The 143,748-nt window shown below is 38.0% G+C and overlaps 13 protein-coding genes across 14 annotated transcripts; 7 read left to right on the plus strand and 6 right to left on the minus strand.

Moving 5' to 3' along the window:
- Positions 1-7,239: 7,239 nt before the first annotated feature.
- LOC147761358 (acid-sensing ion channel 1-like) lies at positions 7,240-8,101 on the plus strand. Its single transcript, XM_087014356.1, has 2 exons — positions 7,240-7,365; positions 7,611-8,101. The coding sequence occupies exons 1-2, from the start codon at positions 7,326-7,328 to the stop codon at positions 7,739-7,741; spliced, it is 171 nt and encodes a 56-aa protein (XP_086870482.1). The 5' UTR covers positions 7,240-7,325; the 3' UTR covers positions 7,742-8,101.
- Positions 8,102-8,555: 454 nt separating this feature from the next.
- On the minus strand, positions 8,556-21,903 carry LOC106172103 (calcium-activated chloride channel regulator 3A-1-like). Its single transcript, XM_087016007.1, has 11 exons — positions 21,642-21,903; positions 20,385-20,679; positions 19,520-19,812; positions 18,716-18,865; positions 16,679-16,975; positions 14,215-14,433; positions 13,464-13,605; positions 12,639-12,776; positions 12,109-12,267; positions 11,444-11,683; positions 8,556-11,092 (listed from the first exon to the last, which is right to left on the minus strand). The coding sequence occupies exons 1-11, from the start codon at positions 21,816-21,818 to the stop codon at positions 9,720-9,722; spliced, it is 3,483 nt and encodes a 1,160-aa protein (XP_086872133.1). The 5' UTR covers positions 21,819-21,903; the 3' UTR covers positions 8,556-9,719.
- Positions 21,904-24,038: 2,135 nt separating this feature from the next.
- Positions 24,039-39,713, minus strand: LOC147761359 (calcium-activated chloride channel regulator 3A-1-like). The gene is made up of 14 exons (XM_087016008.1): positions 38,008-39,713; positions 37,706-37,867; positions 36,286-36,580; positions 35,708-36,000; positions 34,914-35,049; positions 34,503-34,615; positions 33,838-34,062; positions 33,153-33,449; positions 31,855-32,064; positions 31,142-31,331; positions 26,750-26,887; positions 26,343-26,501; positions 25,712-25,945; positions 24,039-25,615 (listed from the first exon to the last, which is right to left on the minus strand). Exons 1-14 carry the CDS (start codon positions 38,182-38,184, stop codon positions 24,039-24,041), a joined length of 4,206 nt encoding a protein of 1,401 aa, XP_086872134.1. The 5' UTR covers positions 38,185-39,713.
- Positions 39,648-44,592, minus strand: LOC147761360 (calcium-activated chloride channel regulator 4A-like). The gene is made up of 6 exons (XM_087016009.1): positions 44,397-44,592; positions 43,914-44,051; positions 43,383-43,508; positions 42,775-43,008; positions 41,773-42,316; positions 39,648-39,785 (listed from the first exon to the last, which is right to left on the minus strand). The coding sequence occupies exons 1-6, from the start codon at positions 44,590-44,592 to the stop codon at positions 39,731-39,733; spliced, it is 1,293 nt and encodes a 430-aa protein (XP_086872135.1). The 3' UTR covers positions 39,648-39,730.
- LOC147761361 (calcium-activated chloride channel regulator 1-like) lies at positions 44,399-47,603 on the minus strand. The gene is made up of 6 exons (XM_087015383.1): positions 47,493-47,603; positions 47,085-47,197; positions 46,433-46,657; positions 45,752-46,048; positions 44,934-45,348; positions 44,399-44,538 (listed from the first exon to the last, which is right to left on the minus strand). Exons 1-5 carry the CDS (start codon positions 47,518-47,520, stop codon positions 45,001-45,003), a joined length of 1,011 nt encoding a protein of 336 aa, XP_086871509.1. The 5' UTR covers positions 47,521-47,603; the 3' UTR covers positions 44,399-44,538; positions 44,934-45,000.
- Positions 47,604-47,648: 45 nt separating this feature from the next.
- LOC147761362 (calcium-activated chloride channel regulator family member 3-like) lies at positions 47,649-51,942 on the minus strand. Its single transcript, XM_087016010.1, has 4 exons — positions 50,265-51,942; positions 48,587-48,881; positions 48,031-48,323; positions 47,649-47,669 (listed from the first exon to the last, which is right to left on the minus strand). The coding sequence occupies exons 1-4, from the start codon at positions 50,439-50,441 to the stop codon at positions 47,649-47,651; spliced, it is 786 nt and encodes a 261-aa protein (XP_086872136.1). The 5' UTR covers positions 50,442-51,942.
- A 149-nt stretch (positions 51,943-52,091) lies between these two features.
- On the minus strand, positions 52,092-76,559 carry LOC106180088 (uncharacterized). 2 transcript variants are annotated; one of them, XM_087015381.1, is made up of 13 exons: positions 76,295-76,559; positions 74,409-74,703; positions 73,813-74,105; positions 73,388-73,526; positions 72,838-72,950; positions 72,192-72,419; positions 71,358-71,660; positions 70,857-71,072; positions 70,224-70,365; positions 57,607-57,744; positions 57,135-57,296; positions 56,546-56,785; positions 52,092-56,060 (listed from the first exon to the last, which is right to left on the minus strand). In XM_087015381.1, the coding sequence occupies exons 1-13, from the start codon at positions 76,463-76,465 to the stop codon at positions 52,750-52,752; spliced, it is 5,751 nt and encodes a 1,916-aa protein (XP_086871507.1). In that variant the 5' UTR covers positions 76,466-76,559; the 3' UTR covers positions 52,092-52,749. The 2 variants fall into 2 exon arrangements, with proteins under 2 accessions (XP_086871507.1, XP_086871508.1); XM_087015382.1 differs by lacking the exons at positions 70,224-70,365; positions 70,857-71,072; positions 71,358-71,660; ... (4 more) ...; positions 74,409-74,703; positions 76,295-76,559 and adding exons at positions 58,117-58,255; positions 58,869-59,078; positions 59,472-59,768; ... (4 more) ...; positions 63,156-63,450; positions 65,080-65,494.
- A 5,005-nt stretch (positions 76,560-81,564) lies between these two features.
- LOC147761363 (uncharacterized) lies at positions 81,565-86,364 on the plus strand. Its single transcript, XM_087015823.1, has 7 exons — positions 81,565-81,963; positions 82,270-82,488; positions 82,860-83,024; positions 83,652-83,822; positions 84,974-85,144; positions 85,358-85,564; positions 86,087-86,364. Exons 1-7 carry the CDS (start codon positions 81,717-81,719, stop codon positions 86,323-86,325), a joined length of 1,419 nt encoding a protein of 472 aa, XP_086871949.1. The 5' UTR covers positions 81,565-81,716; the 3' UTR covers positions 86,326-86,364.
- Positions 86,365-90,019: 3,655 nt separating this feature from the next.
- LOC106151767 (thrombospondin-1) lies at positions 90,020-94,846 on the plus strand. Its single transcript, XM_087015824.1, has 4 exons — positions 90,020-90,188; positions 92,498-92,665; positions 93,854-94,078; positions 94,600-94,846. Exons 1-4 carry the CDS (start codon positions 90,056-90,058, stop codon positions 94,773-94,775), a joined length of 702 nt encoding a protein of 233 aa, XP_086871950.1. The 5' UTR covers positions 90,020-90,055; the 3' UTR covers positions 94,776-94,846.
- Positions 94,847-96,034: 1,188 nt separating this feature from the next.
- Positions 96,035-98,448, plus strand: LOC106177475 (uncharacterized). The gene is made up of 4 exons (XM_013560263.2): positions 96,035-96,044; positions 96,170-96,340; positions 96,560-96,766; positions 97,969-98,448. The coding sequence occupies exons 1-4, from the start codon at positions 96,035-96,037 to the stop codon at positions 98,205-98,207; spliced, it is 627 nt and encodes a 208-aa protein (XP_013415717.2). The 3' UTR covers positions 98,208-98,448.
- A 6,298-nt stretch (positions 98,449-104,746) lies between these two features.
- On the plus strand, positions 104,747-106,990 carry LOC147761364 (uncharacterized). Its single transcript, XM_087016011.1, has 5 exons — positions 104,747-105,057; positions 105,302-105,526; positions 106,142-106,309; positions 106,600-106,779; positions 106,956-106,990. Exons 1-5 carry the CDS (start codon positions 104,805-104,807, stop codon positions 106,988-106,990), a joined length of 861 nt encoding a protein of 286 aa, XP_086872137.1. The 5' UTR covers positions 104,747-104,804.
- An 83-nt stretch (positions 106,991-107,073) lies between these two features.
- LOC106170671 (uncharacterized) lies at positions 107,074-110,684 on the plus strand. Its single transcript, XM_087016012.1, has 9 exons — positions 107,074-107,263; positions 107,480-107,653; positions 108,113-108,289; positions 108,546-108,881; positions 109,022-109,173; positions 109,410-109,579; positions 109,779-109,933; positions 110,114-110,275; positions 110,500-110,684. The coding sequence occupies exons 1-9, from the start codon at positions 107,155-107,157 to the stop codon at positions 110,682-110,684; spliced, it is 1,620 nt and encodes a 539-aa protein (XP_086872138.1). The 5' UTR covers positions 107,074-107,154.
- Positions 110,685-115,409: 4,725 nt separating this feature from the next.
- On the plus strand, positions 115,410-118,625 carry LOC147761365 (E-selectin-like). Its single transcript, XM_087016349.1, has 6 exons — positions 115,410-115,612; positions 116,111-116,284; positions 116,788-116,964; positions 117,375-117,599; positions 117,802-117,953; positions 118,395-118,625. The coding sequence occupies exons 2-6, from the start codon at positions 116,140-116,142 to the stop codon at positions 118,437-118,439; spliced, it is 744 nt and encodes a 247-aa protein (XP_086872475.1). The 5' UTR covers positions 115,410-115,612; positions 116,111-116,139; the 3' UTR covers positions 118,440-118,625.
- The last annotated feature ends 25,123 nt before the right edge of the window (positions 118,626-143,748 follow it).

A 143,748-nucleotide genomic window follows, 5' to 3' on the forward strand; every position in this document is an offset into this window, starting at 1 on the left:
ACTTCTATCAAAACAGAAAGCAATACCTGATCTTTTCTTTTCGTTGCCGGTATGCTATCCAATTGAGATACCAGTTGAGAAAAAACATTTTTTAATCTGTTATCAGATTTTGTACAAGTTGATTAATTTTCCTTCCACCCTCTGAATCTTGCTATTTTTTTCAAATACTGGTATAACCCACAGTCTTTTCTAATGGTAGAGATGTGAATGTAAACCCTTCTGTAAATAAACCTCTTTTGGGTCAGAAGATAAAGTATTTTTTATTATTCATGGTTCCAGGAAAGTGAAATTTTGATATAAACTTTTTCATGTGGGACCCTAAAATAATCAAACATAGTAATCTGCGCACTAAATATTTTAAAGAGGAAATCAGGTTTATTGCCACGTCAAGGGATATCTTGCTTTTACTAACAAATTGACTTCACAGGAAAACGTGCGACTTCATCTCCACATAATATAGTCTATTGCCTGCAACTTCATGGGATAATGGTAAAAAAGTGACTATTGTTTGCCCCATGTTTTGAAATATCATGTCTTTGTACCGCAAATATTATCCAGCATTAGTAAACTGTACGTTTTCGTTATATTAAAAAAACTTGTATGACTGAATTAGATTTATGTAGCAACTTTAGTTCTATACACAACGGACGCAGACGACTTTACACTGAGGCACGATTTAATTGCTTTGGCGACTTTTGAGCGTCCTAATCACATTTTTCATCGTAGAACGGACGCAGAAAGGACGCCGTCCATTGCAAAACGATGCTTAACTTATGCCCAAGTTTTAGACCCCATTTTCACAGATTTTAGATCGATATATCCCCGTGAGGAGTCTTACTAGATTACTGTAAGCTTAGCCGCTTAAATGTCTGTCCCGCCCATTTTAAAAAAGCTGTAAGGGAGTAATCAACTTCCGTGCGCGGTCGTCTGACAGCAATTTAGCGTGAACCCCCAGGGAGTTAGTTCGATCTAGTTGGATCGATCTAAATCTCTGGGAATGCCCTCTTAGTGTGCATCGAAAGGCTCACCCAAACAGTTAGTCTAGTGAAAACTGCAAGATGTACAGGCACATACAAATAAATGAGTTGTGCACAGGAATTCCCCTGGATATTATTTCAGTTATAAAACTATTCTATGACACGCATGCGCGCCGTCCTTAATTCATATTTTCTGCATGGCTAACAAGTGTAAATTCAATAGGCCTATGGCCAGTGTAAGAGTAAAAGATTAAATCCCCAAATAAATGCAATAAAAAATATACACATATTAATTTTGTAAAGCACCAATACACTACATGTTTATCTTGGTATGTAGGGTACTCTATGTGAAATAAGTCACCCTTCAGTGTATGTCATTTGCCTTTCTGTTTAATATATGTAATACATGTAAGATTACGCGATCAACACAAAAGGTAAACAATTGGATTTAACAACTTTTCAACAAAAGCCTTCATATACAATTTGCCTTGTACTTTTCCGTTATAAATTCAATTCCTTACAAAAGTGTTTAAACTGGTAAAGATGCATTATACAAGCGTACCTTGGTCTGAGACGTGTTACTTCCCGGGTGGAACAGAAACTCGCAGAGCTATAAAGGGCGGTGACGACGGGGAATCCCCGAAAATTGTATAAGATCTTTTTAGTACGCCAGGTGTCACTTTTTAGTGACAATATTTCCCGCTTGGGGCGCGACTTAAGGGGGCAGCAGGCCCCACCTTCCGCGTTGTTAGACTGTGTGTGATGGGGAATTGGATTTTGTTGTGTGCCTGGTGCTCAAATAGGAGAAACTTAACTAAAAAACATAGTTTATTTTGATTTCCCGTTATGTAAGTTTTTTTCATAAATTTGAAAATATTTTCTTTATTGAAATTTAACAGCTACGTGCAAATGGAATTACTCAACAGATGAAAGGTAGCCTGATCTATAAACGCCAAATACCAGAGCTTAGTTTTACCAATAAAATAGATTATTGATCCAACGCGTGCAAAATGCCCTACAAAGTACTTATAAAAACCCAGAATATAGTTAATATATACATGTATAGAATCAGCGTAAAAAAACTTATCCATAATTTTACTCAAGTTTGTCAGGTCAATACTGCCTTGATACATGCTTTTAAACATGTAAACGGTAACATAATGTAAGCATTAGGAAAAAAAACCCGACTCTCCAAAAATTTTCTACCGAGCTAAAATCTAACGCAGGATATTCCTTGCGCGTAGACATGCCATAGGACAAGAACACGAAACATGTTCCACTGTTTGGATTTCACCGGTACCACAGATACGTTTTTGATCCTCTAAGGGGATGCGAGACCAGCGGTCCTTCTCTACTGTCAGGTCATGTGGTGACAACCTGTACCGGACTGCAATAATGCTCTCTAACTCCCTGACGTCCATATCAGTATAAAGTCCGTGTTGGTTAGATCCGGGTTAATCTCCCTATACATTAGGCCTACAACTTTACAATTTTGATACGCATGCACGCACCCTTACAATACATTCATCACTTAAAGTCAAAAATATTTAAAAAATTTGTACGCTTGCATGGTGCATCCGTGCGTACGCCTTTGGTCACGTCCTTGTGTAATTTTGGCAATTCTTGATCCCTAAAAAGCGACACCTGGCGTACCAAAAAAAAAAAAAAAAAGTTGATGTGATAGGGATGGTAGTCCGCGAGGGACCGTAGTCAATTCACCATTATTTTTTACAGTTGACATTCGTCCCATATACTAACCCCAACACATCGACTAACCCTAGCTAACCTGTACTTACCCTCTACCAGGGCCTCAGTTATAATTGTGGACATTTTTGACATCAGACCATAATGACTGTCTATTTATATAGAGACATATCTGTGGATATCTGTGGAAAAACAATCTGTCGCCCTGGTAGAGGGTAACCAGTACTAATCATATGGGAGCCCGGACTTCCATTCCTTGGACTAGCATTCCTGCCGTAGGTATCGGTTCTGCTGAGGACCTTAGAATGAAATAAAGCCTAAGTCAACGCCTTTTGTAGGTTTTGTAAGCAGGACAACAATGGAGAGGTCGTTATTGTAACTCGGTGAATACTTATGATGGCCCGTCTCGTGCGCACTAGTTTAGCTTATTGATAGAATAATTTTAAGGGGTCTAGGATATTAAAAATACGTCTAAAACTCGATTTTTAGTTTTTTATACGTTAGAAATAATCAATTTTGTATCTAATACTCAATTAAGTTATATTTGTGAAACACGGACTAAAAATATACATTTGGACGAGTTTTTCTACCTGTCCTGACTGGTACGGGTGGCAGGCTTTAGGCTCCGCCTCCGTTGTCAAGCACCGTTACTATGGGGGGCGGGGCAAGAATGGTTGTCTAACTTCTTAAGCTGTTACGCGTGCCCTGGCAGCTCATAAGTCTTACGTCAGCTAAGCAGAACACAGTTATATAAACAGTCATGGGAAGAAAGAAAGTCGTGAGAAAACGGATGAGCGAGGAAAACAAGAGAATTTTGAAAGAGAGTGTACGATATATTAAATTTTCTACTATAGAGTCTAAATCACGTCTAGGTAAAGACTCGAGATCACACTTGAACTGCTGAGTATTCGTACAACGTCTGGGGTTGTCAGAAAAAAATCGTTAGGCAATCATTTTATGCACAATAAAGATTGTAATAGCAAGCAAGTTTTTAAGTAATATTGCCAACCAAAACATTTTCAAGTTCGCATATTACGGTCTTGGCACTCTGTGGCATCATGGCATATGCGTACCCACATTCGGCCATTTCTCGGAGTAAATCTTGCTTTGCTTTCTCAATTTTCGTGTCTTGGTGTGTAGAGCGGCGTCCACGCACGACGGGTGGCAAATTTCCTCTGCTGGCACACCAAGTAATCCTCTTTTTGTTTGTAAGCGCTTCCTTAGACACTTCCTAGACAGTGCACAGACTCCTACTGCGTCAGGCACAATTATGATTAATTACGTCAGTGAAACGAGAGAAGGTAGACCTACTCAGCTGTCAATCATTTCTTAGGGAAGAGCGGCTTTCGTGGTACGAATAAGTTTGCGTACAAAAGTAAGATTTTCTGGCATCTAGATAGAAACAAACAACCCAATTTTAACACGTTATGGTGTATAGACCTTCCCGATCAACAAGATGATAACAGGTAAGGTGGAGGTGCAATTATTTTGCTTAAATAGCCCAATTACCTGAGCAAAATGGTTTAGGAGCGATTTCTCAGCTTTGAAGATTGATAACATAGTCTAAACTTCAATACCCATATCTCATTCTGTAACTGTCAGATTGACATGAAATTTGATGTGTCTCTGTTTCAGTATAATATCTAGTCGACTGAGTCTTGGTTTTTGGATTGACCTTTTATTTTTGAAGTTATTAATACTGAAATTGGAAGGTCCATATATATTTCGTAAAATTAACGTTTTATCAAAATAAAATCAAAAGCAAAAATAAAAAGAGAAAATCCTGACAGAGATCACTGGAGTTTGTGCTAACTTTTAGATAGCTATTTCAATCGTATTAATAGGGCTTTTTGTTTAAGAGAAATTCTTGATTAAAAAAAAGACAATTTTAGCCTCAAAACGCTGATATTACGTCACTCGTGTTACACTGTGACTACAAACTTTGAAAAATTGTTTGGCTTGCTAGACCTTATCTTTAAGTTAATAGGAAATTTCATTAGCTGCATTAGTTTTGGAGTTTTTCGTTAATATCCAAGATCCCTTAAGACCAGCGCACGCTGACAAATAAAATGCAGATCGGACTTATGTTTATATTTTAATGTCCTTTATAACGCATGTGCGTGTTGATTTACATGGTAAGCAAGGTCGACCTCTGTTTTTTTTTTTTTTTTACTCTTTTATTTTTGGCTAATCGACGACGATAATATACTTGGTTATCGCAGGCAGAAGATGGAATAGCTACGCGTAAACAAATAACACAAAACAGATCATTGTGTGTAGGCCCTATATGTAAAACAGCACTCTTGGTCATCCAAACTCATTTAGGCCATGTTCAAAATAAAAGTCATCGTACCAGCAGAATCGATTTACGTCTGAGAGGAATCTCGTTCAAGGCACTCCACGTAATCAACTTAATTGTCTGACACGCCCCATTGGAAAGATAGGGGCTAAAGGCGCATTCCCATAGATTTTAGATCGATCTATCCCCGTGGGGAGTCTCACTAGATTACTGTCTGATAATCCGCTTAAATGTCCGTCCCGCCTACTACAAGCTGTAGGGGGTAATTAACTGTCATGCCCGCTCGGCTGACGGCTATCTAGCGTGAACCCCCAGGGAGTTAGATCGATATAGTTGGATCAATCTAATCTCTGGGAATGGGGTCTAACATTCGTGTGCGAAAACAAGCGACCACCTTTCACATACTCCAAAAAGTTACCCGTTGCTTCTCTAGGGGGCGTGCCAGACAAGTAAGCTAATTAATTGCTTGCCCTTCATTGAGATTCTCCTCAGAGCTGGATCGATCCTGCTGCTACCATAACTTTTATTCTGCACACGACCTTATGCGTACCGAATGCGATAGTCTGGTAGAATTCCAACACATATAATCTATTCATCACGCGCTTCTCTGCAAAATGTATGCTACTGGGTGACCCGTAGATTCACACCCGCTAGAACTTCTTCAAATCCTAAGCAACAATTCATTTTCAAAGTAAGAAAAACAAACTCCACAAAACGTTCTTTGATGCAACAAAAAAGTTGCATTTATTTCTATGAACATTTTACATGCACTAAGTACATGCTATCGACCACGAAATAAAATATGACAATCAATATTGACAAAACTTGGGGCAAATCCACTTGTTGAAGTATCAGATTTAATTGAATATCATAATATTACAAGACTAAATAAGGCACACACAGACAGTTAAAGCTACATGTTGGATGAATCTTGGACATAATAACATTATTATGTCCAAGGATGAATCGAACAATTCTCAACTAAATCAGTCAACCCGCCCCCCCCCCCCCCCCCCCCCCCCCCGACACACTCAAATAGCTCATATGAATGATTAAGAAAGTGTTAAGTTTTTCCTACATTGCACCATAAGTATGGCCAGCAGGTTATTCAATCAGGGTATAAAGGAGATTACATACAGTATGTACCCGTGTCTTTTTCTTTGTCTATCTATTTTATCCACCTAGTCATTTAGTTATTTGCAAAGCTATTGGTCAAGCACCTTCATAGAGACTCGATCTATTTTGCTTTTTATATCTTTAATATTTTAAGTATAAACGTATGCATGCATGTGTGCTTACGTGCGTGTGTTTGTGAGTGTGTTTGCTGTTTTTGCTAATTGATCTGTTTACAAACCAATTATGTGTATGCGTATCCTTAAAAGTACATACCCTATTCATAGATCCATGGAAAATACCGCATATTATAATCCAAACATTTATTATTAAAATGATAGTAATATATTGCTATTGTTATTATTGTTATTCCATTGATGTTTTTAAATTGAAATCGTTATTTCTAAATGGGTCATACAAGCTTGAAATTTGGGTTACGGCAAAAATAATTTTTCATTGGTAACGAGGCGAAACTGAAAAAAAAGCACTTGTATAATTTTACTTTTTTTTTTTTTTTGAAATTACCCTGCCTTTTTTATAGTTTGAAAAGTAAAAACACGATATCGCAACTAACATCCCCATGACATGCTGTGATCACGTACATGAACTACAAGAAGGGTCATATAGCAATTAAGGCTATAAAGCTATCAGACAAAACGAGCGCTTTCAAAAAGACTCGACCTTGCCTATTTGATATGCGATGCGGGTCCTTGGGGAGAAAACTCCATTGACTTAATTGACAAAAACATTTTTGTCACGGACGTCCTTAAAATGAAGGTTATTCACGTAGGCCTCAATAGTCATCCCCCAATTACAAATATGTGCTTTAGGGGTAATTCCTAATGAAACTACCGTTCTGCGTAGATTGATCGCTGAATGCACATTGATTTCTCCTCGCATTGATTCGAATACAGAAAAACTGGTGATTATACGAATCCGTTGGAAACAAGAAGAGACGTGTTAATCTTTTTAACTGATTGCATTCAGCAAGAGGCCCTGCGGAGTTGGATCGATCTACGCAGGACGACAGTTTCATGGGGAATGGGCCCTAAGAATCGTGTAGTTTGCGTATTAGCATTGCAGCTGTTGGTGACCTGCATGGCTATCAGGTCGCACAGTCTCGTTTCGAGCTAAGCGAATTTATACTTATGAAATTCACATAAACTGTGTTATGTTGCAGGGACAATCTTCTGGCGCTTGACATATATTACGAAGAACTCAACCTTGAGTCCATGGAACAGAAGAAAGCGGTGGAAGAGTCGGGGCTTTTGAGTGAGTTCACACAAAACGATGCTTTGATTTTTTGGGATTATTCACTTACAAATAGTAGCGTTGGTGAAAAAAAAGTTGCATTAAAGGAATACAAGACATGATCTCACTTTTCTTAAGCAGCAAGAACTGTAAATATTAAAAAAAAAAACGAAAATGGCTATTTTTGATGCGTAGTCTAGACTAGGCATCTTATTATTAGTTTATTGCTAAAGGGATATATGTTAAGATATTTGTATTTATTTCAGGTGATATTGGAGGCCAACTGGGGTTATTCATGGGATTTAGTGCGCTCACATTTATAGAGTTTTTCGAGTACATCATTCTCAAATTCCGCAGATTGACACGCCGAAGAAAAATCATCGAGCCGATAGTTTAAGTAGAGGGGTGTTAAGAGACAAAACCTTTGAACCCACATACAGACGATTGGTATTATATTATTAAACGCCACTCGTTGACTTCGGTAATAGCTGCAAAACTCACCAATTACCAAGAGTACGCAGCAGCCAGGTTTGGGGGGCTATAGGCCTAACATCAATTTCGACTGTACATGTACAGCAACATGTACAGCATGTGTACATCTTTTCCCAGTGTGTAACTAAGGGTGAAAATCAGAACAGTTTGAAATTCAATAATAAGTACCAGTCTTTTGTGGAAGTTTATCATTGTCGTTACCATGGCAACCGAAGGTGATCCAAACAAAAATCGATATCCATGTTGGTTTAGGGCTATAATGAGCAAAAAACAAACAAACAAACAAACAAACAAACAAACTAACAAACAAACAAAACAAACAAACAAACAAATAAAAAAACAAACAAACAAACAAAAAATTAAAAAAAAAAGATTTTATCGAAATCTGAGAGGGTCATATTCAACCCTGTTCTTTAAACCCTGTTCTGGATCTTACAAAGATTATTGCTTAATTTCCTGCTGAACACATACGTGAGTAAAATGTAAAGGTCTAACTTGTTTTTTACCAAAACGTGAAACTTGTGATCCATATTGCAGCAGCCGTTGCAATCCTGACCAAAAAACCGACATCTGTATTTCCTACAGAGAAATACTATGACTGTCCCGCCAAGAAATATATTTTCGTAGAACATTCTGGTTCAGAATATGCGTTACTTCTTATATGGGCAATACAATGCGCATTTTTATTATACAAACACAATGACACTGTGATACAGATCTGGAAAGCATATATTTTATTGGAAACTCTTCTTTCTGGAATAATTGGATCGTATACAATTCAAACGGTGAGTGAATTGCTAATCGTGAGGCAAATTGTTCTATACATAATGCACACATTTACATCTATGCATAGATTTATCACCGAAAAATGTACTAAAGTGCATAGCATGTATTATACGTATTCACACGTATGTATTGATAATATATGGTCCATCGTTCTTGTGATTATAATATTTATAATATTCAATCTAACTTAAATACATAGTCCAATTTTGTGTACATGTGTAGATTTTCTTCCGTTGTAGGCGTGTGCTCGTGAAGCATATATACTTTACAGTAGTTAACTAAATATTCTCATTTGAGTTATGAAATTAAAGCCCGAAAAAGTAAATAACATATATATTAGTAAGTTGAATTCCTGGGATATTGTCCAATATATTGTAACCAACTAGAGCTGGGGAATATGATATGCTTATCCAATTCTTGGCTTTTCTTCCCCATTCTGTCAATTTTGTAAAAATAACGATAAGCCGCATTCCAACTATTATATGCCATGATTTCTGTGATTGTGAATCAGTTAAACTTTTCAACAGTTTCAATCATGTTACACATATGTGCTAATAATAAATGAATACACAATGAAATGCATGTTTTGTGTTGACATATCTGTCTTCTATGTGGTCAGGAGTTATGTGGCAACATGGCAATAAAACCTTCCACTAAAACAGAGTAACACATACGTTGTATACTTCACGATATAAATAGTATCACTATTTATATCATGAAGTAGATCATGGATCATTATTTTAGCTCTCCAAACACATGATACTTCTATTCGGAATATGTATCTCCAAAACAATTTTCATCCACTACTTGAAATAATATTTAAAAAAAAAATGAACTCTAGAAAAAGCAAAACATTCTGGTTTTGCGTCAAAGTTAACTTTGTTAATACAACTTTTTGTCTAATACTATATTATCTCCAGACAATATATATGACTACTCGATCTACTATTAGTTATCGAAGCTTCTTTACCGTTTTCACAGTTTTATTGCTTTAGGCACTAGGCATGTCCAGTATGCTTCCTCGAACTTGATGTTAAACAGGCCTTTTGATAAGCTCGTAAAATAAAGATTACTTATAAATGGTGTACCGTGGTGATTCATTCTCTTCCATATATGGATATGGGCATCTTGAGGGCCACTTGCGGAACTTGCGGTGGTTTTGTTGTCCGGTCAACGATTGGTGGAGCGTTATTTCCAGTACTAGTAGAGGCCTGCGGTTCTCTAAACCCCCTCCGGTCTTGTGAGCCCCTGTTTCCATATTGCGTGTATCCAGTCGGTTGGTAATTCTGGCTACTGAAAGCACTGTGCTGCGGTTCCACTTTGTTAACGAAGGAAGAGTCGTTGTGAGGGGTAGATTGCGGTTTCGTAGGCCTTAGATTATTGGTAGCATAAATATTTTCTTCGTATCCTGGTATCATCGCCGTAGCTGCACCGAGGTTCAGTGTATCCCTTCTCCGTTCTGGGTATTGGAGGTTCCTGTTCCAATAAGGCTTCGATTCTGATGCAATTTCAGCCTGTTCCTCTGGGGCATATCTGTTATATTCGCCAGAACGTCTTACGCCAGGCGTACCATGTTCTGTAGCATTCGTTGGTAGGGAATTGGGAGGGCCTCTTTGATCCACTGCAAGGTTGATGTATGTATTCCCTTTGGCCACTGTTGATACGTTTTGGTTCAGCCGGTTAGTGTCGTTTCTGAAGTTGTAATATCCATGCTGGCGAGGCACTTCATTTGGCTTAACATCCGCCTTAAATTGACCTGACGTATTGTCATTCGACGGAATTCTCTTTGGGGCAGCCGGGAAGGGGTATCCTGATCTATTTGGTGGAGGGTAAGAGGCAAGAGCAGAGCCGAAGTCTGACTTAACTTTGTCTTGCTTCGCTTGATGAACATGGGGATGTGATATTTTGTCCTCGTGTGGGTGATGCCAGTAATTTCGGAATTCGTAAGGATTAACCGGATGAGAACCGTGGATGTTGTGGCGATCGTGAACTCCATCATCACGAGGATTAGGGAAGTGGCCACCTTTAGGTTTCTTTAAGTCAGGGCAGACTATGAAAGCCGCTGCAATCACCACAATAATCAGCAGAGCCACCGCCGCAGAAGCACTACCAATGGCGATTTGTTGAACGGGAGAGAGTCCTGATGATGATGACGCGGTTGTGTCTTGGGTCGTACTTGTTACTGGCTCTACTGAGGGTAACGGATAACTGTAGACAAAAAATACCGAGACGATATTCGAAACTTGTCCTATCTTATTTTTGTCATCTGATGCCAAAAGCGCAATGAAATACGTGATGTTTGAATTAACTCTTTGGTTGAATTGGACGCGAAAAGTTTCTGTTGCACCCGCTGGCAAGGGTGAATCAAGTTTTCCCTGGATAATATCCTTGTCAAGGAGTTTATAGGTGTTACTGAAGTTGAGCCGGAGTTGTGAGATTGAGGTGCTGTAGCGAATAATGTAACTCGATGCTGAAAGAAGGTAAATGAATAAATAAGAATTACCGGTATCTATATAAAACAAGCGGGCCATTTAAGTTTTGCTTTGAATACTGATCATAGATAAAATCAACGATCCTTTTAGACGGAGAAAAGTACTTTGTTATGAAGCATGCAATATCAGTGTCTTTGAAAAGTGTCTTGAAATAATGAATCAGATTTTTTCGCAGTTATAAATCTATATCATGAAACGTGAAGTGATTATCCTTTGCTGTGCCTGTAGCATTATCGGCAAGGCTTTGATTTGCACGTATATACGTCAGTGCTTTGGTCTGGTTAATATGTCTACTGAATCGGACATAATGCAAACAACTTCCTACTAACCTTTTCCTTGGTCCAGATCATCACCAGTTGCTGTCCAGGACAATGTAACAGTTTTATTCTCAGTGTTAACTGCTGACAACACCAGGTCGTAGATTCTGTCAGGAGGGTACAGGTCAGGTGGTTCTGAACCAGGCGTCGAAGTTGGGAGATTCTTAACTGTGAATAAACCTCCGCTGTCGGAACGCTCGAATGGTTCTATTGGTGTGTACACAACCTCCGACTTTATGGCATTTGCTGCAGCTTAAAATGTATCGACAGTTTTGCCAAAACGTTTGTAAAGGCCCAAATTGGTATAAGGTATTTTTCTCAAATTGCACAATGTCTCAGCTTTTTAGAGCAAATGAGTTAAGTAAATATAAAGCTGAAAGACGTGCACAAATGACAACTACTGATTTAGATGTACACATGCAAACATATAGGCCTAACTTTGTCATGTTGCTTGGTGTCGCTATCTTGTGCATTAACACTGCATGACAGTTAATCTGCATGTTATATCAAAATTGATCTAAAGAACGTTGATCGTTGTAATTCAACATACTTGACACAGCATGAAAAGGAGACTTACATGTAGTTATTTCTGATGACAGACAATTTTTACAAATGGTGACATTAGCACGTATGGTCATTAGGCAAGTTAAATATGCAAAAACGAGTTTATAGCTTACTTGTGTTGGTAATGATTGGTAACCTTTGTCCACCAACCACAGACTTTACTGAAACACCTTCTTCACCTTTAACTACAACTCGCACAGAATGCGTCCCGTCGCCTTCAAATTTCAGGAAATATGCCGAGTAGATGCCATCGTTCTTGGTATTATCCGCACCTTTGTGAAAAACAAAAGACAGACATATAAGACATATTTTCTAATTATTTCTCAAAAGTATAAAGTTTGCAACTAAGCGAGGCTGAAATAGCAAGCCTAGGGATATGGGTCCTGCGTAAATGTGAAAATTAGAACTCTCAATTATATTTGGGTTAAAAAGGTCGTATATATGTGATTTTTGCCAACAGAGTCCATTGCAGTTTATGTCAATTTTGAAGCTTGATAAAGGGTACACTTACTTTTTCGAGCAATGTGTGTTTGTAACGTATTTTCTTTTAAAAAAGCATGAAATACCGACATGATTTAATAAATAAGTGAAATAATAATCATGGAAGCGAATCCAAATTGATACAACGAATACGTATATTCACCTGCCCCGTTATCAAGCAGTTGTAGTGTGTGGGTATTCCCAGTACTTGCGTCAACATAAGCCATCACAGTGGCGCCAACTATCGGAGTGTAGCCTTGACTAACCTCTCCGTATATGACAATGCGGGACAAACTGGGGTCTGGAACGAAGATTGTACATGATAAGCGTGTCAAAAGAGAATGAAGGATAAGTGTATATATATATATATATATATATATATATAGGAGCGGGGAAAAGGGTGCTTGGCGGAACTTATAGTCTTTAGTTGTTAAGCCTCATCAGTCATAATAATTCTTGAATGGCTAAGAAAACTGTAAGGGGTTATTTATCATCCATAAGTAACAAATGAGATTTTTATTGCATCCTATTATTCATTAAGGCATCTCTCTTGGTGCTGATTTAAAACAATGAAATATATAAAATATTGGCGTTTATATTTCTCGTTGTTAGGTATGAGCAAAGGCCATTCAAAGCTTTTATCGTCAATTTAACACCATTCTATTTTAAGGTGAGAAAGCAATCTGGATTGTAGATACTTAATAAATAGAAACCATTACCATAATTATTATCATCTGATACAAAATTACGTTCAGAGAAATTGTGCAAGGACATTTGGAGAAAGAGAAAACTAATTTAATGGGTTCATTAACCATAAATAAGTATGGGAATAATTGCTGTTTACCCCATGGAAATCCATTTTGGCCAAAAATGAACAGTTGGTCTCCCTTGAAGCTTAGTTTTGTGCGTACCCGTATGAGGACGTGAGTGTTTGTGTCACCTCAAATAGGTGCGGTATTTAGTTTGAAAAGTTAAATACTACCTTTACCTGCAATATCTACGGTATCACTGCTCACACTGGCACTCAGTACAATGGGTGCAGCGTCTGAAGAGGGGCGTGAAGAGACCTGGACCTGGACTGCAGCGGCGACGGAATACACATTTGTGACAGTATAGAACCATCTCCCGACCTGTTTAAAAAGGTAATTTGGCAAAAAAAAAAAACTCTTTTACAGAAGTGTATGTAATTTATGGAAATGCTTCGTTATCAGATGGCACATTATTACAAAATACATAAAAATTTGACCTCGTTTACTTTCCATTTCTTGGGATGGGCCCCTTTTGGGGTATCAACTCTATATGAGAGGTAAAATTCCACAATAAATTCATTTCAAATAACTAATAAATATAAAAATTCAGTTTCACCACCAAAACGGCGGTAAGTGCAATTATTTTGAAATTTATGCTTGCCGATCGGACCAGGTGGACTATACAGATGGCTTCCATAAGAATTGATATTTTGAAACAACTTGGACTTACTTCCAATGTGGGAACAGATTCATTAACCATTTAAAAAGCATGGGAAATTTTGTGTTTGCTCCAGGAAATACTTTTATCGCACTTTCCGACAAAAATAAAGACTTGTTATCCCTTTAACTTGAAATCATCCCATTATCACCAGTCACCGTCTCTGACAATTTTTTTTTTATTTTTCGTTTATGTGTCAATCGAGAATGAGCAGCAATACGCATAACTTTATTAAAACTGAAATATTTCATCATTTGATTATATAGACCTACCTGTGTAGTGCCTTTAATATCAATACTCAGTACTCCAGACCCATAGTCCTGCGCAGTGGGCGTTATGGTCACATTGTCAGGTGCTGTCAATGTCACAGTGATAGAAACAGTGCTCCATGTGAATAAAAACCGTGTGTTGTTGCCAATAGTGCTGTCAATATATATGGAACCTTCAAAAGAACCACCTCCACTGGGGACTGTAAACGATTCTGACATAATCTGTAATTAAGGGGGCAAACACTGCATTTTATAGTACAAATGTCTAACTAGGCATAAATGTTCCTTGGGCCAAAAGAAGATTTTTCATCCAAAGAGACACCCTCTATTGATGCATAAATTGGCATAAATTATACAAATTAGGTGCCAAAATATATAACATTTCATATTTCCATCAATTTTTGATCTAGAAACATGTATAGATTATCAAACCTGACTAAACTAGGGACAAATAACCCATTTTTGATGTTATGGAAGCAATTGGTGGCCATTTTTCGCCTCAAATCCAAGATGGCCGCCACCCGCCATTTTGAAAGTTGACAATTTTGCTATTTTATGTTGAATTTTGAAGCGTTTGGTCTATATATTATTGATATATATATTGATTCCTACTATTTTGAGGGTGCAAAAGTCATTTTTTATATTGTTTTGGTGATAGAAGGTGATAGAAGGGTGTTTTAAGTGCCTACCAAGATATGTGTGAACGCTGCAAAACCATGGATATTGATAACCCGTATTCAAATATATCTCAATGCAATTTTATGTTATATACCATCAGTATTTGACTGTATTATTAGCAAAAAAAAAAAAAAAAAAAAAAAAAAAAAATCATTTTGACCATTATGGAGGCCATTGGTGGTCGTTTTATCCCTCAAATCCAAGATTTGAAATTGGGCATAATTCGCTATTTTGAAACTATACAGTATGTGTTACATCTTTGGAAATGAGTAACACGTCTTTTCATATTATTTTCTGGTACAGAATACATTATCTGTTTCATAAAATTTGTACCCAAATCCAAGATGGCCGCCATCCGCCATTTTGAAATTGGGCATTATTCATTATTTTTGACACTATCACACCTTCATAAGCGTGCCATACGTCATTTTTTATTATTTCCTGGTGCAGAAAACATTTTCGGTATTATCTGTTTCATAAAATGTAAATAGAAACTTTTATTAGCCTCCAAATAAATATAGGATTCAGTCGTCACATGGGCCTGCAGTTTGTATGTACAATTAGTAGTCTAATTAGTACAAAACTTTGTTCTTTAACATATTTTAAGGATTTTGCCCAATCTATAAAACACGTGTCAGCAGTGGTATCGTTACACAAAAGAAGGAATCTGCAAAACCAACTAGAAAGTTGTAAGCTATTGTTAGCTATTCTTTTGCTCAAATCCAAGAGCCTGTCGCTTTAAAATTATGGCATAATTTACCTTTTTTTGAGCTGTTGGACTTTCATATGATCGTAATACATCAATTGTTACTATTTTGGTGTTGTTCTGGTGACAGAGGATAATAAAAAGGCATAAGGTGTTTTAAGATGATTCCAAGATGAATTTTCCTGTACTTGTCACATGCTATAGATGTTTTGTGTTTCTTCGCCCATTGGAAACAATGAGAACTTTCTAGTGTAATATATATATATATATATATATATATATATATATATATATATATATATATATATATATATATATATATAGACCAGACGCTTCAAAATTAAAAAAAATTGCAAAATTATGTCAACTTTCAAAATGGCCGGTGGCGGCCATCTTGGATTTAAGGCACAAAATGGCCACCATTTGCTTTCATAATATCAAAATGGGTTCCTTGCCCCTAATTTAATCAGGTTTGATAATCTATACATGTTTCTAGGCCAAATATTGATGGAAATATAAACTATTATCTATTTTGGCACCTAATTTGCATAATTTATGGTAATTTATGCATCGATAGAGCGTGTCTCTTTGGATGAAAAATTTTCTTTTGGCCCTACGAACATTTGTGCCAAGATAGACATTTGTACTATAAAATGCAGCAATTGGCCAATTTTTGGTCCTTAGCAAGCTTCTAAAATATGTATTTTAAGATTAAGTACTACGCGTGTGAATTAGGCAGATTGTGAGCATACTGAGAGCAGTTGAACCTATCAAAGAATAGCCTGGGACTGCAGTGATTTATTAATAATGGAACTTTCAATATTCCCAATTTATGGATAAAAGGTGTCGTTCGTTTGCTAGATCTGTGCGCCTACGGCAGCCACGCTGTATACTCGCCAGGGAGGTGAGAGCTTAAAGACCTAGTCTGTATCTTGACAAGAAGTGACCAGGCAAAAGTATCCATTTTATTCTTTCTTTTATGTACAACTTCAACCCAATAGGTTGCAATTATTAATTTAGTAATTATTGTTTATTTATTATTATTTACAACACATGCTAAAAAAAGGCCATGACACGATTTACCTGAACTAGAACATCTTTCTGGCCGCTGTTTCTCTGCGTAATGGTCTTAGACAAGGAGTCCGTTAAAGAAGTCGATAGAGCATTTCCTGTTTCAAAGAACGATAGGCCTCCAGTGTCTTTAGCTAACGATATAAGTTGATCATCAGCTGAAGCCGTAAAAAGTAAGGTATCCACTAAGACCCCCTTCGATATCAGGTCTGGTTTAACATGGGCAATGCGTGGATCCTCATTTTCCTCGCCATCACTAACAACGACCAAAATGCCACCAGCTGCTTCCATGTTGTTGTATTCTAACACCTGGTTGAATACAAATCAGCATCTATCAGTGAATGGGACCGAGCAGGAAAAATTAAATACTCAGATATATACATGTACCTGTGTATCAGCACACAATTAAGATATCTGTACAGGTGAATTACTCCCAACTTCTGTAAATGGGTTATTCAAAATGGATATAATAGCAAAACTGGGCAAAAAACTAAAATAACTTTATTTGAACAACGTCTACGGATAAACGAAGAGCGATTTTTTTTTTTTTGTAATTCAAAGGGTAATATAACAACACAACGGTTTCATGGCATTGTGTCCATTATTATGCACTGGTTGTATTATGATCAATACTGGATATATCCATAGTCCTACATACATATATAAACAGCCTAATTATACAACAGAATATGGTGCATGTATCGACTTACATGTATGCCTCTTTGAAGACCACAACCAATGCATGTCCCTCCATCAGCGATTAGTCCATTAACAATGGAAACCATGTTTTCTCTCACTGCTTTGGAACTCAATGTCGTTAATTGCTTCCTTATGGCAGCTGCAGAGTTGAAAATAACTATGCCGACTCGGCTATCTTCGGCAACAGTGTTGAGTAGAAACTCTGCACACGCCTTCTTCAGGTTCTCCAATCTGCTCTGAAATATTGAACGAAATCCAGCTAACAGCTGTAATAGTTAGATATTTCTTCAGACAAAAATAAAAACTATCAAACACAAGCCGAAAAATTTTAATACCGTTAGCTCACGGCCAACCTGGACGTAGGCCTTCATCAGATTGATGTGAGCAGACTGACCGCTAAAGGTATATGAAAAGGTTAGCTAACGGTATGAAAGCTTTTCGGCTTGTGTTTGATAATTTTCATTTATGATCCAACTACCAAACTTATGAACATTTTTGCTATTTCGTCAGAATTTTTTTGATTATTTCTTTATCTCTTTGTTTTTCTACTTATTGATTTATTAACATTTTTGCTGAATCCGTTCTGTGGGGGTCACAGTATTTTGAGTGTTAAATACTTCAGCGAGTGTGACGTCACACCTTGATTTTCAATTTCATTGGAAAAGTGAGAGGATTGTCAGTACATTTTAGCATATACATTGATTGAGAGTTTATAAATAAATTCAACTTAACGGAGTCATTCCAGTAAAGTTAATGAATATATTTTGTGTGCCTGTGCTTGTGTTTGCCTGTGTGGATTCTAGGACAATCCCCCCGGACTATTCCCCCCGGACAATTCCCCCTAGGAAAACACCCCCTGGGGGGGGGGGGAATTGTTCGGGGGGCATTGTACATTGTCCTGATACCGTGTGTGTGCTGTATTTACCTTTCAAAAATTAAATTACACAGTTCAAGAGACATGGGACACTTACACCCCTCATACTTCCGGATACGTCAAGAACCAGGACATATCTCTTGGGCTGCTGTTGAACCACTTTGAAGGATAAAGTTGTATCTATATTCCCTTGTACGGGAGGGTTATTATCTAAATTAATGAAATATAAATATATATAATATTAATATTCTGCTTGATGAGTAAATCCTTATTTTTCAGATGAGCTGGGTATGAATTATGTTTGAAATGCTATTTACAGTTAGCAGGCGAACGTACTAGTACACCTGTGCAGAGCAAAATCCACTTTCTCTTTTCATTACAGAAATTTAACATTTTCAATTAATCCACTTCAAACACAAGTCGAAAATGATTTGTCAGTGGATTGTCATTATTACTACTTCTTTTGCGAATTATGAAACCTGAACCTTACTGTTCCTAAAATCTTCGTGTTCCCTCATGACTTCCCAGGCACTCCTGCCGCCACAGAGTCTATTCTGCCTGTTAGGGGCCTGGTCGTTATGTTGGTCAAGTGAATCTGTCTCATCATTGTCACAGAACCCGATAACCTGCAGTGATAATTATGTATCTCAATATCTTGACAGGACTGGGTGGGTGTAGAAACATCACAAAAATTGTAGATAGTACTATGGATATATCCTCTTTTGGAAATATCACTTATTATGACATCTCACCGATTTTATAACTAAAATATCATTTTCATTCAAAAAGAGTCCATGAAGATGTAACATATCTCCCCTATGCCAATTTCTTTCATCTGAAATACAATACATTAATATGTTTCATCAGTCGCGTTTGACTCAATAGACAAAGAAGTAGCAGTTTCAGATACATATCCTGTGTCAATTAAAAACCTTTATATGCTAAGCATGTTTTGGCTTTTGACCTTTTGAGTTTCATGATATTTTTATTTTTATTCCAGCCGCTGCCAAAATTTGTCTCATTTAACGCGCACTTACGGTTCTCAATCTGTTCTAGAACATGTTTTCTCTTTTAATGAAAAAAACTCTTTATCTGCTCTGGGAAATTCTGAAGGACTTCCCAAAAACAGTTCTCGAACTGTTACATATATATCAGAACGGCATTAGAACTGTAAAAAAAATACACCAAATATTATAGATTGAGAACCGTAAGTGAACGTTAAATGAGACATATTTTGGCAGGGGAGGATAAAAGACAAAGTGGTATCGTCCTGCACTTACAGATGTTACATAATGGTGTGACATGATAGAGGTGGTTCCCACGTTGTTGTATACATCAGGGGCGAACCTGCAAGCACTTTCTGGGAGGTTGGTTTCATTATCCGGGTTGCAATTCCACACGAAACTGTCGCTAACTCTCTTATAGTCCTTGCCAGTCACTCCACGGGAACAGCGCACGCCTTCTATTCTCTCAGATATGGAATCGTGGTAGAAGTGAACATCGTTTTCGTCCACCGGGTACTCGTCAAACAAACCCCAGCGCAAATGTCCCCACTCATGGAGGACTGTCTTGGCTGAAATATGAGAGAGAGAGAGAGAGAGAGAGAGAGAGAGAGAGAGAGAGTGGTGAAGATACAGTGACCAAATATACTTTTGTCAATGTTTTATATTTACCAGACTCCCCTGTCAGAACTTTTATGGCAATATTGTATTTTTTTCATAGGGACCATTCCCAGCCCTATCGTACTAACTGTGGATTGATCTATCCCTAAGAGGTTCTCGCTAAATTGAAACCAACTGACGCGTCTTAGATATCTGGCACACCTACTGTAGCTGTTAGGGGGTAGTTAACTACCGGTGTCGTTTAACAGTTTCGGTAGGCGTGCAAGACATCTTAGCTTAAGCTGAAAGCAATTTAACGACAAACCCAGTGGGGGTGAATCGATCCTGTTAAATCGATCTTGTCATGGGAACCCAGTCACATATATTCTACTATCATCAAAATCCGTACCGATTTCAATATTGACTGTCATATTTATGTACTTTTCTCTAGATTATGCCAGTGTGCATTTTGCACCACTGGAATCAGGTTTATCACACGTTTAGAACTCTTCTTATATTTTATAACAGTTTTTAATGGACTTACCAGGAGGCGTCCCATATTGCCTTGCAACGGCATCATCTAGTATGAATGCTGGAGTCAAGTGCATAAACGTCCCCGGCTGTCCACATTCTCCCTTCTGTTTGACGTATGGGTTGTCACCTTGTTCACCATTGGGCTTGTCTATGATCACGTTGGCCTTTTCAAAGGCTTCGATTCCTGCCTGTTCGTACGTGGAGTTTTTCGTCCATGTTTTAGGAACGAGAATCGTGATGTTCCGGAGATAGGCACGCTTTTTAGTAGCAGTAAATAGTAACTGTGACATTTCGACGAAGTATTCCTACAGAATTAATTAAAAAAGTTATTTGCCAATATAAATTTGAATAGTTTCAGTATCATGCATTGTCTTTTTTAAATAAACCACGTGCTTTAAATCGAAATTTTTTATTCATTCGATCCCGCGTTTTTTCTTGATTTTTATTAAATGAGCAAGTAAAAGAAACGATGATAAAACTACATTTTACTAAACTAGAGGCCTTTTCATCTTTATTTTTATATGCAATGATTCGGGCACGACGATGGTGATTTAATGTTTCTGAGCTACTAGTACACGGTGTATTGTGTCACTGTGGAGCTCAAGTATGTGAGCTACATTGTATGACATGAAATATAATTGGATTTGAGGAATTTTTTAACAATTCTACTTGAGTCTTTTGTTGTTGATGTTTAGTTTGGAAGGATAACAAATAATACAGACTGCGTCAACTGCATTGTTGCACTAACAAAACGAGTGTACGCGGCCAAGCATTTCAAAGTTTCTTTTGACAACCTATGAACCTATGAAAACCTATGAATGACTTCACACAATAGTAACTTGAACAAATGAAACCCTCAGCCTTACTGAAAAACATTAAATCGAAAGTAAGATAATTAATTGTATTTATGTAGGAAATGGTTTGTTTTTAGTGGTGGTAATAACTTTGTTAATAATACATCAACGCTTTGTTTATAGGACATAGTTTTTGTTTGGGTCTTGTGTCTGCACATTTTGACCTTAAGCACTTGACCAAGGCAAGGTGATAACAGATGTCCAGGGTTATTAAATGTCTTAGCTGCTGTGTATCTAGGCATACACATTTATTTTTATGAAATACGTTTTTGGAACAACATGGATTTAAAATCAAAACGAATAGGATTTCCTTATCCAAGTAAACTTGGTTGCATGACTAATAACCTCCACATGTCCTTAATACATAAAAAACGTTCAACCTTTAAAAAATCACAGCAGTCCTATATACTTACTTTGATTCTTGGAATAAGTTTAGAACTTTCAGGAACGTCTGTTCCGATTGCAATGAGAAGTCCTTCGTAACCGTTGTCAATCAGAGTAACATTGGTGCGCAACCTTTGGCCCCTTGCTAATGTCATGAAAGACAGTAACAGGACCAAATGTGTTATATGACTGCGACGGACTTCCATCACTTCCACTCATCTGAAACGTCTTCTCTTGGCAAATGGCGACAGGGAAACGCGCCACCTTATGACGAGAGAGGTTGTGTTCAACTTGGAGTCCCACGCGTGTATAAGAGAGATTGCATGAAAAGCACTCCAAATACCTTTATAACTGCAGCAGTGAACATAAAGTACAAAGCCAAATAAAATAACAATGGACAGGTTAAGCTTAAAAAAATTCAGTCAACAGAGATTGTGTCGTGTCTCTTTAAGTCGCGTATAATTTCAGTGCAGTAGTCTTGCGTATTATTCTGACAAAGCCAAGTCATTCAAAGCGAGTTGTTTGAAAAAATTCGAAATATTTGCAGTACAACAATGGTCCATGTCCTTTATGCGAGCTCAGGTACAAAACACAATGGCTGCAGGATACCGAAAGTGAGAAATTAACTTATTTATTTTGCTGTTGACTAATTTTACATTTTGCACTAAAGCAAGTTGCGGAGTAAGCAATACAATTAATTAAGCTCTAAACTGAAATATTTACTATCACCCTCACACACGCACTCTTAAACAAGCACATATAACAATTCCCTATGATAACAGCGTAGTATAAAGACAAACTGGTTATATACAGGTCTGTATAGACATACATAGAGCAAACCAATATTAGAGTATACACATTTTTAGTAACATTTGTACAAAAAATCAAGAATTTTTGTGCACTAACGGCATGTATGTATACAAAGACATGTATCGTGCAGTACTTCATAGATTTACATATATCTTTTCTGGCACTTGATATATATTACAAAGAACTCAAGTTTGAGTCCATGGAACAGAAGAAGGCGGTGGAAGAGTCGCGGCTTTTGAGTGAGTACACACAAAACGATGCTTTTATTTTCGGGGGATAATTCACTTGGAAATAGTAGCGTTAAAACAGACGAGAGGTTAAGGTTTAAGGTTGCCTTGTTGGAGTACAAGACATGATCTCACTTTTTTAGGCAGAAATTACTGTTTTAAAAAATTTAATAAAAAGACGTACATTGCTATTTTGATTTGAAGTTAAGACTAGGCTTCTAATTATTAGAATTTCTTTTCTTAATTTTCAAAAATAAATATGGAAAGCTGTTTGTGTTTATTTTAAGTTGATATCTGTTTAACTTGTTTTCGCCAAAACGTGAATTTTTCAATCCATACTGCATAACCCGTCGTCAATCCCGTCCATAAAACCGACTTCTGTATTTCCTACGCGTTACTTCTTATATGGGTAAAACAATATGTTTTTTAAATTTGTACAAACGCAATGGCACTGTGTTAGAGATCTAGAATGCATATATTTTATTGGAAACCCTTCCTTCTTTCCTCTGGAATATTTAGATTGTAAACAATTCATTAGATTTTTTTCTGTTGTAAGCGTGTGCTCGTGAAGCATATATACTTTACAGTAGTTAACTAAATATTCTCATGTGCATGAGATATGCAAATTATAGCCCGAAAAAGTAAATAACATTTGTATTAGTAAGTTGAGTCCCTGGGATATATAAATATATAAAGTGTCCAATATATGGTAACCAAATAGAGCTGGGGAATATAATATGCGTATCCAATTCTTGGGTTTTCCTCTCCATACTTTCAACTTCGTAAAAATAACGATAAGTTGTATTCCAACTGATATATGTCATGGTTTCTGTGATTGTGAATCAGTTTAACTTTTGAACTATTTCAATCATGTTACACATATGTGTTAATAATAAATGAATACGAAATAAAATGTTTGTTTTTTGTTATCACATCTGTCTATTGTGGAGTCACGAGTTAGCATATATAGTAACATGACAGTACACCCTTCAACTAAAACAGAACACCATATACGTTGTATACTTCATGATATAAATAGTATCACATGATCATTATCTTAGCATTCCAAAAACATGATACTTGTATCCGGAATGCATTTCCGCAAAACGATCTTTATCCACTACTTGAACTAACATAAACATAAACATAAAATGAACTCTAGAAAAGGCAAAACATACTGATTTTGCATCAAAATTAACTTATTTAAAACAACTGTTTGTCCAATACTATATCATATCCAGATAATATATAAGACTGCTCGGTCTACTGTTTGTTATCGAAGCTACTTTACCGATTTAGAGTTTCCTTGCTTCAGGCACTAGGCGTGCCCAGTATGCTTACTCGAAATCGATGCTAAACAGACCTTTTGAAAAGCTCGTAAAATAGAGATTACTTATAAATGGTGTACCGTGGTGATTCATCCTCAGTCATATATGGATAGTTCCTTCCAGTCAAGTGTGATAGGGGCATCTTGAGGGCCACTTGCGGAATCTCCATGCGTGGTTTCGTTGTCCGATCAACGACTGGTGGAGTATTATTTCGAGTACTACTAGAAGCCTGCGGTTCTCTAAAACCCCTCCAGTCTTGTGAGCCCCTGTTCCCATATTGCGACATGCCTGGCGTGTATCCAGTCGGTTGGTAATTCTGGTTACCGAAAGCACTGTGCTGCGGTTCCACTATGTTAACGAAGGAGGAGTCATTGTGAGGGGTAGGTTGCGGTTTCGTAGGCATTAGATTATTGGTAGCATAAATATTTTCTTCGTATCCTGGTATCATCGCCGTAGTATCCCTTCTCCGTTCTGGGTATTGGAGGTTCCTGCTCCGATAAGGCTTCGATTCTGATGCAATTTCAGCCTGTTCCTCTGGGGCATATCTGTTATGTTCCCCAGAACGTCTTACGCCAGGCGTACCATGTTCTGTAGCATTCGTTGGTAGGGAATTTGGAGGGCCTATTCGATCCACTGCAAGGTTGATGTATGTATTCTCTTTGGCCACTGTTGTTACGTTTTTGAAGTTGTCGTTTCTGAAGTTGTAATATCCGTGCTGGCGAGGCACGTCATTTTGCTGGACATACGCCTTAAATTGACCTGGCGTATAGTCATTCGACACAATTCTCTTTGGGGCAGCCGGGAAGGGGTATCCTGATCTATTTGGTGGAGGGTAAGAGGCAAGAGCAGAGCCGAAGTCTGACTTAACTTTGTCTTGCTTCGCTTGATGAACATGGGGATGTGTTATTTTGTCCTCGTGTGGGTGATGCCAGTAATTTCGGAATTCGTAAGGATTAACCGGATGAGAGCCGTGGATGTTGTGGCGATCTTGAACTCCATCATCACGAGGATTAGGGAAGTGTCCACCTTTAGGTTTCTTTATGTCAGGCCAGACTATGAAAGCCGCTGCAATCAACACAATAATAAGCAGAGCCACCGCCGCTGAAGCACTACCAATGGCGATATGTTGAACGGAAGTGACTTTAGAACTGTCCGTGTGTGTTGGTGATGCGCTGGTTGCCGTGATATACAAAGTTGTCAAACTGGAAGTTGATGTCTTCTCGGTCGAAATTTGCCTAGTGAACAACGTACTTTCATGATTCATTGGTTCAGTAGTTGTGATCTCCTGGGTCGTTGGTTCAGTAGTTGTCATCTCTGGACTCGTTCGTTCAGTAGTTGCTTCCGTACTTGTTACTGGCTCTGGAGGTAACGGATAACTGTAGACAAAAGATACCGAGACGATATTCGACACTTGTCCTCTCTGATTTCTGTCATCCGATGCCAATAGCGCAATGAAGTACGTGATGTTTGAATTGAATGTTTGGTTGAATTGTACGCGAAAAGTTTCTTTTGCGCCTGCTGGCAAGGGTGAATCAAGTTTCCCCTGGATAAGATCCTCGTCAAGGAGTTTATAGGTGTTACTGAAGTTAAGTCGGAGTTGTGAGACCGAGGTGCTGTAGCGAATAATGTAACTCGATGCTGAAAGAAGGTAAATAAATGAATAAAAATAATCTTTATGGAGTAAGTTCTTCTCGTACTGGTCATATAATATAACGCAAACAATTTCATACTAACCATTTCCTTGGTCCAGATCATCACCAGTCGCTGTCCAGGACAATGTCACAGTTTTATTATCAGTGTTAACTGCTACCAGCGCCAGGTCGTAGATTCTGCCAGGAGGGTACAGGTCAGGTGGTTCTGAACCAGAACTTGGGAGATTCCTTACGGTGAATAAACCTCCGCTGTCGGAACGCTCGAATGGTTCAATTGGAGTGTACACAACCACTAGTTTCGTGGCATTTGCTGCAGCTTAAAAAATATCAATGATTTTGCCAAAATGTTTGTAAAGGCACAATTTTTCTCAAATTGCCCAATGACTCAACTCTTTAGGGCAAATGAGTTATAAAACAGAAAGATGTGCACAAATGACAACTATTGGTTTAGATGTATACGTGCAAAGAAATTACTTTGTCATGTTGCTTGTCGTCGCTATCTTGTAGATTAACAATTCTGGGCAGTAAATGTGCATGTTATATCAGAATCGATCTAAAAGAACATTGTGCATTATATTTCAGCCTACTTGAAACACAGCACAAAAAGACTTACATGTATTCATTTCTGGGGACAGACATAAGTTACAAATGGTGACGTTAGCACATATGGTCATTAGGCAAGTTAAATATTAAAACATGACTTTATAGCTTACTTGTGTTGGTAATGATTGGTAATCTTTGTCCACCAACCACAGACTTTACTGAAACACCTTCCTCGCCTTTCACTACAACTCGCACAGAATGCTTCACGTTGGCTTCAAATTTCAGGAAATATGCCGAGTAGATGCCGTCGTTCTTGATATTATCTGCGCCTTTGTAAAAAAACAAAAGAGAAACATGTAAGACATATCTTTTTTAATATTTCACAATAGTATAACGTGTGCAACTAAGTAAGGTTTGAATAACAAGCCTAGAGATATAGAACCAGCGTGAACGTGAACATTGGAACTCCCAATATTATTTGGATTAAAAAAAGTCGTGTGTGATTATGCTAACAGAATCCACAGCAGTTTATGTCAAGTTTGGAGCTTTAACTGATACAACAAATATGTTTCTTCACCTGCACCGTTATCAAGCAGTTGTAATTTGTGGGTTTTCCCAGTACTTGCGTCAACATAAGCCACCACAGTGGCGCCAACTACCGGAGTGTAGCCTTGACTAACCTCTCCGTATATGACAATGCGGGACAAGCTGGGATCTGGAACGAAGTTTCCACATGTTACAAGAGAATGCAGGATATGCATAGGAGGGGGAAAAGTGTGCTTGGTGGAACTTAGAGTCTGAAGTTGTTAAGCCTCAAAGTCATAATTATTTTGGAATGGATAAGAATACTGTTAGGGGTTATTTATCATCCATAAGCAACAAATTATATTTTTATTACATCTAATTATTCATTAATGCATACTCTTTGTGCCTATTTAAAGCAATAAAAACTTATTCAAATATATAAAATATATGCGTTTATATTTTTATTGTAATGTATAAGCACAGATCGATCATTCAAAGCTTTATTAACACCTTTCTGTTTTAGGTGAGGTAGCAATCTAATTTGTAGACACTTAATAAATAGAAACCATTATCATGATTTTTATCATTTGACACGTAGTTCCCTTCAGAGAAATTGTGATAGGACATTTGGAGAAAGAGGCAACTAGTCTAATGAATTAATTAACCGTAAGTTAGTATAGGGAAAGGGGTCAAACGGCTGGCAAATGGACACTGAGGGGAACTACTGATGTCACTAAGTAGCACTCAACAAAACTCAGTTATGTCCACCGTCTCAATCAGGCTCTGCCAAGCTAGTCGCATGTCTCGCCTCCACGTGGTGGCCCTGGAAATGCTGAAGCTGAGAGGCAGCGGCGAAAGGCGGGTTTCGGGCGCCTGATAACCCGATTTAGTGACTAAGGGAAGGAAATCCCTGACAAAAAACCCTGGCCCTCCTGGTAGGGGGTTGGGCGTGGGGCCAACAACCCCACCCCAGAAAACCATAACAGTTACGGAAACGGCAACAAAGATATTCAACACTACTCGATGTGCTGAGCCCCCAGAGTCATTGTCGACTTATATGACTGACAGTGGTCAAATCCACCTGGAAACTACTGCCATGAAGATGGGCGTTTTGCACACAAAGACTAAAACCAGAATTGGTTTTTGGAATGTGAGAACCATGTATGAAGCTGGAAAACTAGCAGAAATTATAACAGAGATGGAGCGCTACAAGCTACACATATTGGGCATAAGTGAATGTAGATGGACTGGCTCTGGCAGACAAAAAGCAGCAACAGGAGAGACGGTAATATTTTCAGGACGAGAAGACGGACAACACCATGAAGGCGTTGCCATTATCCTACGAAAAGAAGTGACCCACTCCATGCTAGAATGGGAGCCTGTTAACAGCAGAATTATAAGGGTACGATTGAAAGGGAACCAAGTCAACCTGACAGTGATCCAGTGCTATGCACCCACAAACGACAGAGAAGACGATGTAAAAGATAATTTCTATCTCAGTTTACAAGCCACAATAGAGAAAGTACCTCAACATGACATGATCATTGTGATGGGTGATATAAATGCTAAAGTGGGGAGCAAACAATTCGAAGATGACAGAGTTCGGGGAAAACATGGATGTGGTGAAATAAATGCAAATGGTGAACGTTTAGTTGATTTTTGCAATGTGAATGATCTAGTCATAGGGGGCACTCTCTTTCCCCACCGCTTTATACATAAGTTGACTTGGACATCCCCCAATGGACGTGACAAGAATCAAATTGACCACCTAATGATAAATGGAAAATGGCGAAGATCTTTGTTAGATGTGCGCGTGAGAAGGGGTGCTGATGTTGGAAGTGACCATCACCTAACTGAAGCTTTTATAAGACTAAAGCTAAAAAAGTCAGGACCACAGCAGAAAGTAAGGAAACGATTTGATGTTGAACGGCTAAAGGACACAAAAATCAAGGAACAGTTCACAGTCCACTTAAAGAACAGATTTAAAGTTCTTGAAGATCTTGAAATACAAGAGACACCACCAGGACAGGTTGACTATCTTTGGAATGAAGTAGCCTCAACATACAAACAATGTACATGCAGTGAGAAATATCTGGGATATAGAACAAGAACCAAAAAAGAATGGATGACACCAACCACATGGAGGGCAATAGAATCCAGGCGTAGCACCAAAAAGAAATTACTAGATGCCAAGTCAGAAAGACTTATTGAAAGATACCAAGAGGAATACCGAGAAGCACACAAGATAGTGAAACGTCTTGTCAGAACAGATAAACGGGTTTTTTTAGATCAACTAGCATTGAGTGCAGAAGAAGCAGCATCACGAAATGAACAAGGAACAGTTTATAAGATCACCAAAGTTATCTGTGGAAAAATGAGCACAAAGAGCAATGATTCACCAGTTGCAGATAAAAATGGGACTCTACTTACTAAGGAAGAAGATATATAAAAAAGATGGACAAAACACTTTACTGAAACTCTCAACAGACCACCACCAACAACACAAGCAAATATACCAGAAGCAGCAGAAGATTTAGATATTGACATAAACACACCTACCAAGACTGAAATTATTAAATCAATAAAGTCAATGAAGAACAGAAAGGCACCAGGAAATGACAACTTGAATGCTGAACTATTCAAAGCATCACCAGAGATAGCAGCAGCGTTTTTGGAACCCCTGTACACTGCAATATGGAAGGAAGAAATAATTCCAAATAGCTGGAATAAAGGAATCATTGTCAAAATACCAAAGAAAGGGTCACTCAGGGACTGCAATAACTGGACAGGTATAACGCTTCTGTCCATACCAAGCAAAATACTTTGCAAAATAATAGCCAATAAATTATCAGATGCAGTAGACAAAGAGCTCAGAAAAGAACAAGCTGGTTTTAGAAAGGGTGTGGGGTGCACAGATCAGATATTTGCTCTACGTAACATCATAGAGCAGTGCACAGAATGGCAACGACAGCTCTTTATTAACTTTATTGATTTTGAAAAAGCTTTTGACAGTATACATAGAGATAGTCTCTGGAAGATCCTTAGAAATTACGGAGAACCACCAAAGATTGTTAGGATGATAAGATGCTTTTATAGTCACTTCTGCTGTTGTGTTGGCGAGACTAATATGAGTTTTAAAGTCCAAACGGGCGTGCGTCAGGGCTGTGTGCTGTCATCCATCTTGTTTAATTTAGCAATTGACTGGGTAATGAGGCGCACCACAGAAGATACATCAAGAGGAATAAGATGGACTTTATACTCGACTCTAGAAGACCTCGATTTTGCAGACGATCTTGCATTACTGTCCCACACACATCAGCATATACAAGAGAAGACTGACATACTTAACATCTTCAGTCAGCAAATTGGGCTTAGGATAAGCAAAAAGAAGACTGAAGTGATGGCATTAAATATACAATCACCACCACCAGTTGAAGTGGAAGGCTGCATCCTTAATAACACCAGCTAACATACCTAGTAAGCATTGTAGCCACAGATGGAGGAACCAGTAGAGATGTCAACAACAGACACCCTGAGCTTCAGAGCTGACTTGACACTAACCTTTTCACTGTAGCCTATATTCGGAGTTTGGTTTTTATACTATATTGAGAGCATTTCCAGATTTTGTTTAAGCTCTTAAAGGCATTTCTGGCTTTGGTTAGTCTGTTGTCACCCTGAGCTTCAGAGCTGACTTGACACTAACCTTTTCACTGTAGCCTATCTCCATCGTGTCAAGTCAGCTCTGAAGCTCAGGGTGACAACAGACTAACCAAAGCCAGAAATGCCTTTAAGAGCTTAAACAAAATCTGGAAATGCTCTCAATATAGTATAAAAACCAAACTCCGAATATTTGAGGGCTGTATACTATCAACTCTTCTCTATGGTTCGGAATGCTGGCGCATAACTGAAGAAGATATAAAAAAAGTTGTCTACTTTTCACACTTCAAGCCTCAGAAAAATATTAAAAACATTTTGGCCAAGAACTATATCTAATGATGATCTGCTAAAGCAAACAAACCAGAGAAGTATAAGTGAAATCATCAGGACAAGAAGATGGAAATGGATTGGCCATGTTCTGAGGAAAGACCCAAATTCCACCACTAAAGTAGCCATGTACTGGACACCAGAGGGGCATAGAAAAAGGGGCAGACCCAAGACCACATGGAGGAGGACAGTTGAAGCAGAATTGAAACAACTGGGTGAAAGTTGGGGGACAATTCAACACCTAGCGAGAGACAGAGAGGAGTGGAGGACCTTTGTTGACGCCCTAGACGCCCAACGGCGTAACAGGAGATAGTAGTAGTATGGGGAAAATTTCCGTTTACCTCAGGGAAATCCATTTTTTTTTTGCCAAAATGAGCAGTTGTTACCCATTGAAACTAAGTTTTGTCCTGCATGGCCCGTATAAGGACGTGCGTGTTTCTTTAATGACAAATATTTCCACCTCGTAGAGGCGCAGTGTTTAGTTTGGAAAGCTGCATTCCATCTTTACCTGTGATATCCACGGTATCACTGCTCACACTGGCACTCAGTATAATGGGCGCGGCGTCTGAAGAGGGTCTTGAAGAGATCTGCACCTGGACTGTGGCGTCGACGGAATCCAGGTTGGTGACAGTATAGAGCCATTTTCCTACCTGTTTAAGAAAGTTCATTTTGGCAAAAAAACACCTCTCTTATAGAAGTACATGTAGTTTATGGAAATGTTTCGTTATCAGATGACAAAGTATTACAAACTACATGAACAGTTGACCTCGTTTACTTCCCATCCCTTGGGATAGGCCTCGTTATATGGGATGTAAAATTCCACAATAAATACATTGTAAATAACACATACATAAACCTTTATAGATGGCTTCCCTTCGTAACGATATTTTTAACATCATGGACTTACTTCGAACGTAGGAACGGATTCAATAACCATTTGAAAGTATGGGGAAATTCGCGTTTACTCCTTTTTATGGTACTTTCCCCCAAAAATAAAGACTTGTCTTCCCTTAAATTTAAAATCATTCCATTTTCACAAGTCACCGTCTCTGGCAATTTATTTGTTATTTATTTATTTATTTATTTTTGTTTGTGTGACAATTGAGAATAAACAGCAATACGCATAATTTTCTTCAAACTGAAACATTTCATTACTGTAGTATGTAGCCCTACCTGTGTAGTGCCGTTAATGTCAATACTCAGTACTCCAGAATCACTGTCCTGCGTTATGGTCACATTATCAGGTGCTTTCAATGTCACAGTGATCGAACCAGTCCTCCATGTGAATAAAAACCGTGTGTTGTTTCCAATAGTACTGTCAATATATATGAAACCTTCGATAGAGCTACCTCCTCCGGAAACTGTATAGGATTCTGATAATATCTGTAATTGAAATATATATTTTCAGATGAAGTACCATGCAAAGGCAATAAGGCAATTTGGGAGCATATTAAGAGGCGTAACACCCATAAAAGAGTGGTCTGAGACTTGTGAGAATTCACCTCTACGTTGCAGTCATTTATTTTAATAACATAATAAAACTTAAGATATTTCCAGTATATTGATAAAAGATTTCGTTAGTTTGCTAGCTCTTAGCGCCTAGGGCAGCCGCGCTGTATCCTCCCCAGGAAGGCCAGACCTTCGGTCATCACCCAGTCTGTATTTTGCCTAGGCATCAATTTTATTCTTTCTTTTATTTACAACTTCAACCCTGTAATGAAACTTTTCATATACATATGGCGTATGTCCTAAACTTATATAATTTTGTACGCTAACTTCAAGCGTGAGCTCGAAATAGTGGATAACTTAGTGGATAACGCAATCCAAAGAAAAATGGAAGGGAAAAATGGAAGGAATATGTCGTGTCCGACATAGAAGTCATATGTGTGCAATAGCTTTCTAGTAATGTGGCGGCCTATTTGTATAACGCCATAGTAAAGAAACTAGCTATACAATTAAAAGTAATTAGGGTTGACGTACATCGCGCAATAGTGCAGTGTAAGATAACAAATGAGTATTTAAGCGATGAGAATTGAACAGGAGAGGGAGGCACGTAGAGGAGAGATGTAAAAGGAAGCAGCGAGAAGGAGGTTTGGAGCGACGGGGTACGGAGCAGACGAGTTATGAGTTGGAGACTTGACTTAGAACATGTAGCTACCGAGCGTCAACGAATAAATCGTTTAACTGGTCATTATGTGGACTTGGGTTTTCTTTGCGCGACCTTACGTAAATCTGACACGAACCGTGGAATCTTTGGATTGCGTTATTCACTAAGTTAGACGAAAACGTACTGTCCTATTTCGAGCCCACGCTTGAATTAAGCGTACTAAAATTATATCAGTTTAGGAGATTCATCCCATATGTATATGTAAAAAGTTCATTACAACCCAATGGGTTGCAATTCGTAATTTAGTAATTATTGTTTGTTTATTATTATTTACAACACATGCTCTACAAGACCAACGATTTACCTGGACTAAAACATCTTTCTGGTCGCTGTTTCTCTGCGTAATGGTCTTAGACAAGGAGTCCGTCAAAGAAGTCGATAGAGAAGTTCCTGATTCAAAGAACGATAGGCCTCCAGTGTCTTTGGCTAACGATATCAGTTGATCATCAGCTGCGGCCGTAAAAAGTAAGGTATCTACTAAGACATCTTTCCGTATCAGGACTGGTTTAACATTCGCAATGTATGGATAAGCATTTTCCTGTCCATCACTTACAACGACCAAAATGCCGCCAGCTGCTGCCATGTTGTTGTTTTCTAACACCTGGTTGAATATAAATCAGCATTAATCAATTGATAGGACCGAGCAGGAAAAATTAAATACTCAGGTATATACATGTACGGGTATATCAGCACACAATTAAGATATCAGAACAGATGTCTTATTCTCAACTACTGTAAATGAGAAATTCAAAAAGGTTATAACAGCAAACCTGAGCACAAAGCTTCACTGGTACAAGTAAACGAGTATAGACACTATCGTACGGAATAAAAGTGATTATAACTTTGACAATATTACAGCGACTTTATAAGGTATGATGTGTCTGCTAATATGCATTGGTTGTAATTCATAAATCTGATCAATACTTGACATAACCCTATATACACATGTATAGACATCCTTATTACAGGAGACTATGGTTTCGACTTACTTGTATTCCTTCTTGGAGACCGCAACCAATGCATGTCGATCCCCCGGCGGCTAGTCCATTAACAATAGAAACCATGCGTTCTCTCACTGCATTGGAACTCAGCGTTTCTAGGTGTTGTATTATGGCAGCCGTGCCGCTAAATTTAACTATGCCGACTCGGCTATCTTCGTCAACAGTGTTGAGTAGAAACTCTGCACACGCCTTTTTCAGGTTCTCTAATCTGCTCTGAAATATTGAATGAAATCAGGTTTATGCTAACAGCTGCAAGAGTTAAATCTTTCTTCAGACAATTTTTCATTACTTATTTCTCTATCTTTTTATGTACTTTTTTATTTACTTATTTATTATTAATTTTTGCTGTATCCGTCCTATCGAGGTCACTGTATTTTGAGTGTTGAACACTTTAGCGAATCTGACGTCACACCTAAAACCCCTCTTTGACGGCTTTCGTGGTCGCCATTGGAAAACTGAGAGGATTGTCAGTACATCACTAGCATTTAACTTGATTGAGAGTTGATAAATAAATTTAACTTAACGGATTCATTCGGGTAAAATTAATGAACGCATTCTTTGTGCCTGGGTTAGTGTTTGTGTGTGTGTGCCATATTGACCTTTCAAAAAATTTAATAAAAAAATACATAGCCCAAAGGATTTAGGACACTTACACCCCCCATACTTCCGGATACGTCAAGAACCAGTACATATCTCTTGGGCTGCTGTTGAACTACTCTGAAGGTGGGAGTTGTATCTATATCACCTTGTACGGGAGGGTTATTATCTAAATTAATGAAATATAAATACCACTATATTAATATTCTGCTTGATGAGTAAAGCATTATTTTTCAGGTAAGGATGATATTAATTATGTTTGAAATGTTATTTACAGTTACCGGGCGAACTTACAGTATTAGTATACCTGTGACTTCTTTTCTTAAGCAAATCTACTTTATCTTTTCTTTATAGAAAATGAATAATATTCAACTAATATTCATTCCAACCACACAATAATAAATGATATTCTAGTGGATTGTCATTATTACGACTGCTTTTTTCGAATTATGAAACATGAACCTTACTATTCCTAAAATCTTCGTGCTCTCTCATAACTTCCCATGCACTTCTTTCACCACACAGTCTATTCTGCCTGTTAGGAGCCTGGTCGTTATGTAGGTCAAATGTATCTGTCTTATTATTGTCACAAAACCCGATAACCTGCAGTGATAATTGTGTATCTCAATATCTTTACAACACTAGATGGGTATAGATGCATCACTAAAATAGTAGATAGTACTACAGATGTATCATCTTTTGAAAATATCACTTATTATGACGTCTTAAAGGTTTTATAACTAAAAGGTCATTTTTATTTGATCAAAGTTAATGAAGATGTAACATGTCTCCCCTGTACCGATTATTTCATTCGAAATACAATACAATAACGTATTTTATCAGTCGCACATGCGTTTGATTCAATGGGAATAGAAGTGTCAAAAAAGAAAAAATAAGTTTTAGATACATTATTATTTTTTTGTGTAGATTAGAAACCTTTAAATCTTAAGCATGTTATACTTTTTGACCATTTTGAGTTGCATGATGCCCCTGCTAAAAATGAGACTCATTTAACGCTCACTTACAGTTATCAATCTGTCCTAGAACATGTTTTGCTATTTTAATGAAAAATGATCCAAATCTGTCCTAGGACAGTCTGAAAACGGTTCTTAAATTGTTAAGTACATTGCAAAACAACAGTAGAACTGTAAAAAACACGCCAAATGTTCTGGAATAGACTGAGGAACGTTAAATGAGACAAATATTCGCAGGGGAGGGTCAAAGAAAAATTGGTGTAAAAGCAGGATCGTCCTGCACTTACAGATGTCACGTAATGGTGTGACATGATAGAGGTGGTTCCTTCGTTGTTGTATACATCAGGGGCAAACCTGCAAGCACCTTCTGGGAGGTTGGTCTCTTCATCTGGGTTGCAATTCCAAACAAAACTGTCCTTAACTGTCTTATATTCCTTGCCCGTCACTCCCCGGGAACAGCGTACGCCTTCTATTCTCTCAGATATAGAATCGTGGTAAAAGTGAGGATCATTTTCGTCCACCGGGTACTCGTCAAACAAACCCCAGCGCAAATGTCCCCACTCATGGAGGACAGTCTTCGCTGAATATGAGAGAAAGCGTTCAAGATACAGCGACCATATATACTTTTGTCTATGTTAAATATCTGCCAGACTCCCCCCCCCCTCCCCCCGTCAGATCTCTTATGGCAATATCGAATTTTTTTCATAAACTATAGTATTATAAGAATTCGCACAGATTTCAGTTCTGTCATATTTATGTATTTTTTCCTAGATAATAAAATTGTGATATGTCTCAAGATTCGGAGTAGATTTCGCACACGTTTAGGCCTGTTTTTATATTTTACACTAGTTATAAATGGTATTACCAGGAGGAGTGCCATATGTTGCGGCCACGATGTCGTCTAGTACGAATTTGTGAGTCAAGTGCATAAACGTCCCCGGCTGTCCACATTCTCCCTTCTGTTTGACGTATGGGTTGTCACCTTGTACACCATTAGGCTTGTCTATGATCACGTTGGCCTTTTCAAAGGCTTCGATTCCTGCCTGTAGGTACGTGGAGTTTTTCGTCCATGTTTTAGGAACGAGAATCGTGATATCCCGGAGATAGGCTCGACGTTTTGTAGCAGCAAATAGTAACTGTGACATTCCCACAAAATATTCCTATAGAATTAACAAAATAACTTTACTTGCAAATACAAATTAAATAGTTTCAGTGTCATGTATTGTCTTTTTCAAATTAACCATGTCGCTGCATCTTGGGTTTTTAGGTGATTTCTTTATATCATTCGATCCTGTCACATTTTTTCTTGACTTTCATCTAGTCAGACAGTGAAAGAAACGATAGGCTGGTATTATTGCATTTTACTGAACTGGAAGCTTTTTTATCTTTATTATTTTATGCCATGAATTGGGAACGATAATCGTGGTATTTCTGATACTAAGTACTGCATGGTGCATTTTGTCACGGGGGAGCGCAGGTGTGAGGTACATGTACATTGTGTAATATGAAATATAATATGAGTTAAGATAGCATGCAAAAGGCGCTGGAGTTTTTAGCAGTTCCAAGTGAATATTTTATTGCAGATATGTAGTATAGAAGGAAAACAAATTATAAAGACTTCGTCAACTGTATTGTTGCACTATAAACAAACCGCAGTGTACGCGGCCAGGCATTTAAAAATATCTTTTGACAAGGAGCCCAAGGTTAAAGCTTTCTTTTCTAAACTATGAATGACTTCACACAATAGTACCTTGAACAAATAAACCCTCAGCCTAACTGATAAAACTTTAATATGCTTACAGAATCATTTTACCAAGATTACAACGGGGGTTTTAAATCAAAACGAAGAAATCAGTTGTTGTGAAAGCGACCGCAAACAATACCGGCACCTGATCTCCAATTTTCCATTGGGGTCAATTTAATAAATGTACGCTTTGTGACAGACCAGGGAGTGTAATGGGGTAAACATTGGGTAACTACGGACAGCCATATGATGGCTGAAAAGCCCATGTAATATAAATACACTGAATTCTAATCCCGCTGCCCTTTTTTTTCCAAAGCTACATATACCTGTACTGTTATTACCTCCGCCAAGGAGGTTTTGTTTTCACTACTGTTTGTTTGTCTTTCTGTTTTATTCTGTCATCAAAAAGTTAGGGGCCGATTTTGATGACATTTTCACTTGGCAAAATAAAGCATGGATGAAGAGTATGGTGATAGCCAAGAAAAAAAAAATATAGCATATGGAATATTATTTCTCAGCCCACTTCTGACAGTTCCTGATGTTGATGACAGACAGACAGGCAGACAGAAAGACAGACAGACAAACAAACAAACAGGGGTGTAAACATAACCTCCTTGGCGGAGGAAATAAGCGTCAACACGGAAGTACAGCCGCACGCCATCATGTCCTCACATTGACCTTGTCTTCCTTTTTCAATGATATTCTAAAAGAGTTTAAGGCATAAAAATTGATTTTCCTAATCCAAGTAAACTGAGTTTCATGACTAATAATGAACCTCTATATGACCGTAATACATAAAAAACCTTCAACTTTTACAAAATCACAACAGTCATATATACTTACTTTGATTCTTGGAATAAGTTTAGGATTTTCAGGAACTTCTGGCCCAATTGCAATGAGAAGTCCTTCGTAACCGTTGTTGATCAGAGTAACATTGGTGCGCAGCCTTTGGCCCCTTGCTAATGCCATGAAAGTCAGTAACAGGACCAAATGCGTTATATGACACCGAGGGGCTTCCATCACTTCCACTCATCTGAAAAGTCTTCTTTTTGCGAATGGCGACAGTGAAACGCGCCACTTCATGGCAAGGCACGTCGTGTTCAACTTGGAGTCCCACGCGTGTATAAGAGAGCTTGCATGAAAAGCACTCCAAATACCTTTATTACTGCATCAGTAAACATAAAGTACAAAGCCAAATAAAACAACAATGGGCACGTTAACCCTAAAAAATGCAGTCAACAGAGATTGTGTTTCTTGAAATCGCGTATAATTTCAATGCAGTGCTATTACGTATTATTCTGACAAAGCCAAGTCATTCAAAACTAGTTATATGAAAAAATTCGAAATATTTGCTGTGCAGCAATGGTCCATGTCCTTTATGCGAGCTCAGGTACAAAACACAATAGCTGCAGGATAACGAAAGTGAGAAATTAACTTATCTATCTTCCTGTTGACTAACTTTACATTTTGCACAAAAGCACCGTGGTGAATAAGCAATACACGCTCTAAACTGAATTATTTACTATCACCCTCACACATGCACAATTAAACAACCACATGTAACAATTCCATACTATAACAGCGTAGTATAAAGACAAACTGGTTATATACCTGTATAGACATACAAATAACACCAATATTAAAATATACACAGAGTTTTAGTGACATTTAAACAAAACATTGAGGGTTTTTATGCACTAACTGTATGTATGTATACAAAGACATGTATACTGCAGTGCTTCATAGATCTTAATGAAATTTTATAATCACATTATTACTCATGATCATAAAAAATATTCTTGTCTATAACCCGTAATGCTACTTTTATAAAGAGACACATGTTGTAAGCTGTGTGTTGTTATAGTGCATAATGATCCTTGACGGGGAACATTTCCGTAGCATAAATGTACACGTCCCTTCAAGATGTATCTGAATTTTAACACAAAGTTAATCATTTCTGATAAAATCTAATACAAAATGAACACCTGTCGCCCCGTTAAAAGACAATTAGCAAGAAAGTTCCAATCATGATTGTTCTAGATATTTAAAGAAGAAACTGTATTGATAATCAAACTGTTATAATCAGGGATGTTGTTGATGAAGTATAAATTCTATTTCAGCTTACAATGGACACACTTGGTAATAGTCTATATATAATAACGTGTGGCACGCGCTTCCAACGTCTATCTTAAATACGTATCACCACTATAGGCGCATTCAAGCCAAAGGTTACAGATCACGTCCATCGTCATAAAGAAAAAAATAAATTATCCACTTGCCGACCAGCTGTAATTCAGGTTGGTGTGAGCCAGCGTAGAAAAAAGTGTAATAGTTTAATGAATGGATTTCATCACCAGAGTCTACTAATGGGAGAAATATCACTGGAAGCCGCTGACTGGATTACTATCAACACTAGGAGGATAAATATAACTTCTTAACGCTACTTACTGGATAGTTATGATAAAAATTAAACATATTAGATTAATATATATTGTTACAAGAGGTAGTTTAGGGACGCCTGGCTTACTTATTCCACCTGAACATAGACCTGTTTTAGTCCAGTTGGTCAGACACCCGTGTCTCTAAATCCGTCGTTATCTCTCCAATTTCGTTGTTTTTCCCTGTAAAATATGACATCAATAGATACAAAATGTTATTTACCAAATATCATCAATTTTTGTGATCAGTATGTTCCTTGAAATTGAATAATTATATAATCAGGTACACATTTTTTGATATATATACAGACTTGACATTTAATATGGAATATTTCAGTTTTAAAGGTACCTAGGAAAAATGCGTTCTTTTTTCAAAAAATTCAGATCTCATATAAGATATCTGACTGGAGAAGTGTGAAGACAGGTGTGTCTCTACCAATTAACTGATTACCAAGTCTGAAGCATTGCTGCATTGTGTAATATGCAGTGATTTGATTGGGTAGTGCTCCTTTGGGCTGGCCAAAGCTTGGCTTTGGCGAGGCATGGTTCTGTCAAAAATGTATCCATATGTCGGCAACCATTGCATAGAAGAATTTGAAATTTTGCATGCAAGCGGTCGGTTTTGCAGTGCGTAAAATAAGTTAAGCATTGTTTATCAAAATCGTTAAGCTGTGTCAGAATGGCGCGAAAAAAAAAAAAAAACAGACATTGCCAGGCAGATTATTGCCCCAAACGGAACTGTCCGCACAGTTTCATAGAGTAATGCCCAGGGTTATGTACCCACACAGACAACACGTCCAATGTATCGATATCTTACCACCAGGATACAGGACTCATTGTCCTTCAGGAAATGCTGCTACAATTAAACCAAAACCACCTAGTCCGTTTTAAATGAGGGGCAAATTGTCACCAAAACGCGTTTTTCAAGGCGCTAAGCGAAGGCCGAAATGGTTTCAGCAGGTTAGGATATTAGGCGACCTCTGAGGAAGCCACTGTAAACAGCAAAACAGCGTAGTCTGTTTCTCTAATGAATTGTGGACCATGACCGTTTCTGGGCAGAACACTTAAATCGCGTTGTTTTCTTTATTGAGGTCAGATTTCACCAGTACCGCTAAATTGGTCAAAAAAGAGTTAACAGACATCCAGAAGAGGCCTACGACAATGTGTGTGCCGCTTCTGAAGTGACTAGGGCCATTGATAGCGTCAATATTTGGAGTTGATACCACATTGGTGCCAAAACACCAATGGAAGTCATCGATGAAAACCTGAACCAGATCAAATAAAGGAATAATCTGGGAACCACTTGACTATCATTTGATAGGGGGCACCTTAGGAACAGTTTAAGGTTGCACGATCAGATTATTGGTTCACACAGAGAATTTTTTATAGCAGATAACTTACAGAACCAAAGGAATAAGCAGCTACCTTGGTCATCAAAATCGCCATATTTGAACCACTTTGACAATATGTGGTTCGGTCAATAGTCGCCGAATCAACGGCCTGCATGTCCTACAACAAAACTGAACCAAATTGGACACGTTTTAACCGTTGACTGGAATTTTATTCCAGATTAAATTCTAAAAACACTATCGCAAGAAATGCCTTGCCTCTTGAAAGCTCTGGTAGCACGAAGACAAGGTCAGGCATAGCAGCGACTGTTACTGTGACTAGACACTGACATGAGGGTCTTTTGTGGGTCGTGTAACTCTTTTAAAGACGATAATTTGGAAGACATGGAGATCCAAAATATCGCTTTCAATGGTTGTCGTATGACTTAAAATTGGCAATGCATTTTTGTTTGCTTCACTGGCGAAGTCAATGAAAGAACTGATGTCGCAATGACATGGAACATTTTATCAAAAGTTATTAAAACACGATTTTAATCCTTATTTTTATTTATCAGTCTGCAAAATAGGAAAAAAACTGATGAATAATGATTTAGAAAAAATATTCCATATTAAATGTCAAGTCTGTATATAGATATATAGATATATATATATATATATATATATATATATATATGTGTGTGGGGGGGGGGGGGGGTTAAGACCATCTTTTCAAAAGCATTACATCTGAAAAATAAAATACAAGCTATAAACATGTGCAATGTCATTTTCTTTGCTACTTTGATTGTTTCCGAGTAAATATTTCGTGCAACTGGATAACATACCCATCTGATCGACTTCTCCTACGAATGTGTATCCCTAGCGCAATAACTATACAGGTTAATATCAAACTGACCAAAACGGCAACCCCAGCTACGATGTAGCCAATAATACCAAACAGAGTGCTCTCCGGGGTCGATGATTTAATCGTGCATTTTTCAGTCACCATTTCGGTCATAAGCATAGTTGCTGTAGCCACTGCAGGTGTTTTGAGTTCAGTTGCTATTGTGATTCTTTCAGTGGTTGCCTCTGTACTTGTTGCTATATCGGGGGAAGGAAAGGGGTTGCTGTAGACAAAAGAAACAGACACGATGTTTGACCTTTCTCCTGTCTGATTTTTATCGTCCGTGGCCACTAGTGTAATGAAATACGTGATATTCAAATTGTTTGCTTGGTTGAATTGGACGACGAAAGTTTCTGTTTCACCGGCTGGTAAGGGAGAATCAAGATTTCCTTGGATAAGATCCCCAGCAAAGAGTTTATTGGCGTTTTTGAAGTTTAGTCGGAGTTCAGAGATTGACGAGCTGTAGCGAATGGTGTAACTCGATGCTGAAAGACAGAAAAAACGGCGTGTGAAAATATCAGTTGGAAGAATGCAGCTGCTACTCTCTTTCAGTTTTCACTTGATTTTTTTCAAGTTACACAATATATTTTAGTCCCGTTACAAAGAAATTACAGATATTCATTATAATTGATTAATACAATTATAGTTTTGCATTTTTAATAAAATGATACAGTATCTCATTTTAGAATACGTGTACTGTCAAGGTAACGTCCCCAACATATTTATTTTACTATTTTGTCTGTATCAGTCTGATGACATGAAGTGCAATTTTTTGGGGTGAAGGACCAGTAATTTTATTTCTTCGTTGCTTGAAAAATACCAATGCAATTCCCAATTGTACCCTATGGTGCCAGGGGCCTCTAAAATAGCATTCAAATTATAGCGATTTTGAAACGGACTACTAACGTACACTATTGTCAGAGAGTAATAATATCCCACTTACCATTTCCTTGATCCAGATCATCACCAGTGGCTGTCCAGGACAGTGTCACAGTTTTATTTTCATTGTTAACTGCTACCAGCGCCAGGTCGTAGATTCTGCCAGGAGGGTACAGGTCAGGTGGTTCTGAACCAGGCGTCGAAGTTGGAAGATTCCTTACGGTGAATAAACCTCCGCTGTCGGAACGCTGAAATGGTTCTACAGGCTTGTTGGTGATATCGTCATGTAAGCCGTTTGCTGAAGCAGTAATAATAAAGGTGTTGTTTATGGTTATAAGCGGATGGCAAACACAGAACGTTATTTCAACGTTCCAATAACGTTTATATGACCGGTATACGTTATGGTTACTTTATGGTTACGGAACGTTATGTTTTTTTGGAAGCAAAACGGTCGGAATTTGATTGATGATACAGAATAACTCAATTGGATTATTGTAAAAAAATCAGAAAAAGAAGACCAACAATCAACAGTGCGAGACTATAGCTTTGTCGCTATCATCAAATGTATAATAACATTAGACTCTTTGTCGCTAGTTCAAGTTGTATTGATTACATGTTGCCATTTTTCTTGAGAAAGACTGTTGGTTATTATTAGCAGCGTTTAATACTCACATGCAGCGGATTTAACCGAAGCACCTTCTTCCCCTTTTACTACAACTTGCACTGAATGTCTCCCGTTGCCTCCAAAGTTAAGAAAGAACGCTGTGTAGATCCCATCGTTCTTTGCGTTATCCGCACCTTTGTGGGAAAATTAAACGTATTTGCTTACCTCATTGATATATATTGAGCAAATTAAATTTTTCATTAAGCAGATTCATTTTAAGACACTGACATTTGCAGGATACCTGTATTACAGTAATATCCAACATTCGAATATGTCTTCCTCGGCAAGGAATGCCATATTCTAAATATCTTTTTCTATGTCATAAAAGTGAAGCATGTAGCGTTTGCAATTTGTAAATGATGCATTGCTTGTCAACGCACTTAATTGTTATATAAAATCATTAAAAAAATCAAGAAGGTTAAGCAATCGTAATGGGAACTTTGTTATAACTGAAGCATAGTACACTAAACGGACGCAACGTTTATTCTGCGTGATTGTTAAGAAACCAGTAACTGGAACATCAATAAATGTAACTTTACCTGTCCCATTATCAAACAGCTGTAATGTGTGGATATTACCAGTACCCGTGTCAACATAAGCCATCACAGTGGCGCCAACTACCGGTGTGTAGCCTTGACTAACCTCTCCGTATATGGCAATGCGGTATAAACTGGGATCTGGAACGAACATTCTACATGTCACAAGAGCATGAATAATATGCGTTGGAACGGAAAAAGGTGCTTGGCAGAACTTAGGCCTATAGTTTTAAGTCGTTATGCCTCATGAGTCATAATAATTGCTGAATGGTAAAGCGCACATTTAAGAACAAGAAAACATAAAAAAGAACACCTTTGAGTGTCGGAATGGATTCATTACCATGTGAAAGGATGGGTAAAATTACCGTTTTCCCCAGGAAAATCCATTTTTGGCCAAAATGAACAGTTGTTATCCTTTGAAGCTTAGTTTTGTGCTGGCCCGTATGAGGACGTGCGTGTTTCTTTAATAACAAATATCACATTTACCTGCAATATCTACGGTATCACTGCTCACACTGGCACTCAGCACAATGGGTGCAGCGTCTGAAGAGGGGCGTGAAGAGACCTGAACCTGGACTACTGCGTTTCCGGAACCCAAGCTGGTGACAGTATAGAGCCATTTCCCGACCTGTTTAAAAAGTACATTTGGTAAGCAACGCACACGTCTTTTACAGAAGTACATGTAATTTATGGGAATGTTTCATTATCAGATGAAAGTGTATATTAAAAAATACTGATACATGAACAGGTGACCTCGTTTACTATCCATTGCTTTGGGCCTGTCTTCTAGCATATTAATTCTCAAAATGAGATTTAAAATACCACAATAAATACATTGTAAATAACACAATGAAATAGAAAAAGCTCCATTTCACCACCAAAACGGCGGTGAGTGCAATTATTATGAAATCTATGTTTGCGATCGGACCAGTTGGACCTTTCTAGATGGCTACTCGATCGCTTAAAACAACGTGGAATGTGGGAACTAATTCATTAACCATTTTAAAGCACGGGAAAACTCACGTTTAGTCCAGGAAAATCATTTTAATGGCACTTTCCCGTCAAAATAAAGACTTGTCATCCCCTAAACTTAAAATCGTCCCATTTTCACTGTACTAGTAGGAATATATCTTCCAATCGCCGTCTCTGAATTTTTTTGTGTTAATCTAGAATAAACAACAGTAAAGTTAATGTTATCAAAACGGAAACTTGTAATCATATACCCTACCTGTGCAGTGCCATTAATATCAATACTCAGTACTCCAGAACCACTGTCCTGCGTTATGGTCACATTGTCAGGTGCTCTCAGTGTCACAGTGACCAAACCAGTGCTCCATGTGAATAGAAACCGTGTGTTGTTTCCAACAGTACTGTCAATATATATGGAACCTTCAAAAGAGCTTCCTCCACCGGGGACTGTAAACGATTCTGACAATATCTGAAATTAAATTATTTATTGATGAATTACCGTGCAAATCAATAATGCAATTTGAGAGCATATTAAGAGCCGTGAGACCCATTATAAGGTGACCTGAGACTTGTGAGAACTCACCTTTTTACGCTGCAGTAATTTAGTAATAATAAAACCAAATATATTTCGAGTATATTGATAAAAGATATTGTTCGTTTGCTGGCTCTGAGCGCCTACAGCAGCCGCGCAGTATACTCCCCAGGAAGGCAAGAATGTCATCACCCAGTATCTTGACCACAAATGACCAGGCATCCACTGTAATATTTCTTTCCTGTACGACATCAACCCAAAAAGTTGCGATTTTTAATTTAGTTATTATTGTTGATTAATTATTATTTATAACACATGCTCTACACGGCCAACAATTTACCTGGACTAGAACATCTTTCTGGCCGCTGTTTCTCTGAAAAATGGTCTTAAACAAGGAGTCCGTTAAAGAAGTCGATAGAGCACTTCCTGATTCAAAGAACGACATGCCACCAGTGTCTTTAGCTAACGATATCAGTTGCTCATCAGCTGCGGCCGTAAAAAGTACGGCATCCACTACGATTCCCTTCTGTATCAGGATTGGCTTCATTTCCGAAATGTATGGACGAAGATTTTCCTCTCCATCACTGACAACGACCAAAATACCACCAGCTGCTACCATGTTGTTGTATTCCAACACCTGGTTGAATACAAATCAGCATATATCAGCAGATGGGACTGAGCAAAAAAAAAAAAAAAAAAAAAAAAAAAAAAAAAAAAAAAAAAAAAAAAAAAAAAACACTATCAGTACTGGTACCTTTTATTCAACTGCTGTAAATGAGATATTCAAAGTGGATGTAACAGCAAAACTGAGCAAAAAACATAAATTATTTGAACATACATGTACAGGTAAACGAGAAGGCAAAAAGGGTAATAGTGACAACATCACAACGATGACATGACACTTACTGTCTGTTATTATGCACTGGTTACATATTTACAACTATGATCAATACTTGATATAACCCTATATACATGTATAAACAGCTCTTAAATTATACAACGGAATATGGTATCAACTTACATTTATGCCTTCGTGGAGACCACAACCAATGCATGTCCCTCCCCCGGCGCTTAGTCCATTAACAATGGAAACCATGTCTTCTCTCACTGATCTGGAACTCATTGTCGTTAGTTGCTTCATTATGGTAGCTGCAGAGCTGAAAATAACTATACCAACTTGGCTCTCTTCGTCAACAGCGTTGAGTAGAAACTCTGCACACGCCTTCTTCAGGTTCTCCAATCTGCTCTAAAATATTGAATGGAATCTATAATTTCTAACAGCCGTGAAAATTAAATCTCTCTTCAGAGAGTTTTTCATTATTTATTCCTAAATCTATGTGTTTATCTATTACTTTATCTACTTTATTAATTTTTTTGCTGCATCCGTCATGTCGAGATCACTGTATTTTGAGTGTTCAACACTTCAGCGATTGTGACGTCACATCTAGACTCGCATTTTGGCAGCACTGATCAAGGCTATTGAAAAACTGAGAGGGTTATCGATACACATCTACATTGTAGTATATACATTGATAGAGAGTTGATAAATTAATTAAAGTTAACGGGGTCATACCAGTAAGATTAATGAACACACATGTGGCTATGTTAGCATTTGTGTGTGTCAAGAATTTTAATTTAAAAATTACCCAGTCCAAAAGATAAATGATACTTACACCCCCCATACTTCCAGATACGTCAAGAACCAGTACATATATCTTGGGCTGCTGTTGAACTACTCTGAAGGTGGGAGTTTTATCTATATCACCTTGTACAGGAGGGTTATTATCTAAAATAATGAAATATAAACACCACTTTATTAAAATTCTGCTTGATGAGTAAATCATAATTTTTCAGGTGAGGTGGATATATATATATTAATTACGTTTGAAATTCTCTTTACAATTATCGGCCGAACGTACTAGTATTTCTGTGACTGCTTTTAAAAAATCAATTTTATCTTTTCATTTCAGAAATAGTTCTATTTTCAACTAATATTCACTTCACACAAAAGTCGAAAATGACCTGTTAGTGGATTGTCATTATTACTGCTATTTTTGCGAAATATGAAACCTGAACCTTACTGTTCCTAAAATCTTCGTGCTCTCTCATGACTTCCCAAGCACTCCTGCCGTCACAAAGTCTATTCTGCCTGTTAGGAGCCTGGGCGTTATGTAGGCCAAGTACATCTGTATTATCATTGTCACAGAACCCGATAACCTGCATAATGATTGTTTCTCTTAAGTTCTTGACACCATGCACTGGGTGGGTGTAGAAACATCACAAAAATAGTAGATAGTACTATCTCTTCTTGAAAATATCACTTATTGCCCATTTTATCACTAAAATTTCATTTTCATTCAAACAGAGTCAATGAAGATATAACATATCTCCCCATATCATCCGAAATACAATACATTAAAATGTTTCATCAGTTGCGCATGCTTTTGACTCAATGGATAAAATGTGGCAAAAAAGGAAAATAAGTTTCAGATTTCCTGTGTCTATTGAAAACTTTTAAAACTGAAGCATGTTATGCCTTTGGCTATTTTGAGTTGCACGTTATTTTGTAATTATTCCAAAAAGACAAAGAAAATAAAAATAGCATCGTCCTGCACTTACAGATGTCACATAATGGTGTGACATAATAGAAGAGGTTCCTTCGTTGTTGAATACATCAGGGGCGAACCTGCAAGCACTTTCTGGAAGGTTGGTTTCATTATCCGGGTTGCAATTCCACACGAAACCGTCGTTAACTCTCTTATATTCCTTGTCCGTCACTCGCCGGGAACAGCGCACGCCTTCTATCCTTCCAGATATGGAGTCATGGTAAAAGTGATCATCATTTTCGTCCACCGGGTACTCGTCAAACAAACCCCAGCGCAAATGTCCCCACTTATGGAGGAGAGTCTTAGCTGAAATATGAGAAAAAGATACAGTGACCAAATGTACTTTTATCCAAGTTTTATATTTGCCAGACTTCCCTGGCAGAACTTTAATGACAATGTGGTAATTTGTCATATACTGGTATCATTAAAATTCGTACAGATTTCAGTATTGACTGTCATATTTATATTTTTTCTAGATAATGACAGCGTGCTCCTCGGACAACTTGAAGCAGATTTAACACGTGTCTTGAACTCTTCCTTTATTTTACAATAGTTTTCAAGGGTCTTACCAGGAGGCGTCCCATATTGCCTTGCAACGGCATCATCTAGTATGAATGCAGGAGTCAAGTGCATAAACGTCCCCGGCTGTCCACATTCTCCCTTCTGTTTGACGTATGGGTTGTCACCTTGTACACCATTAGGCTTGTCTATAATCACATTGGCCTTTTCAAAGGCTTCAATTCCTGCCTGTCCGTACCCGGGGTTTTCCGTCCATGTTTTAGGAACGAGAATCGTGATATTCCGGAGATAGGCACGCTTTTTCGTAGCAGTAAATAGTAGCTGTGACATTTCCACGAAGTATTCCTACAGAATTAATTAAAAAGTTATTTGCCAATATAAATAGTTTCAGTATCATGTATTGTCTTTTTCAAATAAACCATACCACTGCAACTTGAGCTTTGAAGCTAATTTTTGATTTCATTCGATCCTGTGTCACGTTATTTTCTTGAGTTTTTTTTAAATGAGCAAGTAAAATGAACGATAGGCTGGCATAACTGCATTTTACTGAATTGAATGCTCCTTTATCTTTATTTTCAAATGCCATGATTCGGGCGCGACGATCGTGATTTAATATTTCTGAGACACAGGTACAGTGCGTTGTGTCGCTGTGGAGCGTAAGTATGAGATACATTGTAGGGCATGAAATATAATTGAATTTAAGGTAGCATATAAAGCGACTGGGATATTTTAACAATTCTACTTGAGTCTTTTCTTGCTCATGTCTGCTTTTGAAGGATAAGAAATAATACAGACTGCGTCAACTGTATTGTTGCACTAACAAAACGAATACACGCGGCCAAGCATTTTAATGTATCTTTTGACAAGGAAAGCAAGGTTAAAGCTTTCTTTTGCAACCTATGAATGGATTCACACAATAGTACCGTGAACAAATAAAACTCTCAGCCTTACCGATAAAACATTTATATGCTTACAGAATCATTTTAATCGAAATTACAAAGGAAGTTTAAAAACCAAGAACACAGGTAATTTGTGTTGTGAAAGCGACCGCAAACTAAGCCTGCACCTGACCTCCATTGGGGTCATTTTAATAAGTGTACGCTTTGTGACAGACCAGGAAGTGCAATGGGGTAAATATTGGGTACCTAAAGACAGCAATATAAATTGTTAAAAGCCCAGGTAAGATAAATGTAATGTTTTCGAAGCCCGCTGCCTTTTTTTCCTCGCCCAGGCCACATTCTAAAAGCAAGGAGAGGATGCCTGCATGACCAAACCTACATATACCCTGTACTGTTATTTTTAAATAAACTTACTCGGTAACTTGGTGGAGTCATAACCTCGACAATCATTAAGATGGATGGATCGATGCAAATAAAGTTGGCATTCTCTCTCTCTCTCTCTTACACACACACACACACACACACACGCGCACACACACGCATTCATTTGTATAATCTTGGTGGTGCTGTCAATAGAACTCAGCAATGATCAAAATACGAATCAGCACATTAACAAATAAGCGTCAACACAGAAGTACAGCCGTACGCCACCATGTCCTCACAATGACCTTATCTTCCTTTTTCCAAATAATATTCTAAAAAAGTTTAAGGCATACAAATCGATATTCCTTATCCAAATAAACTGAGTTTCATGACAAATAACCTCCACATACCTTGAAACATTAAAAACGTTCAACCTTTAAAAATCACAACAGCCCTATATACTTACTTTGATTCTGGGAATAAGTTTAGGATCTTCAGTAACTTCTGACCCGATTCCAATGAGAAGTCCTTCGTAGCCGTTGTCAATCAGAGTAACATTGGCGCGCAGCCTTTGGCCCCTTGCTAATGCCGTAAAAGACAGTAACAGGACCAAATTGGTTATATGACAGCGAGAGGCTTCCATAACTTCCGCTCGTCTGAAAAGCCTTCTCTTGGCAAATGGCGACAGGGAAACGATTGTGTTTATTTAAATCACGTACAATGTCAATGCACTAGTCTTGCGTATTATTCTGACATTACAGGTAATAGCCAAGTCATTCAAAACGAGTTGCATGAAAAGCTTAATTTCGAAATATTTGCAGTGCGATGATGGCTTATTTTCTTTATGCGAGCTCAGCTACAAAACACAATAACTGGTGTGTACCTAGAGCGAGAAGTTAACTTCTTTATTTTTCTTTTGATTAAATTTGCACAAAAGCACCGTTTTAAATATGAAGCAGCACTTTAGGTGCATTCAAGCCAAAGGTTACAGATCACGTCTCCAGAAAACGATACACTACGAGACAGTGTAGGAAAATTGTGATAGTCTAATGAAGGGATTTCACCACCAGAGTCGAAAAATGGGAGAAATATCATAAGAGGCCGCTTACTGGATTACTATTATGAATAGAGGAGGGTAATTGGATAAATGTAACCTCTTAATGCTGCTCTACCGGACAGACATAATCAAAGAACACATATTAGATATATTTATATAATTACAAGAGGCGAATAATTATAGAATTCACGTCAACTATGTACCTTGTGAATGTTGTAAGGATGTTGTAGGGATGTCTGGCGCTTGATATATATTATGAAGAACTCAACCTTGAGTCCATGGAACAGAAGAAAGCGGTGGAAGAGTCGGGGCTTTTGAGTGAGTAGCCACAAAACGAAGCTTTCATTTTTGGGGGATAATTCACTTGGAAATAGTAGCATTGATAAAACCCACGGGAGGTTTAATTTTAGCATTTTGTGTTCTGGTTGCATGGATGGAGTACAGGACATGATCTCACTTTTCTTAAGCCGCAAGTACTGAAAAGAATTAAATGAAAAGAATAAAAAGACTAGGCTTCTAATTATTAGATTTTCGTTTTTTTTAATTTTCGAAAAAATATGGAAAGCTGTTTGTGTTGATTTTCAGGTTATATCGGTTTAACTTGTTTTCACCAAAAAGTCAATTTTTTAATCTATACTGCATCATCCGTTGTCAATCCTTGTCATAAAATTTACTTATGTCCTTTCTACGCGTTACCTCTTATATGGGTGAAACAATATGATTTTTAAATTTGTACAAACGCAATGACACTGTGTTAGAGATCTGGAATGCACATATTTTATTGGAAACCCTTCTTTCATCTGGGATATTTAGATTGTAAACAATTCAAATGGTGATTGAATTGCTAACTGTGAGGCAAATTCTTCTATACCTTAATTTAATGCACATATTTACGTCTATGCATAGATTTACCACCGGTGCAAGTACAAAATTGCACAGCCTGTGTTAAACGTTCGTATTCACACGTATATGTTGATAACATAGTATAGCGCTTTTGTGATTATAATAATCAGTCAAGCTTTAATACATTTCCCGATTTGGTGTATATGTACAGATTTTTTACTGTAGCCGTGTGTTCGTGAAGCATATAGACCTTACAGTAGTTAACTAAATGTTCTCATTTGCATGATATATGAAAATTAAAGCCCAAAAAGTGAATAATATTAATATTAATAAGCTGAGTACCTGCCTGTTATATTTCAATATCTAAATTGTAGTAATCAAATACAATTGTGAAATGTGGTATGCGTATGCAATATTTGGGTTTTCTTCTTCTCCATGCTGTCAATTTCGTAAAAATATCGATAAGCCGTATTCCAACTATGCCATGACTTCTGTGATTGTCCACGATGAAATCAGTGATTGAGTTAAACCATTTTAATCATGTTACACATATGTGCTAATAGTAAATGGGTTCGAAATCAAATGCATGTACTGTGTTAACACCTCTGTTTTCTACATATATACAGTCACGAGTCAGCATAGTGACATGACAATACTACTACAACAGAACACCACACACGTTGTATTTTTCATGATTTAAATAGTATCACGTGATCATTATCCTAACTCTTCAAATACATAATGGTCACATCCCACGTACTTATTTGCAAAGCGTTTTTTATCCACTACTTGAACTACAGTGTAATATAAAAATAAAATGGACTCTAGAAACAAGCAAAACACACTGGTTTTGCGTCAAAGTTAAATTTGTTAATACAGCTTTTTGTCCAATACTATATCACCCCCAGATAATATATATGACTGCTCTATTTGCTATTTGTTATCGAAGCTTCTTATCCGTTTTTTTTTTTCTTCAGCCACTAGGCATGTCCAGTATGCCTACTCGAACTCGATGTTAAACAGACCTTTTGAGGGGCTCGTAAAATAAAGATTACTTATAAATGGTGTACCGTGGCGATTCATTATCAGGTATATATGGATAGTTCCTTCCAGTCAGGTGTGCTAGGGGCATCTTGAGGGCCACTTGCGGAATCTCCATGCTTGGTTTTGTTGTCCGATCAACGACTGGTGGAGTGTTATTTCGAGTACTAGTAGAAGCCTGCAGTTCTCTAAACCCCCTCCAGTCTTGTGAGCCTCTGTTTCCATATTGGGACACGCCTGGCGTGTATCCAGTATCCGTTCTTGTGTCATCATAATACGATTGTGGCCTGTCCTTGGTCAGGTGGTCTGTCTCGTACGATGGATTGTAACGGTAGTTATTGTCGGTACGATTCGGATAACTTCGGGTCTCGTATTCCACGTCCGATATCACCCCTGCAGTGGGCGAGTTCGGGTGAAGATAATAATCCTCGTGCGGATGGATCAATGTGGTATGGTATTGGCCGAGTAAAGGCGCTTCTTGATAATTGTTGGAAGTTGAAGAAAGAGGTGACCTGTAACCTGCATCTCTGGATTGGTAACTTGGTGCATTTAACTCTTGCGACACAGAACTTTGGTTACCGACGTCTGGTTTATACGGTACGACCCAATCATCAGTGTTAAATGGGTTCTGAGAGCTCGTTTCCTCTTCTGGGATTGGGTCGTACTGGTACCTGTCATAGTTATTGGCACGCGAATTATACCGATTCGAGCTTAGCCTCCGACTAACAGGTTGGGGCCTGTTTTCAGTGGATTGCCCCCATGATGACGGCTCGGTATGTCTGTCACCCATGGCAAGAAAGCTATGGTCGTTACGCTTCTTTCTGTAGCTATCGGTATATATCATCGGTTGATAATTCTGGTTACTGAAAGCACTGTGCTGCGGTTCCACTATGTTAAGGAATGAAGAGTCGTTATGAGGGGAAGGTTGCAGGTTCGTAGGGTTTAGACTATTGGTAGTATACAGATTTTCTTCGTAACTTGGTTTCATCGCCGTATCTGCATTGAGGTGCGGTTTCTTCTGCACTGAACGGTTTGATTCACCATATGAACCCTGTGTCCCTCTTCTGTAAAGTGGAGCCTCATCGAAGTCGGGATAAACGGTCGAAAAGTTTCTGGGCGACATACTACTTTTCCGCCAGTTGGCATCATCCATCAACTGATATTGTTTGTGCATTGATAACGTCCGAGGTGGTCTCTCCAAATCGCTTGATGAATTTGTCTCTTTCGAATAGCGGTTTGCTGATGGATAGAAAGCTGACTGTTGAGAGTCATAGTTGGTGGTTATTGGTCTAGAGCTGTCGTTTTGCTCAGGGAAATATGGCGACAACCAAGCATCTTGCGAGTCCATGCGGTAGTTTAGTAGATTGGCGTAATCACCAATACCAGAAGACGGGTCAGATTCTCTTTGGTAACGGTATCGCTGCTGTGTATCCTTTCTCCGTTCTGGGTGTTGGGGGTTCCTGTTCCATCCATCTTGGGAGTTAGTCTTCCAATAAGGCTTCGATTCTGACGCAATTTCAGCCTGTTCCACTGGGATATATCTGTTATATTTTCCAGAACTAACACGTCTTACACCAGGCGTACCATGTTCTGTAGCATTCATGGGTGCTGAATATGTAGGAAATATTTGACCAACTGAAATGTTGACGTATGTATGCTCTTTGTCCACTGTTGATACTTTTTGGTTCGACCACTCAGGATCGTTTCTGAAGTTGTAATAGCCACGCTGGCGAGGCACTTCAGTTTGCTTGACATCCGCCTTAAATTGACTTGGCGTATAGTCATGCGACACAATTCTCATTGGGGCATCCGGAAAGGAATATCCCGTTCTTTTTGATGGAGTGTAAGAGGCAAAGGCAGACCTGTAGTCTGACTTAACTTTGTCTTGCTTCGCTTGGTGAACATAGGGGCGTGATATTTTGTCCTCGTGTGGGAGTTGCCAGTAATTTCGGAATTCGTAAGGATTAACCGGATGGGAACCTGTATGTCCGTGAATGTTGTGGCCATCTTTAACTCCATCATGACGAGGATCAGGGGAGTGGCGATCTTTGGGTTTCGTTTTGTCAGGCCAGGCTATTGCAACTGCTATCAACACAATAAGCACCAAGGCCACCGCCGCCGAACCAGTACCAATGGCGATTTGTTGAAAGGAAGTGACTCTAGAACTGTCCGTATGTGTTGATGATGCGCCAGTTGTCGTGATATACAACGTACTTTCTTGAGTAATTGGCTCTTGAATTGTTGGTTCAGTTGTGATCCGAGCCGTTGACTCAGTTGTCGTGATCTGCTGAGTCGATGGCTCAGTAGTTGTGGCCTCCTGAGTCCATGGCTCAGTAGTTAGGATCTCCTGAGTCGTTGGTTCATTAGTTGTACTTTCCTGAGTCGTTGGCTCAGTAGTTGTACTCTTCTGAGTCGTTGGCTCAGTAGTTGGGATATCTTGAGTCGTTGGCTCAGTTTTTGTGCTCTCCTGAGTCGTTGGCTCAGTTTTTGTGCTCTCCTGAGTCGCTGGCTCAGTAGTTGTGCTCTCCTGAGTCGTTAGTACAGTTGTTGTGATCTCCTGATCCGTTGGCTCAGTTGTCGTGATATCTTGAGTCGTTGGTTCAGTTGTTGTGGCCTCCTGAGTCGTTGGCTCAGTGGTTGTTATTTCTTGAGTCGTTGGCTCAGTAGTTGTTATTTCTTGAGTCGTTTGCTCAGTAGTTGTGATCTTTTGAGTCGTTGGCTCAGTTGTTGTGCTCTCCTGAGTTGTTGGCTCAGTAGTTGTGATCCCTAGAGTCGTTGGCTCAGTTATTGTACTCTTTTGAGTCGTTGGCTCAGTAGTTGTGCTCTCCTGAGTCGTTAGTACAGTTGTTGTGATCTCTAGAGTAGTTGGCTCAGTTGTTGTGATCTCTAGAGTCGTTGGCTCAGTTGTTGTGATCTCTTGAGTAGTTGGCTCAGTTGTTCTTCCATGGGTCGTTGGTTCATTTGTAGTACTTTCTTGGGTAGTAAACACAGTTGTTGTGGTTATTGCTTCAGTGGTTGCTTCCGTGCTTGTTACTGGCGCTGCTGGGGGTAATGGATAGCTGTAGACAAAAGATACCGAGACGATATTCGACACTTGTCCTGTCTGATTTTTGTCATCTAGTGCCAATAGCGCAATGGAATACGTGATATTTGCTTTGACTGTTTGGTTGAATTGGACGAGAAAAGTTTCTTTTGCACCCGCTGGCAAGGGTGAATCAAGTTTTCCCTGGATTAGATCCTCGTCAAGGAGTTTATAGGTGTTATTGAAGTTAAGTCGGAGTTGTGAAACTGATGTGCTGTAGCGAATAATGTAACTCGATGCTGAAAGGATGTAAATGAATTAGAATCATCTATATGGAACAAGCCGCTAATGTTCCCGTTTAACGTTTAGCTTTGTATACTATTCATATAATGCAACTCGACACTAGATTGTAGAATCATCTATCCTTTTTGACGGAGAAAAGTATTTTGTAATAAGACAAGCATTATCAGTGTCCTCTAAAAGTATCTATAAATACTGTATCAGATATTTTTATGCATTTATACACTTATATAAAGAAACGTGCTTTTCCTTTGCTGCGCCTATAACGTTATCGGCCTTTGAGGTAATCGTTTTGAATTGCAAGTAAATACATTAGTACTTTGTTCATTTTTTCGTCAAAAGACAAATTCAACACTACAGGATTTTGTGTCGAACATAACACACGTAACTGTGCATAGCAATGAGAGAAAACACGTAGGCCTCGTTAACATGTCTATCGAATGTGCCGTTAAAGGACATGACACAAACAACTTCCTATACCTACCATTTCCTTGGTCCAGATCATCACCAGTGGCTGTCCAGGACAGTGTCACAGTTTTATTATCAGTGTTAACTGCTGCCAGCACCAGGTCGTATATTCTGCCAGGAGGGTATAGGTCAGGTGGTTCTGTATCATTCGTCGAAGTTGGGAGATTCTTAACGGTGAATAGACCTCCGCTGTCGGAACGCTCGAATGGTTCTATTGGTGTGTACGCAACTTCAAGCTTCGTGGCGTTTGCTGCAGCTTAAAGATATCAATACTTTTGCCAAAAACGTTTGTTAAGGCACAAATTGGTAGAAAGTATTTTTTAAAATTGCACAATGATTCAACATTTAACGTATATAAATCTAGATATGCACAAATGACAACTATTGGATTAGAAGTACACAAGCGATATACAATATATTACATTGTCATGCTGCTTGCTGTCCCTATCCTGTCTATTTACAATTCATGGCAGTGTATCTGCATGTTATATCAAAATCGGTCTACGAAGTTAACTTTGGTGACTGACAATTTATAAAAATATTGACATTAGCACGTGTGTTTATTAAACAAGTTTAATATGCAAAAAAAAAAGTTTATAGCTTACTTGTGTTGGTGATGATGGGTGATGCTTTTTGTCCACCAGCCACAGTCTTAACTGAGACGCCGTCTTCCCCTTTTACTACAACTCGCACAGAATGTGTCACGTTGCCTTTAAATTTCAGGAAATATGCCGAGTAGATGCCGTCGTTCTTGGTATTATCCGCGCCTTTGTAAAAAAAAAAAAAAAAAAAAAAGTACATGTAAGATTTATATTTCTAATTATTGCCTAAAAGTATGTGTTAAGCTAAGCAAGGTTTCAATCCTAATTTTAAAAATTTATTGTCGTTTATATCAATTTTGGATTTTCGTAAAATTATAAACTAGCTTTTTCGAACAATGCATTTAACTACGTATACACTGTTCCTTTATTTCAAAAGCATGAAATACCAATTAGAAACATAGTATTAGATTTTATAAAGTGTTATGGTGATCATGGAAGCATTATTCAAGCTGACAAATCAAAGACGTATATTCACCTGCCCCGTTATCAAGCAGTTGTAGTGTGTGGGTTTTCCCATTACTTGCGTCAACATAAGCCACCACAGTGGCGCCAACTACCGGTGTGTAGCCCTGAGTAACCTCTCCGTATATGACAATGCGGGACAAACTGGTATCTGAAACGAACATTCTAAATGTCACAATAGAATGAAGGATATGCGCTGGAATTGGTAAAAGGTTGCTTGGCAGAATTTAGGGCTTAAGTCTTCTGTTGTTATGCCTCATCAATTATAACAATTCCTGAATGGTAAAGCTCACACTTAAAAATCAAACATAAAAAGGAACACATTTGAATGTCGGAATGGATTCATTTACTATAAGTAAGCATGGGGAAATTGCCGTTTCCCGAGGAAAATCCATTTTAGGCCAATACGAACAGTGATATCCCCTGAAGCTTAGTTCTGTGCTGACCTGTCTGAGGACGTGCGTGTTTGTGTTACCTCAACTAGGTGCAGTACTTAGTTTGGAAAGCTAAATATCAACTTTACCTGCAATATCTACGGTATCACTGCTCACACTGGCACTCAGTACAATGGGTGCGGCGTCTGAAGAGGGGCGTGAAGAGACCTGGACCTGGACTGTATTTCCGGAATCCGAATTGGTGACAGTATATAACCATTTTCCTACCTGTTAAATAAAATTCATTTTGGTGAGAAACGTACACGTCTTTTACAGAAGTACATGTAATTTATTGTGATGTTTCGCTTTCGGTTGGAAAAGTATATAAACAAAGACTGGTACTTGAACAGGTGCCCTCGTTTTACTTTCCTTTGCTTGGAAACACTCTTCTTGCAATTCGTAAAATAAGATTTTAAATTCCACAATAAATACATTGTAAATAACACATAATGATATACTAAACTCCATTTTACCACCAAAACGGCGGTGGGTGCAATTATTTTGAAAGCTACGCTCGCGATCGGACCAGTTGAACCTTTTTAGGTGGCTATACCCAACTTAATGATCGCTTAAATGACATGGAATGTAGAAACGAATTAATCAACCATTTGAGAGCATGGGGAAATTCACGTTTACTCCAGGAAATCCTTTAAATGGCACTTCTCCAGCCGAAATAAAGACTTGTCATCCCTTTAACTTAAAATCACCCCATCTTTACAATACTAATAGGAGTTTATCTTCCAGTCGCCGTCTCTGAATTTCTTTCTATATGAATCGAAAATAAACAACGATTTGTATAATTGTATCAAAACTGGAACTTAATTGTCACCATATACCCTACCTTTGCAGTGCCGTTAATATCAATACTCAGAACTCCAGAAGCACTGTTCTGCGTTATGGTCACATTGTCAGGTGCTCTCAATGTCACAGTGATCGAACCAGTGCTCCATGTGAATAAAAACCGTGTGTTGTTTCCAATAGTACTGTCAATATATATGGAACCTTCAAAAGAGCTACCTCCATCGGGGACTGTAAACGATTCTGACAATATCTGAAATTAAAATATACATTTTCCGATGAAGTGCTACGCAAGTCAATAAGACAATTTGGGAGCATATTTAGAGCTATCAGACCCATTACAGAATGGCCTGAGACTTGTGAGAACCCGCCTCTATTCTGTGGTTATTCAATAAAAATAAAAGCTTAGATTTTCCAATATATTGATAAAATGTATTGTTCGTTTGTTAGCTTTTGGCGCCTCCTACGGCAGCCGTGCTGTTTCGTCCACAGGAAGTGTCAACACCCAGTCTCTATCTTGGCCAATAATGACAAGGCATCCATTGTAAAATTCCTTTCATGTACAAATTCAATCCAATGTGTTGCAAGTCTTTAGTTATCATTATCTATTATTTATGACACATGCACTACAAGACCAACGATTTACCTGGGCTAGAACTTCTTTCTGGGCACTGTTTCTTTGAGTAACAGTCTTCGAAAATGCGTCTGTCAAAGAAGTAGACTGAGAATCTCCTGATTCAAAGAACGACATGCCACCAGTGTCTTTAGCTAACGATATCAGTTGTTCATCAGCTGAAGCCGTAAAAAGTAAGGTATCTACTAAGACCCCCTTCCGTAACAGGTCTGGTTTAACATTCGTAATGTTTGGGTACTCATTTTCCCCTCCATCACTAACAACGACCAAAATGCCACCAGCTGCCGCCATGTTGTTGTATTCTAACACCTGGTTGAATACAAGTAAGCAATTATCAGTAGGTAAGGCCGAACAGGGAAAACAAAACTCGCACACACGCACACACACGTGTATATTAACACACGATTTAAATATCAATACTGGTGTCTTGTACTCAACGTAAATGAGAAATTCAAAATGGTTATAACAGCGAAAGTGAGCACACAACTTCACTGGTACAGGTGAACGAGTATAGACAATCGTAGGGTTAAAAGTGATTATAACTATATGACAATATCACAGCGGTCTTATAAGGTATGGTGTATTCGCAATTATACATTGATTGTTTTTATATCCCTGAACAATATTTGGTATAACAATTTAAATATGCATTAACACAACTAGAAAAGGTATCGACGTACCTCAATCCCTTTTCGGAGACCGCAGCCAATGCATGTCCTTCCCCCGGCGGCTAGTCCATTAACGACAGAGACCATGTGTTCTCTCACTGAATTGGAACTCAGCGTTTCTAAGTGTTGTATTATGGCAGCCGTGAGGCTAAATTGAACGATGCCAACTTGGCTATCTTCGTCAACAGTGTTGAGTAGAAACTCTGCACACGCCTTTTTCAGGTTCTCCAGCCTACTCTAAAATATTGAGTGAAATCCAGTTAACTCTAACATCTGTAATAGTTAAATCTTTCTTCAGACAGTATTTCATTATTTATTTATTTACCAATTTGTTTATCTACTTTTTTTATCTATTTATATGTTTTTGCAGTGTCCTTCCCGTCGAGGTCAAAGTATTTTCAGCGAGTGTGACGTCACACCTAAATTCGAACTTTTGCAGCATGCATCGAGGCTATTAATTGGAAAACAGAGAAGATTGTCAGCATATACATGTAACTAGCAAATACATTGATTGAGTGTTGATAAATGAATTTAACGAGGTCATAAATGTAAAGTTAATGAATACATTTTGTGTGTCTGTGTTTGTGTGTGTGCTATATTGACCTGAATCAAATTACACAGTCCAAAATATATAGTACACTTACACCTGTCATACTTCCAGATACGTCGAGAACCAAAACATATCTCTTGGGTTGCTCTTGAACCAATTTGAAGGTAGGAGATGTATCTATATTACCTTGTACGGGAGGATTATTATCTAAATTAATGAAATATAAATAGCACTATATTTATATTCTGCTTTATGAGTAAATCATCATTTTTCAGGTGAACTGGATATTATTAATGTTTTAAATGTTTTATGCAATTACCGGGCCAACGTACTAGTATACCTGTAGTTCTTTTTAAAGCAAAATCTACTTTCTCTTTGCATTACAGAAATGAATAATATTGAACTAGAAAAGCTCTCAGAGAGCGCAGACCTCCGCCAATTAAGGCAGCAAAGTCTCCATCCAATGCCGTTATCATGCTGCTAATCTACTGCATTAATGCTTCTCACTGTACACACCTATGTACTTTTGGGAGTAGAATTGCAGTAGGCTATACTGCATTTCTACTGCAAATATGCTCCACATCACTACTGCGTTAATGCTTCTTTGCTACTTCGATACTACTGCATTTTCGAGCGGGGCGCGTTTCACCCCTAATTTTTTGATATTTTTGATTACTGATTATTGATTGATGATTGATCCGGATCACCAACAAAAAGTAATCATCCGTTCCATGGCCCACTTCTGACAGTTCCTGAAAACTTCATCAAAATCAGCCCATAACTTTTTGAGTTATGTTGATGACAGACAGACAAACAAACAAAGAGGGGTTCAAACATAACCTCCGCCAGTTATGTTGATGACAGACAGACAAACAAACAAAGAGGGGTTCAAACATAACCTCCTTGGCGGAGGTAACTAACATTCATTCCAACCACAAGATCATAAATGATATTCTAGTGGATTGTCATTATTACGACTGAACCTTACTGTTCTTAAAATCGTCGTGCTCCCTCATGACTTCCCAGGCACTCCTGCCGCCACAGAGTCTATTCTGCCTGTTAGGTGCCTGGTCGTTATGTAGGTCAAATTTATCTGTCTTATTATTGTCACAGAACCCGATAACCTGCAGTGATAATTGTGTATCTCAATATATTTACAGCACTGGGTGGGTGTAGAAACATCACAAAAATAGTAGATAGTACTATAGATACTTTATCACTTATTATGACATATCTCAGCGATTTTTTAACTAAAAGATGATTTTCTTTCAAACAATATTTATGAATACGTAACATATCTTCACTGTACCCCTTTTTCTTCCGAAATATAATACAATAATTTTTTTTCATTCAAAGAAAAATAAGTTTTATATACATAATCTGTGCCAATTTTAAACCTTTAAATCTTATGCCTTTTGACCATTTTCAGTTGCATGATATTTTTATCGTTATTCCATTTCCCCTGCCAAAATTTGTCTCATTTAACCCTCACTTAAGGTTCTTAATCTGTCCTAGAACATAATGATCTCTCTTTTGATAAAAATGTTCCACATCTGTTCCAGGACAGTCTGAAATACTTCCCCAAAACAGTTATCGAACAGTCACATTCATTACAGAACCACATTAGAACTGTAAAAAAAACACACCAAGTGTTTTAGAATAGATTAAGAACCATATGTGGAGGTTAAATGAGAAAAATTTCCGCAGGGAAGGTTTAAAAGCAGCATCCCCCTACACTTACAGATGTCACATAATGATGTGACATGATAGAGGTGGCTCCTTCGTTGTTGTATACATCAGGGGCGAACCTGCAAGCACTTTCTGGGAGGTTGGTTTCTTCATCCGGGTTGCAATTCCACGCGACATAGTCGTTAACTCTCTTATATTCCTTGCCCGTCACTCCCCGGGAACAGCGCACACCTTCTATCCTTCCAGTTATGGAATCGTGGTAGAAGTGAGCATCGTTTTCGTCCACCGGGTACTCGTCAAACAAACCCCAGCGCAAATGTCCCCACTCATGGAGGACTGTCTTCGCTGAATATGAGAGAAAGTGTTGAAGATACAAGGTACATTGAGCAAATATACTTTTGTCTATGTTTTAAACTTGCCAGATACCTCCCCCCCCCCTCCGTCAGAACTCTTATGGCAATATCGAATTTTTTCATAAACTAGTATTATTAGAATTCGTACAGATTTCAGTTCTGTCATATTTACGTTTTTTTTTTCTAGACAATAAAATTGTGATATGTCGCAACACTCGGAGCAGATTTCACACGCGTTTAGACCTTTTTTTATATTTTACACTTATTATAAACGGTCTTATCAGGAGGCGTGCCATATGTTGCTGCCACGATGTCGTGTCATATAGTAGTATTATTAGAATTCGTACAGGTTTCAATTCTGTGATATTTGGGTATTTATTGTCTTGATAATTAGAACCGTTCTCATATTTTACAATAGTTACATGAATGGACTTACCAGGAGGCGTGCCATATGCCGCTGCCACGGTGTCGTCTAGGACGAATTTGGGAGTCAAGTGCATAAACGTCCCCGGCTGTCCACATTCTCCCTTCTGTTTGACGTATGGGTTGTCACCTTGTACACCATTAGACTTGTCTATGATAATATTGGCCTTTTCAAAGGCTTCAAGTCCTGCCTGTCTGTAAGCTGGGTTTTCCGTCCATGTTTTGGGAACGAGAATCGTGATATCCCGGAGATAGGCTCGACGTTTTGTAGCGGCAAATAATAACTGTGACATTTCCACAAAGTACTCCTACAAAATTAACAAAAAAAAAAAAAAAAAATGTATTTTCCTAAAATAATAATTAAAATCGCTTCAGTCATATATATATATTGTCTTTTTCAAATAAACCATACCGCTTTACCTTGTACTTTGAAGCGAATTCTTGATTTCATTCGATCCTGTGTCACATTTTCTGAATTTGTATTAAATGAGCAAGTGAAAGAAACGATAGGCGAAGTGCAAGTATGAGATATATTGCAGACCCGTAGCTAGCAATTTCAAAGGGGGGTCTTTTTCCGAAAAAAACAAACCAACTTGTGCTTTACTCTTATTTTTTCATAAAAGAAAAATAAAAACAAGGTTTGGCAGATTTAAAATCAGATCAATTTACCGAAAGTTAAAATTACAACACTTGAAGAAAAGGGTGACTGACAAAAAGTTTTAACTACAGGCCTACATATTTCTCAAAACAAGGAAACAATATTTTGCTATTATAAAAAAACACTAAAATATTACCATAATTGTTATAAATGTTGCCATAAGCAGTGTCATTTCCCTCAATGATTGGCACAAAATGGCATGAAGTATAATTGAATTTAAGGTAGCATATAAAGCGACTGGGATGTTTAACAATTCCCCGTGAGCCTTATGTTGCTGATGTATAGTTTGGAAGGATAAATAATGCAGACTGAGTCAACTGCATTGTTGCACAAAACAAAATGCAGGGCAAGCATTTAAATGTTTCTTTTGACAAGGAGCGCAAGGTTTAAAGCTTTCTTTTGCAACCTATGAATGGCTTCACACAATAGTACCTTGAACAAATAAAACTCTCAGCCTTGCTGAAAAAACTTTTATGTGCTTACAGAATAATTTTAAGCAATATCACAACGGAGGTTTAAAATCAAAACGAATAAATTGGGTAATTTGTGTTGTGATAGCGACCGCAAACAATGCCAGCACCTGACCTGCAATTTTACATTGGGGTCAATTTAATAAATGAACGCTTTGTGACAGACCAGGAAGTGTAATGGGGTAAACATTGGGTAACTACAGAAAGCCATATAATGGGTTAAAAGCCCCTGTAACATAAATACACTGTTTTCGAAGCCCGCTGCCTTTTTTCTTCGCCCATGCCACATTCTAAAAGCACGTAGAGGATGACTGCATAACTTAATCTAAATACAATCTGTAATGTTATTTTTAAGAAAACTTACTCCGTGGTTTGATGATGTCAAGACAAATCAATACAAAGAAAGCAGGCGTTATCTCTCTCTCTCTCTCTCTCTCACACACACACACACACACACACACACACACACACACGCGTGCGCACATACACACACGTACGCACACAAGCATTTGTATAATCCTGGTGGTGATGTCAGTGTTATTGCAATTCACAAATGCGAATCAGCACGTGAACAAATAAGCGTCAACACGGAAGTACATCCATGTCCTCACAATGGCCTTGTCTTCCTTTTTTTTTCCAAATAATATTAAAAAAGACATTAGGCATACAAATACATTTTCCTTATCCAAGAAAACTGGGTTCCATGACTAATAACTCAATACATAAAATCATGTAGGTTTAGGGTTCGGGTGGGTATAGATATATAAACGTTCAACCTTTACAACGTCACAACATTCCTGTATACTTACTTTGATTCTTGGAATGAGTTTAGGATTTTCAGGAACGTCTGGCCCGATTGCAATGAGAAGTCCTTCGTAGCCGTTGTCAATCAAAGTAACATTTGCGCGCAGCCTTTGACCCCTTGCTAATGCCGTAAAAGACAGTAACAGGACCAAATGGGTTAAGTGACAGCGAGAGGCTTCCATCACTTCCACTCATCTGGAAAGTCTTCTCTTGGCAAATGGCGACAGTGAAACGCGTCAATTCATGACGAGGCCTCGGCACGTCGTGTTCAACTTGGAGTCCCACGCGTGCATTAGAAAGCTTGCATGAAAAGTTCGCCAACTTTATAACTACAGCAGTTAACATAAAGTGTAAAGCCAAATAAAACAACAAAGGGCACTTTAAGCTTAAAAAAACGCAGTCAACAGAGATTGTGTTTATTTAAATCGCGTATGATTTCAATGCACTAGCCTTGCGTATTATTCTGACATAACAGGTAATAGCGAAGTCATTCAAAACGAGTTGTTTGAAAAGCTTTATTTCGAAATATTAGCACTGCAATAATGGCTTATTTTCTTTATGCGAGCTCAACTACAAAACACAATAACTTCAGTGTACCCAGAGCGAGAATTTAACTTATTGACTTTTTCTGTTGACTAATTTTACATTTTAGACAAAAGCAACTTGCAGAAAAAGCAATACAAGCTCTTAACTGATATATTTACTATCACACACACACGCATAACATAACAGAACATAACATGAAATTTCTATATGACAACAGGGCAGTACTTGTATATAGACAAAACTGGTTATATACCTGTATATAGGCATACACATTTGTAACTTGAGGAAGTAGCACACCAATATTACCTGTAGAGTATACACACACTTTTTAGTAACATTTAAAGCAAACTACAAGGTTTTTTTATGCAATAACGGCATGTATATATACAGAAACTAAATACGTACGATTCTTTTAGATCGCTTTTTTTTTTCGCAGGCTGGTGATGTTTTCCTGTTGAATGTATCCTGGTATGCTTCATAGATATTAATAAAATTTTGGGCGTATATTATTTTTATAATCTCATTATTACTCACGATCATGAAGATATCCTGTCTATATATAACCTGTAACGCTGTTTTTATCAAGAGGCATATATTGTAAGCCCTGCATTGTAATAGTGCATTTTGAATGTTCACATCCCTTTAAGATGCATAGCTTATACATTCTAACATAAAGTTGAAAAATTCACATACAAATCTGATCCAGAAAAGAACACCAGCCTGTTAAAAGACCATTAACAAAGAAGTTCCAATCAAGATTTGTCTTGACATTTAAAAACATAGAAACTGTAATGATAATCATGCTGCTAAAGTATTCAGTAATATTGTTGATTGACGCATTAAACACTTTGCAAGTATAAATCCCATTTCAGCTAACAATTAACACACTTGGTTATAGTCTATAATAACTTTTAAAGCGGCCTTGTTTGGCAAAATCTCGAACAATCGATATTCTTCGTTTCCTTCCTTCTTGTTGTACACTGGGAGGGAAGAGTCGTTTCCAACGTCTATCTTAAACACGAATCAGCAGTATGGGTGCATTCAAGCCATAGGTCACAGATAACGTCCATCGCCATTAAACGCTTTGACATATTATGTCCGAGTTAAAAAAAAAGACGCTATCAAATTGCCGGCCAGCTTTAGTCAGTGTAGATGTGAGGCAGCGTAGTAAAAAGTGTAGTAGTCTAATGAATGGACTTCACCACTAGAGTCGACTAATGGGAGAAATATCATTAGAAGCCGCTAACTGGATTACTGTCACAAACAGAGGCGGATGATTGGATTAATATAACATCTTAATGCTGCTAACTGGACAGACATAATCAAAGAACACAGTACAGATGTACTTATATAATTACAAGAGTCAGATTTGGGACATCTGGCTTCCTTATTCTACCTGAATACAAGCATGCTTTCATTCCAATTGGTCAGACACCCGTGTCGTTAAATCCGTGATTATCTCTCCATTTTGCTTGATTTTCCCTATAAAACATTACATCAAAATATACTTGAATGAAAATACTTATTTGCAAAATACCATCAATTCATGTACTAATAAGTACCTTGAAATTAAATACTTATATAATTAGGTACACGTAATTTTGATAGTAACACACACACACACACACACACACACACACACACACACACGCACACACACACATATATGTCATAAAGGCCATCTTCGTTTCAAAGACATTTAAATATGAAAAATAAAATACAAGTTATAAACATGTGTAATGTCATATATTTTGCTACTTTGATTGCTTCCAAGTTAAAATGTCTTGTCGCTGGATAACTTACCCATGTGACCGGCTCTTCTTACGAATATGTAATCCTAGCGCAACAATTATACAGCTTAATATCAAACTGACCAAAACAGCAACACCAGCTACGATATAACCAATAAGACCAATCAAAGTGCTCTCCGGGGCCAATGCTTCCGTCGCGCTTTTTTCAGTCATCATTTCAGTCATAAGACTAGTTGTTGTAGCCACTGCAGGTGTTTTGAGTTCAGTTCTTATTGTGATTCTTTCAGTGGTTGCCTCTGTACTTGTTGCTATATTAGGGGAAGGAAATGGGTTGCTGTAGATAAAAGAAACAGACACGATGTTTGACCTTTCTCCTGTCTGATTTTTATCGTCCGTGGCCAATAGTGCTATGAAATACATGATATTCAAATCATTTGCTTGGTTGAATCGGATGACGAAAGTTTCTGTTTCGCCGGCTGGTAAGGGAGAATCGAGTTTCCCCTGGACAAGATCCCTTTCAAGGAGTTTATTGGTGTTATTGAAGTTTAGTCGGAGTTTTGAGATTGACGAGCTGTAGCGAATGATGTAACTCGATGCTGAAAGAAAAGAAAGCAGCGTGTGAAAATATCAATTGGAAGAATGCAGCTGCTGTTCGAATATCTCCTTTAGTGTTCGCTTGAAGTTTTTCAAGTGACACCCGATACAAAGAAATTACGGGTACTCATTCTATCTGATTAATACAATTAAATGTCAAACATTTTTATAAGATGATACAGTATCTCATCTTAGAATACGTGTACAATCAAGGTAACGTCAAATACAGATATATTTTCCTATTTTTTCTACATTACTCTGATGTCATGAAATGCAAATATTTTGGGTGCAGGTCCGGTAATTCTATTTTTTCTGTTGCTTTAAAAATACTGATGTAAATCCCAATTATCTTGTCCGAAACGAATAATATTCTACCCTGTGGTGTCAGGGGCCTCTAAAATAGTATTCAAATTATAGCGATTTTGAAACGGACTACTAATGCACACTATTGTCAAAGAGTAATAATACCCCACTTACCATTTCCTTGGTCCAGATCATCACCAGTAGCTGTCCAGGACAATGTAACAGTTTTGTCCTCAGTGTTAACTGCTACCAGCGCCAGGTCGTAGATTCTGCCAGGAGGATAGAGGTCAGGTGGTTCTGAACCAGGAGTCGAAGCTGGGAGATTCCTCACGGTGAATAAACCTCCGCTGTCGGAACGCTCGAATGGTTCTACAGGCTTGAAGGTGATATTGCTCTTTATGCCGTTTGATGAAGCTATTAAAATTGTACATGTACTCTTAGTGGTTACAAGCGGATGGTTATAGCCCAGCAAACACAGAACGTTATTTCAATGTTCCCATAACGTTTATATAACCGATAAACGTTATAGTTACTTTATGGTTATTAAACGTTATGTGTTTGCTGGGAAGCGGATCAGGCGGAATCCAATTGGTCATTTAGAATAACTCAATCGGTTTGCTGTAAAAAAAAATCAAAAATAGGAAAGTTCTGATATGCGTTGTCAATTTACATTAAGCATACATTTTTGGTTTAATGCACTCAACAAGGATTCAACGTGATTCGATATTTAAAAATAGACCAACAACCAACAGTGCGAGACGCTAAATTTGTCGCTATCAGGAACTGTGTAATGAAATTGGACTCATGGTCGCTATAGTTCAAGTTGTATTGGATACACTTAACCATCCTCCTTGAGAAAGACTGCTGGTAAGTACAAGCAATGTTTAATACTCACTGCCAGCGGATTTAACCGAAGCACCTTCTTCCCCTTTTACTGCAACTTGCACTGAATGTTTCACGTTGCCTCCAAAGTTAAGAAAGTACGCTGTATAGATCCCGTCGTTCTTTGCGTTATCCGCACCTTTGTGGGAAAAAATAACTTATTTTCTTACATCATAAAACAGGCCAAATATCTTGAGCAAAGGAAATTATTCAATAAACAGTTTCATCTTAAACAGTGAAATTTGCAGAATACACTGTAATACCTAACATTTAAAAATATGAAAATGTATATATTTGAAAATATGGAGGTTGCTCGGCAAAGAATGCCATATTCTAAGTTTCTGTTTCTATGCCTCATAGAATACACTTCATAAAAGTGAAGCAGAGTATTTGAAATTTATAAATGCTGCAACGCTTGCCAATTTTAATGAATTTATATACCATAAATTCATTAAAAAAATAAAGAAAGAAGGTAAAACAATAGTTATGTGAGAGTTATTTTAACTGAAACGTAGAAGGCAAAAAAAGACACTTTTTGAAACAGCAATTTGAACACTAATAAGTGTCTATTCACCTGCACCGTTATCAAGCAGTTGTAATGTGTGGGTATTCCCAGTACTTGTGTCAACATAAGCCACCACAGTGGCGCCAACTACCGGTGTGTAGCCTTGACTAACCTCTCCGTATATGGCAATGCGGGACATACTCGGATCTGAAATGGTTACTATATAATGCAAACCTACCAAAATGACAGCGTTTCCATTCGTATGCTTAAATTAAAAAAATGAATTTGAAATATGTTACTGGCAGCCAAACATAAGGTCGCCTTACGCGCACACACACACACATGCACACACATACACACACACACACACACAGAGAGAGAGAGAGAGTCTCTGCATTAAAACTTATTAAAACAAAAACAATGAGTAGTTGATGCGGTACTTGTTTCACGTTTCCTTCATGTATACTTTATATTCCATTTTACGTCGTACACTATTTCAACCTTGGTTTAGGAAATACACTATCTTGCATAATAAGTATACATGTAAAACAGTACGTGTCACCTTTACCTGCAATATCTACGGTATCACTGCTCACACTGGCACTCAGTACAATGGGTGCAGCGTCTGAAGAGGGACGTGAAGACACCTGGACCTGGACTGCTGCGTTTTCGGAACCCGAGCTGGTGACAGTATAGAGCCATTTCCCGACCTGTTTAAGAACACTAAATATAATCGAATGTATTTGCATCATCATATACATTTATCTATTCTGGAAACCACTTGTAGTTGGTAAAGTCAATGTGTAGCTGGGTTGCAAAGAGCTTACAGCGGCAGTATGCAGGAGTTGAGTTTTAATTGTTCCGACTTAAAGCCAAAGCTAGAAGGGAATAAACGACTTTATCATTGAATTATGTTCTAAGCTCTACATGTAGATATAATTTTTTCAAGATACCCGGCACTATCTATCAATTAAAACCCACCTTTTGAACTTATAATTACTATTTTGAAATCTATAAACAACCGATTTTTATTAATTGAAATAAATATTGTACCCTGCATAGAAAGCTATGATACCTATACTTATCCCCGTCTGTTTTTTTTCCTTTTTATTTTTTGGTAACGAGCCTTCCTTTTGATACCAATATAAGAAACGGCAAAACATTTAGAAAAGTTCCTTTTCAACTCAATATGAAGCCATACCTTTGCCGTGCCCTCTATATTAAGACTCAGTACTCCAGACCCGTAGTCCTGCGCAGTGGGCGTTATGGTCACATTGTCAGGTGCTCTCAATGTCACACTGATCAAACCAGTGCTCCATGTGAACGTAAACCGTGTGTTGTTTCCAACAGTACTGTCAACATATACGGAGCCTTGAAAAGCGTTTCTGCTGGAAACTGTTATGGTATCTGACAATACCTGGGTATATGAATAATATGTAGAATTAGCACATTTGCTTTAAAAGAAGGTTAGCTTCTCTGCAATACCTACAGGGTAAATAATGACACGTTACCATGGTAACAAGTATTATGAAGGGGCCAACAATATTTGGCTTACCTCGACCTATACAAAACATTTACTAAACACCAGACACAAACGGCAAAGTAGAAAAATAAGCTTTAACTATGTTATTTAAGGTTGTCACCACGAATGGGGGAGTTTCAAGTAGTTAAATTGCTCTTCATCAGCCAAGTGAACATTAACCTGAACTAGATTTTTCCTAAGTCCGCTGGTCCTCTGTGTGACGGCTTTTGACAAGGCGTCTGTGAGGGCTGTTGACAGAGTATTCCCCGTGTCAAAGAAAGACAGGCCACCGGTGTCTTTAGCTAAAGAAATCAGCTGGTCTTCAGCCAAATCCGTAAACAGTAAAGCATCAACTATCACTTTCTTCTCTAATAGAATTGGTTTCATTGTCGCCACGTTTGGAGAGGACCCAGTATTTTCCTTGCCATCACTTACGACAATCAAAATACCACCAGCCGCCACATTGTTATTTTTCTCTAGCAACTAGTAAATAGAGAATACTATTTATTGCTTGCTGGAATGAGAAAGACTAAAGTACAATCACTTACACTGAAATACCAGTAACCGCTGTTATGATATCAATATATCGGTAAGTTTTTATAGGTATTATTCTATGCTCTACAGAACAAATATCGATGGTACCATTACATTATGGAACTTTATTCAGGGCGACTGCGGATTAGATATATTGTTTCACTGCATTTAATATATATACTATTAAGAACATGTTTTTACTTTTATATTTTAATCTTAACATACTAAAATGTGATGAAAATACTGGATGTAATTTCCTATGAGAAACATTAATAGTTGCAACCAATTATCCCCACATAATGGTAAAATATTCCAGATTGTATAAACTAAAAATAGACCTATAGACGCAATTGTTGAAATGTTGAAAATGCTCACAGACAGACCTAAGATATCGATTTCCGTTACTGATTAACGACGTGATGCCGTGTTATGAGAAGTTTTACGTCGATCTCACGATCTCATCTTTATGGATCAGCATACCTGAATGCCTCTGTGAAGACCACAGCCAATACAAGTGCCTCCATTGGCAACAAGACCATATACAAGAGTTGTCAGCTGATTCCTCACCGCTTCCGAGTTCACCGTCGTCAGTCTCTTCAACGTGGCGGCTACAGAATTAAATGTTACTATGCCTACTTGACTGCCTTCATCAACGGTGGTCTGCAGGAATCCAACACAAGCTTTTTTCAAGTTAACTAATTTGTTGTTCTAAAATGGCAAAAAGGTCGGTGTCCGTCACTGAATATTTGAAAATGAAGCAAACATACTCTTAGTGCCTGATGTTTGACGTATACCACACAAGGAACACTGCTGAATAACATAACTATCGTCAGCAACACCAAAAATAGCATCAACATGATGAATCAAGTAACAAAGGCATAACTTTAGTCTTCATTGTTCTGTTAAGGGAATTGCTAAGAGGAATATACCAATGATAGGACAATTGTTAAGAAAATCTTGGCCGCGAAAAAAGTTTCTTTGCAGTGTGAGATGTAATTTTCCACCAAAAACTGGATACATATAACAAATTGAATTGATCAATCCTTATCAGGTATCTAGGAGTATGAATATTTCCTTTATGAATACAAATTACACTAAAGTATGTCAATATAAAAATGTCACTCACCGACGCCATACTTCCGGATACGTCGAGAACCAGTACATATCTCTTGAGTTGCTGTTGAACCACTTTGAAAGTAGGAGTTGTATCTATATAACCTTGTACAGGAGGATTATTATCTAGAACAATGGAAGAATTTGCTTTTTGTGAATATCTCATAACTGTGCATGATTTTCAGTTTGTCATTTTATGTGTTTTAAAAAATAAAACGGAAGCAACTTGAATTTCTTTCCTTTAAATATTTGCCTGCTGCTGAATTTTCAATTAACGAAAGTCGGTTTCGAATTATATCATCTATATCGTTATGGTAATTTAGAAGAGAGTTTGAAATAAAGATACATGCATTTCTTATCGCATTGTTTAAGAAAAATATAGTCAAGAGGAGATAAATGGGGCAACTCGAACGGGGGCATTATAATATTTGATGTATCTGATATATGGAATATTTCGAAGATTTCAATATTCTTCTGTCAAAGTTCAGTGAATAATGTTTTTTTTATGTACATGATGTTCACCATGTTTTTTCTGAGAATTAATTATGAAACGTGAACCCTACTGTTCCTAAAATCTTCGTGCTCTCTCATGACTTCCCAGGCACTCCTGCCACCACAGAGTCTATTCTGCCTGTTAGGGGCCTGGTCGTTATGTAGGTCAAGTGCATGTGCTTGTTCATCATTGTCACAGAACTCGATAACCTGCAATAATAGACTTCCTTACTCCACTGTTTTTAATACTGTTTAATCATAACCTCAGAAAAAGCTTCTATTAAAATATTAAAATGGCATGTTACATCTCATGCCTGATAACAAAAAATATATATTTCATGATCAATGGTACTTTAAGAGTATGGCATTTTCACTTCTTGAACACTGTCTTGACATTGCATAACAAAAGAGTGACATTTGATTTATTTTCAAATTATGCTTTCCCGTTAAACAAATTCCTAATGGAGATAATACTGTTGTCTCAGATATCGCTTACCGAATTCACGAAATGGTAGGACATGAGAGAGGCAGTCCCTTCATTGGCAGAGACAGAAGGGGCGAACCTGCAATTTCTCTCTGGCAGGCTGGTGTTTTTATCCAAGGAACAACTCCATATAATGTTGTCGTTAACTATCTTATACCCCCTTCCCATCACTCCACGGGAACAGCGCACGCTTTCTATCTCCCCAGATATGGAATCGTGGTAAAAGTGAGCATCGTTTTCGTCCACCGGATACTCGTCAAACAAACCCCAGCGCAAATGTCCCCACTCATGGAGGACTGTCTTAGCTGAAATATGGAAGGAAAATGTTGAAGAAAATCATACAGGCCGTGACATAAGTGAACCTAATAGAGCATAGTGCTAAAATGTGGCACTTTTTCTCTTTACATGGCTTGTAAAATATCGAATGTGTGTACTGCAAGAATTAAGTGTGATAAAAGCGAAACAGTTGGCCCCTTTAAGGTTTTGACTGTTTCTTATTATGACTTAATAATAAGAAAACTTCAGAGAGCTCTATCTAAACAAATGAATGGTTCTTGCTTGAAAAAGATAATCCTGGATTACATAGGAGCATTTTTTCAACAACTTACCTGGAGAGCTGCCGTATTGCCTTGCAACGGCATCGTCTAGTACGAATGCGGGAGTCAAGTGCATAAACGTCCCCGGCTGTCCACATTCTCCCTTTTGTTTGACGTATGGGTTGTTACCCTCTAAACCACTGGGCTTGTCTATGATGACATTGGCTTTATCAAAGGCTTCAATTCCTGCTTGTCCATAGGTGGAATTTTCCGGCCATGATTTCGGGACGAGAATGATAATATCTCGAAGATAGGCACGTCGTTTCGTTGCAGCAAAAAGCAGGGCAGACATTTCTTCGAAGTATTGCTGAGGGAAGTTAGAATAATTCAATAGGTTGCAAATCTAAAGATATTAAGAAAATAATTGTAATTGATTTGCTTCTACCTTAACCTTAAACATCCAACATCTTTTTTTTTAAACCAAGGCCATATATATATATATATATATACCGTACAACACATGTTCTGTTAGATTCTACAAATTCTTTAATAAATCAACGGCTGGTATATTGTCTTTAATAGTAGGCTGATCGATTTTTTTCCGCATTTTTCTTTTTGCCGTCAGTCTCGTAATCAAATAGCTAAGTAAAAGAAATAATGGAATGTATGCGATTGCAGAGCCTGAAAAGATATTTCAAATCAATTCAGGTTATTGAGCATGTACATTCGTGCTTTCATTTCTATTTTATTCTTCGTCAGCAGGAGGGAATGCAAATAATAAGTTGCATTTCTATTGCGATACCTCGATCTGCTTGACACTACGCAACAACATCTTGCGAAAAAGATAATAGTTTATTATGGTTAAGATGAAATATTCCAATCCAGCAATCCATAAACCAGACAGAGGCGGATCCAGGACTATTTGAAAGGGGGGGGGGGTGCGGATTCAAAGCCGACCCCCCCCCCCCTTGGCATGGGGTTCGGGGCCCGATTAAGGACCCCAAAAATGGTATTTTAAATGGCGAATGGTGCCATTTGGTACGGTTTAGAGCTATGATTCAGCTAGTCAAAATTATAATTCCCAGAGGGGACCACTGGTGTGTGTGTTTTTTCCAGAAATCGAAGGGGGGGGGGGCAGGACCCCCTAACCCCCCCTTCTAAATTCGCCACTGCCAGGTGACACAGAGCCGTTAGCTTTTATGAAAGATGAGAACATAATTACCTGCTTGACGTTTTCTCAATTAAACAGCTACAGTTAATAACTCTATCTTTTCATCAAATATTTCAATTATATTCGGTCTGATTTGATATAAGCTGGGTGACCCACATTTGCAAGGAAAATAATAATTTAACAGGACAAAATACATATTGGCAGGGGTATTTATGATAGGGTTTAAAAAGCCTATCCCAAATTTCGATCAGCTACTTTTAATTGCAGTGTAACGCCGTGTTGGAATGCTTTCTTTATCATACGGAGCTACAAATATGATAGTGGGATATTCATCCACTGATGGAACGTCATTTAATCACCTAACAGGGAATACTTCAATAGGATTTGGCTTCTTTGGACAGTGTAACTTCCAATCAAATGACAATGGTAAAAAATAGCAAGTACTCTCTCTCTCTCTTTTGTCTCTGTTAATTATCACACCCCCCCCCCCCCCCCCCACCAACACAACCTTGGCGAGGAGTTCGGGGTCCGTCAAAAACTTTGGTATTTTGGAGGGCTAACGGTGCCATTTGATGCGGTTTAGAACTATGAATCAGTTTGGAAAAAAATCCAATTTCAAGAAGAGACCATTGGTGTGAATTTTTTCAGAATTCGAATGGGGGGGGGGCAGGACCCCTTTGACACCCCCTTAAATCCACCCCTATACGTAATCTCCTTAATTTCTGAGCAGGCTAATTAAAGTGCCTTTCAGGAGGTATTCTGCGTATCTACATATGTAAGTACTGACCTGGATCCTCGGGATCAGCTCCGGACTTGCTGGAACTGAGTCCGAAATAGCAATCAGGAGTCCCTCGTAACCATTGTTACTTAGAGTAACTTGTGCTCCTTCTCTTAGGCCGCATGTTACTGCCAGGGCAGTCAATAACAACGGGAAAATGAGATTCACGTCTTGAAGCATATTTTTAGTCTTACAAACTACTTTTAGACTTGCGCATCAAATGAAAAATGATTATGTTTCGAAACTTAAACAGGTATGGAACTCCCTAGCGTTCGAACAGAGGTTAAATCTCGACCAACATTGTGCAACGCGGTGTTGCGATTGGATTTTCGATCGTCTGCCTAACAAAGAAAAAATGTACATTGTAATAATAATAATAATGGCTCCCTGAATCACAGAAAACGGATCTGTTCAATACTCGGACGTTGTTTAACTTAATGATACAGGAAGATTAGTATTAAAATGAATGTTTTATTTTAATTATATACGAATGTCTACTTTTTCCGGATATAATATTGTTATTGTGCAAACTCACTATGACAAGGGGTTCCTATTACACCCAAAAATAATATGTTAAGGAAAGCGCGTTTAAAAAGTAATAAATCTTAAAGACATTTTATTAAATGACGTAAAAGTACCCCGGTATGTTGTTAACGTCATTCATCAAAACAATTCACCGTTTGTAAGAAAAAAAAACACTTTTTTATTATTCTTTATTTAAGAGTTCGACCTGATATTATGCATTACATAAAGCAGACAGATCTGTGGAAAAAGTGCGTGCGTGTGTGCATGTGTGCATTTTATTCATTACCGACAACATGCAAGTATTCAATCTTTGTTTTGCCACCTATGATTATGATTTTTGTGGGACTACATAACAAGGTCAATCCAGGCACTTATTGATTTTATGAGTAGAAAAAACGCATATATCCCATAACGTTTGTTGTTATAGTCAACAGCAACACTGCAATGTATTTTCTTCGATTGAACCTGTCCTGAATTTGGTTGCAAGCACCAAAACCGAAAGTGTTTACTTGCAAACTCCTTCAGCAGATTAAGGCAAAACAAACATTATATATAAAAATAAAATATCCATGTGCTTGACAATCGGTATCCATGCAAACAATAAATTATGCAAGCAACTTGATTTACTGCTAAATCGCAATCTCCAATCAATTGACTGGGAAACAATATTCCATTGCTACACTTTTCTTGGCTATAACCATGTTCATGTCAAATAAACAAACTTTCATAGTATTTTATGTAAGTCTGCATCTCTGTTTAAATGTCAAGTTACATGTTAATACACGCATTCACCATACTATTACAGGAAGGCAGGGCCATAGCAGCACAAATAATCAATACCTCCCATACTCTCAGTTCCCGTATGTTTGCAGAGTTGAAAGTGAAAGAGTTTTGGCTTTAAATTATCTGAAGAGCTACATGTGCTTTTCAGATTTCACTATCCACACACAGAAAAACACCTTTCTGGGGTAGCGCTAGCAATTTTTGTCGCTTAGCCAAATCACCACTTTTTTGTCAATTTGTTATCAAAATGGTTATAATTTGACTAAAACAAGTCAAATCAAGCCCTTTTTCTTTAACCAATTTAAGTAAGTTTTAGCATTTGGCTAAATTGGCGAGTGTTAGCGCTACCCCAGCGCTTTACAAAGGCTACAATTTACCGCAGTACCGGTTGACATTTGAGTGAGTGGATAGCTTGTTACTTGGCTGGGGATTAGATCGATGGTTTCTGTGTGGAAAGCTATGTAGGGTGTGGGTGGTATGTTTGAAGATGGATGGTCTGTGTGTGGTATGTTTGAGAACTGGATGTTGTGTGTGTATGTGTGTGTGTGTGTGTGCGCGCGCGTGTGTGTGTGTGGAAAACTGGTTTTATGTGGGTGATGTGATTGTGTTTGTGTCTGTGTGAGGTTTGCTCTTCATTTATGCTACTATAACTAGTGATTGGAACATTTGCTGAAAAGTGTCCGATGCCAGTGGCCTGATATGTGACCAAAAATAAAAAATAAATAAATAACACCATCTGAAAACAAATCACTTAGATTCAAAAGTGTAAGCAAACCTCGGTGGCGAAATGGACATGAATTATACGAAATAAGCTGACAAGAATAGTTTCAAAGTAAGTGGCTCCCTGAGTCACGTCTGTGACGCAAATATTCTGTTTGATATTTGCATAATTCGAACTAACCTTGTACCCTATTATTTTGCTTTTTTCTACTATTATGTTATCCAATACTGCAATGAATTATCATCCATTAAAGGTGATACAAAACAGTAAGAAATACTAGATACAATGTGTGCTTCACTGATGTCACTCACAGCTTCGCCGACTTCTGGAATTACCCATTAAATTGAGGCTTGGTGAATATATAGCAAACTTTAAAAAACAGGGACTAAATTTGAATTTAGAAATGGGTTCGTTAGCCATCGGTTAGTATGGGAAATTTGCTGTTTACTCCAGGAAAATTGATTTTTTAGCAAAAACGAACAGTTATTATCCCATTAACTGTCCATTACTGCCATTTGAATGGTAGCGGTTACCTTTCAAATACAATGTACATATACAATCTTTTTTTAGAAATGGTGTAAATGGTACTTTATATTCAAGCGTATATAAGTTCATGGGCGATTTAAATAGGTTTGAAAAATATTCCATGTGGATTGTCATCATTTCGGCAACAAATATAAGTTATCGTATCAAAAGGGAATGTACACGAAAACTCCAGTAAATAATTATAATGGAAATTCCTTTGCTTGTGAAGAATAACACATGCCTTTGAAGATGTAGTAGTCAAGTTTAGAATCAGGCTAAAACTTGTAGAGCCGTTGGATCTGTAGCCCAAATCTGAAAAAGAGCAATGCTTGTGTGTCTTGAATATGTCTTGCACTTAGCTTTATCTAATTTTATTTTATTTTATGCACAATTCAGGTCTACCTAACTACCAGACTCGGCACCGAATGATCCTAAATTCACCGGTAGATCAAACCACACTACCCGTTTTCAAGGTGTGAGTCAGTACGCATTACACAGTATCATACCCTGAACAAATTTGGTGATGCAATGCTTTTCAAGCCCGCTGAGAATCGTCACTCTCACATCGCGTACTAGGCAAGAGCGGTGTCGCGTCTGATTCTGTGAAATGCGTACTGATACACACCTTGAAAACGGGTAGTGTGGTCCGAATTACCGGTGAATTCAGGATCATTCGGTGCCGAGTCTTGTAGTTGGGTAGGCCTGCAATAATGTTTGCAGAAATGCCTTAATTAAGGTAATTGGTTAAGGTACTTTTGACCTTCCACTGAGTCAGTATGTGCTTGTCAAAAGTAACACCTGACATCACCGTGTCATTAACGATGTTTCTGTTTATGTACAGAGATAAAATGGTAGAGACCACTTTCGTTTAATATCCTTAAATGCAATTTAAAACTAGTAATTAGTCAGTGTAATTTCACGAAATCGCTCAGAAACACTTACATCCCACCCCAGCGCCTCCACATACTTTCCATCAGAAACACTGCAGATTTCACAGATGCTTCCATCAGCTTTGTAGTTAAAGGCTGTGCATGAAGGTCCGGAGAGGCAAGATAGTGAGCAGTCAGTTCGTGAGACATTGGGCACTTCTTCCGTGATGTTGACCAAGCGCGTGTTGGATAATTTCCGGAAGTAGGCGCTCCTGCTTCTAGCTGCGCGCGTAGTTCCTATACGCAAGGAAACTGAAAAAAAAAACTGTTGGATGCAAAATGCCCATGCTGGTAAAGAAAAGGTAGCAGGGGTACTTCTTGCTTGGCAGAAAAGCGTTGCTTCAATAAAACATAATGGGCAGTTAAATAATCTATGTTCGTTTCAATGTAACGAATTAGAGCCTACAGGTAAGTCGCTTTATGTGTCCTTTCTCCCTTTTTGCAAGTTGAGGCTTGAATCTATCTAGACAGAAGTGACGATCACATGGACAATGGATATCCGGAGAGGAAAATTGACACTGCAAGGTCGATAATTTCACGACGAACTTTGAATAAACCCTCTCTAAATATCTTACTGAATATTGCATTGATAACTATTACAAGAATGTAACAAGGTCACTTTGCAGCACACTAGTACACAGTTATTTATGCCTACTTACCAAGAACACAAAGGGCTACCAGCCAGAGCATTTCCCACTTCATTGCTGTGACTATAGTTTTACTTGTGTCCAAAAGTCAGCTTCCTCACTTTCATAGAAATGTTGCCTTGCTGACGTGAGCTAAAGGTTAATAAATTCAACAACAGCGAACACAATAACGCCTGTTTCTATGAAACAATTGGCGCCATTAACGACAGAACAAACAATCTCATTAATCACAGAAAACTATCTGGACTTTGTTTTATTTACACGATCAACGGTTCAGAAAAAAACTCATGACTTACGTTTAGCATTACGATTGTCATGAAGAAGTTGCTAAGGACGTTAACCATAGGCCTAAAGCTTGTCCTTAGTATTCATTAGTATCCTTTATTTCTGCAGATGGCATCAATCAAATAAATAGACGATAAATTTGCAGAAATTACTTATAGATATGCACTTAATAAAATTATATATGATCAAACCACTAACCGACTGACAAGCGTAATAAATAAAGGTATAATTAATGTAACATTGTGGCTGTATGTTAACTACATGCCATTGTTTCACTTAATTAATTCACACCACAGAATATTATGGCTGAAGATCAATTCCACTAAACGCAACCAGGGCTTGGTAGTATTACAGTGACAACGTCCACCAAGACGTTTACATGCTGTCTCCTACTTTCCATTTAAATATTATGGTCTCCATCGTCGTTTGACTTTGGATGCCATCTAAAACTCTCCCATTCTACAATCTGATATTCCATATTTCTTTATTAGGCAAGTGTTAGTTCACATCTCCTAAAGTTAATTAACTAAATTATCATCTTCATTAGGTCATGTTTTAGTGTTCACTTGTATTTCATGTTATGGAAAATTACAAATGAATTTTATTTGATTAAAATAGACCCAAAGCTCATACATGGCGTTGACATTTCCACTCTTACCTATACGAAAACTATCTTAATCAAAATTATTATTATAATTATTTTGTGTTGATCATTGATGCTATATGCAGGTTTCCTTATAAATGTGAGGTCATTATTTTTAAGAATACCTATCGACACATTTCTGGTATGGAAAATAATTACATACCGTTGGACAATAACATACTTCTGCCTAAGTGCTTGCTATCATTAGCCCAATACAGGTTGTCATGGAAGGTAAACACACAAGCAACAAGGGGTCAGTAAGTCGGCTGGGCCTGATATGGATATAAAAAAGCTCCCCTGTCCTACTTAGGTAGTAGACGGGTCCCACTGAATATATATCTGTATTAGTATATGGGTTCATCTTATTTTCACAATGCAGCTCATATATTTGGTCATAGATTTGTGGCTGATGTGTTCGTGTCAACTGACGTCAAGCTCTGCGGCATTTTCTTGCCCTGACCGTTACGTATCTGTAGGATCATATTGTATGTACTACGATGGGAGCTACCTCTCATGGAACGATGCCCGTCACAGGTGTATGAGTGACGGGGCTCACTTGCCTGTGATCGATACTGTGACCAAAAGAGATTTATTCATCAATTTTCTTAAAAGATATGGAAGTAAGTGACTTTTATATATTGTTTCAGTGTGTTATACATTGTACAAGTATAAACCAGTAAGGTCCTAGGAACAGTTTTTCTGCTATTGGGCTTGTTCTTTACACACACACACACATACACACTTACACACACGCCAGCGCGTGATCATTCACGCACACATGCATACTAGACAGTGGGAAGCTCAAAAATCTGTTAAAATTGGTTATAGTCAGTTTTAAACCGCTGGGATGATGATGGATGAAATGTTCTGTTGTAATGACAGTATGATATCAATTTAATAAACGTTGTGTAATTGTCTTTCTGGAGGTCCGGCAGTTTGGTTGGATGGTAAGGACACCAATGGAAAAAATAACTGGATATGGTACTCGACCGGTGTCAGCATTGCCAGCTATATGTGGAAAAGTGGTCAACCAAACAACTATAACAATGTTCAGGAAGATTGTGCAATGTTATTTCACAAAGGCGTCGCTGTGAGTGATTACCCATGCGACCTCTCTTTGTATCTTGCATGTGAATATGACCCAGGTAAGTATTGTTATGTGCCGCATACTTAATAAGTGTGGGGAAGTCTTATCTGCACTTCTTTGCTAGTCTTAGGATGAAGTGGGTTAAAATGTCTCCGTCTTTGCAGCACCCACCATCCTTCGCATCAAGGAAGAAAAGATGAAATAACTATGCATTTTGCTGTACTTTTCGTAACTTGAAAGAACACTTATATGTTTTTTTTTTTTTTTTTTTTTTGGGGGGGGGAGGGGTTAAGGTGCGTGACAAAGCAAATGGTTATTGACCGCATGTCATAGTAAAACAAAGTTTACAGCTCAAATTGGTTGTGACATGCAATTGCGCATCATTTGTATTAATTTTTTAATGAAAAAACTCACTTTCAGTAAATGGAGTTTGGGGAGCCTGGGGATCATGGGGATCATGCAGTGTTACGTGCGGTTCTCAAGGTCTGAGGTCACGTACTCGTGTATGTGATAATCCAGCACCTGTTGGTGCCGGTAAACCCTGCCCTGGAGCTGACAGACAAACTGAGTTATGCTTCCCAGGACAGTGCCCTGGTGAGTGACTTGACTGCTATATCTAATCTGTATTATTTTGTTTGACAGAATCAGTGTGTTATTTAGGTCTCAATCATACACCAAAACTAGGTCACCTTAAAGACATACATGTAAATGATAACACGACTCACGCAGACACGCCAGCTCCCCAAACCGTGACCTTGGGAGTACATTGCTGTATGCCAGAATCATTCAATGATAATATACTATTCACTATCTCTTCATCAAATACAAAATTGTTTTATTTAAAATAAAATGAAAATTTTCAATTTGTAATAGTGTTCGTTTTTTGACATTCACGTTACAAAATAACATTTGTTTAAACCGTGCAGGTAAACATACACAACGGTAAACGGTGTTTTTACTAAATTATCTTTTGGTGTGACATTTACATGACCTATATTTCCTTTATACATGTATGAGAAATTTTTACCCATCTTGTTTTACATTTGGTACACAGGTACCTTACAAACTGATATATACATGTATATATACCGTACATTTTACATTGATCAATTTCCCTTTGTCGTGACATTCGCGGTTTACAGGTACGTGGCTTTCTTTTCCTTAATTTTTCATGGAACTGCATGGACAACAGAAGCATATATCACTTTGCTTCCATTATAGTGGACGGAGCCTGGAGTGTCTGGACACACTGGTCAACATGCAGTAAAACCTGTGGTCAGGGCAACAGGACAAGACACAGGGCGTGTAATAGTCCACCTCCGACCAATGGTGGCAAGGACTGCCGAGGACAATTAGTTCAGGTCGAAACTTGCAAGGGTCAGCCGTGTCAAGGTATGTGTCCATTTTTTTTTTTTTTTTTTTTTTTTTTTTTTTATATATATATAGAAAACTATTAAGCAAGTCAGCTTTATTTGTCAGAATTACATGTAGATTACAATTTGGCTATATATATACGATTTGAAATATATGTCAAAGGCCCCAATCCAGATTTTATACAGATTATAGGAAAAATTCTGCCCATTAATATTTTGTTGATCTTTTGGGAAATGTCTGCATTTTCTGAAAGATATATTTCAGACCTTATTAGTATTAGTATTAGTATCCTAATGAATCGACTTTATCAGTGTTCAAACCTGGCATAGATTATGATGTAAATAAAAATATTATATTATAATTTTACGGAGTTTTTTTTTTATAGCTGTGCCTGCAAATAGAGCAAAGTTTTGCTATAAATTCGCACTTTTCTTTGTAATCTATCTTTCAGAAAATGCAGACATTTTCCCAAAAGATCAACAAAACATTAATGGGCAGAATTTTTCCTATAATCTGTATAAAATCTGGATAATCAAAATAACACACTAACAAATGGAGCCCATCTTTAATTTAACATATCTTTAGTAAATGTTACTAAATCAATCTACAGATCTTTTCTTTAAACATTAAACATATTTTAAAGTATCATCCTCAGATGTATTTTACAAATCACAGGTAATGAAATACAACTATGTCTCATTTGTTAGTACCTGTAAGTATCATAATAAATATTATCTGCCTCGATCTGAGACATCCCCTGCACACGCCAAACAAACAAACTGGCAGCTTGGCCAATTAACTTGGTCAATTAACTTGCCCATTATGCTGTTAACAATGCAGAGACACCTTAAAGAATGGGCCCAGCCAGGGTGTAATCAACAGGGGGTCTAGGCTTTATATGCATAGGACTAGATTTGATTGGGGCCTTTGACATATACATGACGTCAACCGTAAAACGTAAACTAGGTGTTTTGTGTTTTTTTGCTTTGTGTTTATTCGCTATATAAGGCCGCATTCCCATAGACATCATCGGTATATATATCGTACATTGTACATTGATGAATTTCCCTTTATTGTGACACTCGCGGTTTACGTGGCTTTCCTTTTCCTTAATTGTTCATGGAACTGCATGGACAACAGAACCATATATCACTTTGCTTCCATTACAGTGGACGGAGCCTGGAGTGTCTGGACACACTGGTCAACATGCAGTAAAACCTGTGGTCAGGGCAACAGGACAAGACACAGGGCGTGTAATAGTCCACCTCCATCCAATGGTGGCAAGGACTGTCCGGGACAATTAGTTGAGGTTGAAACATGCAAAGGTCAGCCTTGTCCAGGTATGTGTACAGTGTTTGTATTTTGATATACAGAAAATTACTTAAGCAAGTCAGCTTTATTTTTCAGAATTACATGTGGATTGCAATTTGGTTATATATGATTCGAAATATACAATACGTCAACTGTAAAATGAAAACTAGGGTGTTTTATGTATTTTGTTTTGTGTCCTTTCTGTTCTGTTTTCATTTTCTGATCATTTTAACCGTTTACAGCCAAACTCTGTCCTGATGGGTTCACTGAGGTCACTGACAGCTTGTGTCTGTACATCTCCGACCCAAAGACAGAGGTATACAATTATTTCCTGTCCATGAAGGCGTGTACCTCGCTGTCTCCACTGTCTCACCTGATGACAGTAAAGAACAGATACGAATACCAGAACATCGTCAGGTTCTTGTCTGCAGCTGCAGCATATTGGATAGGTAAATATTATTTACACAGTGAGGAATATGTAATGCCACATTCCCATACACATCATCGGTCAACGTAGATCGATCCAACTCTGCGGGGACTCTCGCTAAGTGCAATCAGCTTAAATGAACGACACGCATCCTGTTGTTCCAAACTACTCGCTCAATCACCAGATTTTCTTTCTTTTTTCTTTCTTTAATCTGTTAAGCTGGCTGCACTCAGGGACATTTGGATCGACCTACGTAAGGCCGATTGTGTCTATGGAAATGGGACCTAAGAGTGCCAACGTATAAACGAATTGATAAAATTAAAAGCCTGTCAAAATAATCAACATACAGATATTTTTTATTATAATAATAATAATATATTATATGACAAATATTAGTACTGCACCTCTGTTTTAAACTATATGCTCATGCGCACGTTATCCCGTCATCAGTTAGCTCAATGAACTTATTCTATGATAATTTAATATTAAAATAACAATCCTTAGTGAGACGTACAATATAAAGCCAATATTATTGTCCTACCAGGTGATGATAGTGCAAGTACCAGCAATTCTTTGAACAATGGCGGCACCAAGCTGGGTGGTGGCGGTGGTGGTTACACCATCTGGGCAGCTGGATATCCGTCCGCGCGCTCCCTTACCGATTGCATCGAATTAAGCGGGAAGAGTGGAGCGTTTCTGTGGAAAGGCGCCCCCTGCTGGGAAACTAGACCGTTCATTTGTGCACTTCGACCCAAAGATTCAGTTGCACCTTTAGTTGGTTAAATGGCAAAAGTGTCAACAATTTTTTTTTTTTTTGCTAAAATAAAATAAGATTTGCGATTGTAAGAAAAGAGTTTATATAGCCAATTATAAAATTCGGAAATCATTTTCCTTTTGGAGCAAGTTTGATCATATACGGAATACAGTAATACAATAGAAGAATTGAGACTTTTGTTTAGAGATCAAATTAAAATGTGTCACTGCACTCGGATGGAAGCTGTTTAAAAAGCTTTTACTGCCTTTAAAAGTTAGGAGTTTATTACTGCTTGTTAAAAACATAAAATGTGATGATGCTGGGTGAGAAGAGTCTTCCATGATGTTAACAGTTTTTTTCTCCATTCTGTCATTAATGGCTCATCATCAATCGCTTTGTTAAAAATACCTTTTTTTAAAACAAAACAACAACTGCCAAAATTGGAAACATGTCTTTGTTGTATATTTACTCTCGCTTTTTTCTCCCAATGCTCGCCGCTACTGTTGAAGTATTACATGTAAACATGTTAAGATACTTGCTTTGACGACATGAAAAGTTATCTTTAATTTGCCTTTCTATGTCATTTTTAAACGTATCTATTAGTTCATGCCAGTTATTAACAGGTCCCTGTCTACGCCATAAAGACGTGCGACGTGCATCAATAATAGTCCGGTGGCTTAAGAAAAAAATCGTGACACGGCGGATAAAAGCACCAAATTTTGCATGTGGGTACCTTTTGACATTCTAAATCAAATTAGAGCCGTAGCCCACGGAAAAAAATTACCGTTTGGCCAAAAAAATCCAAAATGGCCGCCAATTTATTGAATTCTTTAGAAATATGTACATACCTATGTTGATTTTTATCAAATAAATTATTTTCTCAGAGGTTTCCACACCCTTATTACCCATTTCATTCATATATATGTCAGATAGCAAACAAGTTCCCTTGGACTTTTTGAAAAATCCAAGATGGCTGTCATTTGCCATAGAAACAGCCATAGGAATACTAGTACACAACTATTTCCAGCTAGAACGATACGTTGTCCACTATCAAATTAAGTCTGTTTCTCAGATCTTTGTTACCCACATAATATGTTTGTGGTGAGTAACTACGAAGTGATCTTGGGCATTTTGGAAAATCCAAGATGGCGGCCATTTGCCACAGGAATTCTAGTATACGGGTGATTCAACTAAGGGCAACTGGTAAGATTAGTTTTTCACTATCAAATTAAGCTGGTTTCTGAGTGTTTTCCACATCCTTTCTACCCACACAATATGTATGTGGTGAGTCACTAACAGTATTCTTGGGCATTTTGAGAAAATCCAAGATGGCCGTCATATATAATAGGAATACTTCTAGTATTACAAAGGGTTGGAACTAATGCCAGATAATTCACTATCAAATTCAGTTTATTTTTTTTTTTTAGTGTTTTACACATTATTATTACACTGTGATACATATCTAGCAGGTAATAAATGTGCATATTTGATCATTTTGAGAAAACCCAAGATGGCCGTCACTGGCCATAGGAATACTACTGGAATTACAACTGCACATCCATGGCTTTTCATCTACTACCAGGGTGAATTTGTGTTTGCTTATCAAGTTTTGCCCATCCTTATTAGTCCTATGATATATATCTGGTGGGTAAATAGTGTGCATCCTTGGATATTCTGAGAAAAAGATACCTACAATTTAACATAGGAGTACTAATGGGTGGGTTTTAATTGCTGCTAGAGAGGCATATGGTTCATTATACAATTACATTTCCATGGGTTTGTTTTAAAAATAATTTATGTTTTTCATTCCATTTATTATTACCCCTATGATGTATACCTGGTCTGTAGCATGTGTGTATCTTTGGGTATTCTGAAAAAATTCAAGATGTCTGCCTTTTGTCATCAGAATATTCGAACACATAATCAAATAATGCTAGAGATACACTGAGTACGATTTAAATGTAGTGAACTTTGGGTCCTATTTATCCTTATGAAAGACTCTGTGTGTTTTGAAAGTGTATGTATCCTTGAGTATTATTCGGAGAAAACCCAAGATAGCTACCAGTTGTCATAGGAATATATCATTCAAATGCACATAGGTGTCAATTAACAGTTCAGACATTGATTCCAACATAAAATAAAGCCGTTTGATGTTTAAACATGTTGACATCCTTATTAACCTTTCTCTTTATAAATCTGGTGTGTAGCAAGTGTGCATCTTGCGTATTTGAGAAAATTCAAGATTGCTGCAATTCACAATAGGAATAGTACAGTCAACTACTGCCAGAGAAACATTGGGTTCAATATAAAATGAATTTTTTTTCTCGGTATTTCCCACTTTCTTTTTGGACTTTTAGATATCTATCTGGTGGGTAACAAGTGTATACCCTTAAGTATTTTGAAAAAAATATCATGATTACCCTCATTTGCCTTAGAAGTGCCTATAAAATCTAATGCACCAGTTTCCCTATGGGGAAAAGAAGGCCATCTTGGATTCCCCCAAAATGATAAAATATGGACATTAATTACCTAACAGATATGTATCATGGGATAATAATAATACTAAAAAAACAGAATAACATCTGAATTCAGCTTCATTTTATTTGTAAGCCTATCTCTCGCAGGTATTAACTGAACCCCACCTTCTATGGCTAATGGCAGCCAATCTGTTTTGTTTTGTTTTCAAAAAGGCTACACATAACATTCTCATCACATATGTTTTATGTTAATTAATAAGATGTGGAAAATACTCAGAAACAAACCTAATTTATCAATTAATATTATATCTCCATGGCAGAAGAAGCCCTATGTGTATGCTAGTATTCCTTTGATATGGGGGCCATCTTGGATTTTTCTCGAATTGCCTGTGAATAAAGGTTATAGTTACTCACCACAAATATATTATTTGTGTAATAAGAAACAAAATTTATTAGATAGTGGGCAATGCATCTTCCTAGTTGGCATTAGTTAGTTGAAAACCCTTGTACATGTTCTAGTATTCCTATGCCATACGGCGGCCATCTTGGATTTTTCAATACGTCCAAGGACACTAGTTTGTTATCTGACACATATGCATAATATGGGTAATAAGGATGTGGAAAACATTGAGAAAATACTTAATTTGATAAAAATCAACATAGATATGTATATATTTCTTCAAAATTTCACAAATTGGCGGCCATTTTGGATTTTTTGGCAAACGGTAAATTTTTTCCGTGGGCTACGGCTCTAATTTGATTAAGTATGTCAAAAGGTACCTACATGCAAAATTTGGTGCTTTTATCCGCTGTGTCACGATTTGGCCATTTTTTTGCCCTAAGCAACCGGACTTTAATGCTGCTATTGATTCCATTTTCATATTAATGCGCGCATGACAATTATTGTTTTAAATTGGAATTGAAAAATGTTAACAACTCGTTTGGCAATAATATTCCTCCCTTAATGCTCGTTATCATTAGTCTGAGATAGGTTTGTTTAAAATCTTATGACACTCAGTATAAAGTAAATAACCGAGTTACAAAGATCAGACAGACAGTCGGCTGGGTCAGATATGGATATAAAAAGCTCCCTTGCCCTAAATTAGACAGTAGACCTCCCACTGAATGTAGCTCTCTGCACCAGTATATGGTTTCTGTTATTTTCTCAATGAAGCACTTAACTTTGGTCATATCCCTGGGACTGTTTTTTGCATGCAGTCTGATATCAAGTTTCGCGGCGTTTACTTGTCCTAGCCGTTACGAACCTGTAGGATCATACTGTATGCGCATTGACAAGAGCGCCCTAACATGGGAAGATTCCCGCCGCAAGTGTTTGAGTGAAGGAGCCCATTTGGCCGTAATAGATACTGTGCCGAAAAGAGACTTATTCATCGGTTATCTTAAAAGAAATGGAGGTAAAAAGAAAATAGATTACATTTGTCACTGGTGCCGCACAATGAACTTGTATACGATTTTATGTAGGTTTTTTTTTAATAGTAAGTGGCTACAAGCTGTGGCAAGTACGCTTGCATTAAGCCTCGGTCATAGCCGGACGCACGAATTTCCAGATCGTACGTCCCCTGCGATTTTTGGGTATTGCGGAGGCCGTGGAGGTCGTAAAGGTAAAGTCTGCCTTGCGAGTCGCAAAGGCCACATGAGATGTCCTTTCAAGCAGGGACGCTAATTGCAAGGAGCGATGTCAGTGGAAATTGTACTCATTTCTCGAGTTTGTCTTTTTTCCTGTGTACGTGGCACACACTCACCACTGCAACGCACGACGAAAGTAGTGCCCTTTTGCGTCAGTTTTGCTTCACACTTGCCTCACACGGCGTACGTCAGTTTTGCTTCTTGTTCTCCTCTTTTTTCTTCTTCCTCCTCCCTTTTTTTACTATGTAAGCTTCTTTCTCTTGCCGTTTGGAGGCATATTAGAAACTCAATTGAGAAAAATTGAACATTTTGAAAATTCTTGTACACGTTACACAGTCAACGTTCATTGTAAGGACACGAGCGTGCGTCGTGAGCACGCCTTTTATACAGCAGGCGTGGGGGTGACGCACGTGCGAGGCATTTCCGGTGTGCTCTCGACTTTGTTCGTTAGTTGTGAGGGCGTGCGCCTTCATTGCTTCATTGCTTGCACAACGCGTGTCTCTATTGCTAACTCCGTTCGAGGGGAGCAAGTTACAATTGCGACCTTGCTGTTCGCAGGCTATTCGTAGAATCTTTTGTCCAACATCTTCCGTACCTGCTTACGGGCGGTCTGCGAACTCCAAATTTCGCAAGAAGGACTTGCGTGGGACGTGAGATTTGGACGCAAACAGCCCGTAAGAGCCCGTACGACCGGATGTGACCGATGCTTTAAGTGTGGGTGATGTACGTTTTTTTCCACATACGGGAAATCGGTAGGTCCATTTGAAGTGATCGTACCGAACCCTTCTAGACTCGATCCCTTTTGGCTACTTTGCAGATCGATACATTATTTTTCCAACCCCCTACGATTTCAGAGAAGGTGGAAAGGGAAGAGTTCAAGAACATTTTGATCGCCTCAATTCGGCCGTACAGGAATTGTGTAATGCCCTTTACGGGCTTACGATTTTCAAAATTTGCCAAAAGTAACAGCTTGACAAAATCATAGATGATGTATAAAGCAGCAAATCATAACGATTTCGAACGTCCACAGCCTAATAACTAATATCCCTATTTCACACAGACCACGAATCCCACGAATCGCCAGGAATTGACAAATTTCAGGATTCGTGAGGATTCGTGAGATTTTGCCAATTTTCTGGTCTAATTCGACACGATCTACGATTCAGTTACGATACAGGTACGATAGTGTTACGAATGTTCGTGGGATTCGGCTGGAATCGTGAGATTTTGCCAATTTTCTGGTCTAATTCGACACGATCTACGATTCAGTTACGATACAGGTGCGATAGTGTTACGAATATTCGTTGGATTCGGCTGGAATCGCACAGATATTGTCCAGAAATTCACTACGATTTTTGGGAATCGGGAGCTTGTGGCCAAAATTTTGAACAGCTCAAATTTTTTGCCACGAATTCCCGATTGATCAAGAATTGCAATAAATGACTACGCTTATATACGAATCTGTTAAGAACGTCACGAACTGATTACGATTCAACCACGAATCCTGAAATTTGTCAATCCATGGCCATTCGTGGGATTCGTGGTCTGTGTGAAATAGGGGCATAACAGACGCCGCACGAAGAGGGATAAACGGACAGTACATGAGCGCTGTAAAGACATTAGATGGCAAATGTATTCTAGGCTAAGCGACAAAGCGATACTGTTTAGTATGTTAAGCATTATATAAAAGACCAGCATATATATATATATATATATATATATATATATATATATATATATATATATATGTGTGTGTGTGTGTGTGTGTGTGTGTGTGTGTGTGTGTGTGTGTTTGTGTGTGTGTATGTGTGTGTATGAGTGCATTTCTATTGTAACCCTATAAGATATTACATGTGCTTTACATGATAAGAAGACAATGGTTTAACACATATTGCGTCTAGTATGCGTGTACAGTGTGCATATCTAACGCAAAGTATGCTACATGAAATACACTTTTATGAAGTAATAATTCGATTTGGAGAGGCAAAGTCATATTTTCGTTAAAGTTAAGCAACTTTGTTGTTTGCAAGTCTTCGGAAGATTAACCCTCATGTTCAACCTTATCCTGTTTTTTTAGGTTCTGTTGCTAAGACAACTGGTGGGAACAGCAATGGTGCTCCGTGTGTCTTACCTTTTAATTTTAAGGGTACAGTATACACGATTTGCACCAGTCGTGCACATGACAAACCATGGTGTGCTACAACTTCTAACTATGCAACAGATCTCAAATGGGGAGATTGTTTAGGTAATCAGATTGTAAGAAGTGCCCAATGGCCGTCCGTTATTACTTACATAATATTTATTGTATACATAATGCAGTATACGTGTACTTCCCTATTGCAGTGCGTATACACACAATGTACAATAGAAATGTCACCCCTACTGAACCAATACTTTGGGGGAGTGGTATGATCCTCCTGGTATCATTTTATTAACATCAAATTTCACAAAAATGTAGACCATGCATTATAACTGCTCACGATCTGTCTACTTTGATTATTGATTATTTAATTATTATTTGATTACTCTGATTCAGGGTGTGATACTTCTTTTGTCCATTGTGTTTATATATGGAGGCTCTGTCATATGTCTGACACACCATTTCTGCCCTAACGGGTTTGATAGAAATTGTTAGACAATGTGTGCTCACCGCGTGAGTAAAAATCTGAAAAAAATTGGGGATTATCAAGTTAGTTTTATGTAGAGTTAGCCTTCCGAAACATCATATTTATTACTTTGATTTATATGGGAATTTTGCCAAATTCTGACAGAAGAATGCTTTTCAGGCAAGGATGCTTTTTAATGATTTTATATAGGAATGAACTGGAAGTCTTACGTAAATTTTAGATAAAAAAGTATAAAGGATTTTATAAAATGTACACCTATTTCGAAAATTACACGTATACTTCTTTGCATCAGTTAGCCAAATTCAATGTAGATGCACATCCAATTCAAAAGAAATAGATATAAATGTTGAAAGTATTGTATTTATTCAAATGTCTCTTGAAATGCCGTCATCTTGGATTTTCCATAGATTGGGTAGATTGCCCACAATTTGCCATGTGATTTGATATTCTATATCGTTTATTTTCTTACACATGCGGAAATAAAGGGATGAAACACATATTTTATTGTCTGTTTTAATTTAGTCAATATCATAAAAAACTACTCATGCGCGAAATCTGCACAGATTGAAAAAAAAACATAATATGAGGAAACTCCTTAAATACTACGCTGTCCTGGTGCTACCTATGTACGCACCGAAATATTTAATCATAAATGCTGACGACATCAACGTTGTTAAGTAATCATTAGTTTTGATCAATGAAATCACAATGTTTTGTTCTAATTATACAGATACCATGTCTGAGTTTCAGTATTAAATGGTATTAATTTATAAAAAAGTTATTAGTTTCTAATCGTCTTTTTGGAGGTCCTGAAGTTTGGTTGGGTGGTAGGGACACCAATGGAAAGAATAACTGGATATGGTATTCGAGGGGTGTCAGCGTTGCCAGTAATCTATGGGCTAGTGGTCAACCGGCAAACATACGAAACTCTGTGGAAGAAGATTGTATACTGTTACAGGTTTGGGGAACCCAAGGTTTTCACGAATACCCCTGTAGCCGCAAGTTTAATTTTGTATGTGAATATGACCCAGGTAAGTCTAGTTGTGGGGCGTGTATTTTATAATGGTGGAGGTCTTATCTGCTTGTCTGACAGGATAAGGGGGGGGGGGATCAAAATACCCCCACCTTTGCAGCACCCCCTCCCTCGCGTCAAGGAAGAAAATATGAAATAACGATGCATTTTGATGTACTTTTCGTAACTTGTAAGAACACTGGTATGGGCCTCATCAAATAAATGTTTTCCCTCTTTTGTTAACGCCGTTGTTCCTTTTTCTTTCTTTCTTTCTTTCTTTCTTTCTTTCTTTTTTTGTGGGCGGGAGTTAAGGTGGGTGACAAAGCAAATGGTGATAGCCACATGTCAAAGTAAATATTCCAATTCCAATTTTAAACACGATACGTTTAGAGCTCAAATTGATTGTAACATGCTACTGCGCATCATTTGTAAAAATCTCTAAAAATGATAAAAACACTTACAAACGGGACCTTGGGATGGTGGAGATATCAAACACATGTTCTGTAACGTTTCCGCTTATTGAATCTTATCTATTTGCAGATGGGAATTGGGGTATCTGGGGATCATGGAGTTCGTGTTCCTTGTCCTGCGGTCAGGGTCTGAGGTCCCGCTCACGTGTATGTGATAACCCAGCACCTGTTGGCACCGGTAAACCTTGCCCTGGAGATGACAGACAAACTGAGTTATGCTTCCCAGGACAGTGCCCTGGTGAGTGACTTGACTGCTATATCTAATCTGTATAATTTTGTTTAACAGAATCATTGTGGTATTTAGATCTCAAACATACACCAAAACTAGGTCGCCTTAATGACATGAATGATAACACGACTCACGCAGACACGCCAGCTCCCCAAACCGTGACCTTGGGAGTACATTGCTGTATGCCAGAATCATTCAATGATAATATACTAATCACCATCTCTTCATCAAATACAAAATTGTTTTATTTAAAATAAAATGAAAATTTTCAATTTGTTATAGTGTTCGCTGTTGACATCCACATTACAAAACATGATTTGTTTAAACCATGCAGATATACATGTACAACGGTAAACGGTAAACGGTGTTTTACTCAATTCTCTTTTGGTGTGACATTTATATGACTTATTTTTATCTTCCATTTCCCTTACATGTGAGAATTTTACCCGTCCGGTTTTACACTTTGTACACAGGTACCTCACAAACTGATATACATATATATGCTGTATGCCAGAATCAATCAATTGTTATAGTGAGAAATGACGACAACAGTTTGGGAGCTTCGAAACGTTTATTCACCGACTTACTTTTTCACAGAATCTACAAGTATTTATACACTATTTTCCCAAAGAATTTCCCATTCTCATATTACAAAACTCTTTTCAATATTTCCTGATTTAGTAATTTAAATGAGACTTGTTAATGATTTAAAATATTTTAAATATATTCCGAATTACTCATCTTGGATCTTGTCCAGCTCGAGTATGGATGAGTTTTACACGTGTTAAAAACGTGCAAATCAATAGAAAAATTAACCAATCAGATCCAACTATATCTAACTCTGAAACGTTCCACCCTTTCTTGCTTCGAGAACAGTCTCTACACTCGTTGACACTTTAAGACATTTACTTTGCACTCAATAAATTCCTACACATTTAATTCTGTTTTAATTGTTTTGTAATTGTCGAAAGTGTATGTCATTTGCTTTACAACACAATGATAATATCATATTCACTATCTCCTCATCGAAAGCAAGACTATTTTATTTAGAATCAAATAAAAATGTATATATTTGTAATGATGTTCGCTTTTGACATTCACGTGAGAATACATAATTTGTTTGTATTATACAGATATACTTGTACAACGGTAGACGGTGCTTTACTAAACTTTCTTTTAGTGTGCCATTTGCATGCCTTCTTTTTATCTTCCATTTCCCTTATATAAGATAATTTAACCTTCCTGTTTTACATTTGGTTCACTAGTACCTCACACAATGATTACAGGTATTTGAAGGAAATATACATTAATTCATTTCCCTTTATCGCGGGGCTCCCGGTTTACATGGCTTTCCTTTTTTAATGGAACTGCATGTAAAACAAAACCATATATAACTTTGCTTCCATTACAGTGGACGGAGTTTGGAGTGTCTGGACACACTGGTCAGTATGCAGTAAAACCTGTGGTCAAGGCAACAGGACAAGACACAGGGCGTGTAATAGTCCACCTCCGACCAATGGTGGCAAGGACTGCCCAGGACAAATAGTTCAGGTTGAAACTTGCAAAGGTCAGCCGTGTCCAGGTACGAGTACAGTGTTGGTATTTTGATACAGAAAATTACATAAGTAAGCTATCTTTATTTGGCAGAATTACATGCGGACCACAGTGTGGCTATATACGATTTGACATATACATGACGTCAACTGTAAAACGTAAACTAGGGTATTTGTTTTGTTTTTGTATTTTGTTTTGTGTTCCTTCTGGTATGTTGTCATTATCTGATCATTATAACCGTTTACAGCCAAACTCTGTCCTGATGGGTTCACTGAGGTCACTGACAGCTTGTGCCTCTACATCTCCGACCCAAAGACAGAGGCATACAATTATTTTCTGTCCATGAAGGCGTGTTCCTCGCTGTCTCCGCTGTCTCACCTGATGACAGTAAAGAACAGATACGAATACCAGAACATCATTAGGTTCTTGTCTGCAGCTGCTGAATATTGGATAGGTAAGTCGTATCTACACAGTGAGGAATATGTAAGGCCACATTCCCACAGACACCATTGGTCAACGTAGATCGATCCATCTCTGTGGGGAGTCTCGCTAAGTGCAATCCGCTTAAAGTCATTATAACTCGTCGTTTGGCCAAAAATTGATTTTACTGGAAAAAACGGGTATTTTCCCGTACTAACCAATGGTCAACGACCCCATTCCTGCATTCAAAGTTAATCCAGTTTTTTTCCCTGAACGTACGGTTTTTTGTTAAAATCTCTTAAGAGATTTTAACTGACGGAGCCCTCTCTGACATTGCATAGTCACTGGTGACTTTTAAAACCGCGGGAAAAGCAGACAACAACAACACTATATAACAATAATATAAGATTAATGTGATATATTCGTCTTTTTGTTAAAAATGCATTTATATCCACAATGTGTGCCATTCTGGGCTTTTCGTTATCCGACGCACTGTACAAAAACTCGCAACTTACGTCTGCGTCTGCATCAACGCGTTTCGCGCCATGCTATTTTGGTCTCGAATGAACGCGAGAATCCGCGTGACACCCTTACGTCATTAGCAACGGATGCCTTGACGACCGGGAAAAAAGGCATCGAAAGCCCTATTGACAAGCACAGATTTTAGTTTTACTACAACAACGGCCGTTTTAGTGGTAAAATACAATAGAATATATTTCCATGCGTTGTTTACAATGTATTTCTTGCGGAATTTTGAATCTCAAAGGAAGAGTTATTATTGCTTTAACTGAACGACACGCATCCTGTTGTTCCAAAGTACTCGCTCAATCACCAGATTTTCTTTCTTCTACATAAAATCAGGAGAGTATGTGTTAATCTGTTAAGCTGGCTGGACTCAGGGACATTTGGATCGATCTACGTAAGAACGATTGTGTCTATGGAAATGGGACATAAGAGTGCCAACGTATAAACAAATTGATGAAATTAAAAGCCTGTCAAAATAGTCAACATACGGATGTTTTATAATAATAATAATAACAATAATAATAATAATTATTATAATATATTATTATATGACAAATATTATTACTGTACCTCAGTTTTAACCTTTATGCTTATGCGCACGTTAATCCCGTCATCAGTGAGATCAATTAACTTATCCTATTGTAATTTAATATTAAAATAACATTCCTTAATAAGACTGGGAATATAAAGCCACTGTCATTGTCGTACCAGGTGATGACAGTGCAAGTAGCAGCAGTTCTTTGAACAATGGCGGCACCAAGCTGGGTGGTGGCGGTGGTGGTTACACCAACTGGGCAGTCGGATATCCGTCCGCGCGCTCCCTTACCGATTGCGTCGAATTAAGCGGGAAGAGTGGAGCGTTTCTGTGGAAAGGAGCCCCCTGCTGGGAAACTAGACCGTTCATTTGCGCACTTCGACCCAAAGATTCAATGGCACCTATTGTTGGTTAAATGGCAAAAGTGTTAACGTTTTAATGGCTCATCACCAGTTGGTTTAAAAATATTTTCTTTACAGAAGAACAATCAAAACAAAATTGTTACACATTTAAATCTGCTCTATCTCTCTTTTTTAATCCCAATGGTCGCCGCTACCGTTTGCGTATTACGTGTTTACATGTTAAGAGGCTTGCCTTTAGTAGTTATCTTTAATTTACCTTTGATGTCAATAAATGTTTCATTCTAAGTGCATAAATGTAGAATTGAACGTTTTACTTATTATGCAGTATATTTGCAAGTGCCGTTATGCGTGCGTGCGCGTGTACATACGTGTCACCCATGTATGGTAAAGAGTTGAAATATTGACGTGTGCAGTCGCTTCACAAATGTTTGTTTTCAATCAACGAAGCTTATGTTATCAAGAAGCGATTTATTTGAACTGATGGAACACACCAATGTCTAATGTCTTAATTATTTGCACTAAGGCCACACTTTTTTGTTTTTATGGATGACATCCTCTGGGGACCCCAAAATCGGTGCGAGCGGGCGAAAAAAAAACAGTCCAAAAAAAAAGACCTGCTTAAGAAAAGTTATGTTTTCAGTACACAGCTGGAAACACTAATTTACCACAGAAACACGTATCAAACTAACAACATGTCTTTATCCATGTTCTCAAAATACAGACTTGACATTTAATATGGAATATTTCAGTTTCGAAGGTATGCCTAGGTAAAAATGCGTTCTTTTTTTCAAAAAAACTCCGATCTCATATAAGATTTGTGAATGGAGAAGTGTGTAGTCAGGTGTGTCGCTGCCAATTAACTGACTTTCCTGTCTGTTGCGCTGCTACATTATGTAATATGCAGTTGGGTAGTGTTCCTTTGGGCTGGGCAAAGCTTGGTTCTGTCAAAAAAGTATCCATATGTCGGCAACTATTGCACAGAAAAATTTGAAATTTTGCATGCAATGCAAGCGGTCAGTTTTGCAGTGCGTAAGATGAGTCAAGTAGTGCATTAAAATTATTTTAATCTATGGCAGAATGGCGCGGAAAAGACAGACATTACCAGACAGATCATAGCGCCAAACGGAACGGTCCCCACAGTTTTATAGAGTAATGCCCAGACTGATGTACCTACACAAAGGTCATCCCCAATGTATCAAAATCTTACATACAGGGTACAGGACCCACTGTCTTTCGGGACACGCTGCTGCAACTAAACAAAAAACACTTAGTCCGTTCAGAACGAGGGGTAAATTGCCACCAAAATGCGTTTTTCAAAGCCCTTAGCGAACACCAAACTGGTTTTAGCAGGTAAGAACACCAAACGTCCTCCGAGGCACCCACTGTAAACAAAACACCGTCATCTGTTTCTCTAATGAATTGGGGGCCATAACCGTTTCTGGGTAGAACACTGAAACAGCGTGTCTTTTTTTATTGAGGTCAGATTTCACCTGCATCGCCCAATTAGTCAAAACAGAGTTTACAGATATCCAGAAGAGGCCTACGAACAAGCATATGCCGGGTCTAAAGTGGCAAGGGTGATTGACAGTGACAGTATTTGGAGTGGATACCACATTGGTGCCAAAACACCAATGGTAGTCATCGACGAAAACCTAAACCAGATCAAATTAAAGATTGATCTCGGAACCACTTGACTATCATTTGATAGGGGGCACCTTAGGAACAATTTTAGGTTACACGGTGAGGTTGCCGGTTCACACAGAGCACTTTTTATAGCAGATAACTTACAGAACCAAGGGAATGAGCAGCTACCCTGGTCATCAAAATCGTCACATTTGAACCACATAGACAATAGTTCGGTAGGCCATTACCCGCCGAATCAACTGGCTACATGTCCTACAACAAAACTGGACCAAATTGGACAATTTTAGACCGATGCCTGGAATATTATTCCAGATTGAACTCTAAAAACCTATCCCAAGGAATGCCTTGCCGCTTGAGAGCGCTGGCAACAGCCAGAAGAGACGACCAGACGTACCAGCGACCATTACTGTGACTAGCACCTGACATGAGGGTCTTTTGTGGAGCGTACAACTCTTTTACAGACGATAATTTGGAAAATATGGAGATCAAAATTATGTCTTTTAATGGAAGTCGTATGACATATAATAGACAATGTGATTTTGTTTGCTTCTCAGGCGAATTCCATTAATGAATTGATGTCACAATGACATCAAAGAGATAATTGAAAGTTATTAAAACACGATTTTAATCCTTATTTTCATTTATCGGTGAGCAAAATAGGAAAAAAAACTGATAAAAAATTACTTGGAAAAAATATTCCATATTAAATGTCAAGTCTGTATTAAAGCATTGTGAATAGGGCCTACTTTGTAGAAAGGTAAAAAGTCATGAATATATATGCTGCATATTACCAAATCTATTTAAGGTTATTTCATGCATTCTGTTGGTATAGCAATCAATAAAACAAATATAATAGCGTGTCTTTATTTGTACTCTTAGAAAATTAAAGCATTGTAAACACTTCACAGAATTGTTTAAAAAAATGAAGCAAAGATAGGCCTATGCTTCCTACTACCAAATCTAAAAATTTCGGTCGATGCCATTTTGTCTACTTCGACTCACACGTAGCAGCTAACTATCGGGTGGCCTGTCCGACCTTCAGTCCACCAAATACCACGACGCTCTTGTCGACCCTTTTTTCGCTACAAAAAAACCTGGTATGTGCTGCTTTGGACAGAATGCCGCGGCCAGCCTTTCGTATAATTGTAAAAGGGTGATATCTCCATGACAATATCAATGGCAAACCAATCCAAAACGACGGCCCCCTTCTCTTTATGACTTTAATTGTCGTGTATTTTGAAATTAATGCTAGAGATGAATTTGACGGCAAAGCTGCCATATTTCCACGTGGTGATAATACGCATGCGCAGAAAGCTCATTTTCCGCACTCGGAACTACTCGGATGTCTCCGCAGTTGACAATGACAGTATGGAGCTTGCGGAACAAGCCGAGGATTGCCGATTGCATTTTCCGGTAAATTCAATAAAGACGTTTGCGACAACCGACTTCCTTGGGGGGGGGGGGGGGATTTTTTTTTTTTTTTTTTTTTTTTTTTTTGAGAACGGACGAAAATCGGTGTGCGCGCAGGATGTCATCCATAAAATTAAAAAAGTGTGGCCTAAGATGATAGCGTTTGTAAAACTATATATTTTGGCACTGCTGAGTACGGAAAACATACACTTTATTTTTCGATGTTAAGCACAACGCATTACTTACAGTAATCACGTAGCTGAAGGTGTCCTTAATGTACACATTCCTTCCCTCTACACAATAAAAATGAAATTTATTGGAGGATGAATTTAAAGAACTTGATATCCACTTTGTTAAATGTGAGAAATTTGTCAAGCCTAAAAGTAAATTGAGACTGGCCAGATATAAACTCCAAACTCGTTCACAACGTTCACAACCAGTATCGAAGGGGCAAATCAGAAGAAAGAGGCAAGTACGGTGGCCCTTAAGTGTCACCTACCCTCAGAAAATCCTTACGACAATTGTGGAAGGAGACATGGCCGTAGCCAGTGAGAGCTTGTCCTGCGTTTGGGTCAACGTGTTTTGCTTGTGACAATTAAACTCAACCATTAGATGAAGTGTTGTGGCTCCAAGCAAAACATTCCAATACGCAATGTGGTAACAGGATAAACATTGGCAACCTTGAAGCAAATAGACTTTTATTAACCTTAAAATCGGATCTGAACAGATGAACATGATCTTTCTAGCCAAAGGAGATAACGGAACAGATCGGAACTTAATATCAAAATACAACTATCAAGGGAAGGCCGAATACCAGACCGGAATTTAATGCAAACAAGCTTGACAGCAGTGAGCCTAATATCACCTCACAGTAGCAATTTGCATTGTATATACATTGTAGCTCGGAACACACAGAAATAAATGCAGTTGTTGTAATTCCCATCTTTCTTGAGAGTTGTTCTATATGATTCTCCTCACATATGGAAGCGTTCATTTAAAGAACACAGAAACTGTTACAGGGGACACCATCCCCCTGCAACCGTAATTAATGCATAGTTAAACGCGGGGCAGATACCGGTAGTGTGTAAAATTACGAATGCTTGGCTTTTTATCACAGATGTAAACAAATAACTGTCTCTGACTTAACCCTCAAGAGACCAAGCTATTTTACTGACTGAAATGACCAAGTGGGGTCATCTATGACCCCATTGTGCTCTGTACAGGGATCCTTCTTATAAAAGGCTGTTGAGGGTTTATCACACCTATACTACTCCCAGGATTTAAGACAAGTATTTTATAATGATCTAATGTAATAAGTATTTGGTAATAATACTTTTATTGCATGAAATAACCAAGCACAGATTTTAAGAACATTACACCGGTATTTAGACAGTCCTTGTCAGTTTCCACAATATTTCTCTTTTTATTTGCCACACTAAATGAAAAAAATTACATTACGAAATTACTTTGAATAAAAATATTTTGACTCATGTTGAGATAGCATCCTGCTAACTTCAATAAGAATAATTAGCTGACTTGCTGAGTAGTAATGCTGGTAAGGAAGTGATACTACTCAGAACACATTCAATCAACTTACATGTATGTTACTATCACATCTGTGTATGAAACAAAATCCACACAAACAATTTGTTAATATATGTATAATATATGATATCGACAGAATTCTTTAGATTTCCGAAATACCCAAAAATTGTAACCGTCAAAATGAGAGACCCAGTTATGAGAACAAGTTCCAACAAAGCTACTGAAATTAGATTCAGCGATGCACTATAAGTGATACTTCAAGCACAATCTTCACAAACCACTTATTTGTGCCTATGTTTTGGGCACACTGGCTGGTTGCATGAAGCACATGCATGTGGCATTTTCCTGTCAGTGTTGCGTGGGTAAAAAATTTGAATAAAATTTAAAAACTAATATTTAAAAAACTAATGTTTCTCTTTGGGGTCATAAATGACCCCACAAGAGTTTTTAATGTATACACCACAATAATTGGTTGATCCCTACAAAAAACTGTGGAAGTGTGTAGGATTAGTAGACTGACAAACTCATGCAAGGAAAGAAAATTCGAATAAAAAATAAGGAAATGGCACATTAAATCATATGGCTGGGGTCGTAAAAGACCCCACTCGGTCACTTGAGGGTAAAATACATGTATACATGTGCATATAATGAGTTTTCACGCTTTTATATCGATTCTTTGTTGTTAATTATCCGCATTTATTTCATGTCATATGTGTAGTACAGGTACATGAACCCAGTGTATGCTATCAAGATTCTGCCACACCATCATTACTATACATTCAAAATATTTTAAGTGTCCATGTACATCCATAACGGTAGATTTATTAATATCCGACGTCTCACGATCCTTACTCAAACGATCTAAGGGTAGATAGGTCTAAAGATAGCAATATGATATACAGTGTACATTACATATAATCGTCCGCCCCAGGGGAAGTATGACCAACTTCAGCGTTCCCAATCGCGGCAACCCCGTCTCCATTTCAAATCTACCTCATTCATACTTCAAACCGTTTCATTGACTTAGAAAAAAATTATTGCAAAATACGTTGCAGTTGCGAAATGCGTTGTGTTGCAAAATGCGGTTTCACGGGGGTCATCACAGACACGAGAACTATAGCGATGTCCTGAACTGCAGTTCACCGAACAGCTGCTCCAACTTCCCAGGCTCCCACACATCATTAAGTAAAATATAGGTAAGGTGTAAGGCATTTTGGATGTTTATTCAAAGTTTCTTCTGTAATTTTAAAAAATACGTGTACTACTATAGTCCCGCATATTACAACAGACCGCATTTTGTAACCGGTTGCAAAACCGGCTGTACAACCTGCACCAAAGGGATCAAGTCCCCCCCCACCCTCTACAGTGACCTTGACAAGCGAAGTGAGAACTGTCATCAAGGGGTCTGTCCAGGTATGTGACTTATTAGTGCTGGGGAGGAATTAACCGAGTTACGGTTCTCAGGTCAGTAACCTGCTACTCGATGCGGACACCTTTCAGTGTTTGTTTTTGTTGTTAAACATGAGGTTTACGCTGTGAATGACCAGTTGGTTCTGCTAGCTGCCATTGATATTTATTTAAGTTAAAACAGTTTTCCCAAATAAAGCTCATATAGCACATGCATTAAATGTAACAATATATGTAAATTATAAGGTGTACAGCTGTTCCCTCTCTCTCTCTCTCTCTCTCTCTCTCTATCTCATTTGATAACCGATAAAACCACAAAAAAACAACTGTTTTGATTTTTCATTTTAAGTTGTTTAGACCTGTTTGTTATAAATCAGTGGTAACAACATGTATGTGTTTTAGCATCTTCTACTCTTACTGGTGTAAATATGCTTTGAGAATGGTTTTGCATGACTTTATTTTGCACATCATACCATCAGGTGCACACCTTTTTTCCCAGGGTCGCCAGAAATGACGCATGTACTACTTCTGTTAATATCTCACGTTAGATGTCAACAAAGTAGTATAAATACAGAGCGCCATATCAACAGGCAATTGAGACACATTTAATTGGTTTTAAGTTCTGTATACAGAATCGTTTAGGGATGAAGAGTGCCCCTTTCGTCTTGGTGGCAACACTATTTCTGTCCAGCAATCTTCATTCTATCTCTGCTTCTAAGCACTGTCCGACGGACCGTGGTTACAGATGGGTCGGCTCGTACTGTTTGCGATTTGTGAAAAATAAAGTGTCGTGGTACAGCGCCAGTGACGTTTGTAAGGACGAGGGTGGACACCTTTTGAGGTTAGAAAACCTCTCCAAAATGACTCATCTTATCGATTGGATGAACAACAACAACTGTAAGTGCATGGTTCAGGACAAAAATTGCATAAATATCAATTTTGTAATATCTTTATCATTGTTTTATTTTCGAATGCGTATATACATTTAATATAGCATTGAGTATATATTTAAATCACTTTCTCTCTCACACACTCACGCTCATAGTCCTCCGAACTCTGAAAGGCTCTATTTAAAAGTCTTAGGCGGGTAAAATCATCTTGGGAATCACTAATCAAAATACAGTTTAGCTTTTCATTTTAGTATATGACTGGTATTGGGTAGATGGCAAAGACAACCATGATTATAACTTTCGGTGGTCTTCTAATGGCGGGCTAGTCGGATCAAATTTGTGGGCCGCCCTCGAACCAAACCATGCATTTGGCAGTGGCCAGTTCTGTGCACACTTCTATACCTGGGTCAAACAAGGTCTTGCGGATAGTGGATGTACCTATTATAAGTTACCCTATATTTGTGAAAATGAATCCGGTATGAGAAATATTATTACGATTCATATGTCCATATGCCAGTTCAAAAAGAAAAAAAATCTATTGTGGCCAATTAATAGAAATATGTGAGAAAATAACTTATTACATGAACTGTACATGTACTATTTGGTTTTACAACTTTCTTAAATACGAAGATATGTTAAAGTTATGCTTTCATCACTCTGAAAATTCATTGCAGTCAATGCACAAGGAGTTTGATTACACTCAATTCTGATATGAGCGATGTTGTCTTCCATCAATTTAAGTGGTTTCGCTTACATGATGTATACTGTTAGGAGGCACTACTAGGACCGTTTAACGTGCGGGGCAGCCAATCCGGCCTATAGTGGGCCCGATTGGCTGCCACCGTGGTTTAATCGTATACCAACATTTTTTATCAATTGAAGCCGTCGCAGGTTCTATCTTAAGTTTGTTATATAATCCATAACAACTTAGATAGATTGTCGTGGGTTGATGCAGAGAGCGAAACACACGCACAATGCAAAAAGAAAAAGAGGTTTCTGTTGATATTCAATCTTTTTATTTCGTGTCAACGGAAATAAATTGCAAACACTTCGATGATCCTGCAACATATTATTTTTAAAATGAATTTTAGAGAACGGAGCTTGGGGATACTGGGGATCGTGGAGCTCCTGTTCTCGTTCATGTGAGAGCGGACGTCAATCTCGATATCGTTCCTGTAATAACCCAAAACCAAAGGGTCTGGGGTCGTGTCCCGGTTCATCTTATGAAACACAAGCCTGCAATACACAGCATTGTCCAGGCAAGTAGAACCAAACGTGGTATTTGGGTCAATATACCCTGTATACATATATTAAAAAACCGAAACATTCCAAGTCAACAAATTTTAGTCAATGTAAGAGATTCAATTGACATGCTCTAAAAAAATCCTTCCATTTGCGGGAATGCCAATTTAGGCTGGATATTTTAATATCTTTCGTCATAAATTGATTCATAGTTCCAATTATCAAATAAGACAAACACTTGTATACATTGAAATCTGCTGTCCAATTAATAAGTCAGTTGGTGTTTCTGTTATGCAATTACGTGCAGTACACGGAGATTGGTCGAGCTGGGAAAGTTGGGGTTCTTGTAGCAGGACTTGCGGCGGAGGAGCTAGGTTGCGTTATCGCCAATGTGCCAACCCGAAGCCTCAGCACGGCGGGAGAGATTGCTCTACATCGATAACATCAAACAGCCAATCAGAACAGTGCAACGTTAAACCGTGCCCCAGTAAGATAAATGCATTTTTCTCAGATAATAACTATACACACGTATTTAGATACAGTCAAAAGTATAGTTTATATATCAAAAACAAAATCCTAACAATACATTTATTGACTGTTTTTTAAAAGAAGGTCTTAATCGATGTTATCACTAGCATCTAAAGAATCATCATTTCATTTTAGTTGACGGAGCCTGGGGAAATTGGAAACATGTTTAAATATCAAAAATGCTAATTATGCATTTTAGAGTTAATTTTAATAGCATGGTCTTAATCGAGAGCATCACTAGCATCTGGTGATAAATTATTTCATTTCAGTTGACGGAGCCTGGGCCGACTGGGCCGTTTGGACTCCATGCACAAAGACGTGTGGAGGTGGTACTATGATAAGAAGTCGTACATGTACCAACCCTAAGCCTCAACACGGAGGAAAAGACTGCATCAGGGGCAATGCCACGCAAGTTACACAATGCAATTTAAGCGATTGTCCAAGTAAGCCGTCCAAAGTAATTAAACAGCATGACTTTTAACCCTTCATGTGCACATTCGTCCGTTAATGTTATCATTTCGAACTGCAAAATGAAAATGAGATTAAACATTTATAAATTAGAAGACATCACTGGACGACTGAGGTGGTCATTATCATTAAAAACATTATTATCGCAAAAATGATTATCGCAACAAATGATTTCACTCATCTTCCTCCAGCGTGTCAACTTCATGACGTCCCTGGGACCAATAGATCCGTGCTTGGCCCACGACTGAAGGAGAACGAGTCAGTGCGATACTACTGCTTGCCGGAATATAAGCTTGTTGGAGGCAGCGAAATTCGTACATGTCAGGCGAATGGGTCTTTGTCTAACGAAGAACCTAAATGTACCAGTAAGTTTTAGTTCTGTTAATTAACTTGCTTCATCCTAGTACTTTCCCATTTGTTACTCTGGGTTTGTGATAGACAAGAGTGGTGTTACATATTGTTTCATTTTGTAGCAACTGGAATTGGAAAAAAGTCTAAGACGTAACATAACCGTCTTCGGCTTTTGAAAGATATAATAAAAAACATGGGTATGTCTCAATAGTTTAAATAAAATGATACGCATTGGGATGGTCACCGTAAATGACAGAGAGGAATTGAAGAAAACATAGCGGTAGAATGAACGGAAGAATGATTCCAGATTGTTGCTATACTGTTTTGACAGATACAAATTCACCCAATAGTCAGAGTTACTTATTCAAAATAATGTTGTGTTTTCAAATGTTGTGGAGACGCGCGATATATCCCAAATGGATGAAACTAATGTCGGGTATGTGATAACAAAGCATGTTTTTCAATATTTCTAGAATGCTGTGGAATGGCACGTTTCATCGTAAACGGCTATCCTGACACGTTTGCCTCCTTGTGCTATGGTGATCACGTCAGCTATCTGTGCGACAGAGGATACAAGTCCTCAAACAACACACCTATCGTCTGCTCGTCACCCTACGAATGGAAGTACATACCCCTGCCTAAATGTGAACGTAAGATACGTCTATTTCCCAGGTTAAAATAAGTCCCTCACGAGCTGCGGCAGCTTTTTCGTTCTCCCTCCCTCTCTCTCTCTCTCTCTCTCTCTCTCTCTCTCTCTCTCTCTATATATATATATATATATATATATATATATATATACTCTCTTTTGGTCTGCTTTTGTTATTTATTTACTATACTCTCTTTTGGTCTGCTTTTGTTATTTATTTACTTATCTTTAGGATTCCTCATGATGCTAACTTTCTTCAGTGAAATCGAATGGATATTCAAACAATGTCAGAAACCAGACGCTTTTGGTTTTATACAATCATACATACCTACGCATATATTCTAATGTATTTATGTCATCATCGTTAACAGCCACTGGTAACTGCAAAAGCAATGACCTCCAGGCCCCACAGGGTGGCCATAAAGCTTGCACCGACCTTGACCAAGGGAAGTTCTGCTACATGAGGTGTGCCGATGGTCAGAAGTACATCGGCGGGTCTGATGTGTTTGAATGTAACGCCAAAACTGGGTGGGCGTGGCAAGTAAGGGTACTTGGAGGAGCTGATTACATGCCTAGCGCTGTAGGCAGGTGTCAAGGTGAGCAGCCATTTTTAATTTGCTGCACTTATTGCAGTCTTTTAAAAATGTTCATACCTTCAAAATGTGTATATTGGTTTATATATACTATATAATGTTATATACATTATATATATTATATAATGTTTAATAAATTACAGTACCAGAAGGCGATTCTGGACTCCTCCTATGGCTTGAGGGTCTAGAAACTGAGACGACATCGACGGAAACGGAAGAGAGTTTGAGGGAATTGATTATGAAAGAAATGAGACAAAAATTCGCCGCAGCTAATATCTGCACCGGGATTTGCACGGTTAGTTAGAAAATAGTTACATCTCCAACAAAATTGAAAATAAATTCGCAATTAACGATTATCTTACAATGATTATTTTTATTTATAAATGGGTGTAGTAGTCTTCCTGTAGGCTAACATATACGCCCAACTCAACGTGGTCAGGTTTGACGCTAGAGTGCAGCACATATGAAATGCAAGTAGTATAAATGTATTTCTCTATATGACAATCATGTATTAAATACCTATTTAATTAGATTACCGAAATCACGATTGAGGAATCAACGCGCTTGGTTCGCAGAGATGTAGTTCCCCAGGCACGGCTGTTCAATATTAAGGTAGCGTTGTATGCCGCTCCTCCGAAAGGATCTGTCACCAGTCAGCAGACAGCAAGAATAGAAATATCCAAGGCTCTTAAATCCTTAAAGTATGTAACATAAAGGGCCATTCTTACCTCATATTTCATGCATTAAGAAATACCTCACCTTTTTTCTCCTACACGTAAATACATACACTGTCTGCTCATGAAAGATTTACAATAACAGTGATAAGATACGGTAAAGGCCAATTCTTTCTCCTGTATGCCCCATGTATTGGTACATTTGTCACGAAATAATGTTTTGTAGCATTCAGGCCGCTGCTTTGAAGCAAGCTATCGTATCTGGGTCGATTGTACTGCAAATAGGTGGAACACCTGCCAGGTTGAAAGGCAGCAACATCCGGGTATCCAAGCCATCTCTGACTTGTCTCTCAGGTTCCATAAGGAAAGGTTTCGATTGTTGTACGTATAACCGATATTTTGACTTTCTTCGTCATTTTTCAAACAAAATATTACAGGAACTACATTTATTTCTAATAGTCATTTATTTATTTAATTTATAGCTTGTTTAGAGTCATCAGCATTATGTCGTTCTGCAGAACTGTTTTAAAAGTTCCAAACTATCATGTCGGTTTCTTTCAGTCACTTGTCCAGTGGGGACGTATCATAACAAGGATGAAAAGCAGTGTTCGTCATGTCCATTTGGTCAGTATCAGGACCAACCCGGTCAGATGTCCTGCAAAATGTGTCCGAATGGAACCACAACAGACAGATTAGGAATCAGCAACGTCATGCACTGCAGAGGTGATTTTGATTTTAATTTGAAAATCAACACTACCGGTATCTAAGCCGAGTGACAAGACTTGCAGTTAAGTTACTGACATAAGTTTGCCCAACTAGACTAAACGTACATGTCATAGCCTTTGGGTATTTTGGGTCATTAGACATAACTTGCATAACTTTGTTGTAATATAATGTGGTTCTGAAAATATGTTTTGTAAGCTCATTATCTGACGGATCTCTCACAGAGTACGAAGGATGTAACTGTGGAATACACCCGTGCAAACTAAATGGATCCAAGTTTGAATGCAGTTGTCTTCCTGGTTATGAAAACATCAATGGGACGTGCACAGGTAATGATAAATATCAACTTGTACATCATTTCATGAGATATTTTGAAAGACATATTATATATATTTATGTTTCATCGTAGAATTTTATGCGGCAATGTGAAACAAAAGGTTTAAAATCAAGGCGTATGTAAATGTACGCTTTAACGTAAACTAGTTTAATTCGATCGAATAGTTTTATTTTGAAAGCGACCTCGTCTTGATCAGGAGCGTTTTTTTATTATTCTTTAGATATCGACGAATGCAACGGTGCCATACATGTATGTCCATCAAATTCAAGGTGTATCAATAAGGAGGGGTCTTATAGGTGTGAATGTATCCCTGGTTACGATGGAAACTACTGTACAGGTATGCTTTTTTCATTTATTAATTTAGCATGTATGTTGATTGTGTAGAATTAAGGTTAAGTTGTTTGAAATGAAAAACAACAGCATTTTCAAATATGCTGTTGCTTTCAAACCTTTGATCATCATGAACTCATAGTGGCATGACATTGGCGCGTTCTTTTCAGTTAACTTCCTGACGTACTCTAGAGATTCACACTTCCAATGCTACGGTTTAATTTTACTTAATTTTATTTGTTTATTTTATTGACAGATATCGATGAGTGTAAGTACCCTGGCAGCTGCCCCGGCTCCGGAATGCAGTGCATTAACACCGTGGGGAGTTACACGTGCACGTGCCGTGCTGGTTACTATGGGGACAATTGCGGTAAGTCTGCCTTTGGCACATCGTTGATTTGGTCTATGATACCACTGCATCTTTAGCGAAGACAAGATATAACTGCATCTTAATCTACTTTACTCGGACATTAATAATGCCAGCGTGCAGCTTTTTTAATTGATTTAATAAAACGACAATACATAGAATTCGACGAGATATTAATTCCATATTTCATCTTATTGCACATTTTTCTAGACCATAGATGCCCCGATAAATTCATAGAAACAAGCACAGGCTGTTTGTTTGTTTCGACAGCCTTGGTAACCCAAAGCAACGCGTCGCAGTTGTGTGGGAGCGTCCATCCCAGTGCACATTTGGTGGACATTAAGAACAAAGCAACATACAAGACAGTCGCCAGATATCTACATCCCGCAAACTCTTACTGGATGGGTAGGTTTTGTATTTGAAGTATGGCTCCTATTTTTAATTTCTCAATTTGTGGCAATTGTGGCAATGTTTATATCTCACATTTCATAACGCCCATCAAATTTTATTAGATATCTCCGAAAATATTAAAGTTCTGAAATAATTACTATTTTTCAAGTTTAGACAGCGTTCAAGTTTAGACAAAGCGATTTTCTTGATCAGGCTAAATCGTGTCGCACTTTCGAATTGTTTTGAATAAAGTATAAGCAGATAACTTGATGCTTTATTATTACCAGGTCTAAACGACAAACAGCAAGAAGGAACGTTTGTTTACAGTGACGGAAGCAAGGTTGCCACCCTATACAACGAATGGGATTCGGGCCTGTCCACCCCTGCGTCCAATGACCGCACCAAAAACTGTGCAGTGATAGATGGAAACGCAGCTTTCCAGTGGAGGGTCGTCCCTTGTGATAATTTAAACTTGGCTATATGCGAGCTTGATAAAGTGTGGTCCAAATAAACATTGCCATTGCCGAAATTACAATTTATATTTAAAATACCTCAAAATTACCAAAATTTAATTTTTATCACTAAGCCCAAATCCCCAATCCGAAGTTTTTGATTTGCAAAATTTTTGTTTTCCAACTGAAAACAAATGTTTGATGCTTAATAAAGTTAGTAATCATCCTCACACAATTACAATGGACAATAGTACAATAAAGAATGCACTATAAATCGCTGTCTGAAACTTGTTTGTTCCGCACGTGGATAGTGCTTGTGAACATACGTGTCTCTATATTGTAATTTTATTTAAAAAATAATAATCTTACATATAACAGTCTTATATCAACACGCACGTTGTAAACAATGAATTTAGAAGTTATCTATGGAAAGCTATTATCATTATCCATTATTCTTGATGTACGAATTATTTAAGTCAAATCCATAGGTAAAAACAAAATCATTTTATACTAATCGGTGATTTTGAAAGATCTCATAAATAATTTATAGAAAAAAAAGGGTCAAAATAAATCTCTGTGATGACGGAAGATTATACAATCTAGGAAGGAAGGCAATAAATCTTGTTTAAATTTTAATAAATTGTAGCAATTTGTTCTTCGTGTTCTCTTGGATCAATCTAACACAAATATTGCATTATGACCTCTGGGGTTATCGGTAGCACTGACATGTACATGGTCCAATTACCAAGTAGAAACACGTGAACACGTGTCCTCCGAAATGGGCCAATCTAATACAAACAGAGATTTTACGGCCTCATGGCCTTGTGGGTCGTCGCTGGTCAAAGGTACGAGGTGGTGTAAGTTGCACCCCGTAAACAAGCACGCGATAACTGATAATTTTTGTGTGCTCTATATGAGTGAATCTTTTCGGAAATTTTCCTGATTCTCCTCAAAAGGTAATATAAGTTTCTCTGGACCTAGAAAGTTTTGCTCCGATAAAATTGTCAGTCGATTCAGGCTCCAGTAGTGCCATAAAGCAAAAACTTGACTGCCACTTTCATAACTTTGAGCAACGATAAATATTCAAGATGGCCGCCAATTCCAATACAATATACTTCTATTTAAGTGAGAGGCCCTTGCAAGGTCTTAGTTGATATCACCAAACAAAAAATATCTTAATGGAAGTTCTGTTACTTTATGGAATCATGTACGTAACTTTTGTCAAATTAAAAAGATCAGCCATCTGCCTAAAATAACACATTATTCTCTAAATTTGACTTAAAACAAATTATTTCATTTTATAGACATAATAAAGAGCTATAAGTACAGTTTTTAAAAGTTTTGCATTCATGTGCAATCTTTGAGTATTCTAAAATATTTACAATATGGCCGTCATTTTTCATTCTCACTTTTCAGTCACAGGTTTGAACACAGTGCATATCGCAGGTGTTATATTAGGTTTTGATTCCCATGAATAGAATAAGTACTATGAGGCAAACACGTTTTTTTCTAAAATGGCCAGTAATACCAATTGAGAAATATTGATTCCCATATATTGGACCTGTGATGTTGGTAGCACCACTATTCATGGATACCTGTTCACTATAAACATGTTGATATGGTTTTCTCCGGTATTTGGAGTAGTTATGGTGCCATTTGTAAATCCAAAATGGCCTTTAACAGCCTGAGAAAACACGTTTTTTTTTTTTTTACAAATCGATTGCTTTCAATACGAACGTTTTTATTTTTAGTTATTATGAAATTTGTAACAGTTTTCTGGTCAATAAATATTTTACATGATGACCCTCATAACCAATAGGATAATTCGTCCCCCGGAGTAGATCCTAGTTATCATGCCGGTGGTTGCCGAGTACATGCAATATACTAACAATCACATATATAGTAAGATAGATACGAAAGAAGTATAAACCAATTTATTTTTACGTGAAACAGGTTTATCTTAATCAGAGAAGGTCACGACACTAAGTATGAACTAAATTATCGAGCTGAGGATATAAAAGGCTCCCCTGTCCTACATAAGAGAGTATACCCCCAACTGAAAGTACATGTAGATCTCTGCATCTGCATATTGTTTCATCTTAGTTTCACAATGAAGTCCATACATTTGGTCAACCATATATGGCTTGTGTGTGCATGCCACTTGATATCAAGCTTTGCGGCGTTTCCTTGCCCTATTCGTTACGAACCTGTAGGGTCTTATTGCCTGAGATTCAACCAGAACCGCCTCACGTGGAACGATGCCCGCCGAAAGTGTTTGAGAGAAGGAGCGCACTTGGCTGTGATAGATACTGCGACGAAAAAAGATTTATTCATCAGTTACCTTACAAGATATGGAAGTAAGTGACGTTGCTGTTCTGTATCAGTGTACCAGTAGAATACATTGTTTATGCATGAAAATGTAAAAAACGGGCAGGCCCTTGATGCTATTTTTCAGTATTTCAACGCCTACACTCAGTGAAGAATGACAAGATATGTTTTATCAAAAAAAGCTAAAGAAAACAAAGTTCTTAAAATTAGTTATCAGCTCCCCCCAATGAGACGACGGCGGACGTATTGTCTTGATGACAATACACATTTCTGAGTTTTGATATTGGTTGATATCCATTTATTAAAAGTTGTCTGTAATTGTGATTTTGGAGGTCCATCAGTTTGGTTGGATGGAAAGGATACCAATGGAAGAAGAAACTGAATATGGTACTCGACCGGTGTCAGCGTTGATAGATTTTTGTGGGCTAGTGATCAACCCAATAACTACAAGTATCATTTTATATGCCAATATGAACCAGGTAATTCTTGTTGAATGCCGTGTACTTTATAATCATAGAGAAGTCGTATGCCTATGTGCATTTCCTTGCAAGTCTCAGGATGAGGGATATGGGTCAAAATATATCCTCCATTGTAGCTTACCACTTCCTCGCTTTAAGAAAAAAAAAATCATTAAATGTGGAAGCATGCTATTGTTATTTGCAACGTTTTAAGAAAACTAATGTGGATCTCGTACTGCGTACGAGTTCTCCGTTCTGCAAACAATGAAGGACGTGTCCCGTGTTTTTTATTTTATTTTATTTATTTATTATTATTTTTTTTTTTTTGTAAAGTGGATGGAAAGGATTATTAGAGACATGTCATAGTAAAAACACTCTTTTTTTCAACATGATATGTTTACTTGTTAAAAGTGGTTCTTACATGCAATTGCATGTTTTTTGTAATAGCAACCGGTAACGTGAAAAATACCCTAAGACGAAAACGTTCACCAATTGGAACACGAAATGGAGCCTGGGGAGCATGGGCATCATGGAGCACGTGTTCAGTAACGTGCGGTTATCAAGGTCTGAGGTCCCGCACTCGTCTATGTGATAACCCAGCACCCGTTTTCCCCGGTAAACCCTGCCTTGGAGATGACCGACAAACTAAAGTATGCCATCCTCCGCAGTGTCCCAGTAAGTAGGCTGCTGAGAGGTTATCTCCGCTGAGATATCATATCTGCAGTTAGATGTTATATGTTATGAATGATTGCTTAGTACTTTATAAGGCTAAAATTTAAAATATGATTTAACATGCCATTTTCAAATGTTTGATTTCTCAAATGAGGTATTGCTATGCTTTGATAATGCACTATTATACTCATAATGGTTGTCATACATGTATCAGTTTTGGAGTTAGGGGGTGTCGGGGGGGCTGCCTCGCCCCCCCCCCCCCCCCCTTTCGGTTTCTAGTAAAAAAAAATCACACCAGTATTCCCCTCTTGATATCGGAATTTTGAAGAGCTGAATCATAGTTCTAAACTGCATCAAATGACACAATTTGCCCTCCAAAACACCGAAACCAACACACACATGGTGTAAAATATATGCAACTTTCATAAAAAATCCTTTCCTTTTGTTTAAATCCATTTATTATTGTATTTCATGTTAGACCCTTCTATATTTTTATTATAGCTTGCCAAGTACACAATGTCCCTGGGGCCATGAGCTCGGTATCTGCTGCAAGAATAAATGAAAATGAACAAGTGAAGTATTACTGTCTACCAGAATACAAACTGGTCGGCGGAAGTCTGATAAGAACATGTCAGGCTAACGGTACTTTATCAAATGAGGAGCCACAGTGCAAAAGTAAGTAAAAGCTAAATTTTAAGTAATAACTAAACTATCCTTACTCTTTCACAGATAATTGGAAATATTATGAAAACTCTCACAAAACAAAGGTACCAGATTTAAACAGTTTGGGTAAGACGAACGTTAGGACTTCATATAAATGAAAAACAACGAGTAGGCATTGCTGCGTCAGCAGTATTTTTTTAAATTAAATTTAAATAGGCTAATTTAAACCTTCCTCATCTTTTCGAATTTATGGAAGCAAAAAGTGTGACTGAAAAACAGGAATAATAGATATCTAAACTACCCCATTGATTTAAACGCCTGAAGTAGTGTTTGCCACCAGGTAAACAAAACTGTTCTCTTTTGTACTTCGGTTATGTTTATCTTAATTTTTAAGTCTCGTCCGTGACAGAAGATTACAGACGTTCACTTGAAGCACGTGTTTTTTTTTTTAATTTTATTTTTTGGTTTTTAACAACCGAAACTAGTGTTAGAAATGATTATTTTAACATTTCTAGAATGCTGTGGAAAGGCACGTTACATCGTGAACGGTTATCCCAACACGTCTGCCACCTTGTGCTATGGTGACCACGTCAACTACCTGTGTGACAGAGGTTACAAGTCCTCAAACAGCACGCCTATTACCTGCTTGTCACCCTACGAATGGAAGTACATACCACTGCCTAAATGTGAACGTAAGATACGACTATTTACCAGGTTAAAATAACTGCCTCACGATTCCTTGTATCTAGCTCTCTCCTTCTCTTTCTAATATCATTATTCCTTATGGTGATGGAATGTTGATTTACTTACCAAGGGAAGTAACCTTACCTAAATGTAAGATATCGTAAGATTACATAATTCTGTATATCATTACGTCTATAATATTTTGCATAATAATTATTCCCCGACGCATTGTTAGGTCTCGATTCTTATGTTTATTGGAATATCGTCTTTCTATTTTCTTCTAATTTCTTAACGTTCCATTAGATTTTACACGAGTAACGGGTATTTACAAATATTTTATTATTACATATAATGCATCAAGACATTTAACCAAAACGATAATTATTGACACCTGAGCTGATTTATTTTACAACTTCAGCCGATGGAAAATGCGACTATGCTGATATCGCAGCTCCACAAGGCGGATATAAGGCGTGTACTGGGGACGAACTAAACAGAGTGTGCTATATGCATTGTTCCAGTGGACTGCAATATTCAGGGGGACATGACTTGTTTGAGTGTAGCGCGAAGACTGGATGGGTATGGAAAGTGCGTCTACAAGGTGGGGCCATCTATGTGCGCAGCAATGTAGGGGCGTGTCAAGGTGAGAAATATAATAATAATAAGCCAGGTAAAAAGTTAATGTTGAATTTTGCCCCCTTGCTTTGAGAAAGAAGTTACAAAGTGGATTATTAAACGCGATTAAAATTTTACCAGTTTGGATAGAAATTACTGTTTCTGGTTTATTGATCTCGGTGCAACCATAGGTATTGAAATATAATTTGGTACTGTCGATATTTTTTCAGTTTCGGATAGTGCGTCGGATCTCCTTATGTGGCTGACGGGTCTTGGCCTGACTACAGCCTCCCCAGCGCCAGACGCGGCACTGAGAGAAAAGATTAAACGTGAAATGGTAAAAAAGCTGCTGGCGGCAAATATTTGCTCATATCCTTGCAAGGTACATGGTCAAAAGGAAAATTGCTGTTGGAAAAAAGTTGAAGGGCTCTTATAGCTGTGAAATACGTGGCATTAGTTAAGCAAAATATAAAGTAAGCAAAATCGGCTTGCTTGATAAATTAGTAAGAGCGTATTCAGAACAGCGAACTAACAGATCCGTGGATCAAATATGGCCGACCCACCTGATTGCCTGTTGCGTATTCCCCGCTATCTATTCACTGTCTTATCGGGAAATAAGCGGCAAGCATCCAAGTGGGTCGGCCATATTTGATCCACGGGTCAGTTTGTCCGTTGTTCTGAATGCGCTCTAAGTCATCAAGGTACATGAAGCGGATACGCAGAACCTAAATTGTCAAAGAAACTAACACATATGTTGAAATAATATATTATTAACGTCCATCAATATACAACATATTAATAGCCCAATTTTATTTGGATATAGATACAAAATTTTGAGATAGAACAAGCTCATGGATACGTAAATTGAAGATCCGTTGGGGTACAGGTCTGACCACTCCTGCGTCCAATGACCGCACCAAGAACTGTGCAGTGATGGATGGAAACGCAGCTTTCTTGTGGAAGGTCGCGCCTTGCGATTATTATAAATTTTTCTGAATGCGAGTTTGATAAATTGTAATCAAAACAAACACTGACATTGCCAAAATCATGTACAATAAAGAATACACTATAAATCGCTGTCTGAAACTTGTTGGCTCCTCACAATGGGTACGTTATAGTAAATGGAATGTAGCGCCTGTGAAAACGTGTATCTATATGACAATCAATATTAATCTCACATAACTAGCTGTCTTATATCAACATGCACGTTGTAAACAATGACTTTGGGTGATATTTAAGGAAAATATTATCATTATATCCATTCTACCTGTTTCAAAATGCCTTATTATGTAAGTCAAACCCATAGGTAAAATCATGGTGATTTTGATACTATAGATAATTTCTACAATTAAAACGGCGTTAACTGGTCAAAAAGGTAACGTTATTTACATAAAATTATCCAGTTAAGAAAGGCAAGCAATGAACCTTGTTTTGAAAAATGCAGATGAATTGTGGCAATTTCAACATTAATCTGAATCGTATTTGCACTGAGTGCTCTCTTCAGTCAGTTGAGGAGAAGACACGTAAATGGGTTATTAGTAGCACTAACATGCACATGGCCCAATGACCAAGTATTAAGACGTGGACTCGTGTCCTCCGAAATGGGTCAATTTAATACAAACGTTGGTCTTATGGCCTCAAGACCTCGTGGGTAAACGGTAGCACTCATATGCACATGGCCCAATGACCAAGTATTGTAATATGTTAAAACACGTGGACTCGTGTCTTCCGAAATGGGTCAATCTCATACAAACACTGGCCTCATGACCTCGTGAGTCGTGGCTGGTCAAAGGTACATGTACGAGGGGATATTAACTGAAACCCATAAACAAACGTGAGATAACTGATAATTCATGATAAGAATGCGCTGTAAGAATGAATCGTTTCGGAATTTTGTCTGATTTTCCTCAAAAGGTAACATAATTTGCTTAGACAAAGATAGATTGCAATCTGCTCTTCTACTTCTGTCACCTGCCATGTTGTGTTTAAGGAATTATTGTAAATGTGAAATTAAAGGAACTGTTTCTTAAATACTTTAAAAACCAGTGCATTTTAAACAATGTATGCACTTTACCCTTCAAGACCGTGTGTTCTACTAAGAGCCATATGCGTCTTTTGGACGGGTACTATTCTAGAAATGCATAATATTAAACGCTAAGAAACGCTACGCATTACCGCAGAGAAAATATAGCTTTACAAAATGTAATAATAACGGAAAGAGTGATTTCAAGTAAATAAGCACATTAAAGAGTTGCAATTGCAAAAGAAAAGTAAAAAGACTGATGTAAGCTTCAAATTCCGGAAGCCCTGCAAATTCAATAAACATCCAAAATGCTCTAACACCTTGCCTGCATTTCACTGAATGGTGTGTGGGAGCCTGGCGAAGTTGGAGCAGCTGTTCGATTGCCTGTCGTTCAGTTCAACGCTTTAGTTCTTGTATCTGTGATAACCCCGCGCAAAAGGGAGCAGGTGCCCTCCGCAGTGACCTTGATTGACAAAGGGAGCAGTGTCACCATAGAGCCTCTCCAGGCATGTGCATGACTTATCTATACTAGCCATAGGTGAGGAATTAACCGAGTTATAGCTCTTATGACAGTGACTACGTCAATCAGAGATATAAACAGTCGCATATTTATGCTGGTGTGTTTTTTTTCCTTCACTTACATCATGTGCATACTCAAATAATGTCCTGTTTTTCTTCAGCGATAATTCAAATATGAAAAAGCGTCGAAAGTGATTGCCCAATTTCCATTATTAAAACGAGGCACAGTTAAAAGGGTTATAAAAACTAGGCTTACAATGTACATTCCGCCCATCTGTCGCCATAAACATCTGTCGCCCATCTGTCGCCCGCAAATCGTTTAACTACAGGAAAATGACAGATATTTATTGAATACAAAAAGTTGAACTCCTTAAGATTTTTTCAGACCAAAAATGTCCTAACAGATTTATGCAAAAGTGTCGATAATTGTTATCTAATTTTGGACGACATGGTGAATTTTGCAGTGGTACTGAACTTTGTAAAACTAATGATTTACAATCTAATGTTGACTAAAATATTGTTTTGCTCATTTAGAGTTCGAACCTACAGGAAGGGAAATCCATTTATGGGGTTGTTTGTGAATCACGTGTTTAGTTGAATCAAAGCGCGTGTATATCTCATCAACAGAAAAATGCCATTGCTTGATTTCAATGATTTGTTGAATAAATGCTTTTACAGGTAGGTGCATTTGTTAGTTTATCTGTCAGTGTATCACCGTGGTTGAAGCCCTCTTTTTCATACATATCTACAGATAGAACAGTGGTATGCAGCTGATGGTGAGTCATTTTATAAACTTACCGGAGATATTGCAACAGGATTTGACTTCTTTGAAAAGTGGTAACTGAAAACAAAAGACAATGGTAAATGCAGTATAAGCACTGTCTCTCTCGTTGTCACTGATTGTTGATCACCACACCAATGCGTATAAACCCCTTTCTTGGCAAGCTTAAGTATTTTTAGAGCCCACCCCAATTCCAAGTCGACCTCTCGACCAAACCGTTTCAGTGACATAGAAAATAATATTGGTTGCAAAATGCGTTGTACTTGCTTTGTATTTCACGATTTTCTTTGATTGCAAAATGCGTTTCCACAGGGGTCAACCAGCCTCAAGAACTATAACGGTGTCCTGAACCTCAGGTCACTGCACAGGTGCTTCACCTTCCCCAGGTTTCCCACACACCATTAAAGGGATAATAAACCCTTCGTATGATATCTATATTTCACAATAAAAACATTGTAAACAACTCAAATAAATATGATATATTCTGTTTTACCACAAAAATGGCAGTTATAGCTATTATTCTGATATCTGAGCTTGTCTTTAGACCACGTGCCCTCATTTGATGGCTATACTCTGTTTAAATCTCTTAAGAGATTTTAACGAAAAGCCAAACCTATTAGAAAAAAACCAGGGACTAACTTTGAATGTAAAAATGGATTCATTAGCCATTGGTAAGTATGGGAAAATTGTTGTTTACTCCAGGAAAATTCATTTTTTGGCCGAAACAGTTATTATCCCTTTAACCATTATCCCTTTAACCATTGGTAAGTATGAGAAAATTGTTGGAAAATTCATTTTTTGGCCAAAACGAACAGTTATTATTATCCCTTTAAGTAAAATGCGGACAATTTGTAAGACATTTTGGATCACTGAGAATAAAATTGGAGTCATTTGACTCTCTAGTCAGAGTCCAGCACCCCTTGACCCTCTTGGAGTTAAATTGACTCCTATATAAGGGTAAAATTACCCCACTACCAAAGTCTTTAGACTCTCTTATCAGAGTCAATCACCCCCTGGCTCTCATGGAGTCAATCTGACTCTAAAGTCAGAGTCAGACGGCGTGGAGAGAACAGTTTTCATCATCCTTTGTCAGTATAAACATTACTTTATTGGCCATAGTTGGTTTTATGCATGAACAATTGGTTTTCTGTGTGTTTCTGCATACAGAACTCGTGCACTTATTACTGACCCGGGCTTTCAGTTGCCCACACCCTTTATGTGATATGTTGGTATACAGGTCAGCAGGTTGTGTTTCCATGTTGTTACTAGGTGAGTGAGAACTATGCGGTGAGAACTATATAGGACAAACTGGAGACACTCTCCGACATAGAATGACCGATCACAGACAACAAATAAGACAACCTAAGTATCATTGCACGTCTGTGAGTGGGCACATTAGGGAATGCTCTATGAACAAAAGCAAGGACTTTACGGTATTCCCATTTTATAAATTCACTAGGGAAACAACCCAAACAGAAAGGGAAATGAAAGAAAATCTATTCATTAATAAGTATAAACCTACATTGAATAGATAATAGCATTGGTAAAAGCAACAATTAAACATCCGTTGTTACAGACGTCACATTCTAGCCTTTATGACATCACCTAGTAACAAATAAAGTAAACCCCCTGAAGAAAGAATGAAACCGGTCGGGGCAAAATAGCTGATGTTCTTTTTTTCTTTTTATTATACGTGTGTGTGTGTGTGTGTGTGTGTGTGTGTGTGTCATGCTGTTTATTACCAGTTTTGCAAATTGTTTGTTATTGCTCTGCTAACTTCACGTTCGGCCGGATGGCCTTGTGGTTAGAGTGCGCGAATCCCACCGGCGGCAAACCGGTCTTTAATGTATGGTGCTGCCAGTAATTACGCCGCGGGATATTCAGGCCACAGACCGTGATCATAAGACATACCGCAAATAGAAAATAGAATTTAGAAAATAGACATTGCATGTGAACGAAGCCTTAGTGTACTGCTATGCTACCACTGCACAGCATCTCCTACTTGCCTAGATTACATTTAAATTGCGATTACGCAATGTACGGTGCACATTTACTGCCCGCAATCATCTTTTCGTATGGCGTCTGAGCGGAGGTAGACGGTCGCACGATTTAGGTCCTCCACAGGCTCTACGATTTTTTCAAGCTGTGGCTTTTGACAAAACTTTAAAATCGTAAGCCCGCAGACCGTAACGTTTAAACCAAACATGTAGATTACATTTGCCACATGCGCAAGCCCACCGTTTAACGCCCGTACAGTACCCGTGCAATTCCCGTTCTATGACCTAGGATCGTGTCCTTGGCGAACAGTGTGATAATCACATGTTCACGCGTTCCTAGTTTTTGATCTTGAACGATGGATTCCCATGCCCCTATCTTTCACACGATTGGAGGCTTGATTTCTACATGCACATGTTATTTTCCACAATCTAACGTATATAAGAACCACCGTTGGGATATAACCACATTTTGAAATTCGAACTCAATAAAAGCTGTTAATATGCCTATTGTAATTGCTCTCGAAATATTGATATTTATATCATTTTGCTATATTCAAATCATACAAAGTCTACAGTGTCCTGGTCTTTATAGAAACGTTCTAGGCAGATGTTTACATTTTAATAGCGACACCAAAAACTGGTGGGACGCACGAGACGCATGCAAAAGAGAAGGTGGTAATTTAGTGACCATTCAAGACAAAAGGGAAAGAGACTACCTAAGGGACTACATGAAATCAAATAAGAGTAAGTAAACTGTAAATGTATCTGTGACACCTATTTCGTAAATTAATTAACTTCAAAATACAAAAACAGACTTTCCTGACGTCTTCGTAAAAGTTTTGGCACTCTCTGACATAATGCATTAGAGTTTCGCTTGGAAAAATAGATGTAAATTTTAAAGAAATAACAACTCATGCATTGGGGAAAGAGTTTTTATACGTATCATCCTTGCAATAAACCTGTGCGAAAAAGTATGTTCTTTGGGTTTCATAAAGACATTTTTAGACACACATGAATCCCCTTTCATTATAACAAAAATACGATAATTCATGCATCATCCATATTCTCGGGTATCACTTAATCGGATAATGGTTCTACAGACAACGTTATAGGCAATTTTATTTCCATAGTGAGCCACTTTCCGAAACAGAAAATCAAACCAGTCAAGTATTCTTAGACGAATTCTATAAAATCGCAATAAATACCATGTTATATTTTTATTTTGAAAATGATTCATGCTGTAGAAGTTTCAAATCCAAGTTTCAAACCCAGCATGGTATTCTTTTATTTTTCTAGTATGGAAATATTATTGGGTGGGTGCAAGTCAGCGTTCAAACGGCCAATGGAGATGGGAATATAAAGACCAGCGCATAGATAGTAAAATTTGGATGTCGGGCGAGCCTAACGATTGGTATGGATCCGAAGACTGCATGCATTACTACAGTGATCTAAATCTTGCAGGAGGATTAAAGGGCCTTAATGATGGTTTATGTGGAGATCGTCATCCTTTTATATGTGAACAACGTACAGGTAAGTGTATGTAAGGGTATTCCTTCATAAATTTAGGTCGATTTGAAATTTCTTCCCGAATGTGGTACGAATTTTGAATTTTTGAAAATTTTGAAAAGTCTTCATTCCGGCTCATACTGCTTGATTACTGCTGATTCCGAATAAGTGTATAACGGGCTTTAAGGAGACATTTGTACGACCGAAATAGTTGCCTAATAAGAATAATTCGATCTTTCCAAATAACCGAAGAAGTGCCCATCATAACTATTGACAGAGTAAGATAAAAACTGATAATTTCCCATTGTGCAACCTGGCTGTTAAGAATGAGTCCTTATCAACGTCGTGCATCATTTTTTTGTTGCGCATCCCGCCAACAGAATGTACATGTATATCTATATGTGGTGCTGGTGATCTAGCAATGCACAAAATTAAAGTTAAAAAATGGCTAAAAATACTTCACAGATGCTATTAAAAAACAAATTTTCAATTTATATTCAAACAAAATATCAACATATAATAATTACTTGATGGCAGTGGTAGACCGATAATACCCCCGTCACACTGGAGGCGGAATGAGCAAGACTACGGTCGGAAAGACAATTCTTTGTACGTTCGTGAATATTTAAATTCTCTGAGTGCATTCCAAATATTTTATCCATTCTTGTGGCCGGTCCGAATGTTTTGCTCATGATAAAAAACTTTCGAAGTCATTCCAAGTGGAAAATTATCGAATGATATTTGAATAGTATTCTACCTGCAATATGACTGCATTCTAAATCTTCTCACGGCATTCCGACAGCATTCGAAACATTCTGATCGCGTTCGAGAAAGAACCGAAATGGCATTATTATTTACAAACAATTTTGCACAAATTTCGTTTGTAGGGTAGCAAAGAGGTCCCCACGATGTCGAATATTTAATATCACCGGTCTTCCTAAGCAATCCAATGCAGCGATTAAGCATAAGCAATTATTGTATCTAATTTGAAGTGAGGCAAATGCGATGCTGCGCTATTGCAGAACTCGCAATACAATTCTACATTAGTATGGACATGATAATGCTGTTAGCGGGTGACTTACATGTAACTTCACTCCCCCCTTTTTTTACTACTCACAACTTTTCTATTTTCAGAACCTGGCAATTGGGGCTCCTGGGCGGATCGGGGCAGTTGTTCACAAACATGTGGGGTCGGGCAAATGACTGTACTTCGCTTTTGTAACAACCCACCTCCAAAGTTAGGGGGGGCAAATTGTATTGGTCCCAACAGCAAGACAGTAATTTGCAACCTGAGGCCATGTCCTAGTAAGTTATTTTTTATTCAGTTTTAAAAATCATGTTCACGATCGCCAGGATGTATATGTCAAAATATCACCAAAAAGTACTCAATACATGGTAACTCTTGTACAACAGTTTAGTTTGAAAATGACCATAAAATTCATAGGATAGTACGATTTTAGAGATTTTGGTTTCAATTTTTTGTTGATTGGTAATAGGTCTAGGATAAAAACTTGATTTTCATTAGAGTCATGTTTACTGTCTATATGTAAAAAGGAACCGAAGGTTTGAAAATGAAACATGGGGAAAGCCCATCTTCAATACTGGGTGTAATATTATCAAATTGCGTGAAGGCCTCTACCACTCCGCCAAGTCTAATCGAGGTCTGGCATTGCTAGGTAACTGGATTGTTTCTTACACCAGTTTCATGTCAAAAGACAATAGGCCGCGTCGTGTACTACTGGGGCGTTTACAACACGGGTTGTCCACTGTATGCGACATAGATCCCATAGCTGTGAACGCTCATGCATCAAGCGGACACTAATGTATTAACCGTCGATCATTCGCCTCTAAAATCATTCCCGTTTTAAAATATCTCCCCATGATATTTTCAAAAGATTTTGTAAAACCGTTTGACTAATTACAAGACGTTTGCTTTCCTTCAGTACCTGTACGTAAGCGTTCAGACCACTGGTCGATTAACAATCGCTATGCATAAATTTATCTTGTGCTTTGTTGGTGCCGTTGAAAGCGAAACATGAAGATGACCGGTGTGTAACGAAACTGAGTGTCCGCGCAGCAGAAAGTCCTAGAGGAACAGATCTATGATCCTGTGGTGGTTGAAACAGCGTATATGTAGACCACTCCTACACAACTCTCAACACTCTCTCCGCTATATACAGCTGCTTTTAATTCTGCGAATTACTTCCGCCCACAGTTCATATCTGGGGAGTTTGTAAGGCCAGAGCAGATGCTGAACCCCTTGGTTTTGAAGAAAAGCAGTGATTCTGCGAGCCCGATGTTGGGTTGCATTATCGTCTTGGCACACAATGTTGTTCCTGAAGATGACTCTTACATAAGAAAGTATTGTTTGCTGTAGAATGTCTCTGCGGGAACCCTGGTTGAGATTGCCTTCTAGAAAAAACAACTGGCTCTGGCCCCCGGCATGAAATGCTCCCCATACAGAGACGCCACCACCCCCTGCTTGCACCCCAGGCAGTACACGATCATCGTTATATGCCTCTCGCACACGCTGGCGGCACGGATTCGACCGTCAACCCTAAAAACTGCATATCTGGTCTCATCGACGTAATTTCAGTGGTTTGGCTGTCAAAGGCACGTGGTCCCCAGCCCATTACAGACTTCGCTGTATATGACCTGCTGTTAACAGTGGCTTCCGTACTGGCCTTCGTGCAAAATAACCGGCTTGCAGTAACCTATTGTTCACGAGGGACCTTGAAAGGGGCGTTTGAATGACATTCTGCCACTCTCGTCTGAAAACATTGGTTGTCTTTGTACGACCAGCACGGCACAGTCTTAGGAGATGGCGATCCTGTCTTCTTCTTGTGATTCGTGGACACCCTGGTCGAGGTCTTGGAGTAGGTACGCCTGTTGCAGCATTTATTTGGAGGACTTTACTTACGGTTCCCTGATAAATGTTGAATTGCCTGTCAATGGCTGCCCGTTTATGGCCACATTTTCTCTGAGAGCAGGAAACCCCTAGTAAAGGCCCCTTTACACTGGACGGCGTCCTTTCTGCGTCCAGCAGTACGGCCCCATTTGAGAGTTAAAAATTATAATACATTACGTGCCGACAACTGGCCGATCATTGAGCATTCATTCTGATACAAAATCAATGCTCGTGCCTCGTTAATAAGAACACAGCGATGGCAAATTTCATGGTCGCAGAAAGAACGCAGAAAGGACGCCGTCCAGTGTAAAGGGGGTATAAGATGCGTTGCTTAGCCGTCCAACCATATCTTTTCCTAGGCACTTGTCATGTTTCAGGGTGATTGATTTGTTGCTTCTTGAAATATACTCCAAAGATTGACCAAAAACATGCGTTTTTATACAAGGGCAGAAATTCCCAAAAAGACCACCCTCACATTTCCGACCACAGAGAGTTATGAGGAAATTAGGTAACACACCTGGCTACACATAGAGTGACACCTCAGTTTCGGATTTAAAATAGTGAGAGAGAAAATAAATATTTTGTAAAAAAAATTACTCGCCAAAAATATTCCATATTAAGTATTAACCCTGTAAGTCACTTTTAAACTTAATCATAGCAAATGCACATCTTATTGTTTATCCCATTCAATGAAAAATGGTTGTTCGTTGTAATAAAACAAACACAAGCTAAGTAACCGTTCCACTTCTTTCTATCAACAGCTGTCCTCGTGACCTCTGTTAAAATTTTTCTTGTCCATTTTTGTATGTTGTTCATCCATCCTTACCTCGGCCTGCCACGTTTTCCCTTTATCTGGACGCTTTGAAATGTTGGTGTGAACTTTTTTCCAGTCGCAGTTGATTGGCCAGAAAAATGTAAAGTATGTTTGACGTTTAAATTTTTGTGTTTTCGAAATTTTTGACTGTACGCTTCAGGCACTAGTTCATAAGCTTTTAAGGTCGCAGTCTTTACCCTGCCATAATCTGGGCTCTCAGCTACACTAAGCGCTGAGTAAACTTCGACCGCTTTGCCCCTGAGTACGCTTTGTGTCTAAAATTGACCAGAACCTCTTAAACGGCCATTTTCGAAATGTAGAAAATGTTTGTCCACACCTTTTTACTGAAATTTTGGTACCACTCTGATATTTTTGGCTGCAGCACATTCAGACCTGACAGGTAAAGTGACTGATCTTTCACTGTGCTCTTATTTGAGTTTTTCCAATTGAAAGTTCTCTTTCTAAGTGAAATGGTCTCTCTCGTTCTCTTTCTTCTCTTTCTAATTGCATCTCAATCTTCATTTTTTCTAATTGAATCTCATATTCTGACATTGTTCTTTCTGTTTTAACAGTTCCAACGTCTGGTGGTACATCACCTGATGTAATTTTTTTCTAGAAACTCTCTTGTTTTCTATAACATCTAGCTTGACGTGTACACCTAAAGCAATCAACTCATCCTTTTTTATAGTGTCAAAACCTTCTACAGCCGACTTTTGAAGAAATTCTGTGACGAAAATACCATGTTTGATTTCTGCTGGCTTTAATATTTTCTAAAAATATTTCTTTAAAAAATAAACTTGTACTTAACTTGCAAATGTGCGCAAATTTAACTCTCCCGGAGGAGCCCCCAATTCTTATACGGATCAGAGTACCCCCTGACGCCAGCAAAAATCAATAACACAATTTCAAATGTAACACTTTATTTACTTAACAAAATCAACCAATTAAGTAAAATTTTACAAGGATTAACTTATCTCAAATTGTCCTTATCTTGTTGCTTACCCTTAAAAATCTGGCACTCATATTGTAACAGATTTTCCAAGTGTATCCGATGGCGCTCCAACATGTACCAGTACACAGTAAATTAAACAAAACAAATTAAGTCCTCAGAAAAATATGTGGCAGTTGGTAACAGTCCGATATCGAAGTCTCTCAAAGTCTCTGTCTATTAAAAGCCCCACTCTGTTAACAGCCTCTCCCTCTCACTGTTCATCATATATATATATATATATATATATATATATATATATATATATATATATATACTTTTTACAAATCTAGTACACTCTGGAGAACCCTCCATAGTGCATTTCCACACATGACTCGAAACCTATAGAAGGTACTTGTACCGTAGACTGTTAGTTCATAAATCATGCTAACACACATAGGTACTGACCTATTTAACCACTGACCTACTTAGCACGTAACTACAATAAGCACAACATTACCATTTCAGTTGACGGGGCTTGGGCAGACTGGGCCAGTTGGACCCCATGTACAAGGACATGTGGTGGTGGTACCATGATGAGAAGTCGTACATGTACCAACCCGAGACCTCAACATGGAGGAAAATATTGTATCAGGGGCAATGCATCAGAAAAATTTGATTGTAATCTGAATGCATGTTCGGGTGAGTGAGGAAGCAATCAACACCAAATGTTTATTTCACATGTTTCTTAGCAATTGTGACACTGCTACAAAAGTAGTTCATTGAGCGGTTGCAAGCCTGGTGTAACGAACTTGTTACGTTTTTAACAAGTGCAACCATACATGATGATTAAGAAAATATTTTTATTGTTAAATGGATGTACAAAGTAAAAAACATTTACCCATTTGCACACAGTTGACGGCGGCTGGTCTGACTGGGAGTCGTGGTCATCGTGTACGGTGTCCTGTGGAGGTGGGACCAGGATAAGACGTAGATCATGTACCAACCCCAAACCTGAACATGGAGGAAAGGATTGTCCTAGTAATGCCGGAACTCAATCAGAGATATGTAATGTAGAAGATTGTCCAAGTGAGTGAATTTGTTTTCAATTTTAAGATACAAACAGAGCGCCAATTTAATACGGTAATGTCACATATCTTCGAAATTACTGGCGAAGCATGTTTAACATGTCACGTTGGCATTAAGAATATATAAATTTGATATTTTGATCTGGAAAAGAAAAAATGATATAAGGAAAATTGATATAAAATATGAATATAGATAAATGTGGCGTTCTTTATAATTAAAAACCAAATCTTTGGTAATGATGCTTCATTGATTTTAAAATCACTGCACTTGTTTCAGCGTGCCAACTCCATGACGTCCCTGGTACTATTAGGTCCGTACCTGGTCCACTTCTGAAGGAGAACGAGTCTGTACGGTACTACTGCTTGCCGGAATATAAGCTTGTGGGAGGCAGCGAAATTCGAACATGTCAGCCAAACGGATTTTTGTCCAACGAAGAGCCCAAATGTACCAGTAAGTTTTGGTTCGCTTATTTAGTGTGTTTCGTCATAATGGTTTCTTACTGATTACATTGTGATGTGTGGTAGGCAAATGTGGTGTTAAAGCAACTGAAAGGGGCATAGGAAGTCCGTCGTACGAACACTGTTCTTCGACACTTCAAAGAAAAAACAGGGCACATGCATATGTATCGATAGGGTCAATAAAATAACACACATTGTGATATTCGTCGTAAGTGACAGAGTGGAACTGAAGATAAGATCAATGTAGCGGTAGAACAGATTGATGAAACGCTTTAAAAAAGAAAGGGGCATCTGGTCCCAGGGTGGTCTCTTTTCTTTCCCGAAAGAAACTAGTTCACTCTGTAATCAGGTTAACACATTCAAAAATATATGTATGTCTTGTTTTCAGAATGTTGTGGAAAAGCGCGACATATTCCAAATGGTATCCCAGACGTCGACTCTGGTATTTGCTTTGGAGATGCTGTCACTTATCGGTGTGAAAAAGGCTATACGTCATCCAATGACACTCCCATTATTTGCAAGTCCCCATACGAATGGCGCTACATGGAATTACCTAAGTGTAAAGGTGATTAAGAATATTGTTAGTCTTTGCCAAAACTTTTTTATTTACTGTCATACTTGCATTCTTTTGGATATCAGATAAATATTCACGATCAATCACTAAATTACTAAACATTTAGACACGTCACGGCGGCGGATCCAGGAATATTTGAAAGGGGGGTGGGGGTCCAGAACGACAAGTCACGGATGCCAGCCAACCATCGCCCCTTGGCGTGGGGTTTGGGGCCTGTTCAACGGCCCCGAAAATTATTTTTGGTGTTTTGGAGGTCAAACGGTGCCCTTTGGTACGGTTTAGAACTATGATTTAGCCAGTCAAAATTCCGATTTAAAAAATATGATATATTTTTCATAAAGTACCCCCCTGACGCCCTCTAAATCCGCCACTGCGTCATCTTACGAGTGACGTCATAATCGTGATCAACAACATAACAAAATAGTTCAAGCAAAGTGACGGTACGAAATTGTAGCCCATAAAATTTTGGTCAACTATGCTAATTTTCTTGATAGAATTTTGTGCAAGGATGAAGTTACGCCCCGTACCGATTGCTATCGCACATCAAAACAGAAAGGCGTTAAATTGACGATTGAAGATTTTGGCACAATAGCCCTTTACTCCCTGTCGACATTTCCGCGGTCAATGGTGGTCTGAAACTATTTTTCAATCATTTCTCTGTCAAGGACAGTAAAGAATTATCTGACATTTTTTTGTAAAAGAAAATACATGGGTGCTTTTTTGACACCCAACGTTTTTTTTTTTTTTTTTTAATCTGTATGTACAGGTACCTTTCTTTTATCTCTTGTCATGTTAAATCCCCAATTTCTGATGCATAGTTTTGAAAACTACTACAGGGGCGTAACCAGACCTTTAAAAATTGTACGCACAGATTTTTAAAATTCCCAGCAAAATGTAGACTAACGCAAGAGATAAGGGCAGCGTAATTACAGCATATGTCATTTAGTTAGAAATATTCTCGCAATTAAAAAAGTTTCAATATTCTTATTACCCAGAACGGTATATTTATTTAAAAGGAGGCTAGCTTCGCATATGTGGAACCCCCTTCGAATAATCCTGGATCCACCTCTGAGTTGAACTAACATACGGTTTCATTCACCTTACATGTGGATGCATGGCTCCCAAAAACAACGACACGACAGAGCTCTGATACATCTAAGTTTAATTATTTGTTTGTAAAAATTGCCCATGTCACCCTGTTAGTTTGGAGGGGTAAGCTGGGTCAAGTCCGTGTCAAAATTCTTTGAAGCTTGATTCTGAGGAAAAATTCTTCCTTTGTTTCTCTAGCTCCTTCTTAAACCTGGCGTCCAGGTTTTATCTAGCTGCTCTTTGAAAATAACACTCAGGCAGATTTTTACCTGAGATAAATAACGCCAGATATTCTTAAGAAAGAGGGTACAGAAGAGTTGCGGGCCACTGAACCCTCCAATTAAGAGGTAAAGGAAGTTTCAGTTAAATGGACGATTAAGATAGGACTTGTTAAGGTTACAGGCATTGTTTACCTCATTTTGCAAGACCGGGGGGGGGGGGGCCGAACAATTGTGCCTATACAATTGATACAGAGGATTTGTACATACAGGTGACTTTAATAAGCAGAGGATTTTCTTTTATATTCCGTGAAAAATACACTAAATTTATATGATATAATATCATGGTTGGCCAAAAAATTGTACGCACAGTGCATCCGTGCGTATGCCTAGTTACGCCCATGTACTAACGTACATATCAAAAACAGCACAATTGGTGGACAAATACAATAATGATTTTCTTACATGCTACTAAAAGCAAAGATTCCTTTACCTTGTTCTGTTTTTGAGTCTGACAAAACTTACCGTTAAAGTTAAAAAGTAAACCAAGGTAACTGAACTGATTCACCCTTTGTAGCTCAACACCGTTATATTTCCATGTTTCATCAGCCCTTAGCTTACACCCACTTCCAAACACCATTGTTTTTGTTTTTACTGTATTTACTGTTAACGTTTCACTTTCACTTTTTTCTCACTGTTTATTTAATTTCTACACCTTTATTACCCTTCTAATACATATATCATGAGTTACAAATGTTAAATAGTATTCAACCTTGTTCAGTTTGAGAAAATCCAAGATGAATTAACAAAGCACACGTGTTCAAAAATGGCCGTCATACAGACACACCTGCCCATTAAATATTTAAGTTTGTTTCTCAGTGCTTTCCAAATTTGGGGTTTTTGAAAAATCCATATATTAAACTACTGCAAGGGTTACACTTTGGTCATTTTCAAAAAAATATTGCTTCTAAGTGGGTTTTCAGACCTTATTATCCATAAAGTATATATTTGGTGATTAATCCAAGATGGTTCTCATTGCCATCGATGTATAACTACTGTCGGGGAGATAGTGTCACTTATAAGATGAAATAATATTTAGTTTGTTTCTCAGACCTTCATCTCCCCTATGATATTTGTGAGTATTCTGTTGGTTATCTTGATAAGTGTATGGGTATCTTGAAAATCCAAGACGGGCATCATTTCCCAAAGATTAATAGCTACATGTAGTGCATGTAATGCCAGTTAAATGTAAGCCATGCTGCTCAAAAATAGTTACTGTCCAATAAATTTTACTGTCTAATTACGTAAAACGGTAACGGGGGTCAAAACGATGCATCCACTGTGAAAAAATCATCCTAGACAGGGGCGGATCCAGGATTATTTGAAGGGAGGAGTCCGAGGATGCAAAGCCGACCACCGACTCCCAGGTGGAGTGGGACTAGGGCCCGCTGAAGGGAATTTTAGAGGGTGAAAGGTGCCATTTGGTACAGTTTCGTAGGCCTGCTATAAATCAGCTATTCAAAATTTTAATTCCAAGGGGGGGGGGGGGGCATTAGTGTGATTTGTTTTCAGAAATCGAAGAGGGGTTAGAACCCCCATTGACCCCCTCCCCCTCTAAACCTGCCACTGCTAGATTACCGACGATACCCTGTAACCAAGGGTTGGCAACCTGACTATAACCACGTAGTAATAAAACATTTGATAGGTTTATGACATCACATATAAAATGTTGATGATCGAGGTGCACACATTTCAAACGCTGTGAATGTCAGTCGATTTCAATATTTTATGTACATGTAGTTTTATGTCCATTTTCAGCGGATGGAAACTGTAACTCCAGTGCCATTGCTGGACCATCAGGTGGTTATAAAGCATGCTCCGGAAGCGACACCGATAAAGTATGCTATATGCATTGTTCCAATGGCCTTACATACACGACAGAACACAGTATATTTGAATGTGGGGCTAAGACAGGCTGGGAGTGGAAGGTTCCTATGAGAGGAGGAACCAATCATCTGCGAAGTACTGTAGGAGCATGCGACCGTAAGTTCTCCCAACAGAACCCCAAGTCTAAGAATCATGGGCATACCTATAGGGCATTCCCGATCATCAGGAGGTGTTTATTTAAAAATGATGTTTCAACATTTAAGTCGCACCCTGTGGCAACTACGTCAACTTGTGATGACACATGGTAATAATTTCAGTTTATTTATTTAGATTATCTGATGTTATCATAATTAGGTGTTTTTCGTCCATTCAAAGGTTGCATAGGTGCTGGTTTCTCCTTTATATACAAAATCATATGGCGCATTTCTGTTTCAGTATCTGACTTTCCAGCGGGTTGTTCAATATCCCTTGAAGGATGCGATTTAGCAATCCAAACCCCTGAATTGACCGAAGCTATAAAAGAGGAAATAAAGAGCGAAATGATGAAAGAGTTGGCAGCTCTGAATGTATGCTCAGATCCTTGTCAGGTGAGAAAAAAATGACAAATAAGTGAATTCTTTTTCATGTGGTTAGATTGATGTTTAAATAGTTATGATACTGTTTTTTCACCGCCAAGTGGAATACAATTGATTAATAGAAAACACAATGCACGTGTTTAATTGCACGCACATCTTATTACATTTAGATCATAGACATTGAAATAGAAACCATCGAAGCCAATGGATATAGACGAGCAGTGCTGCAAGAGAAGCTACTACGCATGAAGATCATTTTATACGCAGCTCCTCCCAAAGGGTCCGTCACCACCCAGCAATCTGCGAGGATGGAACTGTCTAAAGCCATGAAGATATTGAAGTAAGTGGCAGCGTACGCAGTCGTCAATATGCAGTACATCTATTTAGATGTGAACATTTGATCGCACAAAGAAGCCCGTTCATGTCAGCTGAGCAACTCTGTTGTGATTTCATTTGAAATCGTTTGATATTTAAACAGCCTTGTTTGTTTTTAACTTGTAGCACGAAGGCGGTGGCACTGAAACAGGTGATATTATCCCAGTCAGTCACACTGCATATTAATGGCACTCCTGTGAAACTGAGAGGGACAAACTTGCAGATTTCCAGACTGTCTTTAGCGTGTCCTGCAGGTTCTATTAGGAAATCCTTTGAATGCTGTATGTAAAAAATCAGGCCTACCCAACTACCAGACTCGGCACATCAGGCTCCTGAAGTAACCGGTATATCGGACCACACTACCCGTTATCAAGGTGTGTGTCAGATCACATTTCGGAGTATCATACCGCAGAACAATTTTGTAGGACGACCGCGGGCTCATCCAGTCGGTGTTTTGACTGATACTCCGAAATTCGATCTGACACACACCTTGAAAACGGGTAGTATGATCCGATATACCGGTTAATTCAGGAGCCTTATGTGCCGAGTCTAGTAGTTGGGTAGGCCTGAAACTAATACTAATGCTGGATTAAATGAAACTGTACATTTATTAAGCAATCCTACAGAAATGTATGCCATTGGGAAATAATAACCTTACATTTAATTAGCTAATGTAAGTACAAATATACGTTTTGAAGAAAATTATATCATGGTGTAATACATGTGCAGATTAATCATTCACTTGTTGTGATAATTTTTTGGATTAACAGTCAATTGCCCGGTAGGAACATACCACGATAAAGCCGAAAAGAAATGCGCCTCATGTCCATTTGGTCAGTATCAGGACGAACGCGGTCAGATGTCCTGTAAATTGTGCCCAAAAGGCACAACCACGGATAGAATTGGGGTCACCAACTCTTCTCAGTGTAGAGGTAAGATCCAAATTTTTTAAGATGGATAGTTCATGGCAACTTGTTACGCCATCTAGATTATTTTGTTTAAGATTTCTCGAAACAAAGTTGATTGGCATATAGATATTTGACACACATTTTATAATTACAACATAGTAAGTGGAAATGAAAAAAAAAAACAAACAGCAAAATTTATCCAAGGTATACCTGATGTCGACTTTTAAACCGGATGGCCATTGCATTTTCAGGGTTTGCAACAAGTAGTTTTTTTTTCCATGCTCATGATGATACTTTTTCTTCAGAGTACGAAGGTTGCGACTGCGGCATCCACCCGTGCACACTGAATGGTACTGATTTCAAATGTGATTGTCTTCCTGGGTACGAGGATACCAATGGAACGTGTACAGGTATACGATACATGTGTGTGCGTATCTATTAAGATAAACATAGTGGGCATCTTTACTCTGTATTATGCTTTGAAATGAACCATATATACTGTTTATGTCTCGGACAGGCAGAATACGTATCGGCATGTGGTGTTGGCCTGTGCAGATTCCATAAGTGAGCTCTTTACCTTTACAGATATTGACGAATGCCTCACTGACGTCTGTCCTCCAAACTCCCGCTGCATCAATAAAGAGGGGTCGTATAGGTGTGAATGTTTGCCTGGATACAAGGGAGGATCTTGTACTGGTAATTACATATAGCTGATTGTTTTATTTTTTGCAAGTTAAATATTTACATTATGCATTCTACTAACGAGTATACTGAAACATAATAATGCAATTGCACTTATGTTTGAGTAGCATTTACAGTACTTATATTGTATGCAGGGGTATCTACTGTACATACAGTATATATTGAGGAGCAATATCCAGTGGGGCCAATCAATCGTAAAGCTAATAAAAGACTCCGGAGAAAATAGACTATGCCGGACGTGTGACGTCATGCGACATCAAACGGTATTAGACGTGAAGCTGGTCATTTTCAGCTTTAGGTACACGGAGCTGAAACGTTAGTGTTAAGAAGTAGCCATTTTATTTTACAGAGTCAAGGAAGCTGAAACATCGTTATAACTGCAGCACATTCGATAAAGCATGAAACAATAATTTGATATGGGTATATCAGATTTCATTCATTAAAAAATCGTACATAACAACGATCAACAACCTCGCGGGGTCTTCTTCCTTTGCGTTCTTTGTCACGCTGTCGGACGATGCAGCAAGTTATCCGAAAACAAGTTGTCTGAAAAAAAGCGCAATTTGGCAACTTCAAAAACTTCGGATACCTCGAATTTCTACAGGGATTTTCTGTTCAAAATGCAAAATAAAAAAAACTGATTAACTCACCATACCTTTGGAAAATTGGCCTCTACATGTACTTTGCACTCACGTCTCAGCTACTGTTTCCATCCAGCTAAAAATGACCAGCTAGCCTTACGTCTCATACCATTCGATGTCACATGACGTCATACGTCCGGCACAAATTATCTTCTTCATAGTCCTCTATTAAAACTAAAAAAAAAGCATACACGTGTAAGTGTACACTTTGCCTATACTGTATGTGCATATTGTCTCATTCCAGATATAGATGAATGCATAGACCCCTCCACATGTTCCAACCCATGGACTCAGTGTGTAAACACAGTGGGGAGTTATGAGTGCATATGTCTTCGCGGGTTCTATGGAAGTAATTGTGGTGAGTTAAACCTGGATTACAATTAGCATGCGATGTCCGCACGGTGCACGTATAAAGCCCGTTATTTCCTTTTCATCTGAGCCGAGGTAGACGGTGGTCTTGCAAAATCGTACAGAATTTACGGTCTCATCAGTCCCTACGAATTTGTTTTATAATCTTAAGCCCGTAGTCCGTTACTATATCGAAATGGTATGCGCAATCCCGACTCGGGCATTGCACAAGCATTTTACGGCCATTGTACGTTGGGCTAGCGGTTATCACGCAACAACGCATGGCGATCCTGCGATACGGAGTTATGAACATTTTAATAAGCCTAGATTCTATTTGTCACGGTAGCTGCACGATGAAAGCGTATGCGATTTCCCGTAAAATTTGTTTTCAAATCGTTATAACTACGGACTACGGCGCAATTGTTTACGTAATGTCCGGGAGCAGTGTCATTTCTCCAACATTACTAGTACCTCGAGGTCAAGCACCCAAGCCACCGAATCATATTTGTGGTCCATGTTTACATATTAATTTCAATGTGTTGTAGAAATTCTGCTTATGAAGATACTAGGGCAAGAGTCCGTTGAACATACCAATTAATTGCACAAACTGCATGGCATAAAATGCTAGTTCGTGTTAGTTCATGTCTGGCATGTCGGGTTGACCGAACGATTCCGTGGTACAGATAACTTGCTTTGTCTCTGATTCAGATCAGGTGCATGCATACATACAATGTAGATCAGGAAATACTAAAGTAATACTTAATTCTTTTTGCATGTTTTCATATTTTTCAGAACGCAATTGCCCGGTAGGATTCATGCTGGGTGGTGACAGTAGCTGCTACTTGATAACGGAGAAGACGGTGACTTTTGACGATGGACGTCTCATGTGTGAAAGAGCTTACAACGGGTCACATCTGGTTGATATTAAGGACAAAAGGACTTTCAAGTTTGTCACAGAATTTCTTCAGGCCTCCGGGTCTTATTGGACAGGTAAGTTGCAATTATTGATATTATGTGTACTGTAAATGTGATATTTAGATTTTAAAGGTCTGAATACCATCATCTGAAGTTTGGAATGTCATTCATTTAGCCTATAGATATATACCTGTAAGTACAAATCTCTAGATATATAGCAAGAGATGTGTTTTCCAGGTTTGAACGACCGATCACAAGAAGGGAAATTCGTCTACAGTGACGGGAGTCAAATGTCTGCATACAGCGAATGGGGCAACGGTGACTTTAAACCACCGTCCAATGACCGAAAGAAAAACTGCGTCATTATAAACGGGTCAGCAGCGTATATGTGGTCAGTTGTTGACTGTAACGAGAAGCACCTGGCTCTTTGTGCGCTTAAAAGAGGTTAACTGGAAAGACTTACATCGAGTAAAAATAAATCTGAAAGACCTACATGTATCACAGTTAACCTGTGAGTGGAACTGCCCATTATATATAAACGCATGCTGTGAAATGGATACAGATGTGAAACAGATGTAAAGACTTGATTGTCACTTTACTTTCTATAGATCCTGGGATAATTGGTAAAATTATATGTAACTGAATATGATTGCGCAATGATTTATCAAGTACATCATATTAATCCCATATATGATAATTGAACTGTTAGACTATTATAGGAATCTTTTATGCTGAAAGCAGTATCCTCGTGCTTCTGTCATGAAATTGAAAAGGTTGGCAATTTATATAGCTCCGAATTGCAGTAATTAAAGGAACACTGGTAGTAGTACATTATTATTATATTTAATGTTCAGATGAATCTGATCAGGCCAATGTGTTTAAAACTGATTTTGTGATTAATTACATGACTGCATGCCTATACTGCTTATTCATGCTGTATGTAAATCTTCCAAACTTCAGTTTAGTGGCGATAAAAATTGAAATTCTAGATTTTGCAAGGGGGGGGGGGGGTATTGTTCTCAGTCGACCTGAAGAACATTCCTCTCTGTATATTATTAATGATTCAGAAAAAAGAGATGATCGACATACGATAAATGTACGAGGGCATTTTTCAATAAGGTCGCGCGACAAGGTTATTTTCAGTTGCACCCTGGATTACGCACGCTTGCTCCGCAAGGTGTCGCCTGTGGTAGGGGGGCAGCACATCCCATATGGTTGCTGTGGCAAAGGTGACAGTTACTTCCAAACATTTTTTCATAACTGTCATTTTTCCTCATTCTAATCATGAATTTGATATTTACGGCAATTGAAAATGTGGCACCGGCAAAAGTGAATCTAGGTGCGTTGACAGGCCGCACAGGTGTCCCCAATTAACCGCCGCCAGAGAAGAGACCCCAAGCATTAAACAACACAACCTGTAGATATCGGAAATTTGGCGAAAGTTAAGCAACTGAGGCTTTATTAGATTAGGACAGAAATCGAGGGGAATGTCCAGTGACATGCCAAACCCCTAAGTTCAAGTTTTGGCCCTTGACACCAGTTACGCACCCCTTAGTCAAGAATCTGAACAAATCAATGTTGGGCAGGTATGCTCTATTTTCTACAGGCGTTTTGTGATTTTATCAACTTGATTGTCAAGTGCCAGACCTTTTGTTCCCAGGTACTAGTAGCAAACTTTATCAGATAACAATCTGACACTAGCCAAGCTGCACTAAAAGCGCTGTAAACCCAGTTATCATTGCTGTCATCTTTACCTTTATCTTTACCGGTATTATGCCAGTGGTACGTTTGATACATTTGAGTAACGTAATATGCTTTAATGCTTATGTTCATTTGTAAAACGTTAGCATCAACCTGTTAATAAAAACTTGGAAACTTTCAATGTTATTACACAATAACAGTACAATGATGGGAGATGTTATGATTAAATGCTTAAAAGAATAATAAAAACAAATTATGTGAAATATAAAATGAATTGATTTTATTTGGGTTATTTATTTATTTATTTCAAACCAATTAATTATCAAATATGAAGCTTATTTTTAGAAACATTCGCAGATATATGAAATATAACCCTGCTGGTACACAGATCTACAGTTCTAAAATGCAAATACCAAGTACCTTTCACACACCACTGTTGAGATGTGAATAATCATATGTATAAAGTAGTAAAAATATCACAAAATGAGTGTAAGCAAGATATTTCTGCAAGTAACCTCATTAATCAGTCAGGAAACTTCATAATGCATCCAATAAATGTAGAAATTTGAGCCAGAGAAATTCTACATACAGGCATGACAGATTTACCATATATTGCCACCAACCCTTAACTGAATGGGCATAGAAAGAACAAAGTGAGTCTCCCTCCCATTAAAAATGAAAAATAAAAATAAACAAATGAAAAAAAACAGATACTGTCATTCTTAATACTGAAAAACAATGGCACCTTGCAGCCTTCACTGACTCACTATTTGCAGACAATGTTCTCGTCACTGTAACTGTGTACTTTAGATAAGGCATAGATGCAAGAATAACTTCTTTGAAGTATATTGTGAAGGTCTCTTTTGTCATAAATCTGCCATGTATAACCTGAATGTACATATTGCGATTCACACTGCAGCAGCTTGTCTTAGTAAGGACTCAACCAGTTTGAAAACTTGTGGCATAGCTTCAGGGACAAGATCACACCATCTATCCTTGCTGTGATGATGGATCTACTAGTACATTATCTATGTCTTGTCCTCCTAGTTTCTCTAATACCATTTCCCCTGATCTATGCTCACATCAATCTCTACAGCTTTACCAACTGCTACACAGTTTTTAAATCTGAAAGTATAAAGCAAAAATTGTAATAAAGCTCTATCAATTTACTTGTTAGATATTGATTTGAGGGCAAGAGAAAAATGCAGAAATCTCATATCATAATCAAGATAATTGAAAATTAAATATGCATAATCAAATTAATAGCTTTAATTGTACATACTACTGAAAATTTAATCTTTGAAAGTTCTGCATAAATTTCTCTTGTTAAAATATAGCCACTTTACAAAATGTGCTTGAAAAAAAATAATAATGATAATACTAATAATCAACCTGCACACAAGATGGAACATGGAGGTCAATTGCCACAAAATAAGTTGATTTGTACTTGGTAGCCTGAGAAATAGTATAAGGTATTAATTTGAGCAGTAAATTGAGTAATAATACCACAGAGTTAAGAATGACACAAGCATTTGGTGTTGTGTAACAAAATCCATGCATTACTTGCTGTGGCAGTGTCCTCCTCAACATATCGTGAACCGCAGGTTTTGATTTTCAATGTCATCAAATATTTTTTATTGTTGTTAGTTTGATTTATGTATCTGCTATTCAAATAATACCGTTTGGAAAATAACTAACTGATTTAATCATGCTTTTGCAACATGAAATTATCATTAACTTTGCCGGTACACGTGTATACAGTACCTTGCTATCAGTGCTGCTCTTTTCTCCCCAACTCGCCACTGACAGGCTAACCACATCGTTTCAAAACAACGTTGGTATGCTCCTTTAATTTTTGTGTTGGCAGTTTCGCCCCGGGGACATCGTTTTTTGTTGAAAACAACGTATCGTTTTCACCCATCTATGCATTGCTCCTGTACAAAATGGCCGCTTGCTGCCCCCCCAAGGGAAAAATCGTAGCACGTGGGTAGTTACGCAAGACCTGTGACGTATAACGCGCGCGACCTTATTCTAATTTAATTCAGGGGGATTTTGTTATAAGACCTCTTGGGCTTGAAAATCCACCAAATATATCAGCCGTACACATAGATACAAATGTGTTCAATAGGAAATAATTAGGGTTTCATTTCCAATAAAAACCCATGCCTGAAACGTACCTGTGACATAATTTGACAAGAATTTACATTAGGACTAGAATTATTGTAGGTGGTAAAGTAACTCGGTGGTTTTAATTTGATAAGTATGTCTTTTTTTCTTTCTTAAATAATAAATTACGATAATTTGATTACCGGTTGGTTCAACGATGTTATTCCAATTTAATTGGTTAAATAAAATTGATTCCAGAATAACGAATGTATTTTTAAGTGACAACCAGAAACGCACATTAATTTTTTAAAGTGTCATTCATTTAACAAAAAGGCGTTGGGCAGAGCACTTAACAATTCTTTAACAGCATGTATCTAGTCTTGTGTATAGGTCAAATTGTGGAATAACGGTTCCGGCCGATGCAATATTTACAACGCGTGCGTCAAATGTACAGATACACTTACACCCTTACACTGGATAAGGACTCATTTCCAGGTCTCTTCATTATCATTTAAAAACAATCTTTATCATGTTTATGTCCTTGACTAGTAAACTCACCCTGACATTATGAGGTAATGGGGCCGTTTATTTAGACCATGCACTAACCTGCTTTAGTTACACAGTTCTTTATCAGTTCACAATATTAGTAGGTAGATCGAGGCACTTCATATCACGTGCGATATACACGTGTGCGACACGTGAAGGTGTACATTGCACATATGTACACGGTGCATGCAGGTTACCATAATCATTATCTTCCTCATCATTTTAATCATATTTAATATTATTATTATTACAGACGATTAAAGGTTAAAATGGGAACTCTTAGTTCGTGTACCGGTGTGGCCCCTAGTGCCAAACTGTTATCAAGGGTTTCTAAATAAAAAAAGAAATGTGTCTGGCAGAAATATACAATAAGTGACACCTAGCATACAACCTCTTTGCCTTACTCCCAATGCATCAAATCCGATGTCCGCGTGTTTATGAAGTATCAAACTTTCAAACGTCCGGTGATGCAGTATTTCTACCTCAAAACACGTTGAGAATTATAGATTCAGTGCCTACATACGATTTCCGACACCAACAAAAATCAAGGGTAGGCCGGGTTACCAATA

The sequence above is a fragment of the Lingula anatina genome, chromosome 6 (assembly GCF_051362555.1).
Source record: "Lingula anatina isolate TDL-2025a chromosome 6, LinAna3.0, whole genome shotgun sequence".
NCBI lineage: Eukaryota > Metazoa > Brachiopoda > Lingulata > Lingulida > Lingulidae > Lingula > Lingula anatina.

Coding starts and splice junctions, on each gene's coding strand:
- LOC147761358 (XM_087014356.1), top strand. CDS start 7,326: ATGGAACAGAAGAAAGCGGTGGAAGAGTCGGGGCTTTTGA. Junction 7,366..7,610: donor GGAAGAGTCGGGGCTTTTGA/GTGAGTTCACAC, acceptor TATTTATTTCAG/GTGATATTGGAGGCCAACTG.
- LOC106172103 (XM_087016007.1), bottom strand. CDS start 21,818: ATGGAAGTCCGTCGCAGTCATATAACACATTTGGTCCTGTTACTGTCT. Junction 20,680..21,641: donor AACTTATTCCAAGAATCAAA/GTAAGTATATAG, acceptor TTAATTCTGTAG/GAATACTTCGTCGAAATGTC. Junction 14,434..16,678: donor AGAAAGATGTTCTAGTTCAG/GTAAATCGTGTC, acceptor CCTTAATTACAG/ATTATGTCAGAATCGTTTAC.
- LOC147761359 (XM_087016008.1), bottom strand. CDS start 38,184: ATGGAAGCCCCTCGGTGTCATATAACGCATTTGGTCCTGTTACTGACT. Junction 26,888..31,141: donor AAACACTGCGCCTCTACGAG/GTGGAAATATTT, acceptor ACTTCGTTCCAG/ATCCCAGCTTGTCCCGCATT. Junction 25,946..26,342: donor ACCAATCATTACCAACACAA/GTAAGCTATAAA, acceptor ATATTTTTTAAG/CTGCAGCAAATGCCACGAAA.
- LOC147761360 (XM_087016009.1), bottom strand. CDS start 44,592: ATGTACTTCTGTAAAAGACGTGTGCGTTGCTTACCAAATGTACTTTTT. Junction 44,052..44,396: donor TGATACCGTAGATATTGCAG/GTAAATGTGATA, acceptor TGTTCGTTCCAG/ATCCCAGTTTATACCGCATT. Junction 42,317..42,774: donor TGATCTGGATCAAGGAAATG/GTAAGTGGGATA, acceptor TCTGTCTTTCAG/CATCGAGTTACACCATTCGC.
- LOC147761361 (XM_087015383.1), bottom strand. CDS start 47,520: ATGAGAGAGCACGAAGATTTTAGGAACA. Junction 46,658..47,084: donor TATCTGGAAGTATGGGGGGT/GTAAGTATCATT, acceptor TCAATATTTTAG/AGCAGATTGGAGAACCTGAA. Junction 45,349..45,751: donor AGAAAGATGTTCTAGTCCAG/GTAAATTGTTGG, acceptor ATTTAATTTCAG/ATATTGTCAGAATCGTTTAC.
- LOC147761362 (XM_087016010.1), bottom strand. CDS start 50,441: ATGGAAGCCTCTCGCTGTCATATAACCAATTTGGTCCTGTTACTGTCT. Junction 48,324..48,586: donor GCAATATGGGACGCCTCCTG/GTAAGACCCTTG, acceptor CTCATATTTCAG/CTAAGACTCTCCTCCATAAG. Junction 47,670..48,030: donor CACACCATTATGTGACATCT/GTAAGTGCAGGA, acceptor ACACCCACCCAG/TGCATGGTGTCAAGAACTTA.
- LOC106180088 (XM_087015381.1), bottom strand. CDS start 76,465: ATGCTTCAAGACGTGAATCTCATTTTCCCGTTGTTATTGACTGCCCTG. Junction 70,366..70,856: donor ATATAGAGGGCACGGCAAAG/GTATGGCTTCAT, acceptor GTTCTTAAACAG/GTCGGGAAATGGCTCTATAC. Junction 56,786..57,134: donor ACCCATCATCACCAACACAA/GTAAGCTATAAA, acceptor GATATCTTTAAG/CTGCAGCAAACGCCACGAAG.
- LOC147761363 (XM_087015823.1), top strand. CDS start 81,717: ATGCAGCTCATATATTTGGTCATAGATTTGTGGCTGATGTGTTCGTGT. Junction 83,823..84,973: donor CAAGGGTCAGCCGTGTCAAG/GTATGTGTCCAT, acceptor CTTCCATTACAG/TGGACGGAGCCTGGAGTGTC. Junction 85,565..86,086: donor AGCTGCAGCATATTGGATAG/GTAAATATTATT, acceptor TTGTCCTACCAG/GTGATGATAGTGCAAGTACC.
- LOC106151767 (XM_087015824.1), top strand. CDS start 90,056: ATGCGCATTGACAAGAGCGCCCTAACATGGGAAGATTCCCGCCGCAAG. Junction 90,189..92,497: donor TTATCTTAAAAGAAATGGAG/GTAAAAAGAAAA, acceptor CTGTTTTTTTAG/GTTCTGTTGCTAAGACAACT. Junction 92,666..93,853: donor CAAATGGGGAGATTGTTTAG/GTAATCAGATTG, acceptor GTCTTTTTGGAG/GTCCTGAAGTTTGGTTGGGT.
- LOC106177475 (XM_013560263.2), top strand. Junction 96,341..96,559: donor CAAAGGTCAGCCGTGTCCAG/GTACGAGTACAG, acceptor AACCGTTTACAG/CCAAACTCTGTCCTGATGGG. Junction 96,767..97,968: donor AGCTGCTGAATATTGGATAG/GTAAGTCGTATC, acceptor TTGTCGTACCAG/GTGATGACAGTGCAAGTAGC.
- LOC147761364 (XM_087016011.1), top strand. CDS start 104,805: ATGAAGAGTGCCCCTTTCGTCTTGGTGGCAACACTATTTCTGTCCAGC. Junction 105,527..106,141: donor TATTTGTGAAAATGAATCCG/GTATGAGAAATA, acceptor AATGAATTTTAG/AGAACGGAGCTTGGGGATAC. Junction 106,310..106,599: donor CAATACACAGCATTGTCCAG/GCAAGTAGAACC, acceptor AATTACGTGCAG/TACACGGAGATTGGTCGAGC.
- LOC106170671 (XM_087016012.1), top strand. CDS start 107,155: ATGATAAGAAGTCGTACATGTACCAACCCTAAGCCTCAACACGGAGGA. Junction 108,290..108,545: donor ACCCCTGCCTAAATGTGAAC/GTAAGATACGTC, acceptor AACTTTCTTCAG/TGAAATCGAATGGATATTCA. Junction 109,934..110,113: donor AAGGAAAGGTTTCGATTGTT/GTACGTATAACC, acceptor GGTTTCTTTCAG/TCACTTGTCCAGTGGGGACG.
- LOC147761365 (XM_087016349.1), top strand. CDS start 116,140: ATGAGCTCGGTATCTGCTGCAAGAATAAATGAAAATGAACAAGTGAAG. Junction 116,285..116,787: donor TGAGGAGCCACAGTGCAAAA/GTAAGTAAAAGC, acceptor TAACATTTCTAG/AATGCTGTGGAAAGGCACGT. Junction 117,600..117,801: donor CAATGTAGGGGCGTGTCAAG/GTGAGAAATATA, acceptor ATATTTTTTCAG/TTTCGGATAGTGCGTCGGAT.